The sequence below is a fragment of the Babylonia areolata genome, chromosome 18 (genome assembly GCF_041734735.1).
Source record: "Babylonia areolata isolate BAREFJ2019XMU chromosome 18, ASM4173473v1, whole genome shotgun sequence".
Lineage (NCBI taxonomy): Eukaryota > Metazoa > Mollusca > Gastropoda > Neogastropoda > Buccinidae > Babylonia > Babylonia areolata.
Window position 1 is genome coordinate 56,164,495 of NC_134893.1, and position 128,536 is coordinate 56,293,030.

Consider the following 128,536-nt stretch of genomic DNA (forward strand, 5'->3'; position numbering starts at 1 on the left):
GCACTTTAGGGCTTGAGTAAGTCTACTTACTGTAGACCTGAATATGGCTGGTTCTAACCTGCTATTATCCCCTTTTTCTTTTCCATTTTTTTTTTTTTTTCTTCACCGGAAGCATTATAATATAGAATACAAAATACATTTTAACGGGTTTTTTGGTATTTTTTTTAATTGTTTTTTTTTTTTTAGTGTGTGTCACAGGTGAGTCTTGAAGGCCTTGCCTCCCTTGTTTTCTGTTGTGTTTTAGTTGTTAGAGTTCACTCAGTCATTGTCTTTAAGTGAGTCATGGATCTGTCAAAGCTATGATTAGTTTTGAGTTGTATGCATACAACCTAATCCAATCAGGGTGATGGTGATGGAGACAGTGCAGTCAGCTGCAAAACACATCTTGGTGACTGCAAACAGATCTTTGAAAAGTCAAACATATTCTCATCAGCAAAATAACCTCATTTAAAAAGCTGGTATTAACCAGAAGTTTTGAACAAGGACGGCTGTTTATTTTATCATGAATGCATTCTTCTTACTTAAACCAGGTTCTCGTTTTATCTGGGTGTGTATTGGTGAATCTTCAGAATGGTTTGTGCTTCTTTTTATTTTCTCCTGTGAACAGTCATCCTGTAAAGGACTCAACAGGTTTCATGTCCTGGCTGTCACAGAAGAGAAAAATACCTGGATGATGTCATCCAGACATCTTCAGAACTGAGGAGCTGCCTCTCATGTTAGACACATCAGATACAGGTAGACAAACAGTAAGCATGGGCAGAGACATCATTTTTCTCATTTTCTTGCACTCTTTTGGTTGCCTCTGAATCTCTGATCAGCTTCAGATGAACAGGTTGTAAAGACCGACAGTTCAAGCATAGACTTAGATGAACTGATTGAACCCTTCCCTTTCTTTGTGTGAGTGTGTGTGTGTGTGTCTCAGATTCTCTCATGCCCATCTTGCACTCACACATACTAGCACAAATCTTCTCTCTAGTCGGCATCCTCTCCCAAACCAACTTCAAATATATACCCTCCCTCTCTGATATTCATCTGTCTGCCTCAAAAAGAGGGTTGCATGGTCAGAAAATACACCATTCCCACCTGTCCTAACTGTCTGGCAGCCCCATTCATCTCCTGATCCACAGTAGCCACTAGAAATGGAGAGGCAAGAGAGAAACAGGCAGTGCATTTGGTCAGTTTGTACAATTTATAGGTATCATATTCAACTGCTTCACTTGCCAGGGCAATAAGATCCAGTGGATGTCTCTTTAATTACCAATCATGATGTAGTTTACACAAAACTATTGGATGCTTATTTTTTATTGGGATTCTTTGCAGAGTGTTTGAAAACAGTTTCAGATAGGTGTCCTTGATTATAGATCAGTGGGAAGCATTTTCAGGTGTGTCTGTAAGAATCATTAGTCATCACATGATGCTTGTTTGATGTGCTGGTTTTCTTCTTTTTCTGTCTTGGATGATTTTTCATTAAAAGTACACAAAAAAGGAACATAAGGAGGACCACAGACAAAGTGTTGTGATCAATTTTTTTTTATATATAATGTTCTTTCATACCGGCCTTTCAGTAATGTTTATGGACAATATTAGTTTTCAATGTCTTTACCATTAGGTTTGATGTTTTCTTCTTGTGTGATTAGATGACAATGGAAGAAAGCCTGTGTAGAATAGCAGACCAGATCTATGTATGTTTGAGCACACATGCTGGTCTGCTTATGTACAGGCTGTTTCTCTGTGTATACCTGTGGACATACAGTTTCATTCTGCTTCTCTTGGGTGTTGTCAGTATAAGCCCTTACATATCTTTGAAAAACAGCTTGAGTAATAGGCAGGCCTGTAAATATTCTGTGTGTGTATGTGTGTGTGTGTTTGAAAGGAGAGGCAGTGAGAGGATACATTTTCATCAGTGTTGATAAATGTGTACATAAATTGCAAATTCTTGCTGCATGATACTTTCAGGCCTTCTTCTTCATTCGTAGGCTGCAACTCCCAAGTTCACTTGTATTTACACGAGTGGGCGTTTACATGTATGACCGTTTTTACCCTGTCATGTAGGCAGCCATATTCCATTTTCGTGGGTACTTTCAGGCCTAATTCCTGGATTGTCAGATTTAAAATGGGAAAGTGAAAAAACAGCAAATTTGATTTTTATAGGTGTTGCACATGTTTTTTTTAGGTTGAAAGTATCTTAAAAGTTAAACATCTTGCGGTGTTTTTTAGAAACAGCAAATTATAAAGATGCACATGTAATTCTAACTTTTTACACATGAAACGAAGAGGAGAAGACATGGTTGTATTTCTGTTCTTCATGTGTGTCAGTGAGTGACAATTAGCATCCAGCAAGATATCAAACTACATCAGTTTATTGATATAAGACACAAAACTACTCTCTTTTTTTTCTGAATGAGAAGTATAAAAAAAATATATATTTTATGATGTATAATATATGACATATACCATTCAGGCTTTATATACGGTGCCAGTTAGAGAAAAAAACATGTCAAAAAGAAAGATGGTTGTGTGGTTTTCTTCCTCAAAAGGAAATTGTTTGGGATCAGATTGCCAGTCTTTCAATGCAAGAAAGTAATAATAGTTTTTCTTTGAATTACCAGTCATTCTGTTCAGAAGAAAGCCATAGTTGAATGTGTGTTGGGAGCATATATTCAGATCAGTCAAGTCTAGTCAGTGGCTGGAACAGGTGCAGTTATTGATAAGTAAACAGTGTGTGTGTGTGTGTGTGTGTGTGTGTGTGTCCTGTTCTGCACTTGAAATATTTTATCTTCATATTTGACCAGCTTTAAAAAAAACAACACACACACATTTGGCTGCTTTCTTGGTTTATTTTTTATCTGTCAGTGAAAAACTAGAGTTGATAGTGCACATAGTTTGATCTTTTTAGCCTCTGCTACTATCTTATTACTTTTGTCTTCATTTCTTTCTGTGCCTTTTTTCAACTTCATAACCCTTTTATGATTCAATAAGGTTTTTTTTTATTGCACAATCAAGCAAGCAAAAGATGAGGTTCTGGAAAATCTTTGCCTGTTTTTTGGTTTTTTTGTTTGTTTGTTTGTTTTTTTTCACCCTTTTTTATAATGCTTTTTAGCCATTGTTTAATTCATGTTATGTTTTTGTTCATCTTCTTGCAATACAGATGAATTTGTCTATTGTGATCCATTGTTGTATGTTACTGTTCAGCGTGACATTGTGATGAATTGTTAATGTACAGTGGTTTTATTTTTTGTTGTTGTTTTTTTTATATATATAAAGATAATTGCTTTGGATTTGCCAAGTGGTGCAGTGTGTGATTGAGAAAAGGTAGAAGAGTTAACAGTTTGGTGCGAAATAAAATGTGCCTGCTGGTGATCTGGATGATAGTTTTGTCTTCTTTTTTTGTCTGTTTTTAGTTTAAGATAGACATAATCAAGACTAAAGGCATGTATGGGCTTTAGTATGTTTGGTTCTCTGTCTGTGTGTGTGTGTGTCTCTCTCTCTCGAACACATACTTGCACACATGTACTCTCTTGCACACACTCATACACATGTATTCACTCTCTCAACATACACACACACACATGCACACACACTCACTGGCATGCTCAGGCAGATACACACGTGTACTCAAACACACACACACACACAACCAGTAACGTTGACACTAGTCATTCAGTGATTTCTCTGGTATGGTGTATAGCATTAACAATCTTAGTTCAGAGACAAGCGTTAAAAGATCTTGAGCATGTAGAAGAATCCTGCAGTATGCAACCAGCAAGGTTCACCAAAAATACCCATGCATGTAGTGCAGGCACCTTTTCAGTCATAAACAATATCCCATCTGGCTGTAAAATTTTAAAAATTGTGCTTTTGTACAAATTATCCTCTTTATTGCTTCCCCACCCCACTCCCACCCTTTTTTCTCATTAAATTCTTACCAGCTCTTTTCAGCCTTCAGCTTCATTCACCTGTATAGTTAGATTCTTTTTTTAGACTGGGTCTGTGTTGTGCTTGCTTCACTACTAGTACTCGGATGATCAGGTATAGTGTGTCTGTATACAGTATGTTGGGCCCTGCATTATTAATGGGTGGTAATCTGCTACTGCTCTGCCTGGTGTGTGTGTTGGGGATTGGGGAAGAAAGGATTAGCAGCACAGGAGGAGCTCCATACTTCCCATTTTCAAAGTGTACCTCACCTCCAATGCTATTTGGCTTCATATTGTTTGTGTATTCCCCCTCTCTTTTTATAACCACACAGCTGTTGTCTCTGACTCTCTTATGAATGAAGCAAGTTAAAAGTGCTGCAAAGATGCGAGTCGTCTGAGAGCCCTTGTCTTTTTCCTTGAGGAACTGTTGTCATAAATTTGCAGTGGTGATGAGAAAGTGGTGATAATGTCACAAGGAGAGATATCACTAGGTTCTCTAAATCATTCTCACAAGATTACAAAACCAATTGATTGCTAAAATATCTGGTGGTTTTGATAAGGATATTTGTCAACATTCTGTAGTTTCATATGCATGAACCAGTACAATAAAGCAAATAAGATATGTAAAATAAAAAGATTTAACGGCTTAGCAATTTAAAAAAAAAAAAAAAAAGCTTGCATCAGTGTACTGGGGGAATTATTTGCCAGATTCGTGGTTAATCCCCTGGTATTAACATTGCTGAATGTGTTCAGTGTGTGCTGTCACAAAGGAATGAAAGTGGTGGGAGGGTAACCCCGGAGAGCATTATTTAACAGAGGTCTTTTGTTGACCAAGGTCTGTGTACTGATCCTGGGAACAATGCAGTGTATTTTTGGGTGACAGCGCCGTCAGCCTCGAACTGGGTTTGTTCAGCACCACAACTGGTTAGCTAGTGATAAGGATTTTGTGCCAACATTTTGAGAATACAACTGAGAATTGTCAGCTCTCTTACTCTCTTTTCCCATCTACTCACCACCCCCACACCTCTCTTGCACACACACACACCAAAGGAACTTTTTCAGAGATGGGCCAGGTGTGGGTATCAGAGACATGTGACATGTGGTTGATCAAACCTCACATATAAAATACACAGGTGATGAAAATATCACTGAGACTAGCTGCAAACATGTTTTCATGGGACTTTACCGTTGAGTACGCATGGGTCTGCATATGATGTAATTGATTTGGGTGCATGTTGTGAAAATTTTTCATTTCCTTTTTTTTTTTTCTGCACACGAACATATGTTTGTAGTGTCTCCCATCACCCACCCCGCCCCCCACACCCACCCCGTACACACCCAACCCCTCTTCTTATCTCAGCCCATATCTCCCGCCGTCTCTACCGTCAATGGCTTCTGTCCACTGAGCTGAAAGGAAGGTGTGGTAGTAACACAGACTAACAGGCTGCCGGCCGCGCCGCGCGGCGTCTCCCTTTCCTTCTATACAGTGACCACAATCAAATGTCGATTATTCCGAGTCAGTCACTGTTTGGGGAATATGCAGAAAAATGCATCATTTCAGTTTTTAAAAAATTAAGAACCTTTATTTTCCCAGTCTTGGCCAGACCACCCCGGCGAGCGAAGCGTTCCCCGGGGATAAACCCTGACCGGCACATGGCCCCAGCCCGTCATTTACTGCTACAGCAACTTGTCCAGTTGTTTGTATGTACATTTAAAACATGGTGATTTTCAGTCACAACGGCCAGTTCAATAACTGAGACTCGGAGAGAGAGGGAGAGGCACCCGCTAGATAACAAGTGCCTTCCCGCGCGGAAGGCCCTGAGTGGCCTACCGCCGCAAGATGGCGGCCACAGTGCTGGCGCACGGCCGGCCTCCCTTTTCCCCCTCCAAAATTTTGACCCCAATTCTTCAGTCTTTTGGCGGACAAAGAAAGATTAAATAGTGTGGGGCCCGGCCTGCGCGTCCGTCGATCTCGCGCCCGTAATGTCCTATTGACAACAACTGTATTCGCACAAGCGTCCGTCTGCACCAGCGTACGTAATAAAAAAAAGAAAAAAAAGTTATAAATAATTATGTCCGTGATATTGACCGGTCTCGTAGATGAGTTCGACTTTATTTGTTGTGACAACCCGCGGTCTTACGTGCTTCGCCTCGCCTGCTCTACCCCCGCCGAACAGGGTATTATAATTTGTGTTTATTTTTAGGAACTGACTTGCAGGGGCTCTGACAGGTGAAGGGGAAACAAAATTATTTAAAAACAGAAGTTACAGAAAGCGAAAGGCCAAGGTGGACGTGTGCACCAAAGGATGTCACTTTCTTCGACCCTCTCACTCAGGACATCAATGCATTGGAGAGAGTGCCGAGACGTGCAGCTCAGTCGTTTTATCAGTCGCTGGAAACTATCGGCCCGCGATCTCTCACTGACCCCTCAGTGGGAGTGTGAAAAATATACTACACATATTGCCCGGACTTTCTAACCCTCTCAGGGCTGTAGGCAACACTGAACTTCGGCTAATTTTTTCAGTCTTCATATGAAGCTGGTGCCGGACCGTCTCAGACATATACCTTGTAATAATTTCCTAAAACCGCAAAGACAAAGCAGACTCAGCGATAAGCTGACAAACCTTAGCAGTCACTCAACATCGTCGACTGATTCTTGTGGAATCAACAGCAGGTGCTTCTCCACTGATCTGAGCCCGCTGCAAGATAGAGCAGTTCAACTGACTTAATTCATTTTTCCAGCGCCGTGACAGCCCCGGCGGCATCGGAATGGAACTCAGTGACCAATTTCTTAGTTTCGTTACAGTCCAGGCAGGTTCCGCCACGAGCTTCAGAGCTCAAATTATGATTTCAAAGGAGCTGGCCCGGCACCCCGGCCTTTACAGTCGGGCCAGCTAACCCCATCCGGTCGCACCCCCCACCCACCCCACTGTGACCACCCCCGGGCCCCCGCCCCCCAGTCAAACTGGATTCTCCGACGTGTAATCATCATCATCATGACAAAGAAGATCAAAGCATCGTAGGTATACATAACCGCTTGTCCCGGCAAAAGTTAAGCTAATTAAGTTTGAATGTCAGTCACCCAAGTGGCTCAGTTCAACAAAAGGCGACGTTGACCATGCCGATGGTTAGAACAACAACAAAAAACAAATAAATAAAACCGTCAGAGCAGCATCGTAGCAGGGGGGCATGGGGGTGTGGGGGGTTGGGGGGGGGGGGGGATGGACTGATCGACTAAACACCAGCACTGACTTACAATTTGTTAAAAAAGTGTAAATCAAAAGAATGAATTTCTGACGACTCATCGAATCATGTCACCGAGATATATGAATAAAAATCACAATAAAGTTCTTCCTTGAGTATCTTCCTTCACACACACACACACACACACAGACACACACACACACTGCATGACTGGACACACGCGCGCGCGCGCACACACACACACACGTACACATGTAAGTGAAGCGAAGATTATATGAGGAAGAAAGCATTGTGTTTGTTATCATGATGATCAGTGATATTAGACACACACATTGTGTGTCAGTGTGTGTGTGTGTGTGTGTCACTGACCGCGGTGTGTGTGTGTGTCACTGTGTGTGTGTGCCAGTGTGTGTCACTGACGTGTGTATCAGTGTGTGTGTCCAGCCATGCAGTGTGTGTGTGTGTGTGTGTGTCAGCCGTGTGCAAGATGCGCGACTTGAGTCATGGGCAGCTGAACGGAGTGCCCAAATTAAGTTCAAAGCGACATTCAAGTTACTCAAACACGCAAAGGCCCTATATGCAATGTGTTTTACTTTAACTTCGCCCCTGTGATAAATTTAATAACAATTTTATTACCAGCAAACAAAATCAGTTTAATCATAAAACAAGCCCTTGGCGTCTGCCGGGGACCTCATCTGATTCAACCAACATTTTCATGCATAGATGAAATGATATTACCATTAGTAGATGCAACCCATTTTCGGTGGTTTTCGACTCCGTTTTGAGGGCTATTTTACTTGATGCGGATTCATTCGCTATCATAACTTGCCGCCGTGCCATCTTGCTCTTTTCGTTTTCAGCACTGCAAACCATGAAAATCCGGGTGAACAAACATTCATACGACTTGAGACAAGCTTCCGGTTCAGGTTCATGGTCATTTTGCGTGGTAATTTGCCGCGCCTTAGAAGGGTCGATAACACGCAACATATACTTTCTCATAATGTCTTCATATTCATTGCAAAACACACGAACATTTTCCGTCGTAAAACTAGGTCCCAGATTTTATTATGTCACCATAAAAGTTGTTTTTTTTCAAAGATATAGTAGACGCATAATATAGCCTAACCAAAATAGCAAACAATCAGGTTCTACGAAATCAAAGATTAATTTCCAATTTTTCTGTTTTTACACACAGATCGCCCCCACCATTACAGCGTTCATTTAACAACAACAGAAAAGGGAAATTTAAAACCAACAGGTAGCTACACACATGAGATAAATTATTGGACTTTGAAATGACTGTATCCTAATTTCTACTGTATCTGTGTTTGTGTATGATTTTCGATCATGTTCATAACTTGTTATGTACTATCCCCCCCCCCACCCCACCCCACCCCCAATATTCGATTGACCCAGGTACACTTGGTAATATTACTAATAAAGACATATTCTATTCTATTGTGTAATGCCATATGCGAGCTCGAAGGAGACCGAGTGGGGTGAAGGGAAGTAACCGTTATCAACGAAAAGAAGTCGAAAAGCGTGTTGACCCTCAGTTGACTTTTTTCAGATTCTGTTGAGGATTATATCTGAGTAAGATGATCATCTGTTATGGCATGGATATGTACTATGACCCCCAATTTGTGTTGTTATGGTTTCGTATATAATGGTATCAGTTATTTTCCGTTTATACATTTGATTGGGTTTGTATGAGTGATTTTTAACGACTGAAGCGACCGGTTTGTACACATTTCGAGGTTTTTGGCCTGGCAGAGCAACCCATGGTTGTTCTTTTAGGGCCTATTTTGCCATTGACTGCATATTATTCCTATCTTGAAAGCAACAGCAATCCTTCTTGAGCTATTATGTCATCCCTATTGTTTTTGGGCTGAAATAATTTAGTTGCATCGAAACTTCGAGAAGCATTAATTTATTATGTTTAACCTGTCCAGGGCCTCAGTGGCTTCCCATAACACATCTCAAGGGTCCTTGACCAAGTACTGTGTCAAAAGAGTCGTTTATTCATACGCGTATTTTTCCAGTCGTCAATCGAAAAGCGTCATTTGCGCGTTTCAAATGTTGTTGAGAAAATTATTCAAGTTATGAGACAGAAACCCATTTTGAATAAAACTACTGAATTTGTGACTAATATATTTGCATTTTAATGCTGGATAGTTGTTTTAAATCGATGTTTCATTGCCTTCTTTTTGTTACAGCGTAGGCAGCCACATTCTACAATGGCGTCAGCGTGCACGTTTTCCCGCCTGTGGGCCCGCGGAGCCTTCCCAGGCGCTAAGGGTTTCTATGGAACACAGTTTTCGTCAACATGCATGTTTTTCCGATTGTGCTCACAGAAGACTGGAAGACCCCGTGTTTATTTCGACATGACGGCTAGTGGTGAACAACTAGGAAGAATAGAGTTTGAGGTGCTTGCCAGTAGTAGAATAAAGACCGCTTACTTTGTATTTTCATTGCATAAACTTATTTGAAAGAATATAGAAAATCAACACTATTCAGGAAAAGCTTCCAAACTACGTAAGCAATGACAATTAAACTTTTAAAGGTTACCCCCTGCAGAGTATGAAGTAATAATTATCCCACCAACTATATCCATAGCACATCTTGTCATTTGGCAAAAGTCAAAGAATGAAAAAGTAAAGATCATGTTAGATTGTTACACAATGAGACAAAGCGGTTAGCTTTAAAAAAAAAGAAGTTATTTTCACACTAAATCGAGCCATTTTTTTTATAATCTTTATTTGTTTCATTGCTTCATTTTGAATTGACTGAAAAGGCCATGGGATGTAGTTAACTGATGACCAGTGGATTTTTTTTTTTTTTTTTTTTTTTTATAAATAATTTTATATATTTATGTAGATTTAACATCAAACTGTACAAAAGTTCTATATTGTTTTCTTTATGCTGTACTTTTCTTCTTCTTTTTTTCTTTTTTTTTTTAAATCTCTTTTCCAGTTTGGATTAAGAATGATATAAAATCTACCAGCAGCCTATGATAAAATTTGTTTAAAAAAAAAAAAAGAAGAAAAGAAACTAATGAGAGCTGAATATAATCAAAACTTTTAATTGATTCTGAAGGAGACATTTGGTCTCTGTTATATGATTTTTTGTTGTTGTTGTTGTTGTTTTTTTTGCTCTGACTCATGTTCAAGGAATGATGTAGTTTCGTTGTTATAATCAGTTCTGATTGTGTACTATTATGAGACAAGAGCCAGAGAGAATTGGGATGGAGGGGATGTGGACATTTTGCTTCTCTTGATACTCCAGCCAGGACACCTGATAGTGGAAATATTTTGGTCAAGGAAATATTAGTCTAATCATTCTGTTCACAAACATTCCAGTTTCGGATGTTTTAGTCTGCCTCTGTCTCTCTCATCTCTTGCTCTCTCTCACACACACACACAGACACACACAGACACAAACACACACACACACACACACACACACACACAAAATCCCATTCTCAATGTCCTTCTCCACCTCTCCTCCACCCTGCCCATCCTCCTTTCCCCATGTCTTTCCATCCTCTCTCTTTCACTCGTATGCATACATGTATGCACAAACACACATGCACACTTTCAAACATATCTGACATGGTCAAACTAGTATGAATCACAGTAAAATGCACACACATTTACATACAGACAGACAGACAGACAGACATGTACACACAAATAGATTGCTACAGGTTGAAATGTCTGACAGTGATGATCTTTCCTGGCTGTAATGTCTGGTGCCAGAATGTAAATGGATCTCTATGAGCTGAACAGCACTGTCAAAATGTCTTGGCTGGAATGCCTGAAGCTGGAATATCTGAGGCCAGAATGTCCATAATTCAGGTAGGGGAGAGAAGAGTTTTCTAAAAAGACTGAAGATTAGTTTATACATCACACTGATGTGTTTGTGTGTGCATGCAAGCATATTAATATGTTAGTATTTTAAAAGACACATTTTTTCATGTCTTCTCATTTTTCACATTGATGTGTAATAAATGTCAGCAAAGAGCAAAACAATACTAAAAACAAAACAAATTATCATAGGTTTGATAGGATGCTACAATGTATTAATTTATTTCCTTCATGTTGCTGTGCATTTTTATTTTACAGTATATGACACCAAACATGGAGTATAATACAAACTCCTCCTTTTTGTTTGAAATAACAGTGATATTTTGTGTTGTTTCAGTTATTTTCTGATGTTGTCCCTAAAACAGCAGGTAAGCATGACAAGATATTATTCATGTGCATATGTGTGTGTGTGTGTGTGTGTGTGTGTGTGTGTGTGTGTGTGTGTGTTTTGAAACTGTACCAAAACTATGTATTCAATTCTAGTATTATGTTGTGATAAAATATTAACACAATACAAATACAGTACAATCATGTTCACCAAAACTTTATGCACCCTCATGTGCACAGGGAGCATCAGCAGGAATACCAGACATAATTTGCCTGTGTCTCTCTTTGAGCCCTTATCTCTTTCTGTCTCAGAAACTTTACACATGCTTGAGCACACACACACACACACACACACACACACACACACACACACACACACACACACACAGTGTAAAGAAGGCATCACTCCTTAAGAAACAAACCAGGATATCTGTGATTTATATATATATATATATATATATATATTTAAAACATGCAAAATATTAAGAGAGTCTGCCCCTTGCAGCAACAGATAGTGAATCCCTTTGCTAAACATTTGAAAGGAGTAACTGATGTCATGATTGCTAATCCATCATGACTGCTAATCCAGAGTGTTGTGAGTTACCCACAATCAATGGGGAAGTGAACATGACATATCCAGAGTGTTTTTGCTTAATTTGTATGTGTGCAATATATATTTTAATCTTTCATCCTTGATGTGTATTTGCAGAGAATTTCCGTGCCCTGTGCACAGGTGAGAAAGGATTTGGGTTCAAGAATTCAGCCTTCCACCGTGTCATTCCCAATTTCATGTGCCAGGGAGGTGACTTTACTCGGGGTGATGGGACTGGAGGCAAGAGCATCTATGGCAACAAGTTTGAGGATGAGAACTTCAAATTAACACATAGCAAGCCTGGTAAGATGCTTGGAGTTTTCTGCAATATATACATATATATATATTTATATATTGCATGTTGTTGATTGTGGTTGTTTTGTTATTCCTGTTGCTCAGGGTTCCCACAGTTCCTTAAAATCTTGGTGAAAACCTGGGAAAGTGGAATAGCGGAGGCTTAAGAAAGCAGTGAAAAAACTGCACAGGCCAAAACTCTGTTGGAAAAGTCCTGTCAAAAGCTGTCGGCCGTAAATTTGCTTTCAGTCCAGGAAAATTCTAAACTATGTTCTCCAAATAGATCTATATGAGGAGAGAAACAGCATTGTAAAAAACGAAAATGCTAACACTTCTTGAACTGTCCAGAAAACGCGTCTGTAGATGACATCGCGCTGCTTGATTGGCATACCATATTCTGCCAGTATCAGAATTAGACATACTGATGTTAACGTTATTTACAATCCTTGAAATTTACAGACCTAGAAAGATCCTTCATTGTTTGTTGTCAAAAACCTGTGGAAACCCTGGCTGTTGTCTTTTATGTCAGTTTCCTAATGATTATATGGGAGATGGTGTAGCAGGCGCTGTGGTAATTTTTTTAAGTTGGACGATTGTTGTCCACACAGGTGAACTATGGAGTTTGTGCAAAAAAAGAAAACAAAACAAGAAATATGGAGTTTGTGTTTTGCTTGTGTGGTAAATCTGTGTTCTCCTGTGCATGCAATCAACTTTTTTGTTGAAATGTAGAACTTTTACAGTCCATTGATTTAGGCAACTCATATTGCAGTTTTGACTTAGCTCTGTAGGTTCTGGGAATAGGAGATTTAAATATCTACAAACTGTCACAATTACTGTAGTTGTCCTTTAATTTGAATCCATATGATGTCCGCTGTGTACTGAATATAATAAAAAATAAATAATTGTCATTAAAGATACAAAGCCACAGAACTGTCAGTTTTGTTTTTTGTGTGGAATGCTATTTATATATGTTTATATGTAAAAATATTTTAAAAGGCATGAAACGTACAAGTAAAATATTGAAAGAAAAAAGAATGGTGTTAATAGCTTTACAAAAAAAAAAAAAGAAAGAAAAAAAGTTAGATTGGATAAAAAAAAAAGAAAAAGAAAAAAAAGAATCACTTGTAGAAAAGGTAAAGATAAAATGTTTTTGATTACCTGCATTCCAGCTTTTACAGCAGGTTTAGTTTCAAGGAGGTGTCAAAGCATGCAGAGTGAACCATATGCACTACACCACATCTGCTGTTTAAAACAAAAAATGAAAACAAAACAAACGACAACAAAAAAGAGAAGAAAAAGAAGAAGCAAATGCCTGACCTTCACATGTATACCCAACGCACTGAACAGGCCTACAGCAGCAGAAAGCATGTTCCCCGTATACAACACTTCAAGCATAGTTGTTGTTTTTTCTAAAATATTTTCTGTGATATATCTGTTTTAGAATAAAGAAAAAAGAAAAACAAAAATATATTCTTAAATCAACAAATGATATTTTCATGATTCATCTATATTTTACACCTTTAGTTATGTTTAGAAATAGAAGTAAATCTACGTCATGAAAGAAAATATGAAACAAACCAGTGAAAAGCATTGAAACTAGATAAACACACTTTGTCCTTATCATGACTGATTTAACTAAGACATGCATCGGTTGCACACTCATGCATGCACACACACACACATACTCGCACACATAAGGGCATGCACACACATACAGTACACTAGGTGCTAGGTGTATTTCTTACTGAAAGATTGTTTGTAGGTATGGCTTTTACACTAATAATGCTCATGATAGAAGAGTTTCATATCTCCAGGAAAGAGAGTGAGAGTGTGTGCATGCATGCTTGTTCTTTGGTAAAACATCTTTGTACTTTGTACTCTGCTCCCATTTGCATGGAGTCATTCATACTGGCATGCCTTTATACACAGTGTACATTTTTTCCAGGTACGACATTTTTAATGTGCAGATTTTTTTTTCCCATGCACATCATTTGTGTGTGTGTAGGTTTTTTTTCATTGACATCGTTTTGTGTGGGTATTTTTTTTCCATGGACATCATTTTGTGTTTGTAGATTGATTCCATATACATCATTTTATATATGTACATTTTATACCATGTACACAATTTTGTGTATTGATTTTATGCCTTGTGCAACATTTTGTGTGTATACTTTATACCATGGAAATTATTTTGTGTGTGAAGGTTGTTTTTTTTACGATGCTCATTATTTTGTGTCGATGGATCTCTTTCAGGTCTTCTGTCCATGGCCAACGCAGGACCCAACACCAATGGTTCTCAGTTCTTTATCACAACAGTGGTGACCTCTTGGTAAGTGTGATCGAAATGAAAGAAAGTCATGTACATGATTTAGGGAAGTGAGGCCCAGTTACAGCACGAAATCAGCTCCACATTGTCAGCAGTTGCTTGATACTAGTTACCTGTGGGCACTCATATGATGGCTGTACTGCATATTGTCCCCATGACACTAGAACTAATAGGACTCACCAGTGGCTGTTGTTGCAATCCATGAATGCAGACGAAGTAGGTATTCATGTTTATCATTTCCAGTCAAGAGAAACAGTGAAGCAGGGAATTCAGAAATCTTGAATCTCATTCATGAGGCTGGTCACACACACACACACACACACACACACACACACACACACACACACACACACACACACACACACACACTCACACACACACACTCATATTGATATTTATTTATGAATTTTGTAGGCTTTCAAGGTCTGACCAACAGGTTGGATGTGTATGTAGGTCAGGCATCTGCTTCCTTTTTTTCTTTTTAAAATTCTTTTTTTTAAGCAGCTGTGGTTATGGGTCAGTCCAAAGCTCCTAGAAACTGAAAGTAAACACAGTTAAAATTTTGACCTAAAGTAATTGATAAGTTTTAATCATGACAGTGAACTTGTGCATGTTTGATGCGGTGGGTTAGAAATTGTTCATATTTTTTGCAGGTTAGACGGCCACCATGTTGTGTTCGGGGAAGTAGCCAGTGGGATGAAGGTGGTAAAGGAAATTGAGAAGCTGGGAAGTGAAAGCGGGCAAACCAAGAAAAAGATTGAAATTGCTGATTGTGGGGAACTGTAAAGTCTGGAGTGTTGAGGAGACAGTTATCAGTCTGGGAATGAATTGGGAGCTTACTTTTTTTAAGTTCTTAATTCTTGTGATGTTATAAGATATGTGTAATATGAATCAGTTAAACTCTACTGTCTGGTAATATTTCAAAAGATGTGTAATATGAATCAATCATTAGAAGAAACTGAACAGTTAAAAGTGTTGTTTTTTTTCTTAAAATGCTCAACATTCTTTAGGGTTGTTGGAATTTACAGTGTTCAAGATTTCATCTGGTTTTTCATTTTGACCATTGCAGTGAACATGCCAATAAGTTTGTAAATGAGAATAAATCTAATTCTCTCTTAGATAAAGCTATTTGGCTAAAAACAATTTGGGAGATATTTGGCTTTTGTCCATCATTATTTCAGGTGTTGCCATGTTATACTTTTTACTGTCTTCCTGTTGCAAATGCTTGAAATTATGCGTTGATATAAATGAATGGCACTGAATGGACAGAAAATGGATCTGTGACTGCAGTTTGTAAGAATTAAAGTGTACATGTAGACTAATTGTTTTAGTCTGGTTGTTTGTGTTGAATGCATATTGATGCTTTCTGCTGTTGTACTTTGCTTTGCGAATTGTTCTGCAAACTCTGTCTCACTTCAGTCTTCTGTTTTCCTATTAAGAGAATGATTAATCTATGCTGTGTGCTTTTCCTTTATGGTTGTCAATAGTACACATGCAACACACACACACACACACACACACACACACACACACGCATGTATACACACTACATATTCTTCATCATGGCAGAAACTGATCCAAGCATGTCTGATTTGGCTGGAAATCAGTCACCAAAGCCAGATATAATATGAAAGCGTTTTCATTTCATCGAAAGGTCACTACAGTCAGCTTCATTGTCATGGAAGGGATACAACCATCCCTGGAGAGTTGGGGCAGATGATGCAGCAGTGGAACACAGTGGAGTGCCGTGTAGAGAATGACTGATATCATCTGATACATTTTTATAGGCGTCGGAACAGCCAAAAGAAAAGAAAAAGGGGGAAAAAGGTCATTTCTGATACACATGGCACAGAAAAGAACTCTTTAACCAGGTGCCTGGCACTGTTTTCCAAAGGCTGCACAGCAAAGCACATAACAGACAGCATATTTCACTGCTCAGATTCATATAAGGTGTAATTATATGTGGCGCACTACATCACATGGTTCAAAATTTTAATTGAAGGCCATTCTAAATATATGCTCCAATTATTTATAAACCCAAATCTATGTATCATTTACTGTCAGATTATTCTTATTGCACTCTCATATACCAAGATCATTTCGAATCCTATTAGATTTAATGTAATCTTTGGTCAGCCAAAATGGTTCCACGTTCAGGATTTTCATCATTCTGTCTTTTTTATCGCACACAATGACACACTTTTTTAAACATTTTTATGTGATTGCTTGCCAGTACACTGAAAGCACACTGTTTCAGTGTTTGGATGAAAATAGAACAGGCACCTAAAGGACACATAACAACAATCACTTCATGCAACCGACATTGCTTGTCTCCTGACTGATTTGAAACCTGGGTTTGTCATGCGTAATAAATTTCAAATTAAATCTTTAATCATGTGGAATATTATATAGTGATAGAACTGACGCAATTGCTTCTTAAAATCTATATTATGGGCATTTGTCTTTGTTAAACAGATTTAACGCATCTCGCAATTTTCAGCTGTGAACCTGTCACTAGGTTTTAACAAGATTCCGTTTCAGGTAGAATAAGTTTACAAATTAACCCTTCACAATCAACATTGCATTTCATTTTATACTCATTAGAAAGGGTGTACTGAGCTCTTTCCTTTGCGACCAATCTATTGTAAATTGGTTTAAAGATTGCTTAGAAATGTATCATTGAACAATTTGTAACAAGCAGGTTTGGTTAATAATGATTCAGTTTGTGTCGTGTCAATGTAACCAGTTATGTGCTGTCATTCCAGCATGCATGATCAGCATAAATAGCGTGACAGTGTTGACACTTAGCTCTCCTACACACTATGTTCATCACACTCGGCCTGTCATCACAAAGTCCACTGCACTGTTTTCTTTTCTCCTTTTCTTAACTATTAAAGATATTAGAGAACCTTTTGTGACTGGCCTCGGTATGACCTGGCCTGCATGATGATCCCTTTTACGTCTTTTTATTCTTTTGATTCCTTTAACCCCTTTGAATCCTCTTAATCCTTTATCCAATGCATCACAACTTAAACCCTCACTCCTTACTACCCATTAATTACGTTTTGGTTGCTGGGAGCAGGATAAACTCCCTTACCTTATAACCTACCAAATCTCAGATTTAAACAGTTACCACTATATAAAAACTCTCAATTACTGAGATTTGTAAGTCAGATAACTAGGACATGTATATGAAAAATTATGCTTCGCTTCTACTTTATTGTTTCAGGCTTCATTAAGCACCGTATGCAGCTGACGTCTCCAGGTGACTTTAGTTTCTGTATTGTCGATTGATATTAAACTGTGTTGTGTTCCAAATGAGTATTCCATCACTTCAACAGATTTCTTTTTTCTTTGTGGGCCACGATTCCCACTGGCATTCACTCATATGTACACGAGTGGGCTTTTACCTGTATGACCGTTTTTACCCCCGCCATGTGGGCAGTCATACACGGAGGGGTTCAACAGATTTGATCTGAACTAAGTGTAGAGGGAAGGCAGACCAACTGATCGACACAATTCTATGATGTCTTATGGAATGGCATACACTATGAATGAGACTAGATGTGGATTTTTTTAAGATTCATTTTTGATAAAGAAGTATTTTCTACACAGTGCACATATTTCTGAATGCTAATTTTGTCCTTTCACTTCCCAAAAGATCATGATTTTTTTTCTGAAAATGTGTATGTCTTTAAAAAAAAAAAAAAAAAAAAATCTAATTACATTTTCTTTTTAGTTCTCAGCTAATTTTTTTTGCATGGAGTTGTATTTCTAGGCCTTGGTTACCTCCATATTATGGGATAGGCCTAGGTAGTGGGGCAACCTAGCTTTCACCCCCAACCCATGTAACTGGACGCGGGTGGTAGATAGGCACTCAACCTCAAGATACAGGAGTTAGCTGTGATACAGCTTACATGCCAAGCTTGCCTGGATGAAGAATCATCCCCTGGCCAACATGTGATGAATCAACCAGAATGGGATGGCTTAGGATGCAGTTATGTTCAATATAAGAAATTGATTTTTGTTGCTTATACATAATGCATGAGAATCACAATCATTCAATAATATATGTATAGGTATATCTATTATATATACAAATGACATAGAATGCTTAAATCCACTCCCAATGAACTGTGCACAGTACCACACATCAACCTCCCAAATGACACACATAACAGATAACATAAGGGTCCAGCAGACAGGTGCAGCGTGAGGCTCCAGGTCTCAAAGGACCCACAGCTACTGCATGTGGTCAATTGAATTTTCAAGGTGAGAGGAGGGAAGAAAACAAATCTCCAAGGCACAGGGAGAGAAGAGTCAGTAGTCCTACAGAATCCCGCTCTAAACAATATCCAATAATTTACAAGAAAACTATAACTTTAATTTATGAAAACATCAGCATTTGTTGTTTACAAGAAACCCATCCACAATAGGGTACTAGATCTTCCAGAGTAACCGGTAGTTGAGGAAGAAAGGGTGAGTGGTGATTTTGATCAGAAATAACTTGAATGTCAATGAAATGAAAGGGTCAAAGATTAGAGTAGATTATGTTGGGGTCATGAACTCCAGTGCAAGCAATTCATTAAGACTTTTCAGTTACTGCTGCTCATGATAACTAGACAGTAAAAATGCTGTCAGTTGATACAATCCAAGTCCCAGGCAGTTAATTCCTCACTGATGGAAACTTCAACAGCAAGTCCCAAAGTTTGGGATACAGTACCATGAGAGTATAAATTGACTGACAATTTCAGCAGATGTGGATCTGCCTGTAAGCTCTGACATTTCCTTGAAACTGAAAACTGACAATATTACTTGTGTAAGTGACTGAATATTGAGTGATCTATCAGGGATAGATAGCCAGCCAAACAGACATGCATGTGGAATATGGGATATTTTGTGAACACCCTAACTTCAGAAGAGGGAGATCCTGTGAAAACAATTTCTTGAGTGCATTGATGAATTGCTGGAAAACATGGAACAGGGGCTAAAGACAGATGTACTTGTCATGGACTTTTCGAAGGCCTTTGATAAGGTCAACCACAGTCTGCTCCTGCACAAACTCCACTATTACGGCATTTGTGGTGAAACCAAAAGATGGGTTGCAGGCTTCCTCAACAAAAGAAGACAGGCAGTAGTCATCAACGAGGTTAGCTCCAGCTTTATTGATGGCCTCTCAGGGGTACCACAGGGTTCAGTCCTTGGTCCATGACTGTTTTTGATATACATCAATGATCTGCCTGTGAAGCAACAAAAGCACACCTGTTTGCAGACAATATATGGCAGTGTACAAGGTAGTAGCAGTACTCCAAAACCATGTACAGCCACTTCAAGACCTCCACAGAATAGCTGAATGGGAGAAGAGCTGGGACATGGTGTTCCATCCTGCAAATACGCTACACCCCACCTATAACAAGAAGCAGGAAAACACAGGAGCAAGCATACAAAAAACTGCATGGCCACATACTGTAAACAGTGGACTCCATCAAATACCTTGGAGTAACAGTCAACGAAGACCTCAGCTGGAAGAAGCACATTGAGAACATCTGTTCCAAGGTGAATAAAACCTTAGGCTTCTTGAGGAGGTGTTGAAAAGTCAGCTCCCAGACCATCATGAAAATGGTATCAAAATCCTTTCTCTGTCCAGTACTTGACTTACAAATCCTTTTGTCTATCCAGTACTTGACTTTTTTTTTCCCATCCATACCAACAGCAGGATACTGACCGCCTGGAATCAGTCCAATGACATCCAGCTGAGCTTTTGAAGAATGGAGAATAATCAGTGATTGATTTGCTTACTGTCATCTGCATTTCGCCTGGGAAGAACCACCATAAAACAGATTTTCAACCTACGGATTCTATGTGAAAAAAAAATCTCTAACACCAGAGGAAACTTGAACGCGTTTCTCGACTTCAAAAAAGCATTTCACAGAGTCTGGCATGAGGCCCTTTGGGCCAAAATGAAAAGGTTCAATATATGCCAGAAGTTGATCAATATCATCAAACAGTCATATGCCAGGACATCCAGCGCCATACTAGTCCAGGGAACTACAGGGAAATGGTTTCACACTTTAGTCAGGGTCTGCCAGGAGTACTTACTCTGCCCCACCCTATTTAACATCTTTCTGGAGGAAATGGTGCGATGTAATGGAGCCCTTGAAGATCATACTTTGAGCATTGGATGATGGATCATTACTAACCTCAGGTTTGTGGATGACATTGACGGCTTGGCAAGATCTTGCTACCTTGGTTAAAAAAAGAAAAGAAAAAAAGAAGCTTGATGAGGCCTCAACAAAATATGGGATGGAGATAAGTGCTGAGAAAACCAAGCTGATGTCCAATAGCAACAACACCATCACAGCAGACATAAAGGTTAACAGACAGAAACTTAACTGAGGCTGTTCAGCATTTCAAATATCTGGGTGCCATAATCAGTGACTAGGTTTCCAAATTAAAGATTATTGCAAGAGCCGTGCTCAAACAACAGTGGCATTGGCCCATATATGGAAGGACAGCAGAATAACAATCAGTCACAAGGTCATGCGTGCTTTGGTAATTTCCATATTTTTGTTCACAGAACTGAAAAAAGAAAACCCAAGCTGTGGAAAAGAGATGCTGTTGAAAGATCTTGGGCATCTCGCATCTCGAACACATCACCAATGAGGAAGTTCGACAGACTATCACTCAACAAATAGGGTCACACGACGACTACTGACCATCGTGAAGAAACAGAAACTAATAGTCATCCTCCAAGGAGGGGGAGAGATCGAGATGGGGCAGACAAAAAACAACAAAAAACCAAAACAAAAAAACAAAAACAAACAACAACAACAAAACAACAACAACAAACAAACAAACAAAAACAACAACAAAAAAACAACAACAATAACAACAACAAAAAAACATGATCTGACAACATTTAAGAGTGGACAGGGCTGGCATTTGCTGAGACAATTATTTCCACATGATCGTCCTGAATGGCCGAGAATGCTTGTGCCAGTGCACAAGTCAACATCGCCGTGCCCCGACAGTTCCCCAGGATTTGTGCTCTTACCCTGCAGATCTCTCTTGCAGTGACAGAATAATCAACAAATGAGAGACCGAGAGATGTCCCCCTTGTCAGTAGACTCTACAATTACAGTTTTCGTTTTGGAAATTTTTGTCACTTGCATGAAGCCATAACTTTCGCGCGTTTTCTATTATTTGAACGACCACACCTCTTTTTTAACGCACTACTTTTTTTTACTTGCCTTGACCTTTGTTGGCATCACCTTGGCTTTATAAACCAAACCAGGAAAAGCCGACATTTTCAGGCAACCGGTCGACAGGAACAACGTGCGGAGTTTAGTTTCAGCACGATGGGGTTACCAAGAGTTTTTTTCGATATGACTATTGGCGGTACAGCCGCTGGAAGGATTGTTATGGAGGTAAGACTGATTCTTATTGTCACTTATTTTTGACAAAATGAGACTTGAATTCAGCAATACAGACTGGAGTGAACGAAATGACTTCAGTGTGGAACAGTGCAGGGAATTAATAAAGAAGATAAATATATACTATTATTAGTATGGAAAGCAACATTCCCAAAGTAAAATCAAAGAAAGATAAAAGACAAAAACCAATGTGGATGACATCCAAAACAATGACAGTTATTAAGACAAATATAATATATACGAAAGGTTTCTAGAAACAAAAAATGGAAGATTACCAAAAATACATAGCATCAAGAAATCTGTGTAATAGGAAAATCAGAAAGGATAAAAGAGAATTTGAGAAAATTTCCATAGAATGTAAGAAAAATCCGAAAGGTTTTTGGAACTATGTAAAGTCTAAGACCAAGTCTAAAGTTGGCATTAGTCCATTAAGTAGGCTACAGATGATGGAAATATGGCAGTCAGTGATAAAGATATGGCAGAAGTAAAAAAAGGCTAAAATATCTTCAGCTCCCTTCCCTTAAAGCAAGAAGGGTACGAGGGGACTTGATACAAGCATATAAAATATACAATAATGATGATACATTGACAAAGCATGTTTCTTTATTGATCCACAAACTATTTGTATTTGTATTTCTTTTTATCACAACAGATTTCTGTGTGAAATTCGGGCTGCTCTCCCCAAGGAGAGCGCATCGCTGTACTACAGTTCCTCCTTTTTTTTCCCCTGCGTGCAGTAACTGACATTGTCACCCGTTACAGTACTGACAAAATTCAGAAGTAACATTATAGTAGCAACATTAGAAAATATATTTTTAGTTACATAGTAACTAACAATTGGAATAGACTAACCCCAGAAATCAAACGTGCACCTAACATGAATGCCTATAAAAAGGTTATTGATAACCATGATATCATAAAGAAAACAATGTTTGACTTTGATGGTCAAAGGTGAGCCTGGGCTTGGGAGTACCTGACCAAAAAAATAACAACAAAAAACAAAACAAAAACTGACGGGGTGCATAAAGCCGCAAGGCAACGATGCTTGCATCACCCCTAATCTAAACCTGAAATCAGGCTGGGCGTAAAATCGTATTTGGGCATAAAATTGCCATTTCTTCTTGAGTTCTTAATTTGTAATATTCATTTTAACACAAAATTTGGCATTATATTTTCATCAGAGATAATGCGCATTTACCTGATTTTCAGCTTTTTTTCCTCCACTGCATATTCAGAGTTTTATTCACAAGTTTGGACACGGCAAGTAATGTACTACTACTGGTGATGGATAGTTGGACAAATATTTTGGATGAGGGGGGTTAAGTAAACGTTATCTACATGAATTTACAATGTGCTTTTGACAGTGTGCCCTATGGGAGATACTGAAAACGGTACTTGGGATCAAGGGAAAAGAACTACTCTGGATCCAGGATTTCCGTAGATATATAACAAAACGTTATTGATGGAGCTCAGTCGCAACAGGCCAAGGTGACCAGTGGAATCCCCCAGGGAAGCATTCTGGACCCATGTTATCTGTCCAGTATATCAAGGACCTGCCTGGTAATGTTCACAGCTTAGTATGTTTTTTTGCCGATGCCACAAAGGTCTTCACAAGGAGTGATGAAGGAGGAGCAACCGGTACCTTTCAAGAGGACCTTGATAGACTAGTAGAGAAATAGTGTACGGAATGATGACTCTGTAGGTTCCATCCATAGTCTACGGAATGATGACTCTGTAGGTTCCATCCATAGTCTACGGAATGATGACTGTAGGTTCCATCCTGAAAATTGCGAAGTCCTGAAACTAGACAGTAAGAAATCAGAGAGTACCATTTACATGACTGTGAAAAACAAAGATGAGCTTGGAGAGAACTGTACCACACCTTTGACAGATTGTGAGATTGAGAAGGATTTCGGGGAATATGTAGACTGCAAACTGAGTTTAAGAGATCCTGTAGAGAAGGTTACTACCAAGGTAAACTGAATAGCTGGAGTGATCCGAAGAACATTTGACCACCTCACAGAGGACCTCTTTGTATAAGTTTTCAAAACCTTAATAACTTACACCCATCCTAGAATACGGCCATTCAGTTTGGCAGCTGCATCTGAAAACATTGTGCTGTAAGGTGGAAGACATGCAGCAGTGAGCAGTGGAAGTCATTGCCTTCTTGAAGGACAAGCCATACTCAGACTAGAAATCCTGAAACTGCGCAGTCTTGAGCATGAACGGAAACATGGAGATCTGAGATGTGATGGACTTAAACAAGTTCATTCATGGTTTTTGCAAGACTCAGGGACCTCAGATTGCATGCTCTGATAGTAGGGAAGTCAGGGGGAATAGTCTTAAGCTTAAGCAAATGTCACTGTAGACAGAATGTAAGAAGCTCCTTTACAGAACGAGTTGTAAACTCGTGGAATAGTTTGCCAGACAGTCAAAATGGCACCAACCAATAGTTTCAACTTTTAAGAAAATATTAATAAACATTAAAGAGTGCAAGTGGTAACTCTGTCCATACAAAAGGTACACAAGAGTCAGTACTGCTTATGCTACCGATTCAGCCAGAACACAGGTTAATAAAAGGTATATTGGAACAAACCCAGATACTTGCTCAAAAAAGTAAGCTCCAGGCTTGTTCTTATACTGATCATTTGACATGTGCATACAGCAGCAATGACAGAAGAAATATGCAAATACAAACTGGCTTTTAATTCAAGACTGGCATAGCCTTTTAAATCTGAATATGCTAAACAGAAATGTATGGACAATACAGTTCTAACAAACGCATGGTTGCCTCCATGGTTATTTGATTTGACATGAAAGAATAAGGCTATGAGAGTAAATGAGTGACAACTTGCTCTTTAAGAAAACTGAAAAGACTCAGTGTAGTCTGGGCCACCTTACCCTCACTGTACAATCCAGTGTGCTACACATAGGTAGTCACGCCTGCCACCTGAAGTGATTATTTTTTACCAACAGACTGATGAACATGCCTACCCAGGCCTCAAGCATCTACAAAGTTCAAGTTGAAGTGTGGTGGGGCGGAATACAAGCTATGTGCTTTTAGACTCCGGAAGTTCTGGTTTGTTGTGTTAATAATATACAAGAATCGGTTTGCACTCTCTGACACCTGAAACTGAAATCATCAGTTTGTGGTTATAAAGCCATTGGATTGTAGTTTGTACACTAACTAAAGGATTTCTGTGATGACATGACATGTAAAGTTATGTGTACTACTATTGCTGTAGTACTATTATTGATAGTGAAGGGAAATTAGTTATTTTGTTTAAACACCAGTGTTCCCCAGGTGAGTGATAGGACCCACGCAGTTTATAAAATCAGTTCACATACTGCACAATGCTTTATGAATATTTGTGCTCATGATACAGCTAACACTAACACCAGTAACAGTAACACCTTAGACAAAAAACTGGTTTTCAAAACCAAGAAAGAAATCAGAAAATTTATGTAGGGGCGTGAAAAGGAAGAGGGACTGTAAGAAACTGAGGACATACATGTTTTCATTTTCAAAGAGAAGGAATCTATTTTCTTGAAAAGTACTTTTTTAGATTTTTTTTTATTGGCCATACCACATATTGAATGTGTATCACTTTTGTGTTTTGTACTTGTAGTGTGCTAGGCATGGCAGAGTGCTGTATGATCTGTTTGGACGATACTGAACATTGCTGCTGACAAGGAATTAATAGTCTGTATCAAGAAAGAAAACTGGAAATATATAATTATAAGGGCATCAAAAAGAAAAAGAAAAAAAAGAAAAGAATGCAACAGTGCAAGAAACTGAGGACATACATGTATATGAGTATATATATATCATTATATGTATAGATATGTACATTTTTGAGGGAGTTAATCTTGATTAGAATTGGTCATATGATATTGTTATATTGAATCTGTAATATTTGTGTTTTATTTCCAGCTGCGATCTGATGTGGTTCCTCAAACAGCAGGTTAGTCCAGAATGTTGGAGTTTTTTTTAGTTTACTTGTGCAATGTGAGTGCATAATGCTGTTTTGCCCCTTGTATTTGTGTGTATCTGTGATAAATTTATAGATTTATTTTCTTTGATTTTTTTTTTCTGTTGAGATGAAATGTGGGTACAATTTCAGTGTCAGTTTGTAGACTTGCTGACGTAAAGTATTTTCTGGATTTATTGCAGATTATGTGTGTTTAAATAATAAGGATAATTGAATATTTGGACACCCCGTCTCCGGAGAGCCCAGAGCGCTTACAAATACAATTACACATACATTCATTGATGCAGATACACTAAATAACATTCATTTGCCTATATGCACCACAAAATAAACAACACACACACACACACACACATACACATACCAGGCATTCATACTGATACAGCTCCATTCGGCTCTGCACACAAACAATCACAGACACACGGGGCAGAAAAACTAATAACTGTGAAAAAGGTGAGTTTTGAGAGATGATTTGAACAAGGACAAGGACTGAGTGAGTCAGAATAAGGGAGTTTGTTCCAGATGACGGGTCCAGTGTAAAAATTATGTATGGATCTTTAAAAAAAAAAAAAAAAAAAAATTTTTTAATTGATATGTTTTTTAAGGAACATTTTTTGTGTTGAACATTGTTTTTAGATGTTTAGTTTTCATTGCATGTGCTTATCACTGGAATTGGATGCTTTAAATTGTTTGCAGATGTAAGTCTCACTATGAAACGGCGTTGATAGCCAGTCCAGATATGTGGATGTCAGTACTGATAGATTGATCTATGATTGTTATCACAAAAATAATTTCCCCCTGTTGTGTTTAGTGGCCCCTAAACTGAAAAGTGTTGAAATTGAAGTAAAGGTTGAATGACAGTGACAATTTTCATTTCAGAAAACTTCAGAGCCCTATGCACTGGGGAGAAAGGCTTTGGCTACAGCGGTTCATCCTTCCATCGTGTCATCCCAGGCTTCATGTGTCAGGGGGGTGACTTTACAAACCACAATGGCACTGGTGGCAAGAGCATCTATGGTAACAAATTTGCAGATGAGAATTTCCAACTGAAACACACTGGACCAGGTAATTGGACTTGGGATGAGACAATGTTGTCAGTGGTTGGTTGGTTGGTCTTTTTAAAAAAAAAAAAAAAAAAAAATTCTTGGGATATTTATTATTTGATTCATTTGTGTGTCTCAAATCTGAAAGAAATTAATTGCTTGTGTAAGAAAAAGATGACTCAAAATAAATGGTGGCAAGGCTCATCTATGGTAACAAGTTTGCAGATGAGAATTTTCAACTGAAACACACTGGAGCAGGTAGTATTCTGGGCATGGAATGAGACATAATGTGGTCAGTAATTAATTGTTTGGTCTTCATTTAAAAAAAACAACAAAAAAAACAACAACTGTGAAGCATTCTCATGAGAAATAGGTTAGTTCAGCATGTTTACTTTGCCATCATGTCTTGCTGAGTCTCGCAGTGCAGTTTCATAGAAAAAGAATTATGGTTCTGATGCAGTAAGTTTGAATGATTTTGGTCTTACATGTAAGAAATGGATGATTTGATTTAGGTGGTGGCAGTGAATTTAAAAAAAACAACAAAAAAACCTGTGATACAGGGGCTGAAATATTACTTCTAGCAAACAGTATGACAATACTGCGAAACTAATATAAATATCTTGAACAGTTCCAAAGATACTCCATTTTAAAGATGCATCACTGCGTACGAGTTGATACATAATATATTTTTGATTTGGTGTCATATACTGTACCATGTCAAGCTGATGCAAACTAGGCCTATTGGTTTGCTCTGCTTGGCCAAATTTCGCGCGCCTAACATTGTCTTGCCCGATCCGCTTAATCAAACGCCTCTAAAAGCTACAAGCGCTGAATCATTCCTTTGGCCAAGGTTCTCAACACTATCTTGTCAGTTTTACACTCTGTCTTGTCTGATGCTTTTTTTTTGGCTATTAAGCTTGTTCATTTGGCCTTATTTTGTTGCTTGCAGCTTGATTTTATAGTATTCTTACCTTTTGTGTACTCGATTCGACTCTGCCCTCTCAAATCATACTTTTTCTCTACCTTTCAGTTGATTGTGTCTGTCCTGTCACTTTCGGGCCTCAGAACTTTCGCTAGGTGCTTAAGCACGGTTACCATGCCTCGTATGTCATCCCAAGACGGCAGAAACCATGTTTGGATTGAGACTTGGCAAGAGACTCCCAGGCCCGGAGCTCATGGTTTTTCCCAATCGGGACCGCAGCGATGCGTCTTTTGACGTGGATCGCAGAGGCGACACTCATCCCATTTAAAATGGAGGGGACTGGATGGGGAAGGGGTACAAGCATCGCCTCCTGAGGTGTCCCACTGTGAGGCAGAAATAAGGGGGAATGGCAAGTCCTCTCTTGGCGGTGGGGACTCGGAGCTAGGCATGAATTCGAAAGTGGAGGCAGTGCCCGGCCGTTACCCTGGTCCCAATGCTGAGACGGCCCTCGGGGGGGCTCCATTGCTGTTTCCCCTCCTCCCTCCACTGCCGAGCCCCCTCCCCCAGGTGGAAAAAGTTTTGATTCGGGGGGCGGGGGGGGCCCTCTACTTTGCCCATCCCGGGCCAAGCCACCCCAGTCTCCCCACAGGAGGGGATTCGGGGCATGTGGCAACCTGCTTTGCAGGTCTTCCCGCTATCTGGCTGGTCTCTCCTGCTGGGGGAGGTCCGCGCCTCAGGTGGTTCCGGGCAGTCAGCCCGCTGGTCTTCTGGCGGGACTGACAACCAAGTTGGACCTGACCTCCCTCTGACTTGGCCAGGATTTTTCCCTTCATGGAGGTCAGGGCATCGGTGACCCTTGGCGTGGAGTCACAGGATGGCTGGCGCCCACGGGTGGTTTTCCCCATTCTACCCGTACTGGGACCAACCCCTCGTCCTCTCAGCCCCGGATCCAACCCAGCACATCTCACAGGGTGACACACATGACCTCTCAACTAGTGGGATCGATTTCTTGTTGGTCAGGTTGAGCTACTCGGCCAGTACTGCCGCTCAATCCACAAATCAGGCCTCTGTCACCTTACAGGTGACCTCCATGGTCATAACGGCCTCAAGATCTGGCCTTCCACAGACATGGTTCCATCACACTCCGTTTCCTTCCAGAGTTTATGGCTAAGAACCAGGACCTCGAGGTCCCTTCCCCCACGCTGAGTGTCAGACCTTTGTCTGATATTCTTATCCAAGACAATGAGGATAGGCATCTCTACCCTGTTAGGTGCCTCAAATACTATTGGGATAGGTCTTGCCACAGGCGTTTCTCAGAGATGTCTTCTCACCTCCCTCAATGAGAATTACAAAAAAAGACATTGCTGCAGGCACCATTTCCTGCTGGGTTTCCCAAGTCATTCTTAGAGCCTACTTTCATGCTCACAGGGATGTCAGCTGTCTTAATCCCAGAGCACATGAAGTGCGGGCCATAGCTACTTCGGCTGCTTTCCAGCACTCGGTGCTACTTTGGCTGCTTTCCAGCACTCGGTGCTACTTTGGCTGCTTTCCAGCACTCGGTGCTACTTTGGCTGCTTTCCAGCACTCGGTGCCGCTGCAGCATGTCTTGGAGGCAGCCTTCCAGTTGTCTGAGAATCCCTTCATCAACTTAAATCTCAGGGATTTCTGTATGACCATGGCTGATGTTTCCAGCGGGATTTCCTTTGTCGCGGCTAACACTGCTGTCTCAGTAACAAGGGCTCCCCATGCGAACCAGTAGGCGCTGCCCTCCTCCATTTCCTTTAAATTCTGCATCTGTTTGACATGGTACAGTATATGACACCAAATGGAGGAGTTTGTATTATACTCCATGTTTGGTGATACATATGCTTACCATGTCAAACTCAAATTCCCACCCGTCCCTCCCTGCGTCTCTGCTGTGGTTCTCATGGGGCATTTTCTCGATGGCCACGGAATGATTCAGTGCTTGTAGCTTTTAGAGGCGTTTGATTGGCTAAGAGCGGACCAGACAAGATGGGGTGTCTTTTCACCGTTAGCCGTGTGAAATTTGGCCAAGCAGAGCAAACCGATAGGCCTGGTTTGCATCATTTTGATATGGTAAGTATATGTAGCACCAGACATGGAGTATAATACAAACTCCTCCTATTTCAGTCATTTACTGACTGTATTGTCCACATATTGATGCAGTTCTGTAACAGAAGTTTCAATGATTTTGGTCTTGATTTAGGTGGTGGCAGTGAATTTTTTTTTTTATCTCTGATACAGTGGCTGAAATGTTAATTTTATGAAACAACATGGCTGCAGGAAAAAAAAGGTCTTGAATGGTTCCAAAGATAGTCCATAGTGCATATGAGCTGATACTTAATCTTTTTTAACTTTCATTTGTTTACTGACTGTATTGTCCACATACTGTAATGAAAATGTGTTTACTTTCTTAAATGGTACTGATGGTGGCATACTGCCTAAGCAGCAACGAAATAGATAATAGACTTGTCAAATTACAGGGAAATCAAATTAATGTGCAAAAATCTGCACAGATTATCAACTTTAAAAGTGTACAACACTTATTAGAATGGGCTGTTACAGTTCTGTTTTCATAATAAAATCTGTTGTCGAATATATCACAGTAAATACACCGATTTTTTTTTTTTTCAGGCAGGATAGTTAACAATGTCTCAGTCTTTCCAAATTTTCAGTTTGACCAGGCAGAAAGGATAAAGATATAGCAGTGTCTCAATCTTTCCGACTCTCCAGTTTGACCAGGCAAAAAAAGAATTGATATTGGGGTAGCATACTTCAAAAGATGAATATCTCGGTAACTTTGATATGTAGCACAATAGGTTGTTTTTTTTGTTTGTTTGTTTTTTTAAGTGATATGTCAGCTTCAGAATTGAAACCAGTAATGAAACTTCAGTCAATAGTTGAAAGAAAAGGAATGAAACCCGATTTTCTCATAGGAGAAGGTGCTTGTCAAGAATGAGACTGTTTCAAAATCTTGTTTTTCAGAAAGACATAATAAAGACAGAACCACATAACTTCACCCGTAGTTCAGGCTGAGCAGCTTTCGCACAAGTACAGCAAATTTTTAAACAAATGCAGCTTGAAAGTATTGTACAGAGTGGGTTGGTTGGTGGCGTGTTCTACAAGTTCTTCCAGAAAATGAGGGTGCAAGTACTAAGTTACTGGCAAATATGACAGATTTTCAATCTGATATCTTTCAGTGCTCTGAACTTTTTTTTTCAATCCATTAACTCAAAGTCTTGCACTTTATAAAAGACACACACACACACACACACACACACACACACACACACACACACACACACAATTATGGAAATCTGTAAATCTGAGAGTCCCAGGAGTTAATCCTGAGATTACTTTTAATCTGTTGAGAAAATCAAGAGGTATATATTGTGATGCAGCTTGCGAAAACAAGGCTAGCTATTCTTAGCTATGCACAAAATATCAGGGTCAAAGTAATTAAAATCAATACTTTTACAAATTTCCCATCTTTGAAGTCCTATCTTTGCTGTCTGTATTTTTAGCATGGAACTGCCTAAAACTAGTATTTTTAATGTACTCAGGTGCATGACCGTCAAAACCATGTAAAAGAAGATACTGCACTCTTCTGCCAAATTTTGGCCTGTGAAGTTGCTGGACAACACACTGGTGTTCAGTGCTGGCACTTCAGTTGGCCCATTGAAAGTTCATGAACCCAGAAGTAGGGCATGGATATAAATGAACGTGGCTGATATACAGGCTGTGCTCAGCGGCACTCGCTGTACGCTTGTTCTGTGGTAAATCTGCTTTGTTTCTTTTGTGCATCATCTTCATGGATGGATTGGAAATAACAAGAAGTGGTTTTCTAAGAAGAACGCAAAATAAGGTTTCCATCGATTCTAAACAATATGTTTTGGTACATAGCAATTGTTGCGGCAACAGTTGAAACACAAATGAAGAAAGAGAAGAGAATGATAATCAGAAACATGATTGCAAAAATCGTTAAGTTTAAATCCCTCTTTAAGAAAACAGGCGCTTAACACAGTGAAATAGTAAAATTTAACAGAATTAGCATGCCTGCATGCAGATCAGCTTACCTTGAGTTGTGATATTTTTCTTGGCAGCACAAGTGTTTAAATGAACACACTGTAGCATGGTGAGTGCGAGCAGCAGGGGGATGGAGAGTGGGGTGAGTGTCTGTCGGTTTTTGGCACTGCCGTGTAGCGGTGATATAGTACACATTACACTGCTCACTGTCTCATCAGCTTTTAGTGGCATCCTTGCTCTGCTGATCTTTGTTCATAAAATGGTTTCGGCAAAGCACAAAATTGTCCGCTAAACATATGCACTGAAAGTGCAAAGTAAATAGTAAATTTTTGGTGTAAAATTCAGACTTTTAATGACTTTGAATAGGGAGCCACTTGTCAAAACACATATCCACCAGTACAATATCACTTCCGTGACAGAAAAAAAATCTGAACAAAACCTGCAGAAATAATAACAAATAAACAGATGAACAAACAAAACAATTAACACAAAACAAATCTCACTATAAGTTATAACCAATTCTTTTTATGTGAACTGAATAATCATGCAAACAAAAAAATTGAACAACACAACACTGGGCACACACACACGTTTGTGAACACGCACACACACTGTGTGAAGCACACACAAACATAAACACTTAAACACTCCCATGAATCAAGTCACACACTTGCGTGCACACACACACAGGCTCGCACGCACGCACAATGTTCAAGAGCACTGTTGTTTGCCTGCGGGTTTGCCAGAAAGCAACAGAACACCCTGCAATCGAGGGGACACAACGGTCAGCTGTTCCCGCATCAGAACATTGATCTGTTCCTCATCCTGAATGCTGCGCACACGTGTTTTTAGTTCATTGACAAACACGTGTGTCTCTTCTCCACCTTGCTCCCCAAGTAGACCCAGGCCACACCCCCATCTCTTCATGAAGTCAACACAGTGGCACTCTAACATGTGTTGTTCGGGAATAATGTTTGTGTTGGGGGAAACTCTGTTGAAAAAAACTGCATGCACTGTTCGATATATTGTTCTATACTGTCGGTGTCTTTCTGTGTGACTCGTCGCATTTGGGACACTTGTCTGTGAACAGCTGCAAAGCGTTCATTGAGCGTCTGAAATTTTGTTACAATGTCACCTGCATGCTGGTGGAGGATATGGTTATCTGTAGTCTGTAATGTTTTTTGTACAACACTCTGACAGATGTTTTGAGTGACTGAAGGCTGAGGTATTTATGACAGTGATTGTCCACAAATGATCTGCCATGGTATGCTTGCACAGTGATCTTGTTGTTCTTCAGCACTGTGTCCAGGTTTGAAGTCCAAAAAGAAAAGGCAGTTCTGTCTCCAGCTTTTTCTCTTCAATCCTGTCATACATATCATCAATCTGGTTTTCAGCTTAAGTTTTCTCTTCAGCCAATGACTGTTGCATGTGCCTGCTTTCTTTTTCGTAGAGGTGAGGAGGCCAAGAAAGATGGTTTTCATGGTTTGACCACTTTCTTCAGGATGAGAGGCTGATCTTTTGTGTTTCATATGACTGTAGTTTTGTCTTCTGATTGATTTTGATATTGTTTTTGTCAGTTTTGTGTGATATTCAGTTTCGTGTTTGGTGAGGGGAAAAGTGATGTTACGTATGGAACACACGCCTTGTTTTTGGATGAAAGGAGATGTTGTCATGTCTTTGAATGGCTTTGGGGTATGCTGTGTCGATACGGACGTGTGCGCTTTTCTGGAGTGTGCAATATCATCAGTGATGTTTGCATGTCACTCATGGATACAGACGTGTGCGCTTTTTCTGGAATGTGCAACATGATTTGTGATGTTTGCGTGTCACTCATACGTAGTACTTTTCTGGTGTAGATGTCACTGGTGGCAGGAACGATGTGTCTTTTATGCGTCACTGGCATTTTCTGTATTGTTAGTGACTGTTTCTGTCTGTTTTGGGCGGCCTCTCTCCTGTGTGACTGGTCTACCAGCTTTTGCTTGAGATGCAAAGTGTGAGCAGGTGCCACATTCGTTCAGAGGAACAGTGGGATCAAAAGGAGACCACAAGTCCGCTGCACAGTCACGGTCAGCTTTAGCATTTTGCAGGGTGGTAGTGCTTTCTGTTCTCTCATCATGTACCCTAGCATGGTACATGCTACACAAAGTTGTGGAATGTGTATCATTTCTGTCACGCATGATATCGATGCCGTGACATTCCTTAAGTTCTGATTGCACAGAATAACAATATCTCATGCATGCATCTGTTCGTTTTTTCGAATGCCCACAGTACACTACACAGACAGTGCAGTTTGTGTTTGTATACACTTTCTGTATGACTGTCTCCATATTATACCCTGATCCTCTATCTGATTAAGTCTTTATACTCAGCAAACTATGAAACACACACAAATGCATGCACGCGCGTGCACAAGCATGTATGTACGGCGAACACACATGCACAATGATGGGCACAAGAAACAAACAAGCAAGCAATTAAAAACACGCACAGACTCAGCACAACACTTGATTTTAGGCCTACAAAGAAAAATACATTGTCAAAAATCAAATAAGAAGACTCGCACAAAAAACAAGAGACAGAAAAAAATTGAAGATAGAAGAGAAAGAAAAACAATCCGCAAAAGTTAGTCACAGGTTTTGCAGTTCAGAGTCAAAAGCAGCCGACACTCACCCCTTCATTCCATGAGAAAGACAAAGTTTTTAAAGTAAAAAAATGATGTTGATAAAATAATGAAATTGTGTAAATCAAATCAAGCTGCACTCCAATAATACAAGCAGGAATAGAAATATTTTAACTTTCTGTAATCACTGCAGGAAATGTGTGGATGCTGTGAAAGCGTGGTAAAAGTGGGGCGGGGGCCGAGTGAAACAAAGAAGGCAGTGCCCAGGTTTGGCATGCGGGGCCAGAAATACTGCGGCGAATGTGCCAGCCAGTACTGTGTGCAGTGGGAATGTCTGGCATTCCAAAAAATTTGACCCCAGTTGCTAGACGCTGCTCGGCAACTAAAGAGCCAGATTTTGTGCTCAAATGAGCAGCCGTTAACAATATTTTGACCAGCCGTGTCTGCAAGTGACTTTGGAAAGTCTCACTGCCTATGAGTTGTAGAGTACTAACCATACAAGTCCAAGGGATGTAAACTATCTTCAAACATTCTAGAAGATGGGAAGAACAAAGTTGGTCGTGTCCTTCTGTCAGCAGTGAATTTTGCTGTTGAAAATTTGATGAGAGAGTTAGGTCCTGTAGGTGTACAACAGTACAATCAGACGCAAGTCTCGCGGGCAACAGGTTAATTCTGAATCTTCTTACACCACATACATGTTCAAGATTATTCTTGTTGTAAAGTTACAAGCAGGTAAATACGTTTTTTTCTTGAGCCAATTTCTCCATTTGTTCTTTTCAGGCTCACCAACTTTGAAAAAATATATTTAAAAAAAAAAAAAAAAAGGAAAAAAAAGGTAGATGAGTTCTGTACAACACTTGATTCAAAATGTGGCGAACTGTATGCTCAGAGAACCTGTTTAAAAAATCCACTCAAGGGTATACTTTCTTCACACTGAACACATGGTTCTGAATCTGACTTAAATACCCTCAAGAACGGAAAAGCTCTTTTGAAAAGGTTGGTCCGTATAATTATAGACTCTGTGATAAGAGACTTTGAGAAGAGAGTGACTTGCCAAGTACCTAATTTGATCACAGGTTTCTGACAGTTAATTGTAGTCAAGCCTGCAGTTGTCAAAATGCTGATCATGACAGAAGGCGATCGAATCCCTCCATGGCATATATTGATAAAATTATGAAAACAAGCGGCACGCACATGTGTGCACACACACAAATGCGTGCACACAAACAAAAGCTTTAGAAACATTTGACAATCAGTGCTTTTTTGTGTGCTGAAATGGCACAAGCCAATGATGCAGCAGTACACTGCATGACTGCAGATAGTTTAAGCTGTATAGAAACTATCGGGGATCTAGCTGGTGCATCAAAGGTTTAGCCTCATGTGCATACGATGATATATTTTGTTAAATTGTGCGTGTAGTCTTTCTAATTTGGACATCTATCGGCTTACATGTGTTTCTTTGTCGCCATTCTCTGTTTTCGCATGGCTGTAATTCTATATTTCACAACATCACTCCTCCAGCTTCCCACCCTTTATGCAAGTTCAGTGTGTGTTACTGTAACTTGGCTCTTCACTTTACACACACACACACGCACACACACAGTGAGTTGCATTAATAACACACACACACACACACACAGTGAGTTGCATTAATAACAATCTACACACTCTCTCCTATTGTAGATTCATGATTTATTTTGTACTGCTTCACATCTTTAAACAAAATGCTTGTGGTTTTATGAGTTAATCAGTGTGTATGCTCATATATCTATATGTATTTGTATGTTTGTATAAATAAAAAAAGCAGACAGACACACATTGATATATACATCCAAGTGAATTACCATGGCAATTGCACGTTCTAACAACTTTTTTTAAGATACAGTTTTCTATTTTTGATTACAGGAGAGCCTTCCAATATTATATATATATTCCGATATTAGACCCATATTTTCGATTCAGCTTCAGACTGTACCCTGCCATTTTGATACACTTTTAATACAATAAACACTCGTCTTTCAAAAGGTTTCCAGCTCAAGGAGGCTTAGTCTCCTGATCTCTGCCAGAGAAATTGCCTAATGCAGGTTTTGTAATGTGTTTCAGGAATTCTTTCCATGGCAAATGCTGGCCCAAACACCAATGGCTCCCAGTTCTTCTTGTGCACTGTGCCAACAGCCTGGTAGGTTTTTGTATGCTTCTGGTGAGCCTTCTTTGGCATGTGAATTTGTTAACAAAAAGGGGCCAAGAATCGGTCAAATTTGGGGAGGGGGGGTATGTATGTGTTGTCATGGATCTTTTTCATTTTGTTAGTTTTTTGGTTTTGTTTTTTGTGTTAAGTTCCCTATTAAGTGTTCTGAGGGGGGAAAGCACCTCCATAACAAATCATGGAATTGTGAACACTTTGAAAAATTCATTTCTCATTAACATTATTTCTGAGGAGTTATGTGTTTGTTATGGAATTTTCTTTTCTTTTATTATATTATTATTAAAAGCTGTTCTTTCGTTGTCTTTCATATACACTCATGCTGAAAAAAGAGAACATTTCTAAACAAATATGGAATTAAAGGGAAAAACTAAAGAAAAATTGTTTTTCAGTAACTCAGAAATAGTGGAAAAAGAATTACACATATATGTATGTTTACATATATATGGCATTTGTGCATGTTTTTATTACATACGTTGTTTGCAGATTTTACTGCCATGCTTTTAAATTTGTATGTATCACATGGACTTAATTTTTTAATTATAAGCTGTTTCTTTAGTTTGTCTTTTATGTACACTCATGCTTAAAAAAAAGAAAGAAAAAAGAACAGTTCTAAACAATAATGGAATTAAAGGGAAAAACTAAAGGAAAGTGATGTTTTTCATTAACATGACTCATAAATAGTGGGAAAAGAAAAAGAATTACAAATATACATTATATGTATGTTTTACATATATATGGCATTTGTGTGTGTTTTTGTTACATATGTTGTTTGCAAATTTACTGCCATGCTTTTAAATTTGCATGTATCACACGGACTTAACCACACTTTTATTGAGATAATAAATTATTTTTTATACTTATATACAAATATAGTCATTATGCATACCCATAGACTTATATACATACTGAAAGAAGCACTGGATACAACTTGAAATAGGAAACAATTCTTTATTCAGAATACAAAAGATTTTAAAAAATTAAGGGTAGCAGTACTAGGGGGTAAAAATGGGGAAGAAAAAGAAAATTGCACATTATGTACCATGACACACTACTGCAGACTCATCAGGGATCCAGTTCCTGTCCAATGCAAAATACTACTCCATCCAATTGGAAGAAATCATGAGTAGCTGCATTTTCTTGTTGCTTTTCATCATGTCTTTCAACAGGAACAAGAGAGTATCTTGAAATCGGTCTTAGGTGATCAGACTAAAATTAAGCCCAGATGCCCCTCTATCAATGGGCATGTGAGGCTGTCCTCCACTTTGACTCCCCCATTATTCCTACCCACCCAGTACCCTTGCTTTTTCCACTTCTGATTGATCCCCACCCCAACCAGGACTTCTCTCATTGATTTCTACTTCTTCATTTGTCCCTCCTTCAAATACAAGGTTGGTGATAACATTTCCTCCTCCTCCTTGGGTTTCATCTTTGGATAATAGTACTCACTTCTGCAGCCCATAAGCCTGCATGCCTGCATTTGCAGGGTCAGTGTCATGCAGGTGCAACATCCAAGCTGGCCCTACAAACACTGGTGTTTTGTTATAAGAATTTCTTGGGCCAAAGACTTGACAGGCCAGAGGGGGTTTATGGTTCCATGCGTGGCATGGAACAAGCTTCTCTCCATCAGTATTCAGTGGTGGTGGCAGGACCTGTGGGGATGGATTGCCTGCCCCTCTCAACATGGGTAGGGATGCCCACCCTCAAGGCTCTGCAGGGAGGAAGGTGGTGTGGGGAGTAGTGTGCAGCTCACAAAGCACATATGAACACATGGCCTCTATTTCACTACGAAGGATCACAACAGTGCCCTCCCATACTGGCATAACCATCATGGTTACTTTCTTTGGTTCAAGCGATTCAGCATGTGTATGAAGTAGTGATGTCAACTTCTGCCTGTGGGGGGAGTAAATCACAGCTGATCTCTGCCTTGCTCTTTGGTTTTTTGCATGTAGTGACCACCCTCTCAAAGGCCTTTCCAAACTGGACCAGAAGCAGCATTGCTTCACAATGTAGATAAGTCCTTGGGCTGCTCAGTTTCACGACATCTTGCTGTTTCTGTCTTGGGGCTTGCCCCACTACCCCCTCATGGACAGTGACCTCGTCCCAGGGTCAGGACACATTCTGGCCAAGGATTGGGAGCACAGCCACCCACCCAAGCTGGCTCCAACAGTTCCCAGGCAGATCCCGTACCCAAAACCACCATCTCACTAAGGGGACTTAACCCTTGTCTCAAGCTTGTACTTGCCCTTCCTCTGTGGAACTACCATTGTTAGACGAGGAAATTTCTGATGATGACCCCTTTCTCGCCATGGAAGCCCACACTTTGTCCTTCACAGACACCCTCTCCCTCCTCCTCCAAGGTCAGAGAACAACATGTGGGACCATTTTTTCTTTTGGCAGCTTAGAATCAACTTGACAGAAACCACCACCTGGCTTCCATAATGTTGGTTGAGTCTGCCCTTGAGTGGGCACAGGAGCTAGTCTCTCTTCAATGTCCCTCAGGGCTCCAACCCAGACTTCTTGGGATGCCTTGGGGGAAATAGGTTCCTTAGAGGAGGTTAACTCCTTTTCCTGAAGCAACCCAGGCCACTGGATCACTCCTCACTCCTAACTGTTCTTTCCAGCCTGCAGTTAAATTTAGAAGAGTAAACTTGAGTTTGGTAGAGTAACTCTGGTTCTGCAGATTTATTTGTAATTTTTGTGGCAGAGTAAATCATGTTAAGCTTTGCAGAGTAACTTGTTTAGGCAGAGTGACTTGCGCACGGCAGTGTATTGTTGTGTGTGACATGTTAATTTTGGCTGTATAACATTTGTTTTGGTTGCAATGTTTGGCAGATTGACTTGTGTTCATCTGTGTAGTAAAGAAACACGTCTTGCAATTTGGGAGAGGGGGTGGTCATTATGGTTCCCCATTCAGCCATTCCATATAAAGGAGTATTCATTCAGTTTTCTTATTTCACAAGTGTGTGTTGAGAGGTTTGCTTAGGGAGGCATGTTTAGAGGTTTGCTTAGGGAGCATGTTTATGCCAGTACATTTCTATAAACCATCTGCCATGCAGTTACTATAGATACATATATAGCCCACAGTTAGTGTACAGTTACCATACAGTCCACAGTTTGTGTGCAGTTACCACACAGTCTATATAGTTTCTGTGCAGTTACCACACAGTCTACAGTTTGTGTGCAGTTATACATTGTCCATAGTATATGTGCAGTTTCCACACAGTCCATATAACATTGTCAGTTTGCTTTTTGTTGTGTGCAGGTTGGATGGCAAGCATGTTGTGTTCGGCAGTGTGGTGGAAGGCATGGATGTGGTCAAGAATATTGAGGCAGTGGGATCCCAGAGTGGAAAAACATCGAAAAAAGTCATGATTGCAGACTGCGGACAGCTGTAGTAGCCGTCAGCGTATTTCTTTAAACCATGGACATTTTCCTCTTTATAAAGGAACATTTGAAATCATGAATGGAGAGCGCTTTCTTTTTGTTTTTTTTTTTTTGTTTTTGTTTTTTAATAATTGCTCAGACTGATCATAATTACAGAACAATTTGCATGAGGAATAGGCTTTGTATTCTTTTCTTTTTAAAATTTACCCTTTCACTTTGTGATATACCTCCAAAACCAGAGTATGGCTGCCTATATAGTGAGGTAAAAATGGTAATGCTTGTAAAAGAAAAGCCCACTCATATTTTTATATGAAAGTGGTAGTCGCAGCCCATGAACGAAGACAAGTTTCTGAAAACTTCATGCACAGACAAGAAGGAAACATGCCAGTGCAGTTCATTTTGCTGTTATTTTGTTGGCATATCTGTGACAAGGGTCGGTTTCTCAGTAGGGTGATATCCTTTTGGGTTTCATTCCTTTTTTATTTTATTTTATAGTTTATTTTATTTTATTTTGCTTTTGGTCTGTGGAAAGTAAACAATATTGGTGACTTCAAGGAAGTGTTGATTTTTTGTGAGAAATGGTGAACAATTACCCACACCCATTGTTATAGCCCAATGAATAACTATTGAAATTTGAGAATTTTAATACTACTTCCATAAAATTTTATGACAAGAAAAAAAAAGTACCCAGTGAAAAATATGTTCTTATACAAAGTAAATGTGCAGTTAGCATCCCAGTACATCATTGATTCCATGTAGAACGCAGACAACTGAAGACGCTGATCAGTTAGCATACAAAATGGCATGAATTGTTGGATTGATTTGATGCATTTTAGTTGAACATCTTCAGTCCACACATCACTCATTCAATCAAACCATGAGCCATCCAGTTACCAACAAGTTGTTCAAACAAAATACTAATTCAGCCATCTCTTCAACAATGGACTAAGAAATATTAGACTTTATTGCAAAGACATCCATTCATACCAGCTTAGATATGTATAGACATAAAATTTCACATTTCCTCTCAGACAGCCAAGTCGTGTGCATAATAAACGCGCAGGATATGGATATCTTAGCACATATTTATATATAAAAAATTCAAACACTTTCACACACTCGTACTAAATATAGTTGAAGGGCAACAACGCACAATACAGGACAGGAATACTCCAGTTCTCCTCCAAAGGTTTAGGTTCTACTCCAGTCATTTCAGGACTCCAGCTGCTCCTCAGCACCTTCAGTACAGCTTGGATGCCCTTCATGTTGGCGCCATCAGCAGTTGCTGCTGCTAGGTCTCAGTCCAGCGCTAACCCACAAGCTCTTAGCCAAAACAATAAGACTGTTACTAAGCTAACATATGTGTTTATACTGGTGTCTCCCTATTGTCTTGTCTAGTTGTCTGACAAAAACTGAAAAAGGAATCTTACTACCAAATTGGGAAACAATGTTATACTGATTTTTTTAAAGACCAAACAGCAAAATACCCATCAAATGCAGATGTGTTGATGATGGAGTCTCCCGTCGGACCAACGTATGAGTAGGCAGGCAGGCTTATCTCTAGGTGTGTGTCCTCATGGGAGAAGAGGCTGATTCTGGATGTGCAGTACTTCCCACAGGTGTTGCAAGGGAAAACGTCTCCAGAAGTTAGAGTCCTGCTTCCTTAGCTCACACTTCTCCTTAATGGCCAGCGTTCTCTTGTTTTCAAACGTCTTTATGCCACTAGAGCACAGCATCCTCCAGTGAGAGCGGTCAAGGGCATCAGTTTCCCAGGAAGCGATGTCTATGTCACAGGCTTTGAGATTTGTCTTCAAGGTGTCCTTGAAGCGCTTGCAGGGTCTTCCAAGTTCGCGGTGGCCTTCCTTCAGCTGGCAATACAATAGCATCTTCGGGATCCTGCTGTCTGTCATGCGGACAACATGTCCTGTCCAGCGTAGCTGGCACTGGATCAGCAGGCTTTCGATGCTGGGCAGGCCGCTCCTCTCTAGGACCTGGAGGTTGGAGATCCTGTCTTGCCACTTTATGCCGAGGATCTTTCATAGGCATTTCTGGTGAAACTGCTCAAGTTGTTGAATGTGACGGCATTGAGAACCTGTCCATAATGAACTGCATGTCCTCATGGGTGTGTGCAGCAAGCACGCAGTCATCAGTGAAGAAGAACCCTCTCAACAGTGCCTCAAACACCCTGGACCTGGCGTGGAGTAACTGCAAGTTGAAATGTTTGCCATCTGTGCGAAACTGAATGTAGATGCCCGGTCACAGTCTTGGAAGGCGTCAATCAGCATGGCAGAGAAGAGAATGGACAACAGTGTGGTTGCCAGGACGCATCTCTGCTTCACTCCATTTACCACAGGGAACGGATCCGACATGTCAGTATTTTCCTGTACTCTCGCCTGCATGCCATCATGGAATGATGCAATCAGCTGGATTAGGCTCTCATGGCAGCTGAACTTTAGGAGGAACTTCCACAGACCACGGCGGTTCACGGTGTTGAAGGCCTTAGGTCCACAAAGACCATGTGGAGCTCCTTGTTCTGCTCACGGCACTTCTCTTGCACCTGGCGTACGGCAAACACCATGTCGCATGTTCCCCTGCCTAAGCAGAACCCGCACTGTGCTTCAGGGATGACTGTGCTGGAGACATGGCCAACCAGTCTGTTCAGTATGATGTGGGCGAAGATCTTGCCAGCGATGCAGAGGAGAAATAGTTTGTTAATCTGATGGACTGCTGCTTCTGTAATCTCTCTGGAGGACTGGTCGCTGCAAAGGGCCTGTAAAATTGTTGGTCAAGGATTTTGGCTTTCTGCTGTGTGTGGGGAACAACTGCCCATTCTCAGATAACAGTATATTGCCAGGGTTGTGGAACTGGAGGCTCATTGGTCTTTGGTGCAGGTCCAAAGTTCTTTCACTGGGGGAACTCTGTCAGTTTTCTTCAGTGCACCAAGATGGTACCGTTATGCTCATTTCATTCTCTTGTGTTTCAGTGTGGCATTCTTCATTGCAGGTATTTTTCACTTAAGTGATTACTATGCGTAACTTGTGTGACCCAGGACAGGCAGAGGAGGGAAGGGTAAGATAAAGGGGTGGTGTATCACGACACACATGCCTTGCACAGTGCACACAACACGAAAGCTGTACGCTTACTTGCCGCAGGAGAGAGCAGCTCATAATGGCGCCCATGTTTCCGAGTGTTTAGCCTTGACCCTATGGTCCACTAATACATGTCTGTGCCCCTGCCACACTCGTGTCCACTGCCTGCAGGAGGCACCTGCCTATGGTATCCAGACTGCTTTTCTGCTGACACTGCCGCATTCACTCAACTCGAGCTCACACATCAGATTCGTACCAAATTTCTCCAGTTGGAGATAATAAAGTTATTCTTATCTTATCTTACAATGTTCGCATTCGGACTTAACTCTTGCCCAGGGATAAACATGACAACGTAAAGGCACTTTTCTTATTAATAAATCCAAGAAAAAAATAGATATGTCCACAATTTCCCTTCAGGGATAAATCACATGAAAAATTCAGTCTAGCGATTCACCACCAATAGTCTCCATTCTCCCTTACACCTCACCGCCAGTTTCCAAATCAAAACATCAACAATTTCCTTTGTCTCTTTTCACGACTTGGCGATTCCAAACAGCTTTTGGTGGGCAATACACCAAACACCCTCATCAAACAACAGGCGTTGAGGATCCTTAAACACTCCTCAGAACTTCAGTAACTTTAGTTGAATGGAACAATTAGTAAAAAAAAAAAAAAAAAAAAAAAAGTACTCCCGTGACTTGCATCGCCATTCTCGTTTTACTGAACCAGTGTTCAGAAACACAAATGGGAAAAAACCGAAATTTACAAAATTTAGTTCTCGTGCAGGTTGGAGCATCTGTGATGCCGACTTTCTAATTCACTGTACCTCGTGTTTTAAACTCACATGGAGTTCCTCCTGGGTGACCTGTTCTGTGTGAAGTTTAACGACCTATTGGCACCTACATCCTTGAGGTAAAAAATGCAAACCCATGTTTTTTTGGTTTTTTCATAATCACAGGCTTTTGGCCTACTGTATTTCGCCAGACTTTGTGGGTGACCAGTCACCCATGGTTTTTATTTTGGTGTTTACTATACCTCGTATGGCTTAGTGGTTGACCATTCACCCATGGTTTTATATGGTCACTTCGCTTCATACCTCTGACATGTCTTGCACTCCGCCCCACCCCCATGCCGCCCCCCCTCCCACACAACACTCGTGCAACACACAGCATTTGCTCTCGCACACCCGCACAACACATGCACACGTGCATATATATATATATATATGTGTGTGTGTGACAACTCGTGCGCACGAATATATATACACACACACCACATGCAGAGTACACACATAAACGCACTCGCATGAATAACGCACACACATGTTCGAACGAACACACACAAAACACGCACGCTCTCACACAAACAACTGACACACAAGCGCTTGCATTCACACAAAGGCATCCATGTAACTTTCATTTGGGTGCCATCTCACTGTGGAATTTTTGCAAATGAGAGGGCAGATCAGGCTGCCAGAAAATGAAGGCAGCGCGAAACAGCGAAGGCTCAATCCTCCTCAGGATCCCATTAGATCTACAAGATAAAGGTGCATTATAGAAAAAGTGTCAAGTGATCGACAGAAACACAGGCTAAAAGATTTTGACTGCCAGTATTACTGTCACTGTATGAAGACAGTTACAGCAAGCAACCCCAAGACTTTATATGATTTATCTGTCTCCCAGTCAAGACAAGTTCGAGTTTAATTCACCGATTCCGCTTGAATGCCCTTCGAACCGGCTAATTTAAAAAAACAACAACTGACAGTGTCTGTCCTTCGAACCGGCTAATTTATAAAAAAAACAACTGACAGTGTCTGTGCAGAAAAGAAGCCTATGTCTATCACATATTTGTCCAGTGTCCAAAAACAAGACAACTATTCTTTCAAAAACTACCCGACCAGATTCCACCAAGCACATATTTTTCGTTAGATGTTTTGAATAATCACCATCCCCCCCAAAAAAACTTCAAAAAACTGTAAATTCTGAATGTTTGATACAAAGTCCAGTTGGTATCTACATTTGAATGATCACGTTTTTGTTATCATAAACATGCTTTTTTTTCTTTTTTCTTTTTCTTTTTTCCTTTTTTTACTGTTATATGGATGTTTGACTCACTGTTATTATTCATGTTATTATTCTTTGTTAGTCAGTCCAGTCTTTCGTAGCTCTTCGCAATCCACTATACTCACTACAGTCACCCCACCACATCTTCTCATGTACCTCACGCCATATCTTCCTTGCGCACATACACTTTCTTTTTCGTCAAATATCACTGAACAGTGAAAAGACAAACTAAAGAAAGAAAAAGAAAGGAAGAAAACGCGCGCGCGCACACACACACTGACACACACGTACAATGATGCTCCTTGCTGTAACACACACACACACACACACACACACACAGAGAATGATGCTCCTTGCTGTAACAGACGGTGTCTGGGGTGTGAGAGAAAAACACTTATGCTTCTTTGAGAGTTATGGGTGAACTTGAATCTCAAACTTAATACTGATCTCGAATGGGAATCCGACCATCAAAATACGAGTCACAACACCTAATACCGCACCCTATCAACGTTTCTTTACATTTCCCTGATTTAAAAATGAAGAGAAGTCCGATTTCTCTTCTCGTCGAAGCCACAACACTTCGTAACCAAGTGTAAACGATAGAGGCCCAACCACGCTACAACATATCCCGAGTAATCGAATATTGAAACAATTATACACAAAAGGTGATCAACTAAAAACAATTTTTTGGCCTTCTTGCTCCATACGTGGGGCAAAACGCCCTCACGTGAGGGGCAAAGCGCCTTGTGTAGGCGTTTTGCCTTCACATTTCGGGCGTTTTGCCCCTCGATCTAATTACAAACTTAATACTCAAAAAGGTATATATCACGTTGCATTTAGATTGTAACTGGCATACTCTAGTAAATTGGCAATGCTTAATAGCTTTGTTCATTACTCTATCTCTCTCTCATCACTGACACACAGCCTTCAACATGATTCTTTCAGCTTATCACTCCACCTCCATGAGTAATCACATATGCATGCTCTTAGTCTAAACTGTTCTGTTGAAATAACGTCAAAAGCAAATTCTACAAAACTGATTGCAAACACCCCCCTTCCTCTTTCTGTGTGCAAGTTTGAGAATCCAGGTTTGCAAATCAATCAGTGTCACTAGAATCGCAGTTAGGGCATACAAACTGGACAAATCTAGGGGTGCGTTCTTCATGCGCCGATTGGAGGCACATAAGTTGCTGCAACCACACCTCACGAGGAATTGTGCAACTGTATGGCTGATCGAGGACAGTAAGCTGATGTCACAGACTGACATGAGTTTACAGCTGGACCAACAGCAAAGTGAGAGCTGTATTATCAATGGTTTCTCCAATGCAATGGGAAATCAGTTACAGCTTAGTCTTTTGTGAAGGACTGTGACTTTCAAATATGAGGCAAATTTGCACTGGCTCTTTGTGCTGCAGCCTTTGGAGCTAGTTGGCCTTTGGAAACCACCCCAACGCCGACTGTCCTAAAACCCTCTTGGCTGAGAGAGTGGGGATGTAACTTGGGCAAGACACTCTCCACTATGATAAAGTCCTAGCCCAGATAGTCGGGACAGCTGTTACCTCCTCAGCTGTTCTGATGGTCATCGTCGAAAACGACTAACTATCATACACGGCTAACGACATATTAAATCGGACCAGTCCTCTTCTTCCTCGTTCACCTCTTCCAGTTTTCTTTTGGTGGTTCTTCCTTGTCTCAACCATGCTGCTCTGCTGCTTATGTGACATTTTTTTCCCTGGAAGATCTTCTTTGCCAAATAAGTCGAGCGTCATCTACATTCATTCACCACACAGTTTCAGGTCAAGACCAGTGTCAGGCAAAACTGCCTATTTATGTTTTTATTCCTACTTGTCACTGATTGCATTCTGAAAACATTAACAGCAGAACAGAGAAGAAACAATGGACACTGTGGAACCAGATGGATGACCAGGACTTGGCGAATGATCTTTCCCTGCTGTCCCATAAGAGACAGGAGTAGCGGACACCGCATCACCTCAAGAAGGCCTCAACATCCACAGGGACAAGATAAAGATCACGAGAACAAATACAACCAGTGCTGAGCCAGTCACACTCGAAAGTAAGATACTGGATGAAGTGGAATCATTCATTTATCTTGGAAGCACCGTCGACAAACAGGACGGCGCAAATGCAGATGTCAAAGCAAGCATTGTCAAAGTCAGAGCAGCCTTAATACAGCTCATGAACATTTGGAGCTCCAGAGTGCTGTAAAAATAAACTAAAAATTCGATTTCTCAATTCCAACGTGAAGCATGTGCTGTTGTGTGGTACTGCGTGGGTGATGAAGGATGAAAAAGACTGTCTCAGTGAGAAGAATCCTTCAGATCCACTGGCAACATACTGAAGAACATTATTGTCAGCTGAAAGTAATCGGAAGAAGAAAGTGAGGATGGATCAGGCAAATGCTACGACTAAAATTATCGTAAAGCATCACTAGACAGGCCCTAAAATGAGACCACCAAAGGAAGAAAAAGATATGCTGACCAAGAAACACTTGACGAAGACACTTCCAGGCAGGCACCAAGAAGATGGGCCTTACCTCGAGCCAGACAGAGGCAAGGACACAGCTAGGATAGGGGATTGTGGAGGTCTGTTGTTGACGGCATACACTCCAGAAGAGATGAAAGGCCTCAGTAAGTCGTCTTTGACTGTTTCTCGAGAATGTTTGCATTGTACGGTGAAGATGTTATGATGGGCGCTGATTCTGCTTTTTTATATATCCACTGGCCTTTTGAATGTCAGTTTTCGGAGAGGAAGAATGGTCCTAATCTGCTGACTGGAACACAATGAAGACCCAGATGCTACATGTGGTTATGGGAATGGGCAGCCATTTGTTGATTGTTCTGAAGGCGGTGTATCTGCACGTAAACCTCCTCCCTCTTCTCTCTCTCTCTCTCACACACGCACGCATGCATGAATGCACTTGCCTTTTACAGTGCAAAAAGCTACCTTTGAACAGCATAGCTCGCGTTGAGAAACCAATGGTGAACCCATTGTTTGTCCAGTGTGACAGATGCGAAATGAAAGACGTATGCCTTTTTTGTCCGCCCAAGATACACACTCTTCAAGTTGAGGAGCGAAAATGTATGTTCCCTTCTATGATTACAAATTCCCTTCAAATTTCAAAATCCAGTCGTCCGTCGGCTCCGTCTGCCGCTCAAATTCCGGCATCGGATGGTAGGATGATTAAATTAGGAATTTATATAACGGAATGCTTAAAGATCGTAAATGCATATAACTGCATGGTTACCTCTTTGTAAAGACATCCATTCATACTCGTTTAGATATAGACAGAATTTCACATCTCCCTCCTCTCAGTCAGCCATGTTCACGTGCATAAAAGAAGAACCACGCAGGAGACGGATATCTTTGCAAATATCTATATAAACTAGACGGAATGGCTGGATGAGTGCCTGCTCAGGCTCTGCTGAAAAATGTACGGTTGACCGTACCTTCCTTCCTAACCTTCCACCCTTCTCCCCCGCCCCCACCCACGCACCCTATCTCACCTATGCGCCCATGCACACAGACCCTCAGTGTTTACATGTCGATGATGAACCGACCCGAAAATGTAATTGTTTGGAGTTTTACTGTGTCCCTCCACCCCCACCCCCTCCCCACCCCTGAGAAATGCTATTTGTCATTGTCGTCGGTAGGGAAGAATTGATGTGAGATGATTTATTGCTGCCTTTTTTTTCTTTTCTTTTTTTTCTTTTTTTTTCAGGTGATGGGTAGTTGCTATTCTATCGCCACATTGAAGTAATGTGGATTTGAAGGCGATTTCAGGTTTGCTGGCTGCTCTTTTTATAATTTTTTTTTTTACTTATTTTTTCATTATTATTAGACGTGATATTTTGCTTACATGTTACCAAGTTTGGTTATAAATGTGAGCGTCTGTATTTTCTAGGTATTCCGCCTGTCTAGCCTGTTATTGATCAGTTGTGCTTACAACAAATGTAGACTTTTTTTTTTTTTTTTTTTTAAATAAGTTTTTGTATTCCTCATACCTTTTGCTCTTTACATTGCACACACTCGCATTCACACACGCGTGCGCGCGTACACGCACGTACGCGTGCCAGTGCGCGCGGCGCGCACACACTGACACACACACACACACACATGACGCGCGGCGCGCGCACGCACTGCACGCACATGCGCCCGGGCCTACACACGCGCAAGCACGTACATTCACAAATGACCATGTGCACGCACACGCGAACACACACGCGCGCACACGGCACGTGCACACACACACACACACACACACACACTGGAAATTGCTTCGCATAGAGTCATTAGTGAATTTGCGGATATATTTGATACATTCTCACAGAACTGAAATGTACAAAATGGTGTTTGATACAGCCGGCGATAAGAACATTTTCTTGTCTAATGTCATAATGCGGCGCGAACTGCGCTAAAGCAGAAAACTTCTTTTATGTCCCGTATTTTCGTTTTTCATGTTTCGCCCAATTCTGGTTGTGTGTTACTGTTTTTATGTGTACTTCTGATTTTGTTTGTGTCCAGTCGAATACGTAGTGTACATCAGTGAAACTGTTTATTTCACGTGGTTCAGCACCACTGAGTAATCCAGAATAGATCATACCAGTTGTAGATCTAGCAACACGTACTAGACTATGACTTTGCTCATACACACACAGGTAATACATTATATTTTTTTTCATAAACCTTAAATAAAAAGACACAGAAAATTACAATTTGCACTGTTAATTGCCAAGGGCTTGGAAATGTAAAGAAAAGAAGGGATGTTTTTTATTTCTCAAGACAAAATCGATATAATATATATTTGCTTCAGGATACGTATTTAAAGCCTGATATGGATAAATATTACAGAGCTGAGTGGGGGTACCATTGCTACTTTGCCTCATATAATACACAGTCAAGAGGTGTTGTAGTCTTATTCAATAATAACTTTGAATTTAAGTTTAAATAGTATGTAAAAAGTGTGAGTTCTCGAAAGTGTGGTTCGTTCGATTTCAAGAAAGTGGGGAGCAGACGGGGGGGGGGATATAGGATCAACTAATGATGCACTCACTCACTCTCTCCTCACATCAATAGCAGGGCCACATGGAGTGGTTTTTATAGAGTATTTACTTTTACAATATACATGGGAAATCAGCACACACACACACACTAAGCAGTTCACCCTACTTAGCAAAAGCAACTTTGTTTGAGCAACACACACTACAGCAGCACACACTGCCTACTTTAAGTACTTCCTACAAGCAGCACACAGTAAAAAGTTCACCCTACACCTAAAGCAGCACCTACTAGCAGCATCTACAAGTAGCACCTACAAGCAGCATCTACAAGCAGCACACCTGGAACACAAAACACAAAACTAAAAACAAAGGTCAGAAACTCTCAAAATATCCTGACATCACTGACATGAAAGGCCTATACCCTCTCAGCACCTTTCATCACATGTCCACCAGTGTGCACTCCTCTCACACATAAATCTAGGTGAGGTAATACAAGCTTCATCAAGCTTACCTGCCACCAACAGTGACATACCATACTGTGCACCATACCTATGACCGACCATTACAACCCTGTGTTCAACACATGTTACCCATCATTCAATAAAACTGTTACCATTACCAAACAAATATCCTCTTTGTCTTCACAAAGTGTCCCGCTGACACAAGTACATGTGTGGAAATCATTACTTCCAACATATCTCTGGTAAACAGCAATGTGCTACAACATAGCACTGACCCTCAGTGCTCTCATTGTTAATCTACTCATTATCCACATTACACTGTGCTTTCCCACTTTGTCTGAACAAAGTAAACCACTGACACAAAGCACAACTCCTACACATGTTACCACAACTACCAAAAAATCAAACATGTGTTCCACAACACTTGCTGTTACCCCCATGTGCACACATACATGAAAAACCCTCAACACACACTGACAATGTGTTAGCCTATAGATCTGTTCAGTTCACACTGAACCAACACCACCTACCATATACAAAACAAAAGTAATACATCAAAAATACAGAACAAGATATCTGTAACAAAACAGAAGAGGGGGAAGAGGAGGGCAGGGAGGTGGGGGGGGTGGGGGTGGGGGTGGGGGCAGGGGGGGGGGGGTCAAAAGATATAGGCCAGTACTTCCCTCACTTAGTGGTTAGATTTCACACATTAACCCCTTTTCTTTCCACAAGCCACAAGATCAACTTAAACTGGCTGTTCACTGACACAAACATAGTTTCCCAACACAACAAAGTTATCAACATAACATAAAACCATTACAAGTCATGTACTCACAGCCCAACAGGGATTTCCTTGCTCCTCACATCACTGATCAGTCAGTCACCCTGTGTCAGTCAGTTTTTCTGGGAGACAGCTGAGAACTGGCTGTGCTGACTGGTTTTATCCCTTCCCACAACATACTGTGCATACTAATGCAAGCTATAACACTCACTCCCCCAACTAGTTGGACTGAAATAACCAATCTTTGCTTGTCCTGGTGACCTATGTGAATGACTGACAGATTCACTGCTTAATTTAAAACCCGGAGAGCGCGATGAGCCACGATTGTGGCCCATCGCACTTCACCGGGAAAGCCACGATCGTGGCTCATCGCGCTCTCCCGGTTTCCGGGTGAAGTGCGATGGGCCACAATCGTGGCTCTGTTTACATAAGGTCCAGCATCGTACGGCTATGCTCGGCAGCCTTCGTAAAACTGCCTCGTTTAGTTCTGGTGTTACTGCCTCCATGCTTGTGTTTGCACAAACTTTGACCCAGTTTACAAGTCCAGATCTTCGTCTTTTTTGTAAACAATGAGTGACACTGAAGTTGACAAAGCTCAGGAAATGAGTGACCTTGTCACCAGTGATGATTCGTTTGCTGACAGGGGTTCTGGTGAAAACGGCTTTGTTATTTTGACACTTGGGCATGCTGGCTTGCTTGTTGTTCATTCAGTTTTGTGTCTCCAGCTACAAAAACTGGGGGGTGGGTGATGGGGGTGGGGAGGGGTGGTAAAGTGGGTTAGGCATGGATCAATTGCGATTTCTTGACCAAATCATTATAGAAAACTGGAAATTATTTTGATTTAAAGCATTCTTGCTGCTTTTGAAAGCACCATGAGCTAAAAGAAAACATTTATTTCTGTTTTTGCCTGTGATTGCATAAAGTATTGTAGATGTGCGCGTGCGTGGCGTCAGTGGGTGTGTCAAACAAATAATACAATGCTTATAATTTCATTGTTTCAGTTATATTCATATCATGATTCTGCAGCCAGAACATTTTTTGTACAGTTTAATTCCAGTTTTGAGATTTTGACTCTGTAAAAGATGTGAAAATACCTATAAACATTGTGGTTGACGTTTTTGGAAAACAAGTGTGCAAAATTTGTTAATTATATCCTATGAAATATCTCCAACTACATACAAGGTACAGCCTTTTTCTTACTTTTATCTGATTCTTCATTCACTCTACTTTCCAAAAATGTATAGGTTTACCTATTTATTCTTACTGATAAGCATACAAATGCCCCAAATCAGAGCACAGGTAGCGGAGGCAAACTATTCCTTTGTTTTAAGCATGATTTCTGTATGTATGTTTTATTATATCCAGCACTTTGAGGGTTTCCCAATTCGTCCAGTTCAACAGATTGATCTGATTTGCTACAATTCAACCCACTTGGCTATACACATTCTATGACGACAAGTTCACCCGTTTACGTCACAAAGAGATTGGGGAGACAGGACAATATAACTCTCGGCATGTTAGCCGGCATGGTCAAAGTTCACATTAGCATAAATTCTTCCTAGGTCCTGCCATCTACTTCAGCCGTGTTTGTCAAAGGGGAGATGGGGAACGACTTGAAAGACAGGCCACCACACAGGATGTTCTGACATGCCAACACTCGTCTGTTTCGAACACGCCAACATCTAGTTCAGCACGGGGATTGCGGCAGACATCACATAACTGCACGTGTTTCAATGACTGGGCCGGGTGATGCGGACATGCTGGCCAAAGACAACCGACTAGGGAGTGGGGGTGCGACCTCAAAGACTGGACTTTGGATGGAGTGGGAAGGGAGATAAGAAGGGGGTGGGGAATGGGGGGGTGGGGTGAAGGGATGGGGAGGGAAGGGGGACAGAGTGTGGGTGGTGGGGGGGGGGGGGGGCAAGGGGGGGGTGACACTGCTGGCACACTATAACAAGTATATAAAGATTTAGATGGAAATGGTCTCTTTGAACTTTATGGATAAAGATTTTTTGATTATAAATGTTTATGGTCCCAACAGAGACAACACAGTTCTTTCAAGAAATTGAAGAACATATACAGGATCTAAGAACACGTACCCTGTCTGATATTAGCAGGAGACTGGAATTTAGTATTGAACCCAGACATCGATTATGACAATTACAAACACATCAATAACCCAAAAGCCTGTGATAAAGTAGAAGAAATGATGTTAAATCTAGATCTTGTAGATATATGGCGAGAACTCTATCCTCATAGCAAACGTTTTACTTGGAGAAAATCCCAACCCAGACAACAAAGTAGATTGGATTTGTTTTTATTTTTATTTTATTTATTTATTTTTTTTATAAGTGAACACATGGTATCAGACATTGCAGACTGTGAAATTATCCTTGGTTATGGAACAGATCATTCCATTGTTGTAGTTTAAGAACATAATTGAAAGTAACTTTTGGAAATTTAACACCTCATTACAAAAATATTCAAAGTATATTGCTGAAATCAAGAACGTTATTAAAGATACGATAAAAGAATATGCGATAATGTTTGATGAAAATAAGGAACTTGATCAAACATACATCAAACAGAGTTTATAATACCACTTGACTTTCTTCTAATGAAAATCCGATCAAAGACAATATCGTTTTCTACATCTAAACAGAAGCACGAAGAAGAAGAAGAAGAAGAAGAACAAGAACAAGAAGAAGAAGAAGAAGAAAACATCATGAAGGAAATACATGCATTGGAAAAACAACAACATAAGTCTATAGAAGATAGAAAAGAGAATAAAGAAAAGAAGGACAAATTACAATCCTTAAGAGAAAAGAAAATGGATGGGGTGCTGCTAAGATCAAGAGCTAGGTGGATCTCTCAGGGGGGGAAAGATAACTGATTATTTTTGTAGTCTAGAAAAGCGAAATTATGTAACTGAGTAAGCAAATGATTAAATTGCAAGATAAACATGGTAACACCCGAACAGATTGCAAGGACATTATACGTGAAGTAGAATTTTTTTAATTTATTTATTAGCAGTTATATGAAAAAGGAAATGTAGAAGATTGTAATATAAACGAAATAGTAGAAAATCTTCTTAAACTTACTGAGGAAGTTTCAGTTATCTTAGAAGGGAAAATAAGATTAAGAGAAGCAACCACTGTTCTTAGAAATATGAAAAATAACAAGAGCCCCGGAAGTGACGGTTTCACTTGTGAATTCTTCAAAAAATTTTGGAAGCAATTTGGGGTGTTTGTAGTAAGGTCACTCAACGAAGGATTAGAAAGAAAAGAACTCTCCATTACTCAAAAAGAGGGAATTATCATTTGTATTCCAAAGGGGGCTAAGCCAAAAGAATTTATTAATAACTGGAGGCCTATCACATTACTTAATGTTGTATACAAAACAGGGTCTGGGTGCATAGCAGCTAGAATCAAATCAGTATTGCCTTGTCTGATTAGTGAAGCAGGTTTTATACCTAGAAGATACATTGGAGACAACATATGGCTAATATACGATTAATATACCATTTGAATAAGACAAATGTGTCAGGGTTGTTATTATGTATTGACTTTGAAAAGGTTTTTGATACAATCGACTGGGGTTTTATGTTGAAAGTAATGAGAACTTTGGGATTGTATTTGTAACTGGATTGAAACATTTTATAAAAACATTAAGGCCACTGTAATAGTAAATGGACAGACATCTAATGGTTTAAAATTAGTAGAGGCTGCAGACAGGGTGATCCTATCTCACCTTACCTTTCATCTTGTGTGCTGAAATCTTGGCTAAATTGATAAGACAAAAAAGAAACATTAAGGGTATATCTGTAAACCAGATTGAATACAAAATAGCACAATTTGCCGATGATACACAGTGTTTACAAAATGGTGATAAACATTCCTTTGAAGAAACAATTAGATTGTTAAACAGTTTTGGTAAGATATCAGGGTTAAATATGAATTATGAGAAAACATCAGCTATCTGTTTAGGAAGAGAAAGAAAATCGACAAAAAAAGTATTTACCGCATCTTAAAATTGAATGGAACCCCCAGAAAATAAAAATATTAGGAGTATGGCTTAGTGTTGACCTTATTGACTGTGAAAATATAAATTACACTGACAAAATTACGGAAATTAAACAACTGTATAAAGTTTGGATTAAAAGAATTTTAATACTGCTAGGTAGAATAGCAGTTCTAAAATCTCTAATCCTTTCAAAAATCATATATCTATGGACAGTTTTACCTAACCCACCAGATGAATTTATGCAAGCATGAAATGGACTTAGCTTAAAATTTGTGTGGAATCAAAAACAAAACCGTTTTAGTAGAAAGGTAGCAAGAAAAAGAATAGGGGAGGAAGGAACAGGATTTCCAGATTTAACTTGCTTTATGCATGCTTTAAAATTAAGTTGGATAAGAAAACTAAAAACTACAAATCATAAGTGGAAATTGGTTCTGTTATCAATGCATCCAAATATAGAAAACTTAGACAAATTTGGACCAAACGGTTTGTTCAGTGCATATAACGATAACTTATTTTGCAAAGACACATTTCAAGCACATAAACATTTCTTTGATAAAATCAAACCCACAAATCAAGCTGAAACATTAGCAGAACCAATTTTGTTTGATGATAAAATGAATATAAACATTTCACTAAGGCAGAATGAATGGATTGATAAGAATGCTTGCTGCATAGCTGACCTGTGCATTGAAGATGGAAGTTTCATGTCATATACTGATTTCATCAATAAATACCATATTCGAACTTATTTTCCAAGCTATGCTGCAGTTATTAAAAGGATAAAAGCATTCGTTCGAACATTGGATATAAATTTAGAAAACAATTGCAAATCAAATTACTCCAGAGCATTACATCTGATATACTCAGTGAAGAGAGGAACAAGCTAGTATAATTCTGACTTTCTTGCAAAGGATGATGTTTCTAGAAACAAAAATTTTTATGAAATGGAATGACAAACTATGTACAGATGTTGACTGATGAAGACATTCGAAATGATTCAAAATATTCAGGAAATTAAGTTAAAATGGTGTCAGATACGACTAATACACAAAATACTTGCCACCAATATAGTTATGTCAAACATGGGAGCCAAAACTAACAGATGCTCTTTTTGCCATAATTAGAAAGACACAACTGAACATATATTTTGGAGATGTACACATGCAACTGTCTTCTGGAATCAGTTAGACCAAGTAATCAATAGTAAATGCGGAGACATTTCATCTTTCTCCTTAAATGAGACAATTGTAATTGTAGGAAATGATTCTCATTTTAAATCTGATAAAATAGCACACTTCATTTTACTTTTTGCAAAATTCTATATTTACACATGCAAAATGAAAGAAGAAATACCCAACTTCAATGCATTTAGTCAGCTGTTAAAAAATAGATACCAAACGGTACAATATATTGCTTTTGTTAACTTACATTCTGCTGAATTCCACACAGATTGGCACACAAAATTCCTGCTCTACAAATCACTGGTGGTCTCCATCCTCTTATATGGATGTGAGACATGGACACTGATGGCAGAAACAGAAAGAAGAATCCAAGCATTCGAAACCAAGTGCTTGAGGAGACTACTACACATCTCCTACAAGGAGCACACGACCAATGACTATGTGCGGAACCTGGTCAGCAACCTTGTTGGGCCCCAAGAACCACTGCTGGCGACTGTCAATGACTATGTGCGGAACCTGGTCAGCAACCTTGTTGGGCCCCAAGAACCACTGCTGGCGACTGTCAAACGACGGTAGATGGCATGGTTTGGTCACGTCATAGGCCTACGACATAACACCCTCTCCAAAACCATCCTGCAAGGGACTGTAGAGGGAGGGCGCAGACGGGGACGGCAGAGAAAGCTGGTCCGACAACGTCAAGGAATGGACCAAAATGACGATGGCAGATTTCCTCACGACAGCCCCCCCCCCCCCCCCGCCCCCCCCCCCCCTCTTTGCTCTGTCCAGTCTAAAGTCCAGCCTTTGGGGTGGCACGGACAATGTCTCAAACCCCTGCTCTCCTTCCCCCACCTGCCCCAGTCCACCTGTCTTGTAGGTCATTTAACTCAGTCACTGGCACTGAACCCAGTTGTGTTTGCTATAATGGCGTAACCACTTTGCCAGCCACGCAACTTTTGCTAATGCCGGAATGTTTCCCGTGCAGTGGTCTCTCTCTGAAGGCGCCCCACCTTCCCCTTTCCCCGTATTTCTCGTTCCTCGGGATTCACGGGTTTTTTTTTATTGTTTGATGTAGATGTCGGCATGTCGAGAACTGACTTATGCTGATGTGATCCGTCAGATCAAACTGGTTAACATGTCGAGAGTTGTATCGTCCCGTCTTCCTAATCTCTTTGTGACGTAAGTGGGTGAACTTGTCATAGAATGTGGGTTAACTTGGTTTAAACATTTTTTTTATATCAAGAAACAAGGTGGAACACAGCGTTCAATTAAGAAAACTTGAGCAACAACAAGCCTGAGCTTATATCATGCTCGTTCATATGTAACAAGCAATACACAAACGAAATGGCGAAAATACACATATTTGATAATGAAAGAAAGCCAGTCGAAGTGCAAGACAAAACTAAACAAGAAACACGCACACACACACACACACACACACACACACACACCAAAAACAAACAACAAACTACTATTATCGCAACTACCACTGACAACAACAACAATAATAATATTAATGATAATACTAATACTAACATAGAAACAATAATAATACACTGGAAAGTGAACATCACCTAAGGAGTAATGTAATGGGGGGAGAGAGAGAGAGAGAGAGAGAGAGAGATTGCAGAGTGAAACCAGGGCCATTCGTCAAATAAATGTTTAATATAACTGCAGAGAATATTTCATTGTGTATCTTTTAAGTCTTGAATCTTTTTGATTGTCCAATAAAGATTTGCACAGTCAAGAATATGTGTTCATTCTCAAGGGAACTAATAACTGGGTCACCTCGTGATAAAGTATTTACGTTTGTACTATTTACAGGGAGAGTAGCAATTGTGTTCTCTTATATTGGTGTAATTTTAGCAGTGTAAAAGAAAGTGTTCAACTCTGTGTCTCTGCAGGATGTCCACAAAAACAATTTGTATCCAGTCGAAGATGACGAACAAATCTTGGTTAAGATTACTCCTGCTGAAGTTGTTTGATGTATGCTGTTGTGATCTTAGATCAAGCCGGCTAACATGTCGAGAGTTGAATCGTCCTGTCTCCCCAATCTCTTTGTGACGTAACCGGGTGAACTCGTCATAGATTGTGTATAGACAAGTGGGTTGAATTGTAGCAAATCAGATCAAACTGTTGCATTGGACGAATCAGGATGGGTCAGTAAATCTGCCAGTCATCCACATAGCGTCACTAGGACAAGCCAAGATTGGTTACTTCAGTTTGAAAATTGAAAGGAAGCTGGGGGAGTGAGTGTTGTAGCATGCCTTAGTGTGCAAAGTATGTTGTGGGAGGGAATAAAACCAGTCTGCACATCTAGTTCTTAGCTGTCTCCCAGAAAAACTGAACACTGACACAGGCTGATTGACTGATCTGTGATGTGAGGTGCAAGGAAATCCTTGATGGGCTGTGTGCTGCTTGTAGGAAATACTTGAAGCAGGCAGTGTGTGCTGTTTTAGTATGTGTTGCTTATACTATGTGAGGTATGCTAAGTAGGGTGAGCTGCTTAGTGTGTGTGCTGATTTCCCTTGTATATTGTAAAAGTAAACGTTCTATAAAAACCACTCCATGTAGCCCTGCTATTAGTGTGAGGAGAGAGTGCAAGCGAGTGCAAAATCAATTGATTCAGTATCACCCGTCTGTTTCCCCTCTCTTGGAATCGAACCACCCTTTCAGTTTTTACACACACACACACACACATACACACACACACACAAGATGTAATGTATTCAAATTTTACAGAAGTTGTTCTATCAGCAGCTGATATGTCGATTCCAAAAGTAAAGGGTGTGAAGTCGGGTGACCGTACAGGCAATGTCTGGTGGAATGATGCATGTGAAAAGGCTGTTAACTACCAGAAAGAAACATTTAAGAACTACCTCGCGGACAGTGGGTCCAAAAAGCACAAAGAAATGAAGAAAGCAAACACTCAGAGTAATATGACAGTAGCCCAAGCTAAAAAAGACTATTGGTCATCGTTTTGTTCACAAATCAAATCAAATCAAATCAAAAACATTTTATTAATCCACATGGAAATTAAGTTGTGCAATCACAGGCTCGTTGTAAACACTGGCATAAAATAATCATGCGCAACATAAGAAGAGATTAAAACTAGTCAAATAAGAATTCCCAACAGCTGACGATATACTCAACCCCCCCCCCCACCCCCACCCCCCCCCAAACACACACACATACTCATGTTAAGACAATAGGGTATTGTACAACAATATTTACAAATAAAAACATCCAACAAAAAAAGGGTATAGATTACTAAAAATGACATGCGCGCACGCACGCACGCACACACACACACGCACACACACACACACACACACACACACACGTTAAGACCATAAGGTATTGTAAACAATACATTTATAAAAACATCAAGGGAATAAATCGTATATATAAGTAAAATGCACACACACACACACACACACACACACACTCATTCACACACACACTCACAAACACACATACAACGTATTCATGCACATAACATATGTCACGCCAATAAAATTAGTACATTAAGATACATGAAATCCAAGTAAAATAAGAAAATATTAAAAATCACTTCCGATCACGCACACACAGAAATGCTTGCCCGTGCTCACCTGACCCGCTCAGTCCCACATGCACGCAAAATGTCTGCTCCCATGCACTCGTCTGCTGGTGAAGTTCAGGTGTTGCTGTGGCGAGGGGGCTTGGGGGGTGGGAGGGTTCACTCTTGAGTTAGTGCATCAGTTGGATGTTTTGATTGTGTGCGCAAATGGCTGTAGGAATAAATGAATTAATGTATCGAGATGTTCTTGCGCGTGGAGCTCTAAACCTACCAGCTCCACGCGCAAGAACATCTCGATACATTAATTCAAGAAATTTCAGATAATAAAGACTTAAATAAAGTTTGGATAAAAGTGAAAGAAATGAAAAATGGAATCAAGTTACCAAGTTGCCCAATATCAAACGACTCACAAAACAAATTTCTATCATTTAAGGAAAAGGCAGAAATCTTTGTTGAAATGTTTGCGCAAAATAGTAAAAACGAAGGTTTATCACAGGAGTGTAAGACACACAGAGACACAGAAGAAAACAGTCCTTTATACAGTGATCCGACTCCGCAAAATGACTTGTGGTTTAACTCTCCTTTTACATATGAAGAGCTACAAACCGCAATAGCTTCCCTTAGCAATAAAAACAGTTCCGTTGGCATCGATGCAATATCAAATGAGATGATAAAAAACATTCCAGAAAAATGTATCATTTTCCTTCACAAAATATATCAGAAATGTTGGATATCTGGAAGTGTACCACAGATATGGAAAAGATCGATAGTAGTACCAGTTCTAAAAGCAGGAAAACCTAAACGTAATAAAAATAGCTACAGGCCTATTGCTTTGACCTCGCATGTCAGTAAACTAATGGAAAAAATAGTCCTGCTGAGAATAATAACTTACTGTGAAAAATACAATATCATTCCAGTGAATCAGGCAGGCTTTAGAAAAGGAAGATCAACAGTCGAACACCCAGTAAAAATTACAACTCAAATAAAACGTCAGTTTGCCCGCAGAAAAAGTGTCTGGGCAACGTTTTTTGATGTTAAAAAAGCCTACGATCAAGTTTGCCACAAACGTCTACTATACAATCTGAAATCAGAAGGAATATCTGGTAATCTCCGTGAGTATATAAAAAGCTTTTTTATCTAATAGAACTATCCAAGCGAGGGTGGGAACACATTATTCTTTACCACATAAACTTGACAGGGTTCAGTTATAGCCCCTATACTTTTTAATATTCTTATTCAGGATCTCCCAAAGGTATTGTCAAATCGTGTAGTTATAGTACAGTATGCTGATGACATTTGTATGTGGATGGGTGTCACTCTAAAAAAGTCAACCCCACAAACAGCACAGAATTACATACGGCGTTTGTATCAATCTGATCTTGACAACGTTGGTAACAGACAGAAAAAAACATGTATGTGTTGTTTAATTCAGGTGGTAACCCATCTAGCATGCCGATTTTTAAATTACTTGGTGACGTCATTGATTATAAACAGGTGGTGAAGTTTTTAGGTGTTTATCTTACTTCAAAACTGACATGGAACATTCACTTTGATCATATCTTAACAAAGGCAAGGAAAAGTATCAATCTAATGAAAATTCTAAGCTGCTTACCTTGGGGAGTGGATACAAAAACATTGATCCATTTTTCCATGGCTCTTGTAAGATCTAAGTTAACGTATGCACAAGAAATACTTTTCAGTGCACCTAAATATCTGTTACAAAAGATTCAAAGTGTAGACTGTAAGGCTATCAAAATTGCCCTCGGAGTGCCCTTTCATGCATCCAACCAGGAAACATACAAAATAGCCGGAATTCTTCCTTTAAATGAGCATCATGAGTTAGCAACAGCAAAATTCGCTGTAAGATACACTTCTATGACAGAAAATTTCATTGCTGATGAACTGACAGTAAGATCTGACATTGATTTTCTAATCAATAGCTAAAGCTATTTCATCACAAGAAACAGTTGCAACTTACGTTTCAAATCTGTTAAAAGAATCTGGTGTTAACATGAACGAGTTAGCTATAAAACCATCTTATACTCCTATTCCTTTTTGGGAAATGTTGAAAGCAGATTTTGATACCAACTATTCTGAAACTAAAAAAGGAAGAAAACATCAATATCACGAGTACTGCCAGGATACACATAGCAGAAAAATACCAGACTCATCTCCATATATTTACAGATGGATCCGTTCTTGACGACAAAAATGCTGGCGCAGCTTTTACTATTCCCGCTTTTAAAGTTGAAAAATCTTACTTTATTGGAAAGACTCTTTCCATTTTTACGGCTGAACTTGTTGCTATTATACAAGCATTGAGCTACTTTGTGAGCCATCAAACAGTTTTCTTGAAAATAGCATTCTTTGTTGATTCCAAATCAGTACTTTATGCTCTAGAATCATTTAGCCTTGAAACAAGACCTGACTTAGTTATTGAGGCAAATCATTTGGCACATTGTTTGAGGATTAAAGGTACTGATGTCAGTTTCTGTTGGGTGCCTTCTCATGTGAGCATTTATGGCAATGAAAGTGCTGATAAAGCAGCTAAAAGAGGAGCACAAGATTCAGAAAAATCGACAAAAATACTTGTCCGACTTTCCGTGAAAGAAGCATACACTATGTCAGAAAAAACAGCATGGGATCGATTTCATAAACGATGGAAGACAGAGTCTTCAAAACAGAAAGGGACATTATTCCCCGAACGTTTTATTAAAGAAAAAATACCGAATTCTTCAGCTTGCTATACAAGATTAATAACATCTACTTTCTTCCATATAAAACTTGACGCGCTGAAGACCAAATATAGTAAAAATGTTATATGCATTTGTGGGAAGCAATTCGGCTTGCATCATAGTTTGTTTCAATGTCAGCAGTTACGTATCTTCTTGCCCAAGTATTTCACAGAGAGTAATTATTCTGCAGATGATTTTGGGGAAGTTATTTCCAACGAGGTTCATTTAGTACAACTTTCAAAGGCATTAGTTCATAGCCCTATTTCTACATTCCTTTAATGTACTTCATAATCATGTCACTGGTTTTAGTTATTATCATCATTATTGAATGGTTACTGTTAAAGCTAATTTCATGTTAGTTATGCATTTCTTAGTAGTTTTCTACCTTTTCTGTTTTATTCTTACTTCTCTTTCCCCTCTCCCTACCCCTCCCACCCCCCCTTTTTTTTTATATATCGTCTAATATCACTAATAGTGAAAAGACGCTAAACTAAAGAACGAACACACAAAAGAGATTAATATGTTCGGTCCTCGGGATATACACTGAAATCAAAACCCGAATCATCACCCACACACACACACCCTCCCCCTCCCTGAACATCTGAACTTGTGGATGACTCATAACTCTCTCACTCAATTCACGCACAGACGTAATATACATATATCCATAATATAACAGGTGGTGTGTGTGTAGGGAGGGGGAGTGAGAGGGGCACCACCTGTACTATACTTGAAGTTATTCCACGTTGAAATCGTGCAAAGAAAAGGTCTATACACATACACATACAATGTTTAACAAATACGCAGTATAAATGTATGTATATACATAATTTTGTTATAATTATAGGACTGGCAGGCAATGTAAATCATTTGGAATTTTAGAGGATAGAAAATATTTTCTACATAAATGTATTGAGTATACTCATTTCAGATCACTTGTCTTTAAGACGGTTGATACACAGCTTAATTCCCAATTTTCAGATCATATCTCGGGTGGCATTGATAACAAAACACCTATTCAAACTCCAGTTTCTCAGCCTGTCTATCTATCTATCTATCTGTCTGTCTATATATCGTGCGTGTATTGTGCACAAAACAGTTGTCAACATAGTGGAATAATATATAGCTATCAATCAGTCTGTCTATCTATATTATCATGTTTGCAGCTAATAACTAATTTCTGCACAACCTGTGTACTATGTACTCACGTGTTTGCTTTAATTTGTTTCTCGTGTTTATTTTATTTGGCCATAATACCTTTGATGTGTTTCCGAGAGATAAAATGAGTCTGAGTCACCGCATAAACATGTTGGCTCGAGTTGTACAGATTGAGCCAGCCAGCTGGGGTCTCACTGTTCATTACCGAAGATAGATGCCAACAACAGCCAACGAAAGAGTAAAAAAAGAACACTCAGCAGCAGTATATGGCGTTGCGGTGTTGGTGTAGCGGGGATCCCTGTGTGTCGGTGGCTTCAGGGATGATTTTTGTTGTTGGTTTTCGTGTTCTTGTGATTGTCAGACAAGGAAAGAAACCAGTGCGGGTGAAATCTGTTAACGTATATTTTGGATAAATGTTGGCAGACTTATCTTCCTGGAATCTGCAAAAAACAACCTCCAAAAAACCCAAAACAAAACAAAACAAAAAAACAAACAAAAAAACTATTTGAAAATTCACTCATTCACTCACACACTCATACTAGATATGGTTGAAGGGCAACAACACACAAAACACCGTGCACGACACATAACGGGAATAGTCAGTCCTTCGAGAGTTCGTTTCATTCCAGTCCTCGGTCCAGGACACAGGCTGCTCCTCAGCGCCTTCTCCACAGCTTGGCTGCCCTCGACGGTGGCGCCATCAGCAGTTACTGCTGTTTCGGCTGCTAGGTCTCGGCCCAGCGCCAACCCACAAGCTCTTTAAACTGACCAAAATAAAAATAGTTGCAGTTCATCTTGGCTAATGTACGTGTTTAGGCATGTCTCCGTATTGTCTTGTCTTGTCCGTTCCCGTCAGTCACATGTGTGTGAGTGGGTGCGTGTGTGCCCTGTACAATTCCACTAACTTCCCTAGGTTCAGTCACACATCATCCTCACCATTAATTTACCAGTTATAAATTCATAATTCCTAACTGCCGTCTTCGTCTTCGTAATAGTAATATCTTTTAGCTTCTTTCTGTCTTTCGAATCCAATCATATGCTTTCCAAGCAAGCGCTTGTAATTGCATATTACAAATTTATATTACATTATTCCACCGTAACGAAGAATCAATTCAAATCAAATTATGGTGCTTAGAGCCTCGCCGACCACTAAGGCCATCTCAAGGCTATCGCCACGTTTAGCGTTAAGCGGAAGAAAGTCTCCGAGTGGAAATCATTCTAATAATGATACAAAGATTAGGTAAAATCAAGTGTAAGCAAAATATTCTTTTCTCCCTGTCACAGTAGCAATGACTATAAACACTTTTGACAAAAAGGAATCTTACTGCCAAGTTTAGAAACAATATGGTGATATAATAACAATGAGGTTTTTTTTAAAGACCAAAAAGGAAAATGACCATCAAATGCACATACAAATACACTTATCCAAATGACTCCATCGACGCTATAACAATGAATTAAAATAAACACCAGAAATATTCTAATTTGTTTTTTTCCACTCTCACCTGAGCACTATAGAGTCACAGAGCTAACGTTCTCTGCGACTGTAAGCCGAACGGCCGCACAGGTTCGTTGACAAAGAAGTCGTTGTGCCAGAGAGCACGCATCTACCTGAGCTCTCACCTGAACATCCGTATAAGAAAAATAAATGTTCATTCAAGCGCCCCATGCGCCTCGTGCAACAACACACACACATATATGTAAATTGCCTCTCTCATTAAAGTGTTATGCCACACTGACGAAAAAAACCGTCTACTGCGATGTGATGACTTTCATCACACTCTTGCAACCAAAAAGCACATGTGTATAGTGCGTTGCTGAATATAAAAACATCGAATACCCTGTTGTTGCTACCGTCTACCACTTTGATCAAATTGGTCTTATGGCCTGTAATAATTGAATTTCTTTTTATTATTATTATTATTATTTTGTATGCATGAATGCACAAGTACAGCAGCGCCGCTTTAAACTATCAGCCCCCCTCTCCCCCCCCAAACCCCCCCCCCCAAAAAACAAAAAAAAAACCACAACAAAACAACAACAACAAAAAACAAAAACAACCAAACAAACAAAACAACAACAACAACAACAACAAAAAACACACAACCCCCCCTCCCAACCCCCAAAACAACTTTTGGGGTGTAGAAGTTTAGATATAGGTAGTACCTTAAAGTCTGGTGTCTGGCATGCTGCTCCCTACCTGGTAGGTGGACGGGCACCACTGGTCCTTATCCATCCCTACATCTCCCACGTGCTGGCTCCAGGTGCCACATCCCGGTAAACCGCTTCAGCTGGTGGGTTAAACCACGTGAGAGGGTGATGGTCAGTTAAGACCTACGCGTGTCAAGGACACTGGTCTGAACTAGGTGTATGAACTTCCACAAAGAAATCACCAGCCAGGGCAGAAGGGCTCAGCCAGAGCTCAACGACCACGTGTTCGTGACCAAGGCGAGCCACCAAAAAGTAGGACCTCAGCTGTGGTCAGGTCTGGAGAAGACTGGGCTCCGCTAGGTGACAAGTGCCCAAGACATACCTCATGATGACGAGCACTACACCAACTCCATCACTGGATTGGTCGTCACCTGGAACAAGGATCGCACTATCCGTCCCCCACCAGAGCGGACGTAAAAACGTATATGACTGGTGGGAAAAAACCCAACCCAGAACATCCGTAGCAATAACAATATCACAATGGGCACATGGAATGTGAGAACACTCGGTCAAGTCTGGAAGCTTCAAGAACTCATACATGAAATGGATATATATAACTGGCACATTCTTGGGCTCTGTGAAACCAGATGGAAGAACTGTGGAAAAACTCATAAAGGTAATATTTTCTACTTCAGTGGTGAAGAAGACCGTCATGCAAATGTTGTAGGTTTTCTTGTAAACAAGACCAAAAGCGCTGTATTGGAGTGCCACCCTATTTCAAGCAGACTGCTTACCATTCACCTGCGTGCAAAGCCATATCACAATCGTCCAGGTCTACACTCCAACATCAGACTACGCTGATGAGCAAATCAAAGAATCTTACACCTCACTGCAATCCGTCATTGACAAAGTGGACAAGAAGGACACCATAATTGTCCAAGTCTACTGGAATGCGAAGGTGAGGAAGGATGCTTTGAAAAAATTGGAAAGAACTTGGCGGCCCTGCATGCAACAGTATTAGCAAAGGTTTATTTATTTTGGGGGTCAATTAACACGTCACTGCACAAACTCTATTGAAAACGAGCATCAACCAACATGTGGTGACTTTAACTGCGTAACTGATAAGATTTAGACATAATTAGCGGCAAGAGACATAACACGAGGGAAGCGATCGGCGTCACTGAGGAAATTTCGCGTGGGAGGTAGAAGGGTCGGCACCGGATGGTTAGGAACTCCACGTCAGGGAAGCAGGCACGCGATAGCACTTTGACATCGGAGCACCAGTGTGTGTTCACGAAGAAACACACACCGCCGCCCCTTTGCTTGTCAGCCTACATTCTCGTGTAAAATTTATCGAGGATGGTGAAAAAAAAAAAAAAAAAATCTTAAACATAGAGAAAGCACACTTTCACGCAAAGATAATGGATCAGTTATTACTGGAAGATGGTAGAATCACATCTAACCAACAAGAAATTTTGAAAGAGCAGGTTAACATTTTCAGAGAACAGTACAAAAAAATCACTTAATTTTCAGCCACAAATTGCTGAAGATTTTCTGGGTGATACTGTAATTCCACAATAAAATGATGAACAAAAAGAAAGTCTACAGCAAGATCTGACAGGGGAAGAAATTGCTATGTCTCTAAAATAAATGAAAAATGGTTCATCTCCTGGTTGTGGCAGAATAACAACTGGATTTTAAAAACTCTTTTGGTGGAAACTGAAACACATGCTAATGAAGTCATATGATGCTGCATTTATCACCGGCGAATTGTCCTCATTGCAAAAGCATGCGATAGTTACTCTGATCCATAAAGGGAGGCAACTTGGAAGAAATGATCTGCAGAACTGGCGACCAATTTCTCTGACTAATTCAGATGACAAAGTTCTAGCTAAATCTCTTGCATTCCGACTCTCCTCAGTTATACAAAATGTTATCAGTGAAGATCAAGTTGGTTTCCTCAAAGGCAGAAGCTCCAGTAAAATAACCAGATTGATAGATGATACCATTAAATACTCTTGATAAGATCAATAAACCAGAAATACTGATCACTCTTGACTACAAAGCCGCTTTTGACACCGGGCATCTCGAAAGACTTCATTATATGGTCTTTCAGACGAATTAACTTTGGAAGTATATTTATGAATTGGGTAAAAGTTTTATTCAATGAGTCTGAAAGCTACATAAATTACATGGGCAGTGGCTTTCGGAAAAATTCGAAGTTAACTCTGGTATTCGTCAAGGATGTCCATTCTTCCCCCTGGCTTTTATACTGACAGTAGAGTTATTTGCCATTAGCAGATAACTCTGTGAAAGGTATTCATCTGCCCACATTATTTGACAAGCAACAACAAGTCTTAAAATTACTCATGTATGCCGATCAGTGATATAAAATTATTTGTACAAGACAGACACGACTTAAAAAATGCCCTTACCCTTGTTTCATACTTCTCAGAATTCTCAGGTTTAGCCATGAACGAAAATAAAACTGAAGCAATGTGGCCTGGTTCAAGAAAACACAGTAACGAACAATATTTCAATATTACAGTAAATGGAAATCGCAAGTGAAAATCCTTGGCATTTATTTCTGTAACTTTACTCCAGCTTCTGAAATCGAAGAAAACTGGCTCCCAAATATAGAAAAGATGAAGCGGACAATAATTCCTGGTCCAAAGAATTTCAGCATCGCTGGAAAGATAGGTATTGTCAAATCCCTTTTATTTTTTTCGGTCAAATTAATTACACAATGCAAGAGGCACGTAGACATATTGACAAAATAAACACGATGTTATACCGATTTATCTGGAAAAAGAAATACTCTAATACTCGAGCATTTGAGAAAGTTAAATAACTGTTTTGTCTCAAAGTATTGACGAAGGTGGCCTAAGAATGATTAACATGAATGATCTACAAAAATCATTTTCATTGTCTTGGGCCATGAAACTCCAGAGCGAACAACTGCATAAATGGAAATGCATTCCAGTTAAACTCTTCTCTTCTCTCAGTAAAGATATGTGTTGTTTTTCATCTGACCAGTACTCAAAACACTTTAAGGGACTTGGCCCAATACAGAGCCCTTTTTGGAAAAAAATATATTGACGTGCTGGCTTGGCAATAAAAAAATATATTATGCACTGAAAGTAACGCAACATCTGATCTTAAAAATCAATTTCTCTGAAATAACTCCGCTGTTACACACAGAAAGCAAACTCTTTTCTTCAAGGAATGGATTAGTTCAGGGTTTAGCTTTCTTAAAGACATGCTTATCAGTGACGCTGTCATAGATTTTGAAGCGGTTTGTAACAAGACAAGACAGAGCTGAAAGCAGCTAGACTGTTTGAATACAATACTGTTCGAACGGCAATACAGAACAGTTTAACGAGAAGAAACTAAGGAGCCACTGCTGTTAAAAACAAAAACATCAACAATGCAATAACAAAACCCAGACACATCAGAGCTTTAATTATTAGTCTGCCTATAAGACTGAGCCGATTGCAGTCAGATTTTGGCAATATAAGTCTGATGTAACAATCAACAAAAATCACTGGGCATTAGCAAGTAAATGCACTTCAGGAACTAGATTACGAGTACTTCAGTTGAAGATATTGCATGATATCTATCCAACTAACATTCTTCTGAATAAAATAGGCTTATCAAGCAGCCCAAACTGTAAATACAGTAACTTGACTTGATGTCACTGATTATGTGGAACTTTTTTTTTTCTTTCTCTGCGATAAAATATCCACTATTTGGAGAAGTGTAGAAGATCAGATGTCCGACAAATTTGGAATTTCTGTAAACATTTCAGTAACAGAAGCTCTGTTTGGAATCGTGGATTCCAAACAACTACCACATGCTGTATCTAAGTATTAACTTGATCTTTCTGGCTAAACTATGTATAGGTATTTTCAAGTACGGAACACCGATTGATGTGAGGGCAATTAAAAAAAAAATTGTTTACAGAGAACTACGAACGAGAGGAATGATTTAACCTTTCCTTTATTCATTTTACTATGATTATACACAAATATGCCATACTAATTTGATCTCCACACACACGTACATTCACACACTCACGCACATCCACGATCACATGGGCACACGCACGTGCGCACACACTCGAGCACGCACTCACACAAACAGAGAGAGAAAGAGTGGCACACAAAACAATCTACGCTGGAGCAAGTACCCCATTCATTTGTGAGCACTGATTAACAACAAAAAAACAAAAACAAAACAAAACAACAAAAAACCAGCAATAACAACCGCAAAGCAATTGTCCATGATTAAGGTAACATTGAGACAGAGAATTGTACACGACAGAGAGAGGGAGAGAGAGAGAGAGAGAAAGAGAGAGAGAGAGTTGAAATTGTTTCTTTCTTTTTTGACCTATTAAATATATATGTGTTTTTCAACTTCAAAAAAGCGTTCGACGGAGTCTGGCATGAGGCACTTTGGGCCACAATGAGAAAGTTCAATATAGGCCAGAAGTTGATCAACGCCATTCAACAGCTATATGCCAGGGCAACCAGCGCTGTACTAGTCCAGGACACTACAGGGAAATGGTTTCACACTTCAGTCGGGGTCCCCCACCCTATTTAAATTATTCCTGGAGGAAATAATGAATGTATCAGTATCAGTATAAGTATCAGCAGCTCAAGGAGGCGTCACTGCGTTCGGACAAATCCATATATGCTACACCACATCTGCCAAGCAGATGCCTGACCAGCAGCGTAAACCAACGTGCTTAGTCAAGCCTTCAGAAAAAAAGAAGAAGAAAAGGACAATATTGATGATAAATAATCAAATAAATGTAAAACATGCACACACACACACACACACACACACACACACACACACACACACACACACACACACACACACACACACACACACACAACATGTGTACAACAAACATGCAGTTTCACAGATATGAAAGCAAAAACAAATAATGAATGAAGATCATACTGGCACTATGAGCATTGGAGGAAGGATCGTTACTAACTTCAGGTTTGCGGATGACAATGACGGCTTGGCAGGTGGAAAAGAAGAACTTGCCAAACCGGTAAAGAAAGCTTGATGAGGCCTCAGCAAAATATGGGATGGGGATAAGCGCTAAGTAATACCATGCTGATATCCAATAGCAACACCACCATCACAGCGGACATAAAGGTTCGAGACTGTCCAGCATTTCCAATATCTGGGTGCGATAACCAGTGACAAGGGCTCCAAACCAGAGATTCTTGCAAGAGCTGCTCAAACAGCTGTGGCACTGGCAAGACTGAAGCCCATGGAAAGACAGCAGAATCACCATCAGTCACAAGGTTAGACTCGTGCGTGCATTGGCAGTTTCCATATTTTTGTACGTTTGCGAGACATAGACTCTCACAGCAGAACTGCAAAATAAAATCCAAGCTGTGGAAATGAGATGTTATCCGCGAAAGATCTTGGGCATCTCGCATCTAGAACACATCACGGAAACTGTCTGAGCACTGCCTTTGGCATTCGATCTACTGCTTTAAAATGTTTTTCATCATATCTTTCAAACCGTCAGGTCTGCGTTAAAGTAAATCATACCACTTCTAAGGTTATCCCTCTTGTATTTGGTGTCCCTCAGAGATCGGTTCTGGGACCTATTTTATTTACTTTATATACTCAGCCTTTGTCTACATCATCAAAAGGCATTCGTTTGATTACCATAAGTATGCTGATGATCTGAGTTACAAAAAGCCGCTCCACCATCTGACTTCAAAACAGTCATTAATGAGACGGAAGCATGTGTAGCTGATGTAAAGATGTGGATGGACAGAAACAAGCTAAAACTTAACGAAGAGAAAACCGATCTTTTAGCTGTAGGAGACCGAGCTCTACTCAATGAAATAAAAAAGGGCCCAGTCACTCTCGGCACTTCTACAGTTACATTTCAAACATCAGCTAAATACCTAGGTGTACACGTTTATCATACCTTGACCATGGCTGACCACATTTCATCCCTGTGTCGCTCATGCAATTTTCATCTTCGCAGACTAGCCTCAGTCAGACCATACTTTACAGAGAAAAACATGGCTCAGTTGGTTTCCTCTTTTATCCTGTCCTGACTAGATTACTGCGATTCTACCTTAGCAGGTTTACCATCTTCCTCTCTTACAGAAAGCACAGAGCAATGCTGCACGACTTGTCCTAGCAAAAAAGAAATCTGATCATGCCACACCTGTTTTGCATCAGTTACACTGGCTTCCAATGGAGTCCCGCATTCACTCTAAACTCGCGACACTTGCCTTCCGACATTTTGATGAATCTCTTCCCCCGTATCTCTCCTCGGTGCTGGAAACGTACGAACCATGTAGAACGCAAAGATCCAGTTCTGAACTGTTACTTAAAATCCCAAGAACTAATTTAAAATGTGCAGGGAATAGGTCTTTTAGGGCTCAAGAACCCAAAATTTGGAATTCTTTGCCATTGTCCCTCAGAAATGCTCCTGATCTCCAGACCTTCAAGTCAGATCTGAAAACGCACCTTTTCGGCAAACATTTCCGTACTCAACACAAAGTCCAAAGTCTGTTTACCCCTTGAAGTTTTATGCTAGAGATATTTATACTCACGTCATCCTGTTTTCGTGCAGTTGATATATTTAATGTGTGCACGCGCGCGAGTGTGAGTGTGCGCGCGCATGTATGTATGTGTGTGTCAAAAATTGTGTGTTTTTAAGGAATGTATTTCTTTTTAATCTAAGCATTATTTACTTGATATTTTTATTGTTTGGTGGATCATGCTTTTTGTATTCATTCTGTAAACGCATTGGTTTGAGCTGTTGTAATATTTTATGTTATGTTTATATCTGGCTCGATGATGTAAGGCGCTTTGAGCAGCATCAGTACTGGATATCGCGCCCGGCATAGAAAAGTTATGAATTATTGGTATTATTATTAAACTGAAATGGTATGGTAATACCACAAGATCAAATGGCCTTGCCAAAGTCATCCTCCAAGGAACGGTAGAGGGGAAGAGAAGAAGAGGCAGACAAAAAGCAGCAACAACAAAAAACAACAAATAACACTGAACAAGTACAAAACAACAACAACAAACAAACAAACATGGTTTGACAACATTGAAGAGTGGACAGGGCTGACAATTGCTGAGACACAATCACTCACACATGATCGTTCAGAATGAAGAAGGCTAGTGCACGAATCAACATCTCGGTTCTCCACGGAGCTAAGCCGGGAACTAAGGCGAGGCAAGGCAAGGCAAGGCAAGGCAAAGAATTATAGTGGTTTTACCCTGCAGAACATTCCATCAGTGACAGAATAATCAACAAATGATGGTGGTCTCACTCCATGGAAGGAAGGAAGGTAGTGGAAGGACAGACGGACGATAGAAGACAGGCAGAAAGGCACACATAAAGAGGCATGGGATGAAAACATGCAGTGATGTCAGTTGCATCCGACCAAAAGCAGTCAGGTGCCGTACAGTGGTCACAGTACAGTGAAACTGATCAAGGAATTTTTTTTTTCTCAGTTCGTATTAACGAGACCTAGAAAATCAACGAGAGGTCAAGAGATTTCCCATTAAGGAAAATCTATTTACAGTAGACTACAGTGACAGTTTCCTTTTTGCAAATTTTGTCACTTGCATAAAGCCATAACTTTTGCACGCCTTCATTGTTTGAACGGTCACACCTCGTTTTGAACGCATGCGTACTTTTTTTTTACTTGCCTTGACCTTTGTTGGCATTACCGTCGCGTATATAAATAGCCGACGATTGGCTCCTCCAAACCAGAATTGGCAGCCATCTATGAGGAAGCTGGTCCGAGTCGACAGGAACATCGTGCGAAGTTTTGTTTCAGCACTATGGCGAAACCAAGAGTTTATTTCGATATAACAATCGGCGGTCAACCCACTGGAAGGATTGTTATGGAGGTGAGATTGATTCTTAATGTCAGTCTGTGGGGCGGAAAATCTCTCATAAGTTGATGCAATTTTCGTCATCATTAAGAAAGATTCCACAATCACTGGGGTTAAAGTAGAAGGGAAAAAAATCATGACATTTTCCTCTTTTCGTTGCACTTTCACACGTTTTCTTCCATGTCTGATCAGTCCCCTACTCTCGACACCAGAATTTTACGCCCAGACAAGCAGATTGAAGCAAATCCTGTTTGGGCATAAAATCGCGTCATACCCTCTCAGCGCGGCTGAGTGACAAGACGCGGGGGAGAGGTAGAGGCGACTGCGGCCAACATACCCTGTTTTGCTGTAGTCTGGGCAGCTGTTTGGGACCGGTTAAAGTTGCCAACGCTTCTCTCCTATGTTTTCAAACGCGGTCGCGTTGATGGTGGACACCATTGAGCTGAAAGGGAAGGCGTGGCAGCCGCGATAATATAAACAGGCCGCCAGGAGGCAGGTGGCGAACATTTCATTGCTGGACAGTAGTTGAGTACAGACATTTTCAGCGAAATGGTTCGTCATTGTTCGGCAATAAACTGCAAAAACAAGGACGGGAAAGAGGCCAGAAAAAAATGGACTGACATTCCACAAGTGAGTACTTATTGTTTAATTATAATTTAACTCTCTATCTCACTCTTTTTCTCTCTCTCTCTTAGTCTTGACCATGATAATAAAGATGATAGCGACTGGTGATATAAAAAGAAGAAGGAGAAAAAAGATTAAGAAGAAGAAGAAGAAGAAAGTAGTAATAGTAGTAGTACTAATGATGATAATAATAATGATAATAATAATTAAAGCAACAGATAGTTGTCTTTAAAAATGTTTATTTTCTTTGTGTGATGGACTTTGATACTGATCATGTAAGATACTGTCAGTTACCCTCTGATGGCGTTATATGATTCGCTTTTCTGCAACGACTGATTCATGAAACTGTGTTATATTTGCATATTGCCTTCCAGTCGGCCAGATATGCTTAGGAGATGGACTGCCAACATGAGACGAGAGGAGCCAAATGGGCGACCGCGGCATCCCACCAATGCCACTAGATTGTGTTCTGTTCACTTCACATCCGATAGTTTTGATCGCACTGGTCAAACAGTCAGGCTGAACTCGGAAGCTGTACCCACACATTTCCAGTTCCCAGAGCACTTGCCTCAGGTACTCTCTCTCTCTCTCTCTCTCTCTCTCAAGTACAATATACGGCTGTACACATTTCTACACATTACAAGTACAGTGTGTGTGTGTGTGTGTGTGTGTGTGTGTGTGTGTGTGTGTGTGTGATATCTATAGAAAGAAAACGATTCGTGAGGTTTTGGAAATTTAGTCTATATTATCTGAATAGCATTGTGTGTGTTTTGCGTGTGTGCAACATTCTTCCCCAAGGACTAGCAAAACAGCGAAGAGAGCTGCCCTGCCACACCAGACAAGTACACCTGATGTGCCCTCAACATCCTCTGCAGAGGTTGTGTCAGCTGAACACAGCTACTTCACTCAACATTCTCCGAAGAAATTGAAGAGAATGCTCAACGAGACCGCCGACCGGCTTGAAGAAACCCACAAGCAACTGAAACTGAAGAAAACCAAGAAACAACGGCTATAGAAGAAGGCCAATCACCTGTCAGCTGTAGCTGATTCCCTACAGCAGGAAGGCCTCATTTCTGATAAGTGTGCAGAAATCCTGGAGAAATCTTTCAGTGGGCTGTCCAGGGATGTAATGCAGTGTATCCTGCAAAAAAAGAGAACGCCAATGCTAAATGTAGTCCATATAGCGAAGAGCTGAAGGCTTTTGCCATGACGCTCCACTTCTACTCTGCAAAGGCATATGTTTATGTCCGGGAAACAATTGACCTTGCTCTTCCATCACCTCGGCATCTGAGGGCATGGTACGCAAAAGTAACAGCAATTTTCAAACAAAGCCTACAGCCGAGACTACGATTCAACCAACGATGAGAAAAAAGAAAATGTTATCTCACAATGCATAAAGGTAATCGTCAAGAAAACATCAGTGTACAGCCGAGAAAGATACCTGGCCCACTACAACACTGAACAACACCGACACCCATCGGGACAACGATTCCCTTTGACTACAGCTCCGATACCAAACGGACCACAGCATTGAACACCTGTCTACCACCAATTAATGACAACTGCGGACATCTGTCCAGAACAACTTGACCATAACGGCGTCACGCCGATAGGTCGTTAAACTCATCTCTAACGTAAAATCGCCATTTCTTCTTGAGCTCCTCATTTTTTTAATGTATATTTTTAACGCGAAAATTTGTCATTATATTATGATATGAATAATGCGCATTTACCTGGTTTTCAGCTTTTTTCTTTCACTGCATTTTCATAGTTTTATTCACAAATTTGTACACGGCAAGTCATGTACAACCCAACTACTGGACGTGATGGACCTATGGTTGGACACAGATTTTGGATGAGGAAGGCTCGGTAAATGTTGTCACATGGATTTTCAATAGACGTTCGACAATGTGCCCCATGGGAGATTCTGAAAACAGTAGTACATGGGAGAAGATGAACTTGAACTTGAAATTGAAAAAATCAGTGTTTAGGCTTTCTGGCCTTTACACGGTCCATAACTTTCTACTGTTACTGTGGCATGCGTGGGTAGCAGATTGCCAACATACCAGTAGAGACAAACTGGATAAAGGCAGTAAATCTAGTGGTGCAACACTTAGTGATATAAGATTAATTCCTCTTGCTGTGGAGAAGAAATTACAAGAGTTGAATAGTAATATTATAAGGCTCAAGGACCAGATAAGATTCCACCTGAAGTTGTGAAAGAGGTTAGCAGGGAGTTATCTAAACCACTGTGTCAGCTTTTTGATAAATCACTAGAAACTGGTATACTTCCAAAAAGATTGGAAAAGCGCTGAAGTAACAGCAATTTTCAAAAAGGCTAGAAAATCAGATGCAAGTAATTATAGACCAGTAAGCTTAGTCAACCTGTATTGTATGTAAGGTGCTGGAGTCTGTTATAAGACATGCCATAGTAGACCATTTTACTGATAATAATTTATATGCAGAATGTCAGCATGGCTTCAGAAAAAGACGTGTAACTCAGCTACTCAAAGTTATGGAAGACCTTACCAGTTTAATGGATGATAATCAACCAGTTGATATTGTTTATCTTGATTTCAAGAAGGCATTTGATTCTGTCCCGCATAAACGACCCTCCAATCATTTGATATCCAGGGTGGTGTATTTCAGTGGATACGCAGCTTTTTACAAGGCCGTTCACAAAGGGTATGTGTTGGTACATGTTTATCAAGTAAACTTGATGTTCTTAGTGGCATCCCACAAGGCAGTATTCTGGTCCCTATCCTATTTACAATACTTATTAATGATCTGCCAGATGAAATTAAAAGCTTATTATTTGTAAAGTATTTGCTGAGGACACTAAAATTTACAATAAAGTGGTTGATAATAATGTCATTCAAAAAGATCTAAAGATGTTGCAAGAATGGTCTGATACATTGAACCTAACATATCAGAATGTAAGGCCATGCACATTGGCGAACAACAACAACAACAAAAACAAACAACCAACAACAACAACAACAACAAAAACCACCAAAAACAACAACAACAAAACAAAACAAAAAAACCAAAAAACCAAAAAAACAACAAGAACAACAAGAACAACAAACAAAAAACAAAAAAAGAAAAAAAGCAAACAAAAAAAAAAAGTAAAAAAAAACCCCCAACAAACAAACAAACAAACAAACAAAAAAACCACACAAAAACACACACACACACACACACACACACCCACCCACCCCCCACCTGGTTATGACTATACTATAAATCTTGATAATCATGTTCAAACTATGGATGTGTGTAAAGAAGAAAAAGATCTAGGAGTGACGTTTGATGTCAAACTTTCCTTTGGGCTTCACATTCAGAGTAATAAATAAAGCTAACCAAATGATTGGAATCATTAAGAGAGTTTTCAGTTTAAAGATAATGTTACCCTTTTGAAATTATATAAGGCTTTTGTTTGGAATATGGTAATGTTGTGTGGTATCCTACATGGAAATATAAACCAATAGCTATTGAAAATGTTCAAAGGAGAGCTACTATTGTGTACTGAAATGTTGAAGGAATGTCAGAATATGTCATATTGTGAAGAAAGATTACAGTATTTAACTGGCACTCTCTGAAGGGACGTAGAATTTGGGGCGATTTCATACAGACTTACAAAATTATTAACAACACTGAGGACATTGATACTAACAACTTTTTTACTCTTCGCCAATCAAGCCTAACAAGAAATTCCAAAGGAAAAATATTTGTTCAACCATTTTGCACCAACAAAAGAAAATATAACTTTTTTGCTTCGTGTTAACATGAGGAACTTACTACCACCTTCAGTTACATTTGCAAAGGATACTAACAGCTTTAAGAACTTTCCCAGTTCCTGGACTGCGATCCAAAGTGTGGCAACATGTTTTATGAATAAATAATAAATTCTTTGATATTTCTAAATGAGACATGCAATGCAGACCAACAAAGATGATACAAAGAGGGGACGTTAATATGCTGCAAGGACTAAAGGTAAAAATGCCGGTCCCAGTTGCTACTACTACTACTACTAAGGGAAAAGTACTGCTCTGGATCCAGGATTTCCTTAGAGCTCAGTTGCAACAGGCCAAGGTGACCAGTGGAATCCCCCAGGGAAGTGCTCTTGGACCCATGTTATTTGTCTTGTTTTTCAACAACGTGCCTGATAATGTTCACAAAATAGTGATGAAGAAGGAGCAGCAGGTGCCTTTCAAGAGGACCTTGATAGACTAGAGAAATAGTCTACGGAATGACTCAGTATGTTCCATCCAGAAAAGTGCCACGTCTTGAAACTAGGCAATAAGAAATCAGAGACTCCCTATTACATGACTGAAAAATAAAGATGAAGAGAACTGTACCATACCTTTGACAGATAGTGAGATTGAGAAGGGTCTTGGGGTATATCACTATATGTGGACAGCAAACTAAGTTTAAGACCAAGAGATCATGTAGAAGAGGCTACTACCAAGGTAAACTGAACAGATGGAATGACTGGAAGAACAGTTGACCACATCGCAGAGGACTTCTTTATACAGCTTTTCAAAACCCTTGTAACTCAGACACTTTCTAGAATACGGCCATTCATTTTGGCAGCCCCATCTGATAACATACGCTGTTAGGTGGAAGATTTGCAGCATTATAATAATAATAATAATAATAATGGTACTTATATAGCGCTGAATCTTGTGCATAAACAAATCTAAGCGCTTTCGCACCAGTCATTCTCACGCACGCATAACTCTAAAACTGGAGAAATTAAAGACAAGGAAGAGGCAGGGAAGGGAGGCTATTTTGGGAAGAGGTGGGTTTTAAGGCCAGACTTGAAAGAGCTGAGTGTGGAGACTTGACGAAGCGAAAGAGGAAGTTCATTCCAATTGCAAGGTCCAGAGACAGAGAAAGAACGGCGGCCAACAGTCGACAGTTTGAATCTGGGTATGCGTAAGTGGAGTGGATCCGAAGCTGATCGTAGTGAGCGAGATGGAGTGTAGAGGTGAAGGCAGCCACAGAGATAGGAAGGGGCTGATTTGTGAATACATTTGTAGCATAGAGTGCTGATCTTGTACTTTATTCGGTGTGAGACAGGGAGCCAGTGGAGATGTTGCAAAAGAGGAGTGGTGTGCTCAGATCTTTTCTTTCTGAGGACGAGTCGGGCAGCAGAATTTTGTATGCGCTGAAGGGACTGAATGGAAGAAGCAGGCAAACCAGACAATAGAGAGTTGCAGTAGTCAAGGCGAGAGAGAATGAGAGAAACGACAAGTCTAGATGTTGCGTCAATGGACAGATATTTCCGGATGGAACTGATGCGCCGCAGTTGACAGTAGCAGGATTGACATGTCTGATTGATAAATTTTTGCATGGACAGTGTGTTGTCAAGGACAACGCCGAGGTTCCTGACTGAACTGGACAGAGGGATGGATGTACTGCCAAGTTTGATTGTATTAGTTGTAATGGAAGAAAGTTTTTGTTTAGTTCCTATGATCATTGCTTCAGTTTTGTCCACGTTCAATTGTAACTTATTTAGAGTCATCCAATTTTGAATATCCAGGAAGCAGTTAGATGTTTCTTGCAAGAGCGACAACAGTTTTTCAGGTGTATCACTCTTCTGGAGTTGAGTGTCATCAGCATAAGAATGATGACTGACATTATGACGGTTGATAATTTCAGCGAGAGGAGCAGTGTACAGTGTGAAGAGCACTGGGCCTCAAACAGATCCCTGTGGGACTCCATGTTCAATTTTAACGGGTTCAGACTGGAAATTATCAACAATGACAGACTGGAATCGATCAGTGAGATAAGATTTGAACCAGTTTAGAACAGTGCCGTTGATACCAAATGTAAAATGAAGACGGGATTGAATGGTCTATCGTGTCAAAGGCGGCTGACAAGTCGAGAAGAGTGAGAAGGGAGATCTGTCCAGGCATTGAGCAACGAAATTCATTGCCTCCTGGAAGGACAAGCCATACTCTGAGAGACTAGAAATCCTGTCACTGCTCAGCCATGAGCACTGACGGAAACATGGCGACATGATCGACTTATACAAGTTCATTCATGGTTTTTACAAGACTCGGGGACTTCAGATAGCACGCTCTGATAGTAGGGATGTCAGGGGGAATAGTCTTAAGCTGAGCAAATGTCACTGTAGACAGAATGTAAGAAGCTCCATAACAGAACGAGTTGTAAACCCATGGAATAGTTTGCCAGACAGTCATAACGGCACCAATAGTTTCAACCTTTCAGAAAATATTAATAAACAAAGACTGGTAACTCTCTCCATACAAAAGGTACACAACATGTGTTAATGCTACCGATTCAGCCAGAACACAGGTTAATAAAAAGTACATTGGAACAAACCTAGACACTTCCTCAAAAAAGGAAGCTCCAGGCTTGTCCTTATAACAATCATTTGACATGTGCATACAGCAGCAATGACAGAAGAAATGTGCAAATACAAATTGGTCTTTAATTCAAGACTGGCATAGCCTTTTAAAAATTAATCTGAATATGCTAAACAGAATGTACGAACAATACAGAACAAACACATGGTTGCCTCCATGGTTATTTGATTCCACATGACAGAATAACGAGGCAGTGTGAGTAAATGAGTGGTAACTCTCTCTTCAAGAAAACTGAAAAAACTCAACCGGGCCACCCAAACCTCACTGTACAATTCAGTGTGTTACACATAGGTAGTCCAAGCCTGCCACCAAAAGTGATTATTTTTTTTACCTACAGAATGACGAACAGGCCTACCCAGGCCTCAAGCATCTACATAGTTCAAGATGAAGTGTGGTGGGGCCAAATATAAGCTACATGCTTCCAGTTGCCGGAAGTTCTGGTTTGTTGTGTGTAGTTTATAAGAATCGGTTTGCACGCTCAGATGCCTCTTGAAACTGAAACCATCAAGTTGTGGTTAATACGGCCTCAGATTGTACAACCAAACAACAGAATTTTTCTAATGTTTTATTGTATGGTTGTCGTCTTGAAAAAAAGAAAGAAAAAAGAAAGCCCAGAACTGACATACCTGTTACCCTAATATTGGGGTCAGCCCGATACTCCCCCGTGTCGATACTCCCCCGCGTCAATACTCCCCCATGTCGATACTCCCTCTCACAAAGATACAAAAACAGTCAAATACAGATGTATGTATATATTTGTGACTGATAATGCTTTCTGTTTGATCAAAGATGTGTTGTGGAATGATGAATGTGTTCATCATGTTCTCTTCATTCGTCCGCCTTCAGAGTTGAGCAGCGACTTGTGTGTTGGGCCCGCTGTTGTGTGGACTCGCTGCCTTGTACACGGGCCGTGTTACACGGACTTAGACTTTTTCATCACGACTCAGTGTATCTGCGGGGAAACTCTCTCTCTCTCTCTCTCTCTCTCTCTCTCTCTCTCTCTCTCTCTCTCTTCGTCTCTCATTTTCTGTTTCTCTGTCTCTCCCCCTCTCTGTCTGTCTGTCTGTCTCTCTCTCTATCTGTCAGTTTCTCTCTCTCTCTCTCTCTCTCTCTCTCTCTCTCTCTCTCTCTCTCTCTCTCTCACACTCTCCGTCTCTCATTTTCTGTTTCTCTGTCTCTCCCCCTCTCTGCCACTCTCTGTGTCTCTGTCTCTGTCTGTCAGTTTCTCTCTCTCTCTCTGTGACTATCATTCTCTCTCTTTGTCAGTTTCTCTCTCTCTCTCTCTCTCTCTCTCTCTCTCTCTCTCTGTGTCTCTCTCTCTCACTCTCCGTCTCTCATTTTCTCTTTCCCTATCTCTCCCCCTCTCTGCCACTCTCTCTCTGTCTGTCTCTCTCTGTCAGTTTTTTTTCTTTCTCTGTCTCTCCCTGTCTGCCACACACACACACACTCTCTCTCTCTGTCTCCCCCTCTCTGCCACTCTCTCTTTCTCCCCCTTTGTCTGTCTCCCCATCTCTGCCACTCTGTCTCTCTCTGTCTCTTTCTCTGTCTCCCCCTCTCTGCCACTCTCTCTCTCTGTCTCCCCCTCTCTGCCACTCTCTCTCTCTCTCTGTCAGTTTCTCCCTCTATCTCTCTCACTCTCCGTCTCTCATTTTCTGTTTCTCTGTCTCTCCCCCTCTCTGTCACTCTCTCTCTCTGTCTCTCTCTGTGTTAGTTTCTTTCTCTCTCATTCTCTCTCTTCCCTCTGTCAGTTTCTCTTTCTCTCTCTCTCTCTCTCTCTCTCTCTCTCTCTCATTCTCTCTCTACCCCTGTCAGTCTCTCTCTCTCTCTCTCTCTCTCTCTCTCACTCTCCGTCTCTCATTTTCTGTTTCTCTGTCTCTCCCCCTCTCTACCACTCTCTCTTTCTCTCTGTCTCTCCCTGTCTGCCACACACACACACACACACACACACCTACTCTCTCTGTCTCCCCCTCTCTGCCACTCTCTCTCTGTGTCAGTCTCCCTATCTCTGCCACTCTCTCTGTCTCTCTGTCTCCCCATCTCTGCCACTCTCTCTGTCTCCCCATCTCTGCCACTCTCTCTCTCTCTTTCCGTCTGTCTCCCTCTCTCTGCCACTCTCTCTCTCTCTGCCCCCCCACCCCCTTTCTGCCATTCTCTCTCTCTATCTCTCATTCTTTCTCTCTCTCTGTCTCCCCCTCTCTGCCACTCTCTCTTTCCGTCTCTCATTTTCTGTTTATCTCTCCCCCAGCTCTGCCACTATCTCTCTCTCTCTCTTATTCTCGCTCTCTGTCAGTCTGTCTCTGCCCGCACACACACTTGATACACAAACATATACGTTGTGTGCATCCCGCTGACACACAGTAAATACATTATTCGGTGAACCCACACACACACACACACACACACACACACACACACACACACACACACACACACACACACACACACACACACATTCACACTGTTTCGCCGCGATATGAGATTCAGTATTGATGATGGCTTTAAAGTTAATCAGTGTAATTTGTCACAATTTACAAAGAAAACCAAGAAGGATGGAATAAGTTCTAACTGGAAAGAAAAATGCCACTGAAAAGAAATAGGTCAGTAACAGAATGCCTGTAACGCTATGGTACATTTTAGCTCTGGTCATTCTTGATAGTAAAAGACTGAGTGATATAATATGAAGCTCTACAAACCTAATCTTAGTCAAATAGGACACTTCTTTAATAACAACATACCATTTTTGTTGATCGCACACTTTCTCGACAATATGAAAACAGTGTCTTTTTTAATCATACTCTGGTATATTCATACCGTAAATCGTTTTTGGCAGACAAGTGTATTTGGATGGCAAATTTATAAAACTTTCGGGAAATCATTATGAACCCCCCTCCCGCCTGGGTAAGGGGTGTGTGTATGTGTGTGTGTGTGTGGGGGGGATGACCGGGGGGGTCGGGGTATGGTCACTTGAAGGTCTACCACCAATGACCGCTGACCACCAATGACCATTGCTGACCACTGACCGTTGCTGACCACCAGACCACCACTGGTCACTGACCAAGGCTGACCTGGGAGAACATAATGATGATGATGATGATGATGGAGTCTGCCGTCGGACCGACGGATGAGTAGGCAGGCAGGCTTATCTGTCGGTGTGTGTCCTCATATGGGAGAAGAGGCCGATTCTGGATGCGCAGCACTTCCCACAGGTGTTGCAAGGGAAAACGTCTCCAGAAGTTGAGCCCTGCTTCCTTCGCTCACGCTTCTCCTTAATGGCCAGCGTTCTCTTGTTTTCAAACGTCTTTATGACACAAGAGTACAGCATCCTCCAGCAAGAGCAGTCAAGGGTATCAGTTTCCCAGGAAGCGATGTCTATGTCACAGGCTTTGAGGTTTGTCTTCAAGGTGTCCTTGAAGCGCTTGCAGGGTCTTCCAAGTTCGCGGTGGCCTTCCTTCAGCTGGCCATACAAGAGCATCTTCGGGATCCTGCTGTCTGTCATGCGGACAACATAGCTGGCACTGGATCAGCAGGCTTTCGATGCTGGGCAGGCCGCTCCTCTCTAGGACCTGGAGGTTGGAGACCCTGTCTTGCCACTTTATGCCGAGGATCTTTCGTAGGCATCTCTAGTGAAACTGCTCAAGTTGTTGAATGTGACGGCGATACGTCGTCCATGTTTCACAACAGTACAACAAGGTGGTCAGCACAACAGTTCTGTAGGTTTTGATTTTGGTGCTGAGCCTGATGCCTTTGTTGTTCCACAGCCTGTTGTTGAGTCTGCCAAAGGCGGAGCTGGCCTTGGCGATGCGCAGCGTCACTTCTGCACCAAGGGCTCCATTGCTGCATAGGGTGCTGCCCAGGTAGCAAAACTTGTCGACTGACTTGATCTCTGTGTCATCGATCTTGATTGCAGGTGGGGGGAGGCACTGGTGTTCTGTGAGCTAGCTGGTTGATACATGGACTCGGTCTTGCTGAGGCTGATGGTGAGTCCAAAGCGCCTGCAGGCGGTTGAGAGCCTGTCCATAATGAACTGCATGTCCTCATGGGTGTGTGCAGCAAGTTATCAGCGAAGAGGAACTCTCTCAACATTGCCTCAAACACCCTAGACCTTGCGTGGAGTCGCCGCAAGTTGAAAGGTTTGCCATCTGTGCGAAACTGAATGTAGATGCCCCGGTCACAGTCTTGGAAGGTGTCAATCAGCATGGCAGAGAAGAGAATGGAGAACAGTGTGGGTGCCAGGACGCAGCCCTGCTTCACTCCATTTACCACAGGGAACGGATCTGACATGTCAGTATTTTCCTGTACTCTCGCCTGCATGCCATTGTGGAATGACGCAATCAGCTGGATTAGGCTCTCTGGGCAGCCGAACTTTAGGAGGATCTTCCACAGACCACGGTGGTTCACCGTGTCGAAGGCCTTAGTCAGGTCTACAAAGATCATGTCTTGGGGGTTTCTGCCTGGCTGGTTGGAGCTTGCGTGCAAGTCTGGTGTTACTGCGTACAAGGCGATGGTCTGACCAACAGACTGCTCTTCTTATGCAACGTGTACTGGAAACATCACCTCTGTCCCTCTGCCGGACAATCACACAGTCCAGCATGTGCCACTGCTTGGAGTGGGGGTGCATCCATGTGTTCTTGTACTTCTCCGCTTCTTGGAAGAGGGTGTTGGTGATGGTCAGTCCATGCTGCGCGCAGAGCGAGAGCAAAAGCAGTCCGTTGGTGTTGCACTTGCCAGTGCCGTGCTGTCCTAGGACTTTTGGCCACGAGGAGAAGTTCACGCCGACGCGGGCATTGAAATCCCCAAAGATGATTAGCCTGTCCTTTCTGTCTACTGCTGAAATGGTGTGGCTGAGCTCCTCGTAGAAGGCTTCTTTGATGTCATCAGGGTTGGTCATCGTAGGGGCATAGCAGCTGACGACTGTGGCGAAGCGATCCTCAGACAGCTTCAGACGCAGGGTCATCAGCCTGTCGTTTATCCCACGTGGAAGGCTGTCAAGCTGTCGTGCAAGTTTGGTTTGTATGGCAAAGCCCACGCCTGAGGTTCTTGGGGTGCCTTCTCGCTTCCCAATGCAGTAGAAGGTGTAGCCCCCTCCAACTTCCTCCAGCTGGGTTTCACCGGCAAACCTGGTTTCGCTCAGGGCTCCACCTGGTAGGAATCAAGCATTCTAGAATGAGCGCTGTGCGCCTTTCTGGTCTGTCGTCTTTGTCCCAAATGGTGCGAACATTCCAGGCACCCAGAGTCAGGGCATGACTCCTGGTTCTTTTCTTCTGTTGTTTTCAACTGCTAGTGTTGGATGTCCAAGTAGGTGCAGTTTCCTACTCGGCACTAGGTGAGGCAGGCTTTATTTGGGGATCCTTTTATTTCCCCTTCCCCGCGTGGGGAGAACAGTGCTGTCCCTAAAAGGGGCTGCTCTGACGCTGTGGGAGGATACGGGCGCCGTATTTGCCCCAGTCTACGGCGGACGACCATCACCCCACAGCCGCCTGCGTGCAAAGTCGTGACTAGGAACTGCCAGCAGCATCCTCTGCCTGTCCCCGTTACCACTTTTCCATCGCCGCAGGGCTTGGGAAAGCTGGGTGTTGAAGGGCTAGCTCGTCGTTCCGACATTAGCCTTGTTGCCTGATCAACACAGGTGAATTTTTTGTTAGTGAGGAGGTGTTGTGCAGTCCCTTCCCCACTCTCTCGCCTACCGACGCTCCGAGTCCCACAGGAACAGATACTGCCACGTGTAGAACGGCCTCGACAGGTGCAGGTTTTTTCTTCGGAGTTCCGTCTCCTAGGAGGACTTCCAGCCAAGGATAAGAGCTCCCCCTGCCCTTTGGTCATTCTCTTCCGCCTTCACAGCCGTTGGGAAAGGTTTCCTCCTCCGCCTGGTCTGTCGTTGGGAGACTTCACATGCGGCAGGTAGTACTGGGTTACACGGTACCAGTAGCAAGGGCTGTTCCCCTTACCTGACTAACGGGGGGAACATAGACATGCTTTCGAGCTTAGTTACTATTCAAATACATGGAATAGCTTCCCTACCCCACGCGCCCCGCAAAGCAAAACAAACGGTTGAAGTCATGAACTGTCAGTGAAAGAAATAAAGACGACAAATCAACGGTTACTAAATGAACGCTGAAATGTCGCCAAATCAAATGAAATGCCACCAATCCACTGATAAGTCGTCGACCGGCGACATTTTAACGGTTCTCTGACATGTTGAATAGGCGCCGATTACTGTTGTTTTATCGTCAGCGACACATCAGCGGTTAACTGAAAAGGTGACAATTCAGCACTTGACACCTTCCTTGCATATAATACTGTCGCGGGCGAAAATGTCATGTGCAGAAGTACGACAATATATGCAGTGGGGGTCTGCGAATATTGTCGCTGGCGACAATGACGTAATATCTCTCTTTGCCTGTGCCTCTGCATGTCTGATCTGTCTGTCTGTCTGCCTGTGTGTGTGTGTGTGTGTGTGTGTGTGTGTGTGTGTGTGTGTGTGTGTGGCTCTGTGTACCTGTTTTCTTGTTTAAAGCTAGCATATGTATCCTTCAGTACACCAGTGTATATATATATAAACTGGTTGTATCAAGTACCTTCGGTTTCGGCTTATGAATATCATAATTATGTTGTTGTTGTTTTTATTTACGCATGCAGGTGTGTGCGCGCGTGTGTGTATGTGTGTGTGTGGGTGGGTGGGTGTCTGTCCGATCTGTCTGTCTCTGTTTATCTCTGTGTGCGTGCGTGTGTGCGTGTGTGTGTGTGTAAGGGCGCGCTTGCGTGCCGCGCGCACGCGATCGCGCCCTATGTTATCTTATCTCTAACACTTTTATCTTTGCCGTCGTGTTTTCTCCGCCACTTGTCTGGGTCGTAAGACTTACAACTTTTGTGTCTGTTGTGCTCACTGTGTCGATGTGTGTGTGTGTGTGTGTGTGTGTGTGTGTGTGTGTGTGTGTGTGTGTGTGTGTGTCTGTGTGTCTCTCTGTGTGTGTAGTGTGTGTGTGTCTGTGTATGCTAGTGCGTGCATTTGAATTATGTATGTGAAAGTGTTATGGGTGTGCATGTGGGCAATGGGTATGCATGAGGGCGGGAGGGGGCGTCAGATGGTCCGTGTGTGTGTGTGTGTGTGTGTGTGTGTGATTGTGTGTGCGTTTGTGTGTGCGTGCGTGTGTGTGTGTGTGTGTGTGTGTGTGTGTGTGTGTGTGCGTGTGTGTGTATGAGTGTGTTCTCAAATGTAGGTCTTTGTCTTATGTGTGACGTCTCCTCGTCGGCCCCTTCACATCTGCATCTGGGATGGGGTGCTCCAAGATGTGGCCATAAAAGTGTCATAACAGTGGCTCATAAAAGTTTGGAAGTTTGTTTCAGGCTGCGGGGATCAAAGCATAGTGCGGCGGTTTGGCCGAAGGTGGTGAGGTGGGGGTGGGGGTGGGGGGTAAACTTTACGGGTTGGTGATAACATATCGAAGTCCAACAATGTATATATATATATGCGCGCGCGTGTGTGTTTGTGTGTGTGTGTGTGTGTGTGTGTGTGTGTGTGTGTGTGTGTGAAAATAATCAATAAAAATGAAACGAAAAAAAGGAAAGAAAAAAGAAAAGAAGAAAAAAAAAGAGGGACTGCAGGAAACTGAGGACATACATATATACTTTTTTAAGGGAGTGAATCTAGATTAGTATTGTCATATCACATAGTTATATTGAATGTGTAATATTTTTGTTTTATTTCCAGCTGCGATCTGATGTGGTTCCCAAAACAGCAGGTTAGTCAAGAATGTTGGATATTTTTGGTTTACTTGTACATGCGATGTGAGTCTATAATGCTGTTTTGCCTTTGGTATTTGTGTGTGTCTGTGATAAACTTATAGATTTATTTTCTTTGGAAGTTTTTTTCCTGCTGAGATGAAATATGGATACAGTTTCAATTTGTAGACTTTCTGACGTAAAGTATTTTCTGGATTCATTGCAGAGTGTGTGTTTGTACTGATGATAAATTATATATGGGTCTTTTGTTAAAAGATATATTTTTTAAGAAACATTTTTTGTGTGTTGTTTTTAGATGTTAAATTTTCATTGCACATCTGTACCGAGCACACCTCTGCGACCAGTCTTGAAACTTGGAGTGTTCACCGCGGCTGTCCACCATAAGGAGCAAAAACAAAAACTAGTAAAATGTTGCAAGTGTTTACAGGACATCTGGCAGCAAACTGTGAAGGAGAGGTGGTGTGCAGGGGATGTCTGCAACAGGGACACAAAATGTGTGACTGCCTATCTGTTGTACCCCCTGCTACAGAGGAGGAGGGAGCAGCAGCAGAGCAGTCTGAAGAAACCGAGCACAAGGAAGTGGGTGAGGAAATGTCCAGTGCTCAGAGCGGCACCACACCAACACACTGTGTGCAGCCGCCAGCGCGCGCCAGCGATGCGGCAAAGAAAATTAAGGAAACCAGCCACGCGAAGCCTGCTCACGCCACAGCGACCACCGCCGGAAAAAAAAGAGGGAAAGGAGCGAGTCTCCCCCTACCACAAGTCAAAGTCTTCCAGATAACAAAAGGCCCACTGTCCTGACGCAGCCAGAACACAATGGAGAGGCAGAAGCGGAAAGCATGTAGGAGGAGGGGGGTAACACTTGTTCTCTCCCAACCAGCCTGACCACTCCCTCGCGACCTTTGGCTTTGATTAACGGACTTTTGATTAACGATTGATGATTATAATTTCCGCATCAGAAAGTTGAAAAATTGATACCACCTTTTCAAATATGAATATTGATATATGCATTGGCACTCTAAATGTTCGAGGGCTTAGAAATAACCTAAAAAGGAAAGTAGTATTTGACTTCCTCAGAAAACAAAAGTTAGACATTACATGTTTGCAGGAAACATACGTGACAGATGATATATTGTCCCAAATTAATGCGCAGTGGTCTGGAAGTGTATTCTATAGTGTAGGTACTAATAGAAGCAATGGACTTGTAATTCTCATTTCAAGTCACAAACAGATTCATGCAGAACTCATCGAAGCAACAGAGAGAATATTGTTAATAAGAATTGTACACGACAATAAATCAACTATCATAGCTAATTGCTACGCACCCAATACGACCGTTGACAAAATATCATTCATTAACCAGCTCGGCAACTTGTTACATAAGCAAGACTACGACCACCTGTGGGTTCTGGGTGATTTTAACACAGCAATACATACTCTAGATAACATAGCCGTCAAGCCTCACTCACAACGAGAAAAAGAAGCCCTTCTAGAAATGTTATCCTCTTTTGACTTGGAAGATACATGGAGGTCTATCCATCCAGATGTCAAAGAATACACTTGGTCAAGATCTGTTCCTTTTACAGCTAGAAGAATTGATTATATTTTCATCGACACTACCTCCATTACACTTGTGAAGAAAGCAGACATTGAATTATTCCCTCACTCAGACCATAAACTTGTGAAAGCGATATTTAGTCCAAACAAGTTTCAAAGAGGTCCAGGATATTGGAAATTTAACAACTCACTCCTATCTCAGGAACGGTTTCTAGAAGAAACAAGTACATTTATAGATTCACATTTTTCACAATCTCAAGAAGGAAATCCACAAAAGACCTGGGAAATGTTTAAGGTTAGATACAAGTCATTTTGCATAAGCTATTAAAAAAACCGCCAAAAATCGATCTCCCAATAAACACACCAAAATCAAAATGCTAAACGAAATAAAACAAAAACTACATCATAACATTCGTGATAAAGATATGTTAATGAAAGCTGGGCAGCTAAGAAAAGAAACAGAACAAGAAGAATTAAACGAAGCAAGAGGTGCTCAGATCCGCTCAAGAGCCAAATGGATAGAAGATGGTGAAAACAAAACATTTTCTCCGCCTTGAAAAGATCAAAGGAGCTGCGAACATTATAACATCTCTACGCATAGACGAAAACATGACAGACAGTTCACAGACAATATTGAACCAGATCGAGAAATTTTACACAAACCTATACAAGAAGGACATATCCATAGGAAGAGGAAGACATATAAAAGACCATTTCCTGAAGATTATCCGGTACTTACAGAAGAAGAAAAAGATCAATGTGACAAAGAAATAACTTTGGGCGAGCTGACACTGTACTAGCCCGTACTAATTTAAACAAAGACTCTGCACCCGGTAGCGATGGCTTGACACCAGCATTCTACAAAACGTTCTGGGACAAATTAAAAATGCCATTCCATCGTTGTATTACAGATCCACTTAAGAAAGAACTACCTACTTCAATGAAAAAAGGAATCATAACTTTAATTTTACAAAGGCAATGACTTGGACAGAAATAACCTCGCAAATTATAGACCAATTACTCTTACAAACACAGACTACAAGATATTTACGAAAGTACTGGCCATGAGACTCCAAAATGTAATCAAATCAGTTGTAAATGAAGATCAAGTAGGTTTCATAAAAAGTAGAAACATCGCAGTCCATTTGAGATTTTTCGATGATCTCCCAAAATACCTGAACACAACCAATCAACCAGGGGCTCTTATCGCGCTTGATTTCTCCAAGGCTTTTGATACATTATCAAAAAAATGTATCATCGAAGCCTTAAACATTTTTAACTTTGGCCCAAGGTTCACAAATTGTGTTTTGACCATAATGAACAAGACACTAAGCTGTGTTCATAATGGTGGATGGTTATCTGATTGGTTTCTAACAGAAAGAGGGATCAGACAGGGATGCCCCCTCAGCCCTCTTCTTTTTGTACTTGCAGTAGAATTACTGGCGATTCGAATTAAAAGTAATAAAGATATTCAAGGGATTGACCTAACTCCGCTCGACGATGTGTGCAACCATAGCAACAACTCTAAAATAAAACAGTTTGCAGATGATACAATATCAACCCTTACAGGTGAACAAGATATTCAAATAGCTACAGATATTGTAACGCAGTTCGAGGAGTATTCAGGCCTGAAGTCAAATATAAATAAATCTGAGGGCATGTGGCTAGGGTCAAGAAAACATGAAACAGGTGAAATAAATGGCATTCCCGTGGGATCTGACAGACTGAAACTCCTGAGGATATATTTCTCATCAGAAATGGAAATTTCGGAAATCGAAGAAAACTAGAAATCCAGAGTTGAAAAAATAACTAAGGTGATAAAACAATGGGAACCCAGAAACCCGTCTTTATATGGTAAAGTTATTCTGGCAAAAACTTTTGTACTGTCACAATTCTTTCACGTCCTACAGGTAGCGTCTGTACCCGTTAAAGTTCTGAACACCATTAACACATTAATGTACAGATTTCTTTGGAAAAAAAGTTTAACAATAAAAAAGAATTTGAAAAAAAATAAAAAAGGCGTTCTCAACCTCGACAAAGAAGATGGTGGTTTAAACATGATCAACATCGAACACCAGCAGCAAATGTTCTTGGTGAAATGGGCAGCCAGACTCCTTAAAGAGACAAAATCTCGCTGGAGCATTCAGGCGAGATACAACATGTCCCCCTTTCAAGATAGTCATAGCAATTTCAAGTGTAACGTTCACCCGAAGAAATAAAAAAAAACTGGAAAAAGTGCAGTCAGTCTTTTGGAGAGATGTAATAAAAACAGTGGCCGTCTTTAACAAAGACAGACTGATAGAAAACATAAAAACAGAACCGTTGAGGAATAACAGAAATATAACATACAAAGGGAATGCGCTACACTTTCCCAAATGGAGTAAAGGCGGCATCTGTGTCGTGCAGGACCTTTGGCAGCCCGGAAATATAATGACGTATGAAGAAACAGTGCGTAAATTAGGCGCTGACCCTGGCCTTCTTTTTGAATACAATGCCATAATAAACTCAACCCCACAAACATGGAAACTCCATCTAGCTAATGATGTCCACAACAATGAAAATCCAAACGACATTGCAACAAAAGAGGGGAACCTCAATACCTTATCAAATAAACAAATCAGGAAAACATTCGCCCGAAAACAAAACCATGAAATATGTGCAGCTCAGTTTTGGAAATGTAAGCTAGACATCAATACAAGCGACTACTTCAAATTAGCATATGAATGTACGAAAGAATCACGACTGAGGTTACTTCACTTCAAATTCATACACAATATTTACCCAACGAATATTCTGCTTGCCAAAATGGGTGTAACGGACACAAATAGATGTAACTGGTGCCAAGAAACCGATTACAATGAACATGCCTTTTACTCCTGCCCCAAACTTTCCTCCTTTTGGAAACATACGAAACAACTCATTCTCACACGCTACGATACTCTGATTCCCATGGATGAAAAAGTAGCTCTGTTTGGTACAACAAAAATGGACATGCCAACTGATGAAAAACGAAAGGAAATCAATACGATATTGTTAATAGCAAAACTGTCCATCTCCAAATTTAAATACGGCAAGTGCAAAAATCTTGACGTTTTCTTTGAATCAGAGCTCAGCCTACGTAACATATGATCAGTATCCGTTAAGATACCAGAACACTGAGTCACTCCCACAAAAAATCCTGAGGGTAGTATTCAGTGTGCACATACATATTTTTGTACTTAGGTGCAGAGCTTGTGGAGAGGGAGGGGATTGAGTGAGTAAAGGACAGAGAGAGAGAGTGAGAGGGTATGTGTGTGTATGTATACCATGCTTCTCTTTCAGGCAATATGATTTTGTGTGAAACCATCATGTATGTGTAATATATGTTGCATGGTCTTGTAAGTGTTTGAACATGCCATTGGGAAGAAGACAGATTAAAAATATGAGAAAAAAATGAAAAAAAAGGAAAGAAAAGACGACAGAAAGGAGAAAAATGATGATGGAAGGAAAAAAAAAAAAAAAGACAAGAAGGAAAAAAATAATAGAAAGAACCTTCTAGGGATGCTGAAACTATCCTCCTCATTTGCAGAACTTTTAGGCATCCACTGATTTCTCCTATAAAAAAAAAAGAAGAAATAAAAAGAGTAAAGGTTGAATGACAGTGACAATTTTCATTTCAGAAAACTTCAGAGCCCTCTGCACTGGAGAGAAAGGCTTTGGCTACAAAGGTTCTTCCTTCCATCGTGTCATCCCAAAGTTTGTGTGTCAGGGAGGTGACTTTACTAAGCACAATGGCACTGGTAACAAGAGCATTTATGGCAACATGTTTGAAGATGAGAATTTTCATCTGAAACACACTGGAAAAGGTAATATTCTGAGCATGAAATGAGACATAATGTTGTCAGTGATTAGTTGTTGGGTCTTCGTTAAAAGAAAAAAAAAAGTTATGTGATTTGTGCATGTAAATAATGAAGCATTCTCACAAGAAATAAGCAGGTGAGTTCAGCATGTTTACTATACCATCATGTCTTGCGGAATCTCACTGTGCAGTTTCATAGAATAAGAATTTAGTTTCTGACGCAATACTGTAACATAATTTTAAATGATTTTGGTCTTGGGTATAAGAAATGGATGATTTGAATTAGGTGGTGGCAGTTAATTTTTTTTACCATTGATAACTGATATTAACAAATAATAAGGGGTGGTATCACACAAGATAAACATCTTCAAGTCAATGTTGCTAACGCTACTGATTTAGCTAGCACCCTGATATCTAAAAGGTACATTGGAGCAAAGCCAAACACTTCCTCAAGAAAGGAAGCTCCGGGCTTGAAATTTTGCCAGTCATTTGATGTGCACACAGCAGCAGTGACGAAGAAATGTGCAAACACAAATAAGGTTTTTTTTCAACACTGGCATAGCCTTTTAGTCCTCAATATGCTGCACAGAATATACAATTCTTATCCAAGTCAAAGAAAATCTCCAAGAAATCATGTGGTTGAAAATTCTCTGCATCGCAATTAATTCCAGGATTTCCAGATAAAACTTGCTTACAATGGCTGCCTGTGGCCCAGTATTTTGATGGGGGAAAAAAGGAGGAAAAAAGGGCCATTCAGCTGTATGTGTGCACCAAGCCTCTCCCTCCCCCCCTCTTTTGGTGGTGTGTCTAGCTACACATGTAAAGTGACAGTGCTTGTACTAGAAATTGTTTCATGTTCACTGTTACTTTACTCCTGGCTGCAGTTGACATGTTGCAGACACAGACTAACCAGTATTGGGCTCAGAACATTGATCATGTTACTTTCACACTTGTGTCATGAAGTCGGTTGTGACTGTTAACGTCACAGGCAGTATCTGGACCTGAATCATCACCCTCACCATTTTACAGGTTTTCTTCTCCACTGTCCATATCTTTTAGTATTTGCTGAGCCGCTTTAAAGGCTGTAAACCTTTTAAAAATGGGCAAGATTAATCTTTGCTAGATAACATCATTTTGACCAGCCGTGTCTGCGATTGACTTGGGAATGTCCCACCGCCTAGGACTCCTGGAGTACTGACCATATAAGTCCAAGGGATGTAAACAATCTTCAAACAATACAGAAGTCAGGAAGAAACCAAGTAGGTCGTTTCCCTTTAACTTCCTTCACCTTCACCTTCACCTCTCCCGTAGTCTGGGTTCAGACCGTTGGGGCACCGCTGCTGACCTGGCCACCACCCCTCTCCACTCTTCACGGTTTTCTGATTTCCTCAGGGCGTCACCGAGCGTCAAGCCTGTCCACCCCCGGATGTTGTCTTCCCATCTCTTCTTCTGCCGTCCTCTACTTCTGCCTCCTTGTACGGTGCCTTGCAGGAACGTTTTGGCAAGACCAGATGATCGGGAGATGTGTCCATACCACCTAACTTTGCGTTTTTTCACTATGGACAGAAGGTCTTCGTAGGGTCCAATACTTTGCTTGATTCTGTTCTTCACTTCCGTGTTAGTGATGTGGTCTCTGTAGGAGATGCCAAGTAGTCTACGAAAGCATCTCATCTCGACAGCTTGGATTCTTCTCTCGATGTCTGCAGTCAGGGTCCAAGTCTCACAGGCGTAGAGCAATATTGATATAACCAGGGAACGCATCAGTCTGATTTTTGAGCTGAGAGCGATGTTTTTGTTGTTCCAGATGGTGTTCAGCTTGTTGAGTGCCATTGTTGTTTGGGCAATTCTCGAGAGTACTTCTGGTTTAGATCCTTCATCTGACACGATTGCTCCCAGATATTTGAAGCTGTGGACTGTTTTAAGCTTTTCGTCGTTGACTTTGATGTCAATGCTGATGCCGTTGGTGTTGTTAGTCATCAGTTTGGTTTTCTCCGCACTGATTTGCATTCCATACGATGTGGAGGCTTTGTCTAGATGTTTGACCAGGCTTGCCAGTTCTTCTTCTTTTCCAGCCAGTCCATCAATGTCGTCGGCAGAACGTAGGTTTGTGATTGTTCTGCCGCCTATGCTGACTGTTCCTACATGCTCTTCCAGTGCGTCAGTCATTATTCTTTCTAAGAAGATGTTGAAGAGTGTTGGGGAGAGTAGACAGCCTTGTCTCACTCCGACTGTGGTTCTGAACCAGTCCCCGATGCTATTGTTGAGGTAGACGGCGCTGGTGGCTTTGTCATAGAGGTGCTGTATCAGTCTGATCAGGTTGGCGTTGATGTTGTACAGATTCATGGTAGCCCACAAAGCTGCATGCCAGACCCTGTCAAATGCCTTCTTAAAATCAATGAAGACGTGGTAGAGGTCTTGTTGGTGTTGATGGTACCTCTCACATAGCAACCTCAAGTTGAAGATTTGTTCAGTTGTGCTCCTTCCTGGTCTGAAACCTGCCTGTTCTTCAGCAATGATGTTTTCTGCTTGTGGTTTCAGTCTGTTAAGCAGGATCTTCAACATGACTTTGCTGGGATGACTAATCAGGCTGATGGTGCGGTAGTTTTGACACTGCTGGAGATTGCCCTTTTTGGGGAGGGTGATGATCAGTGATTGTGTCCACGGTGTGGGCCATTCCCCTGTTTGCCAGATCTTGTTGCAGATTTTCAGTAGCACATCTATCATAACTTCACCCCCTGCTTGGACCAGTTCTGATGGGATGTTGTCCACTCCTGCCGATTTCCCTTTTTTCAGCGATGCTATTGCTGCCTCTATTTCTTCACGGAGTATGGGGTGATTACTGTTATCAGTGGCTGGTGGAACATTCAGTATTGCTGGATCACCTGTGGTCTGTATGTTGTATAGCTCTGAGCAGTATTCTGTCCATCGCTTTAGGATGTCTTGTTCTTCTGTTAGACATTTTCCATCCTTGGTCTGGATGTTGGACATAGTTCTACCTTGCCTTGTGTTGGTAAGTTCTTTCACAACTTGGTAGGCTTTCTTGCTGTTGTTTCTTGTCAGGTTTTCCTCTATGTCCTGGCATTTTCCTTCAATCCAATTCTCCCTTGCCTTCTTCATGCTTCTCTTGATTTCGGTGTTAACTGCTTTGTACTGTTTTGCCCCTTCTTCTTCATTCTTTTTCTTTTTCAGGTCTCTACGTTTGTCACACAGCTGTAGGATGTCGTCCGTGACCCAGGGCTTCTTTTTGATGCGTTGTTTTCCAAGAGTTGTTTGGGCTGTTTCAGTTACAGCTGCGTTGAAGTCGCTTACGAGTGTATCCAGGTCGGCGTCATCTGCATCGAGAGTGATGAGTGGCGCGAATTTCCCACCAATCATGGCTTGGAATGCCTCTTGTACTTCAGGATCTTTCAATTTTTCCAGGTCGAACTTCAGTCTTGAGAAGCTTTGTTTCCTTGTTTTCTTCAGTTGGAGTTTGAAGGTCATCATTACCAAGTCGTGGTCACTTGCAATGTCAGCTCCTGGGAAACTTCTTGTCTTGGCAATGTTCACGCTAGATTGGAAACGCTTCTTTACCATGATGTAGTCTATTTGGTTGTGGTGATCTCCTCCAGGGCTGTGCCATGTCCATCTTCTGGATGCTTTGTGTGGTCCAAATGTGTTTGTTATCTTCAGGTTGTTGAAGCAGGCAAATTCCAGGAGTCTCAAACCTCTTTCATTTGTAGCGTTGTTACCATATCGTCACATGTGCCCTTCCAGGTGTTGTAGGAGTCTTCTCCGATCTTGGCGTTCCAGTCACCTTGTACTACTATGATGTCTTTCTTTGGTGTCTGATCAAGGGTTTCTTGTAGTTGTTCGTAGAACTCCTCAACTTCATCATCGCTGTGATCAGATGTTGGAGCATATGCTTGTATGATGGTGATGTTGAATGGGGATGCCCTCAGGCGGATGGTAGTGAGCCTGCTGGATATTGGTCGGCAGCCCATGACAGTGTTAACAATGTCTTTGTGGATCAGGAACCCTACTCCATGTTCGTGTTTGTCCTCTCTACCACTGTAAAATAGTCTGTGGCCTTCAAGTGTGGGTATTTCACCGATGTTTTTCCATCGTGTTTCACAGAGCCCTAGGATGTGCCAGCGATATTTGTTCATTGCATGTGTCAGTTCTTCCAATTTTCCTGGCGTCCTTAGTGTTCTGACATTCCACGTGCCAATAGAGATGTTGTTCCTGGCCCGGAGCTTGTTGTTGTGTGGTCCACCAGTAGCACATTTGTCACCTCCACCCTGGTTTGCAATGGAAGGCGCGGTCCTTGTTGACCCGGGTGACGTCCGAGCCGGTATGGGTTGAGTAGTGGTCGTCATTCATGCGGTGAGTCTTGGGCAGAAAAGCATGGCGGAGCCCATCCCTCTCCATGCTAGACTGGTCTAGCTGCGGCTTTCCTTGATTGGAGAGGCCGAGATCTAGTTTTGATATAGCGCCAGTTGCTCGCTCCCGTGCCGCGTCGGTTGAAACAACCTGCACTGTGTCCCCCTGAGGAAACACCCACATTAACGTGGCGAGAAGGTGCAACTACGGTATTCACCCTTTCTTAATAGAAGGAAGGGATCTTCGCAGGTTAACTATCAACCGTAAATTGCTGATGAAATTTGGATGTGAGAGTTACGTCCTGTAGGCGTACAACAGTTCAGTGAAAGAGACGCAAGTTTTGCATCCGAAGGCAGGCAATGGGTTAATTCTTAGTCTTTTAACACCACATAAAGGCCTGACTAAGCGCGTTGGGTTACGCTGCTGGTTAGGCATCTGCTTGGCAGATGTGGTGTAGCGTATATAGATTTGTCCGAACGCAGTGACGCCTCTTTGAGCTACTGATACTGATACTCAAGATAATTCCTGTTCTAATGTTACAAGCAGGTAAATACGTTTTTTTTCATGAGCCGATTTCTCCATTTGTTCTTTTTGGGCACACCAACTTTGAACAAAATTATAGGAAAAAAAAAGATTTATACGTTCTGGTTTTTGTATGTTAATCTGTGATTTTTTTAATTTCTGAAAGTATTAATGTGAAAATGATCAATTTTGTCTTTAGCCGGGTTTTCGTGTGCTGTGTCACACTAGATATGTGTGATAGGTTCGTTTTTCTGTTGATCAGATTTTCAGTTGCATGTTGATGCATATTCCCAAATGGTTTGAATTTTTACTTGATTCAAAATACGGTGAACTTTATGCTTGAGAGAACCTGTTTGAAAAAGCCACTCAGTGGTATACTTTCTTCACGTTGAGCACATGATTCTGATTCTGAATTAAAAAAACACTCAATAATGGAAAAGTTCTTTTGAAAGGGTCAGTCCGTATTCTCTATTTAAACTGGAACACTGCGGTAAAGAGGCTTTGAGAAGAGAGCGACTTGTTAAGTACCTAATTTGATCACAGGGTTCCTAGCTATTCATTGTAGTCAAGTCTGCAGTTGTGAAAATGCCAATCATGACAGAAGGCAATCCCTCCATGGCACATGTTGATACAATTATGAACAAGAGAGGCAAGGCCTTCAAGAACTCACTTGTGATACACTTTTTTTTAAAATCTAATCGTTAAAATGTGTTCTGTATTTGTTTATTATAAATCTTCGGGTTAAAAGAAAAAGAAAAAAAAAGTCCTAATGGCAGATTCGAATTCCGCGTGTTCGGGTGAAAAGAAACTGTCTTACACATTACACTATTGTGGCTCCTTAACTGACGTTCAAAAATATAATATTTAAACAAGCTTTTTTTTAAAGGGCGATAAATCGATTGCGGTCTTCGTAGTGAGAACGCTGTTTAAATCATATTATTCTGGTGTATCTTGGGCATTCAAAAATCTTTAAGGGCAATTGAAAATTCTTTTTAAGTCCGCGGTAAAGGAGACGTGGCTATCGCTGCAATCACACTGCAACATTTAGCCGTTTTCTCTGGATCTAGATAGATGTACAAGTTTCAGTTAGTTACACTTGGTTGACATGGTCGATTCAATTTCTCTTTTATGTTCATTCTAGTTGTATAGTTTTAAAGTTGGTATGAAATTTGAGTATTTTGTTAAACAAATAACACGTAGAGCCAAGTACAAGTACTTCTAAACGTGTTATGAAGTGAAAAGGACTTCATTTTGAGAAAAGTCATGACTGGAAATTTTTACGTTTCATCAATTCAAGGGTATTAACTCACATGGTTTATTATTTTTAACTGTGAATTCGGACTGATTCTGTGGATATTTTTATGGCAGTTTGGGGCATAATCCAGTAATCCAGTAAGTGATGAGGCGTTCACAAACCTTTCTCTGAATAAATATTTAACAGTCTTCTTCTCCAACTTTCCATCACATGTTATCGTGTATTGTCGATTGAATATAGGATTGAACGGGCAAGTCAACAACTTGAAACAAAATGGCGTCGTTCGCGTTCGCAAAGAATATGAGCACGCGCTTTGAATGTGTATAAATATGTGCACGCAGTTGATTTTTGCCCATGACCTTCAGAGCTCAGCCAATAAATCTATAAAGTCCACTCGTCGTATTGATTTTAGTATTTTCCGAAAAGGACCACTTGGGCGAATGAACATAGTGAAAGCCGTGCACACTGAGAGTAAAACACACAAGCTTTTTATGTATTGAGTATAATTTCAAAATATAATGTTTAAGATGAGAAAGATCAGTTTAAAGCAAATTAAGTCCCCTAGCATTAATTACAGATTAATTTCCCTTTTTTACTATCTGCACCAAAACGTTTGAAAATAAATATAACTTCCATGCTTAGCAAAAGAAGTTCCTGTTTGAACAAAAAATGATAAAAATGACTGCTCTTGTTGTTGTGTCAGAATATCAGATCAAAGTGCCAAGTTTAGAGAATAAAAAAATATAAATATAACAGTAAATGCAGTTTGCATATAATTTGGCTTCTTTTTATTATTTTTTTTGTGCCCATCCCAGATGTACAATATTGTTTTAAACAAGATGACTGGAAAGAACTGAATTTTTCCTATTTTTATGCCTAAATTGGTGTCAACTGACAAAGTATTTGCAGAGAAAATGGCAGTGTTAAATTTACCACGGACACACAGACACAAACACACACACACAGACAACCGAACACCAGGTTAAACATAGATTCACTTTGTTTACACAAGTGAGTCAAAAACAAACGGCACACTCACATGCGCATGCGCACACGAACAAAAATGCTGTAGAAGTATTTGACATCAGTGCTTTTTTGTGTGTGATGAAATTACGTCAGCTGATGACGCAGCAGTACACTTCATTACTGCAGATAGTATAAGTTGTATAGAAACATTGGTATTAGTTGTATGAAACTATTGGGGATCTTTAGCCAGTGCACCAATGGTTCAGCCTCATTGTATACATGCGGTATTATATTTTGCGTCTAAGACGTTCGTGCAGTCTTTCTAATTTGGACGTTTAGTAGGCTTACATGTGCTTTTCTATCGCTGTTCTCTGTTTTCGCATGGTTGTAAAAGTGTAATCCTGTATTTATAAAAATCACTCCTCCAGCTTTCCACCCTTCCTTTAACTGTGTGTGTAACTGTACTAGACTCAGCTCTTCACTTTTCACACACTCACGCAGGCACACACTCTAGAGTTGCACTCTCTCTCTTAGTTGAGGTAAGTTATTTTATACTGTTTCAGTTAATGTGTATCAGTATGCGCAGAGTCATATATATATATACATATATATATATATATATATATATATAGAGAGAGAGAGAGAGAGAGAGAGAGAGAGAAGCATACAGATACACATAAATATATATACAACCAAGTGAAATACCATGCGCCTTCTATACACTTTTTTTAAGATAAAATTTTCTATTTTTGACTATAACAGGAGAGCCATCCAAATGCTTTTTAAACCATATAATTATTTGATTCATCTCAAACTGTACCCAGCCATTTAGGTACACTTTTAATACAGTATACACTAATCTTTCAAAAGGTCTCCAGCATAAGGAGGCTTCGCCTCTTATCTCTGCCAGAGACATCGCCCTATGCAGCTTTGTGTTATGTGTTTCAGGGATTCTTTCCATGGTAAACGTTGGCCCAAACACCAATGGCTCCCAGTTCTTCCTGTGCACAGTGGAAACTCAATGGTAGGTTTTTGTCTGCTTCTGGTGAGCCGCCTTTGGTATGTGAATCTGTAAACAAAAGTGGGCTTAAAATAATTCAGTCACATTTTAGGGGGCTATATATGTGTCTTCATGGATCTTTTTCATATTGTTTGGTTGATTTTTTAAATATTTTATTTGAAGTCCCCTATTTACACGTTCTGAGGGAAAAAGCATCTACCCCAAAAATAATGGAATTATGAAAACTTAAATTTTTCAGTAACGTTACTCCTGAGGAGGTATGTGTTTGTTCATGAAATATTTGTTTTCATTTATTAATCATTGATTTTGAATTTTTGTACCATAAACTATTTCTTGTCTTTTATGCACACACACGCTAAAAAAAACCCATTTCTAAACAATTATGGAATTAAGGAGAAAAAATCAAGAAAAATTTATTACATTTTTCAATAACATTACGCACAAATAATGGAAAAAGAAATACATATATATTATATGTATATTTGCATATTTGTATGCATTGTATATATTTGTGTGCTTTTGTTATATATGTTGTTTGGAAATTTGCTATCAGGCGTTTAAATTTGTATGTATCACACAAACTTCACCACACTTAGACTGAGATAATGAAAATTTTCTGATACTTACATACAAATATACTGTCATAATACACAACCAAAGACATATACATAGCCAGTTTCAGTTTCAGTTTCAGTACCTCAAGGAGGCGTCACTGCGTTCGGATAAATCCATATACGCTACACCACATCTGCCAAGCAGATGCCTGACCAGCAGCGTAACCCAATGCGCTTAGTCAGGCCTTGAGAAAAAATAAATAAATAAAGGTGAATAAATAATAGATAAGCTTACATAAATAAATAAATAATTATTATAATATAAAAAAAGGTAGTAGTGATAATAATAATAATAAAGTAATAATAATAAATAAATAAATAAGACAACAATGATGATAAATAAACAAATAAATGTAAAACATGAAGACACACATTCACACATACACCCACACATGCTTTACAGATATGCACCAAGCATGCAGTTTCACAGATATGAAAGCACAGTCAAATACATATAAACGTACATCAGCTCCAACACACACACACACACACACACACACACACATTACCCTGCACCTCCACTACCCCCCTCCTCCACACACTCATTTCTAGTCTACGTATCGCAGCTTCCACGGCACCCACCCACCCACCCACCCACACACACAGATGAACACTTACTTGTACAGGCACACACACATGCGCCCATACCTCCCACCCCCAACGCAACACACATATATACATATACGTTCCAATATCCTGTTGCTCTCACAGTGTAGGCATGCATACACTCACATACCTCATCCTCTACCCCACCTCCCCCCCGCACCCCCACCTCTCCCTCATACACACACACACACACACACACACACACACACACACACACACACACACACTACTGACACTTGTGTACACTTACACTCTCGCGCATGCACAAACGCACTCAGAAATACAGACCCACACATGCACACCAACACACACATACACACCCGCACAGAGGCTGCCACTGATTGGCCGCAAGAGGGATGGAAAAAGATCTCTGATGCCAAGAACGTGGCGTCTAGTGTGTTGCTCAGTCTTTTGTATTTGGAAAAGCCCACAGAGACTCTGTTCCGTTTTGAAGAAATTTGCGCAATGTTGGTTTGGAAATGATGCCGATATTTGTTGGATTTGCAAAGCATCGTGCTCTACCTTTCATGTTAGACTTACGGCCGCTCCCTCTCTCTGCTTTTATTTCTTTGAGGCAGTCGATGGTGTGATGGCCTTGTACCTGTTCTTTTTGATATTCTTTGACTTTTCTGAGGATTTCCGATTTTCCTAGATGTAGGCCGCTCGTTGGTGTTGCGTTACCAGCAAGTCTGTCAGCTCGCTCATTTCCCTTAACACCTGCATGTCCTGGGCAGTATGACCATGTGAGTTTTTTAATCTGAAAGTTGCGCATTGCCTTATGCCACTCTGGGCTTCCCATTCCGTTTTCAATTTTCTGTATGAGGTTCATTGAGTCAGTTAGAATCATGGCATGTTGGTTTCCGGGCATATGGATGGACGATAGCCACTGGAGGGCATGTGTCACAGCTTCAACTTCCATCGTTAGGCTGGAGGTTGTGACTTTGTAGGCAACATTCTCTTCCCTAACTGTTTTTCCATTTTGTTTCACAGTGAATCCTCAACCGGATTGGTCTTTGGTGACTGAGCCATCTGTGTTTATGATGATGTCCTCTTCTTTACTGTTTTCTTCTATGAGTAGCTTCACTTCCGCATCAGTTTTGCCCTCTGGCCATTCCTGACAATGTCTTCCTAGAGTGGGTGAAATGGCTGTGTTGAATAGATGGTTGAGGTTTTCGGGGTTTTTATCCCATTCTTTTGTTCCTTTCAGGTCTTGTGGTCAGCATACTAGCTGGATTGTGTCTTCTGCTTGCCCCATCCATGATCTTCCTCATCCTAGACGGCTGCCTTTTGGTTCTTTGACTGCGTCATGCAGTGGGTTTTGAGGGTTTTCTAATGCTTTGAAGTGGGTCTTGACCTGTTCTGACTTGTTTCTGGCCTGCACTGAAGGAAGGTCAAGCAGGTATCGCATGGTTTCTGTGGGCGTGTCTTTTGTTGTTCCAAGGATCAGCCTCATAGCTTCATTTTGAACTCTTTCTAATTTTAGGAGGTTGCTTTGAGACAGTGTTGTTAGCCCAAGTCCGTAGTCGATCACACTGAGGACGAGTGATTGGTATAGCAGGAAGAAGTGGCGTTGTTCAATACCTTTGGTTGCCATTGTTTTTAAGACTGAAAGGCCCTTTTTGCATTTGAGGACAGTATTTTCCGTATGTTTTCTGAAGGTCAGCATCCTGTCGAAGTGTATTCCTAGGTAGCGTAGGCATTCAGTTTTCTCGATCTGAATCCCATCGAATGACAAAGAAGGTGGTGATTTGCTCGCGGTTCTGTTGTTGAGGGTGCACAGCAACATTTGGGCTTTCGCTGGATTGATGGAAGATCCTGTGTCTTTGCACCATTGAGCAATATTGTTTAGTTGTTTCTGGACGGCTTTAGTTCTTTCCTGAGCATCTTTCGAAGTTTTGGAGACCAGGCCATCATCCACAAGAGTAAGCACCCGAGCTATTCCATTGTTGTTTAAGTCTGCAAGGCCCTTCGTGTAGACATTGTAGAGGACAGGAGAGAGCGGAGACCCTTGTGGCAGTCCCATGGATAGTTTAGAAGGTGCAAACGTCCAATCTCCAAGGCGTAGGACGACGGTTCTTTCCTGAAGCGCTGCTGCTGTCCATCTTGTCAGTGTCAAACTTACTCCATACCTTAGTAGCAGCTCCATGAGGTGCACAAACTGGACTTTAATGTAGGCATCTTCAATGTCGATTGCTACTGCTAGTGTTTCTTCTTTTCTTTGAAATCCTTCATACACCTCATATATATACATAGCCAAAAAAGCACTGAATATAACCTTGTAACAAAAAAAACAACAACCCAATTCCTTATTTAGAATGCTAAAAAAAAACAACAAGAAAACCCCAAACAAACAAACTAACAGTGTCAAGATATCAGTACATGGGGATAAAATTAGGGAAGAAAAAAAATTGCACATTATGTACCATGACACACTACTGCAGACTCCATCAGGGATCCAGTTCCTGTCCAATGCAAAATACTATTCCATCCAGTTGGAAAAAATCAAACGTGGCTGTGTTTGCTTGTTGCTTTTCATTAAGTCTTTCAGCAGGAGCAAGAGAGTATCTTAATTTCTCTGTTGAGTGATCAGACTAAAATTAAGCCCAGATGCCCCTCCATCAATGGGCATGTGAGGCTGTCCTCCACTTTGACTTCCCCATTATTCCTACCCACCCAGTACCCTTGCTTTGTCCACTTCTGATTGATCCCCACCCCAACCAGGACTTCTCTCATTGATTTCTACTTCTTCACTTGTCCCTCCTTCAAATACAAGGTTGGTGATAACATTTCCTCTTCCTCCTTAGGTTTCATCTTTGGATAATAGTACTCACTTCTGCAGCCCATAAGCCTGCATGCCTACATTTGCAGGGTCAGTGTCATGCAGGTGCAACATCCAAGCTGGCCCTACAAACACTGGTGTTTTGTTATAAGAATTTCTTGGGCTGAAGACTTGACAGGCCAGAGGGGGTTTATGGTTCCCTGCGTGGCAGGGAACAAGCTTCTCTCCATCAGTATTCAGTGGTGGTGGCAGGACCGTGGGGATGGATTGCCTGCCCCTCTTAACATGGGTAGGGATGCCCACCCTCAAGGCTCTGCAGGGAGGAAGGAGATGCAGGCAAAAGTGTGCAGCTCACAAAGCACACACAAACACTTGCCCACTATTTCACTACCGAGGATCACAACTATGCTCTCCCATACTGGCATGATAACCATCATGCTAACCGCCCTTGGTTCAACCCTCATTCAGCGAGTGAATGAAGTGGTGATGTCAACTTCACACCCTGCCTGAGGGGGGGAGTAAATCCTAGCTGATCTCCGCCTTGCTCTTTTGGCAATGGCATACAGTGACTGCCCTCTCAAAGGCCTTTCCAAACTGGACCAGAAGCAGCATTGCTTCACAATGTAGATAAGTCCTTGGGCTGCTCAGTTTCACGACATCTTGCTGTTTCTGTCTTGGGGCTTGCCCCACTACCCCCTCATGGACAGTGACCTTGTCGCAGGGTCAGGACACATTCTGGCCAAGGATTGGGAGCATGGCCACCACCACCCCAGCCGGCTCTGACAATTCCCAGGCAGATCCCCTGTCTAAAACCACCACCTCACTAAGGGGACTTAACCCTTGTCTCGAGCTTGTACTTGCCCTTCCTCTGTGGAACTACCATTGTCGGACGAGGAAATTTCTGATGATGACCTCTTTCTCGCCAAGGAAACCCACAATTTGTCCTTCACAGACACCCTCTCATCCTCCACGGTCAGAGAAGCAACATGTGAGACTATATTGCCTTTGGGCAGCTGAGAATCAGCTTGGCAGCAACCACCGCCTGGCTTCCATAATGTTGGTTGGATCTGCCCTTGAGTGGGCAAATGAGCTAGGCTTTCTTCGATGTCCCTCAGGGCTTCAACTCTGACTTCTTAGGATGCCTTGGGGAAAGAGGTTCCTTAGAGATGAACTCCTTTTACTAAAGCAACCCAGGCTGCTGGATCACTCCTCACTCCCAGCTGTTCTTTCCAGCTTCAGTTAAGTTCAGCAGAATAATCTGAGTTTGGAAGAGTAACTCTGGTTCGGCAGAGATTTTTGTATTTGTTGTGACAGAGTAAATTGTGTTAAATTTAGCAGAGTAATTTTGTTTTGGCAAAGTGACTTATGTATGGCAGTGTAACTTGTTTGGTTTGGCAGAGTGACATGTTAATTTGTGCTGTATAACATTTGCCTTGGCCGTAATGTTAGTTTGGCAAATTGACTTGAGTTTAGCAAATTGATTTGTGCTCGGCTGAGAAAAGAAACACATGTTGCAATTGGAGTGGGGGAGGTGGGGAGTATTATTATGATTCCCCGCTTTGCCACTGCAAAAAGAGTATTCATTCAGTTTTCGTATTTCACAAATTTGTGTTGAGATAGTTGCTTAGGGAGGCATGTTTATGCCAGTACATTTCTAAAAACAGTCTGCCATGCGCTTACTATACTGTCCACAGTTAGTGTGCAGTTACCATGCAGTCCACAGTTTGTGTGCAGTTACCACACAGACCACGGATTGTGTGCAGTTACCACGCAGTCCATAGTTTGTGTGCACTTACCACACGGTCCACAGCGTGTACAGTTACCACACAGTCCACAGTTTGTGTGCAGTTACCACACGGTCCACAGTGTGTACAGTTACCACAGTCCACAGTTTGTGTGCAGTTACCACACAGTCCATAGTTTGTGTGCAGTTACCACACAGTCCATAGTTTGTGTGCAGTTACCACACAGTCCATAGTTTGTGTGCACTTACGCACAGTCCACAGTTTGTGTGCAGTTACCACACAGTCCATAGTTTGTGTGCAGTTACCACACAGTCCATAGTTTGTGTGCAGTTACCACACAGTCCATAGTTTGTGTGCACTTACGCACAGTCCACAGTTTGTGTGCAGTTACCACACAGTCTATAGTTTGTGTGCAGTTACCACACAATCTACAGTTTGTTTGCAGTTATACATAGTCCATAGTATGTGTGCAGTTACCACACAGTCCATAGTTTGTGTGCAGTTACACACAGTCCATGGTTTATTTGCAGTTTCCATACAGTCCATATAACATTGTCAATATGCTTTTTGTTGTGTGCAGGTTCGATGGCAAGCATGTTGTGTTTGGCAGTGTGGTGGAAGGCATGGAGGTGGTCGATAAAATCGAGGCAGTGGGATCCCGGAGTGGAAAACCATCACAACCAGTCAAAATTGCAGACTGCGGACAGCTGTAGTAGCCTTCAGCGTATTTCTTTGAACCATGGACATTTTCCTCTTTATAAAGGAACATTTGAAATCATGAATGGAGACGGAGGACTTTCTTTTGTTGTTTTTCTTTTGATAATTGCTCAGACTGATCATAATTGCAGAACAATTTGCATGAGGAATAGGTTTTGTATTCTTTTCTTCTTTTTAAAAGTTACCCTTTCACTTTGTGATATACCTCCAAAAACAGTGTATGGCTGCCTATATGGTTAGGTAAAAATGGTCATGCATGTAAAAGAAAAACCAACTCGTATATGTATACGAACGTGGTAGTCACAGCCCAAGATTGAAGACGACGACTTTGTGAAGTTGGAAGGAATTGTATTAGCGAACTAAATAATTCCACTACTTTGGATTTTATGAGCAGTAAATGGTATCAGCAGCTTATGATATCATACTGTCATTTTGTTGTTGGCATATCTGTAACAAGGGTCGCTGGTTTCTCACCTGGGTGACATATCTTTTGGGTTTCATTCCTTTTTATTTTTCTTATTTTATTTTATAATTTTTTTAATATATTTATTTTGCTTTTCTGTTGTTGGTCCATGGAAAGTAAACAATATTGGTGGCTTCAAGGAAGTGTGTTGATGTTTTGTGAGAAATGGTGAACAATCACCCACCCCCATTGTTATAGACCTTGTTCATTAGGAAAACGGAAGTCAGTGAAAAGTTCAGCCCCTTCACCCTGGAACGTCCGGATAAGGCAACATTGCTGAAACTGAAAGTGTGCTTGAATCCATGAAAGTTAAAGAACCGAAAGAATATTTAAAAAAAGAACGGACAACTGATAAGTGGCGCGAAAGTCAGTTGAACTTGTTCGTCATGCAAAGATTTTCAATTGTCACGGTACCAGAAACAAGAAGGCGAAGTCAAATCAGTTTCTGCTGTCACAGAGACATTTCTGCTGTCACAGCAACATCAACCTCCCACACATTTTTAACAACTGAACTGAGAAAAAATTATCGCTCCTGTGTGTGACCCATTCATTCAGAATCTATATACATTCTAGCATTTCATTTTAATTACACATACTTAACCGTGACCCACTAGTGCAGACTCCGGCAGGGGTCTGACATTCCTATCCTGTGCAAACTACTATCTGCCTATGTGGAGAAAACGAAAGTAGCTACCCCTTTGCCCCCCTGACTAGCGCCCTCTTTTTCTGGCAGCCATCTTGACTCCTGTTCCTGTGCTCTTCACACGGCTAAGTTTTTTTTCCGCATTTTCTGTCTGTCTGTCGATTCTCTGGCGTTCTTGTTTTTTTGTCAAATTATGTCTTCAACCAGGTCACATAATTCTATGGCTCGACTGGGCGGCGATTGGGCTAAAATTACGGCGCGATCGCAATCAATTCACAGACAGTCTGGGCCCTCTACTTCTGGCCCTCTCAACAATGCCAACCCGCTGCCTCCTCCACTTCCTCCGCTCCCTCCAGTCGACTCCAGACCTCCACCACCTCCTGCACCTTCTCCAGTGACTTCTAGGGGTTCTTTACCCTATACTCAGGTCAGTGGTGCCACTGACTTTGGATCCGCACGCTAGACCATGCCCTATGTGCGATGCGTCCGTGGCGGCGGCCGTGACATCGGATCATGCGCCCCCCACGCGGCATGCCTCTTCCGTCTCGGATCCTATGTCGACCGAGGCGCTTAGGGATGCCCTCCCCAGGGGTAGGGAGGAAGGTGGACCACTAGGGGACACGCTCGCCCATACGCATGCAACCTCCCCCTTGTCCCCGAGTGTCTGATCCAAGGGAGACAACTCCTGCTTCAGCACCCTTGCCGGTGATCGCCGCAGTTACTTTCCTTTTACCGGCACGGTCCCTTGCCTACAGTGTGGGTGCGTGGAAGCTATACGGTGATGACCCCATCTGCTACACCGCCGATTGCTGCTGTTTCCCATCCACTAATGGCGTCTCAGCAAGCTGCTCAACCAGACAACCAGCAACTCATTGTTAACTTGCTGCAGCAATTATGCACTGGTGCCACACCTTGCACCTGCACCACCCCTTGCCCACAGAGCAGGTGTGTGCACGGCCCACTGAACTTTGGCAGTGCTGGTTTCTTCTGCCTCACCGCCTAACTTCGCTGTTACCCAGACTAATATCGGCACTTCCACGTCGGAATTCCTCTTGATAACTTGATCCTGCCACTTGGCAGTGCTCGGGCCGATCTTGTCTATCCCTTTATCCGTCAACACACAACAGCTGAACGTCGGTCCTCTCGCAGGAACTATTCACGAGGTTGGACCGCCGTTCAGCTACAGGGGGATGCACATCCCACGGCAAGCTGACAGACTTGCCACCCCCTTGTCCACGACGCCCATAACACTGGCTTACGGCGCCGTCATGCCACATGTCCCAACCGTCTCACGTCCGATGGCGACCGATTCGGGTAGGGATGCCCACGGCACCAAGGGACATTATAATTATCCCCCTTGCGGCCGTATTCACATGTGTTGGTTACGGTGCTATCGAACTACAGACGCCCACACACAGCATGACACTCCTCCTTCTACAGCGAGGAAACATCACACCTGGGGAATATGTGCTCTAAAGACACCATCCTTTTAGCCAATTATCGGCGTCAAGGGAGGTAACTCCACATTAGTACCCAAGGTGGTTGACGCTGTAGTTACTTCCCTTCCGCCTACACAGCACGTCACTCCTGCCCCCAGAACTGTCCACCAACAATGTTTTTTCGGTTTCTCATTGGGTCCTGCTGCCCATTCATGGGCTTTACACAACTTTGCACAGCAACTTCACCTTTCTTGCTGTTTCTCAGGCTATTGGCCACTGAACTTTTGGGTTCTTCATTCCCCCACACTTGCACACAGTCCTCTGCAGGCAACCAGTCCTATTACCATTCTATTCTTGTTATACACAATAACAGGAAACAAATCACAATATTTCCTTCTCTGTTCTTTTTGATTTATTATCAAAATCAACAACAACAACAACCAATATATATATATATATATATATATATCTTGCTAAAGTTATACACATTTCTATTTACATTACATTTAGAGACACCAGGGACCTCAAGTCTCTTGTTGTCAAATGTCCGCTATTCTATGCATAGGCAACATGCCAGTGCTGTTTTTTGACAGCAACAAAAAAAGTGGCAGGGGGAGCGCCCATCGCCTGTCAGCTTGCATGGAGGAGCTCTACAGATCCGGCTGTCACGCCTAAGGCAAGCCCAACATGGTGGGCTACCCCTGTGTCGTGCCACAGTTTCCTTCAAACACATATATCACTTCCACTATCAGCCCACAACTGATGTGGAATCATCAGATCAACTTCAAGCCACATGTGCACCTCCTTGCATTGATGCTCAACTGCGCTCAAGTGAGACAACCCTGTAGGGTACACGTTTCCTTCCCTTCTTTTGATTCGAAGGGCTCTCAATAATGTGTGGATTCAACACACTGACCCGATTTTCTTTGCGCGCTACATTTATCAGCACAGCTGTGGTCCACAGACCTCTCCCACAATACAGCTGCGGACCTCAGTCTTCTTTGCCTGTGCCAGTATCCTTAGGTGACACAGTACACTCTACCTTCATCGAATTCTGCTTGAGGGACGTCAGTCGCTTTAGGGATGATGGCTCAAGAGGCGTTGCCTCTGCGATGGTCGCACAACAGGCCGTAGAACAGACGAGCCCTCCACCTTGTCGTGCCATTCTGCAGTAGTGGGTCACAGTTAAGTATGTGTAATTAAAAGGAAATTTTCTTCCTAAAATTACATTTAAGTAACATACTTATTGTGACCCTGCATGCTACACTGGTTGTGGCGAATTGCCGTAAAAAGAGGGCGCTAGTCAGGGGGTCAAAGGGGAGGTAAACTAATTCCAGGAGGTTATCGGCCGTAGCTACTTTTGTTTTCTCCGCATAGGCGGATAGTAGTTTGCACAGGACAGGAATGTCAGACCCCTGCCGGAGTCTGCACTAGTGGGTCACGGTAAGTATGTTAATTAAACATAATTTTAGGAAGAAAATTTCCTATTGTTTCAACAATTTCAGACTTGAGAAAATGGCCATTGGTGTTCCAATGAATTTGATCTTTTTCTGGCTTTTCTATCACATTACTTTTTCTTCTTTTTCTTTTTTTCTTTTTTTCATTGGAGTAGCTTTGATACATATTGTGGAGGTAAGAGTGTTACAGTTTAGCATGGAAATTGTGGGGAGAAGAGTGGTGGAGCTGTGCATGGAATTTGATTAAAGATAATAATCATCAAGACTGATTCATGTGTGTTTCATCACAGTTGCATCGATGATTAACTGCAAGTAAAGAATGATTTCATCTTATGGTGTAGCATGCATGCATGTGTGCATACAGTACTCACTTATACAGCATTACAAGTGACATGCACTGATAAGTCTTCTCAAGACTCCCAGACATTCAGACACACCAGTCTGGTACAATCAGCTGACCTGTTTACCCAAAATAGATATGTCTGTACTTTCACCAGGTTAAAATATGTATTTCTTTTATGGAAACCTGTAAGTTCATTGTATCTAACAACTGGCCAAAGGTTTAACGCATACATACCAGTGTTCTCTTTGATGCTATTTTTTAGAATCTGGTAGTGTAAATATTTGCATTTATTTACATTTGCATGCCCCACCTCCTATTTTTTATGTTAAAAGGGTGGTAGGGGTGTAGGGGTAGAAGGAGAAGAAGAAAGAAGGGGAAGGTAGACAGGCAGAGGATAGGTGCACAATACACTCTCTCCTCGTATCACAGCAGGGTCTTTCAGTAAGATGAATTGAGGTGTTTATTTCTCTAACTTAAACAGCACACCTGGAACACACACAATATCAAAACCCAGGTTAAATCAATACCAAAACATATGCTAGACATCACTGCATTGACATAACAGAAACATTATGATGTCTGGACAAGTAAACAATGCCACAGATAACCTTTCTCCATTCTGCCACTCAATGTCTAGCTGTACACTGTCTTATCAAAATCTATGTAAAGATGTAAAACAAGCTTCATTTAGCTTACCATCAACAATCAGTGCCACATAAGGTAATGTGCACCAAATATATGACTGACAAATACTAACTCCCAGTGTTTAACTCCTGTCAAACCACGATAGAATGATAGCTGTCGCACCAAGTATGTGGCAGACAGAATAATGGCTGTCGCACCAATATGTGGCAGACAGAATAATGGCTGTCGCACCAAATATGTGGCAGACAATTACAAACTCCCAATGTTTAACTCCTGTTAAAATCAACATACAATAATAGCTATTTCCATTAAGGCTTAACAAATCTGTACCTTGTCTCTGCAAAGTATCTCACTGGTAAAATTATTACATGGGAATCATATAGTTACCAAGTAATTTGGTAAATATATAGCAACCAACATAGGACTGCCTCTCAGTGGTCTCGATCAAATCTTATTGAACACGTACAGCTATGTGTTAACCCACTGGCATATAACATATGACTACAGCGCATGGTAATCACACAACTACCAACAAATCACACATGTTCGTCATGCTGCATTATCACCCATGTGCACACACATAGAAAAGCATGAACATATAGTTAACCTGTAGATTTGTTCACATTGAATATAACTTTCACCACCCAACATACAAAACAGATAGGTCAAACCTCTAAATAACTCCAAGAGTAACTAACCAAAACATTCTACACAGATGCTGCACACACATCATTTCTGTATGTCAAAAACTGACACACAACTGACATGTCACTGAACATTATCATTTATGTAAACCAAGATAAGCCAAGGGGGGTGGGGTTGGGGGTGGGGTACCCAAATACCCCAAACCAGTACTCCATTTAGTCAAGTATTGGCTACATTGTGTATTTTAACCACTTTTCCTTCAGTCACTAGCCTCAAATACAATTAAGCCACACACACGCTGGCTATGCTCCCTCACAAGTCATGGTGTCTGCATCAACACATTCCAGCTACATTAATTATGCAATACCACATCAGCCAAAAGTGTCTAAATGTTCTTGTGATAAAACATCATAATTCTACTAACTCCAAACTGTTAGTAAAAAACAAAAAAAACTTAAAACCAACAAAAAAACAGGAAAGTAAATTGCCAACAAAGCAAAATACAAGTACAAGCATTACTCACAGCCCCCAACGTTTCTGGGTTCACTTTATGTAGCCGTGTACCAAGCATAGCGCTTGGTCACATTTATATTCGTGTAGCAGAACACAATCCCACTGAGCCAGTGAGTTAGTCAAGAATCCAATACCAGGAATCAAGCATTCAACTAAGTCCGAAAAATAGATGCTAGTTTGACACTCACAGCCCCCATGGTACTGTCTTGCCCGTCCGGCTCTCCTGGCCTGCTCCAAGCAAGGAAAAAGGAAGAAACTCCACTTGCTTATCCATTTTATCCTCCTGACTAGTTGGCGCCATATGCAAACTATCTTCCGACAGAGAACCTTCCCAGTTGACTGAAGTTAACCACCGATCTGGGACCAACAGTGCTAGACTTGCACATCCAACACTTTTCTCACGGAATCCGGCACTGCCAAGGAGAAGGAGAGGGGGAGGGGGGAGGGGGTGGCTGATGAAAAGAGGAAGGGAAGGAGGAGGAAAGATCGCCCAGCCCTGATTCTTTTCTAAAAATCCCATGCTTCCACCACAGGCGCCTGACGCACCATAACATCCACCCCTTGCTTTTGAAAGCAATTTCCTCATTGATGCAGATCGCATATCAATCAATTACTTCATGCAAATGGTGACTTGTTCCCCATCCATGAGCATCAGCACAATTATGTCCGAATCTCGCAGGAAACCCTGTCATCGTGCATCCTAATCTCACAGGAAACCCTGTCATCATGCATCCTAATCTCACAGGAAACCCTGTCATCATGCATCCTAATCTCACAGGTAACCCTGTCATCATGCATCCTAATCTCACAGGAAACCCTGTCATCATGCATCCTAATCTCACAGGAAACCCTGTCATCATGCATCATAATCTCACAGGAACCCCTGTCATCAGACTTTGACGTATGTCACCCTTGGCATACAGCAACTAACCTGCTGGGAAAATCCGATGCTTCAAACCACAGGCACGTGACACACTATAACATTTATTTCCTGTATTTTTTAAATATTATAAATATATGTATATATATTTCATTTATTTATTACTTTTCAAATCTGTACAATCTGGACTTTACAAAATGCATTGTAAACAGGTCCTGTGAGCTCTCACCTATGGGTCCTAGAAGGTGCTAGCATGCGGCAGCGCCCAACCCCCAGGCAACGGCTTTGACAGGCTGGCTAAACTTGGTGAGGGTAGCCGATGGGTCTCAAACCCTCGGTGACTTAGGGCTAGTCTACCCAAGCATGTGAAGACTGGATCCGGCGGACTCTGCGGAAGAAACCTTCGTGGTTCAACGGAGAGGAAGGCGGTTGCAGCAGAGCACTGTGGAGTGCTGAAGGCTGCGTGAGGCACATAGGACATCCTGGTCATCCACTGCATCCGTTTCCATCTCCAGTTGTCTTGACCTCATCTTGCCACTGGATACAGATGGCCTTGGACAAGAGAGTGAGGTCGACAGTGCGTAACTCCTCCTCACTATAAACAAAGTCATTGCGCAAGTTATCAGTCATCCTTCATCCCATACCATCATTTTCCCCAAGCCCTGTGGCGACAGGCGAGCGACGAAGTGACAGGTGTGGGTACACTGGCAGTCGTAGCCGCGGACCTGCACACAGGCGGCTCAGGCCATAGGGTCGTTTTTCACCGACTGGAGCAGCAGTGGAGATCGGCAGCCCCCTGAGCGACTGAGCAGCCCTCTTCAAAACAGCATTGCTCACCTCCATGGCATGAGGAAGGAGCTAGAAAAGCTGCCCTAAACATTGCCTGCTCCACACCACTCTAGTGAGCATACCGCGGCTGACGGGGACCCTACTCAAGCGGTCGACACACAAAGGAAAGAAAGAAGAAAACAAGGAGCACCCCATTGACCATTGCCACATGGAACGTGCATATGTTTCTGGACAGAGGCGACTCAGACAGACCACAGAGATGCACAGCACTCATTGCGAGTGAACTAGCCAGGTACAACATCGACATCACTGCCTTAAGTGAGAGCAGACTGGCAGAAGACGGTGAACTCTGTGAGCGAGGCGCAGGCTACACCTTCTTTTGGAGTGGTCACGGACCTGAAGAGAGACTTGAGGCTGGACTTGGCTTTGCAGTGAAGACAACCCTCGTTGGCAAGCTGACTCCCTTTATGTCCAACCCGGATGAAATCAAGGACAAGTTCTACAAGGACCTGAATGCTGTCATCACCACTGTTCCCAACGCAGACAAGCTCATCATTCTTGGTGACTTTAATGCGAGAGTTGGCTGTGACAGCACCTCCTGGGAAGGCATGATTGGGAAGCATGGGTTTGGCAACTGTAACAGCAATGGTCAACTACTTCTCCAGACATGTGCCGAGCATGACCTTCTTATCACAAACACCGTCTTCTGCCTCCCTACCCGTAACAGGACTTCATGGATGCATCCTCAATCTGGGCACTGGCATCTCATCGACTTTGTCATCGTCAGGAAGAGGGACAGGCAGGACGTACGAGTCACGAGGGCCATGTGCAGCGCCGAGTGCTGGACAGACCACCGCCTTATCGTCTCCAAACTCAACCTCCGCATCCAGCCCAAGAGACAGCCTCAGGGCATGAAAGCACCCAAACGCCTGAATGTCAACAAGCTGGAGCTAGGCAACATCAAGCTGAGCTTTGCTGACACCCTGGAGGAATGCCTTGAGTCCACCATGCTGGACAACCAGAATGTGGAGGCAGCATGGGGCGCACTGCATGAAACAGTGTACAACACTGCCATGGAGTGCCTGGGGCCTTCTGCCAGGAAGCACAAATACTGGTTTGATGAGAACTGCACTGAGATCAAGCAGCTGCTAGAAGACAAACGCCAAGCCTACAGAGCCCACACTGAAGATCGCAAGTCACAGTCAAAGAAAAACATACTGAAGAGCGCATGCAGCACCATCCAGCTGAAGCTGCGGCAGATGCAGGATTCCTGGTTGAGCAACAAAGCTGATGAGATCCAGGGCTTTGTAGACAGGAACGACATGAAAGAAGTCTATGGTCCCACCCCCTCAGGATCTACTCCACTCCTCAGTGCTGATGGTTCTACCCTAATCACTGACAAGGACTGGATCCTTGAGAGATGGGCTGAACACTTTGACAGCGTACTGAACCGCCCTTCCACCATCAATGATGAAGCCATCGACCGACTCCCCCAGGTGCCAGTCAGTGAGTCATTGGATGCCATTCCAACTTTGGAGGAGACCCAGAAAGCTATCCGTCTGCTATCCAGTGGCGAAGCCCCTGGCTCAGACTCCATTCCAGCTGAGGTCTACAAAGAAGGTGGTATGGCGCTGACTGAGAAGCTTCATCAGCTGTTCCAGCTCATCTGGCAGCATGAGGCAGTTCCACAGGACTTAAAAGACGCTTCCATCATACACCTGTATAAGTGCAAAGGAAATCGTCAGGCCTGTGACAACCATCGTGGAACTATCCCTGCTGTCCGTCACAGGCAAGACTCTGGCCAGAGTGCTACTCACCAGTCTCATAGTGCACCTTGAGCAAGATCTCCTACCAGAGAGCCAGTGTGGCTTCCGGAAAGAACGCGGGACTATCGACATGGTGTTTGCTGCCAGGCAGCTCAGGAGAAGTGTCAGGAACAGAACGCCGACCTTTACTCCACCCTATGTCGATCTGACCAAGGCCTTCAATACTGTTAGCAGAGATGGCCTTTGGAGAATCATGGCGAAGTACGGATGTCCCAGAAAGTTCATCACCATCATACGGCAACTACACGATGGGATGCTGGCCCGAGTCCAAGACAGCGGATAGACTTCAGAACCATTCCCTGTCTCCAACGGAGTCAAGCAAGGGTGTGTTCTTGCCCCCACCCTGTTCAGTCTCATTTTTTCAGCCATGCTGAAAGATGCCTTCAGAGACGCTGACGTAGGCATTGGCATCAGGTACCACACAGATGACTCACTCTTCAACCTCAGGAGGCTTCAAGCAAAAACCAAGGTGAGGACAGACACCGTCAACGACTTTCTGTTTGCTGATGACTGCGCTCTCAACGCTGCCTCTGAAGCTGACATGCAACACAGCGTCGACAAGTTCTCTGCTGCCTGTGAAAACTTTGGCCTCACAATTAGCACAAAGAAGACTGAGGTGATGCCCCAGCCAGCTCCAGGAAAGCCTTACCTTGAACCAAACATCTTCATCAACGGGCAACGACTGAATGCGGTGGACAAGTTCACGTACCTGGGCAGTACACTCTCTCGCACAGTTGTCATCGACGACGAGGTGAATGCCAGACTCGCCAAAGCCAGCACTGCCTTCGGCAGACTCCATAAGAACGTTTGGAACAGGAGGGGCATCACCCTGGAGATGAAGCTCAAAGTATACAAGGCCATAGTTCTCACCACACTGCTCTATGGATGTGAATCATGGACGGTCTACAAACGCCACGCCAAAAGCTGAACCACTTCCACACCACCAGCCTCAGAAACCTTCTCGGCATAAAGTGGCAAGAGAAGATCCCTGATACAGAGGTGCTCACTCGTGCAAACTTGCCCAGCATCTACACCAACTTGATGCAGGCCCAGCTGCGTTGGGCAGGCTATGTAGTTTGCATGCCAGACCACCGGCTCCCCAAGAAACTGCTGTATGGCGAACTCCAACATGGCAAGTGCTCCCATGGAGGCCAAAAGAAGTGCTTCAAAGACACTCTGAAAGCTTCTCTGAAGGCCTTCAACATCAGCCATGACACATTGGAGCTGAATGCAATGGACAGACCAAAGTGGCATTCAGCTGCCCACAAATGTGCCAAATCCTGTGAGGCCAACAGAATCACTGCATGCAGCAGAGCAACGCAGACAGGCCCAGGAAAAGCAGTGCCAGCAAGTCCCCGACAGCTGCCACCTTCCCCTGTCCACACTGCGTCAGAACCTTCCGGGTGCGGACTGGCCTGACCAGTCATCTGCGCACCCACAGAGCCCAACCCACCCACCCCCAGGATGACTAGATGGTCCTCGTCGATCCCGATGGACTGAACCACCAAACAGGTCTAAGTCCAACACAAAGAGACTTGAAGAAAATCACTTTGATAAGATATTTTCTTTTATAGTTTTTGTATCATTAATTCATACCTAACTGCTAAACAATGAACAATTGTCTAAGCAATTTAAGTTATTTTTGATCTGAGCACCATTTAGTTTTGGATGTTGTGCATGTGTGTATGAGTGTGTGTGTGTGTGTGTGTGTGTGTGTGTGTGTGTGTGTGTGTGTGTGTGTGTGTGTGGGTGTGTGTGTGTGGGTGTGTGTGTGTGTGTGTGGGTGGGCAGGTGTGTGTGTGATATACATCTGTGCAATGTCTACATTCACAAAGTTTTGATTTTTTTTTTTTTCATGATCGGAAAGAAGAAAACAAAACTCTGCAGTGAATCTTAACTGGTTTGAACCACACTGCATCCCCCCACCCCCCCTCCCCTCCCCCTGCGCCCCCAACCCCCACCTTTCTCCCTCAAGAGAAGAAGAAGAAAAAAAGAAGAAAAATCACAGCTACAGTTTCTGAAGTCTTATTAAATGCACCATAATTATGATCAGTATCATTAGCAAGCAGTGGGTATAAGTTTTGGCTGCTGAAATCAAATTATGTCTTGTATACAAGTGATGTATATACTGCATATAAATCAACATTATATCAGATAAATATAAATGGTATATAAACAGTTGCAATATTTGTTCACATCAGTATGAAAGAAATATCAGGAGCATTCAAACTCCACATTCCGAAGAAGAAAACTTTAAAAAAAAAATCTTCATACACAGATGATAATCTGACCGTGTTACACAATTTGTCCATACCAATGATCCTCCTGAATCAATCCACTCACAACACACACACACACACACACACACACACACACACACACACACACACACACTGCAAATTGACACTCACTACTGTAACCCCCCTTCAGTAGTAATTTTGTGACAAAACAGTCTTCAAGGCCATAATAAGTCATCTTTCACTGTGTCATCAGTGTCAGATTGGTGTAAAGGGGGAAGCAAAGCTCTCATGTCATTACATACTTTCTCCTCCAACTTTGTTAAATTTTAAAAAAATTACTCAATTTACTGTCAGCAGCATTAGTTACCACTGCTGACACAGAAGTAGCAGTGATGTCTTCTTGGATTTGCACATCTGACAGCAGTGAAAAGAAGAAAGAAAGAAAGAGAGAGAGAGAGAGAGAGAGAGAGAGAGAGAGAGAGAGAGGAAAGAATATATAATTATATTATAGCTTGAATGTTATGACATTTGTTTTAGTTACACATTTTCAGTCAAACTCCATACAACCCCCCAAAATGTGTCAGATCTATTCACTGCATTGTGCATCTGCAGAATCTCAGCCAGTGAGTTGTTTAAATTTGAAAATAACTATCCCCTTCCCTTTATCTATTAAAAATTTTAAAAGTACTATTTCTAAAAATTTTTATTTAGTTATTATATTGGTGTGTGTGTGTGTGGTTGTGTAAAACTTTTCCTTGCCTGTGGAATAGCAAGGATCCTTGTCTCGCATCATGTTGCAGACTTTCTAAAAATTGCAAGATTTCAAAAGAAAGAGTTGCGATGACAAATTTTGTACAGGCAAATGCTTTGTGTGTTTGTTTAGGGTACACTAGTCAGTTTTGTACTATGTATAAAAAGTGCATATTTGTGTGAATAAATATCACGTAAGTATGCCCAAAAAAACGGCCCCCAAAAAAGAAACCCCAACAAAAAAAAAAACACCCCCAACCACACCAAAAAAACAAACCCAGTTAAATAAAACAAACTGGTGACGGAGTTGAAAAGCGGGCCAGGGGCTGTAATTATCGTTTTAAAAGGTAAATTGTGTTTTTGGTTAAAACATTGGGCGATAAGTGTGTGGGAAAAAGGGATGTCTCAGAAAAAAAAGCTGGCACCCCCCCCTCTTTTGAAATTCCATGGCCCCCGTCTCACACCGAAAAAAGTACAAGATCGAACTCTATGCTAAAATGTATTCAAAAATCACCCCCTTCCTATCTCTGGGGTCCCTTCCCCTCTAATCCATCTCGTAAATGATCAGTTCGGATCCACTCATTTAAACCATCCCCAGTTTAAAAACCTCTGATGTGGCCCCTTTTTTTTGTTCTGGCCTGAAATTTTGGTGAACTTTCTTTCGCTTCGTATTTCCCCACCTCAGTTTTAATTTGGGCCCTTTAAAAAAACCCCTCCCCCAAAAATCGTCCTTCCCCTGCCTTTCTTGTTTTTTGATTTTTTTTTTTTTTTTTTTTCTTTTTTTTTTTCAGTTTTAGGTTTCTTGCGTGGAATGACTGGTGCGAAAGCGCTTTGATTTGTTTTGGACAAGTTTAGGTATATAAATACCCTTTTTATTTTTATTATAATCACCCTCTTTTAGAAATCAGACCCAAAACATTCTAGCTTGGCTGTTGAATTGAAACAAATATATTTTGAAACATAAAAACATGAATATTCGATTCAAATGTGAGATACCCATTGCCTTGTTCTAAAAAGTGAAGGAATATCATCGCCACTGAGGGTGCGGTTCTTTTCAGTTCACGTAGTGATCTGAGCTCGCCACGCTCTTTGCGATCTGTTCGTGGCTGGTATTCGTTGCGATGTCACCTTTTCCATTTGAAGTTCTAACAGCACACACAGTACTTCTTTCCTCCCGTTTCCCCCAGGCCCTTTGTGAAGCATTTAACAAGTACAATCGACGAACTCTGCAACTTTCACTTTTAGAGACTTCCCACAAATTCTCTTTCAAGGGCAGTTACTCTACTTTTTTTTTTCCCTAACGAATAAGGTCTATTATCAATGCATGTCACTTGCAATGATGTATGAGTGAGTACTGTATGCACCATGCATGTGTGCTGCACCATAGATGAAATCATTCTTTTCTTACAGTTAATCATCAGTGCAACTCTGAAGAAACACACATGACTCAGTCTTGATGAATATCATCTTAATCAAATTTCATGCACAGCTCCACCCCTCTTTTCCCCACAGATTTCCATGCCCTCAACTCCAACACTCTCATCCCCACAATAATATATTATATCTACTTCAATAGAAAAATATTTTAAAAAGTGACAGAAAAGCCAGAAAAAGAGCAAATTCATTGGAACAGCACTGCCCATTTTCTCAAGTCTGAAATCTGTTTTTAGAAGGCCCCACACACACACACACACTTAATACTATGTAGCAACAATATGAAATGCTGGAATGTGTAGATTCTGAATGAATGGGGTCCTCAACAGGAGCGATACTTTTTTCTTCAGTTGTTAAAAATGTGCGTGAGGATGATGTGGCGCTGTGACAGCCGAAACCTGACTTGACTTCGCCTTCTTGTTTCTGGTTCCGCGACAATTTAACTTTTTTGCATGACGAACAAGTTCAACTTTCGTGCCACTTATCAGTTGTCCGTTCTTTTTGAATACTCTTTCGGTTATTAAATTTTCATGGAGTCAAGCGCACTTTCAGTTTCAGCGGACAGAGTCGCCATGTTGCCTTTATCCAGACGTCCCAAAGTGAAGGGGCTGAACGTTTCACCCTGACTTCCGGTTCCTAACGAACAAAGTCCAAAGTCCCATGAATACCTTTTGAATTAATAGTACTTCCACAAAATTTTATGATGGTAAAAAAGCGTTATAATTTTTTAACCATTGAAAATTGTGTTCTTATGCAAAGTAAATGAACAATAAACGCCCCCAGTACCTATCATTGATTCCATGAACAAAAATGAAAAAAAACCTAAAAAAAAAAGTTTCCACCATAAAAATTTGAGAAAAGGTGTAGCAAATCTGGAATAGGGGGGTGGTCTCGAAAAACCGGACGGGAAATTTACAAAAGCATCTGCCTCTGCCTTGTTCACCCCGGAAACCGCACAAAAAAGAGGGTTGGGCCCTTTTTTGAGGAATGGAAAAGAACTTGGAGATCAGTATTATCTGTGGGACCCCAAAGCAAAATCGAAGCTATGGGCGCGGAAACCAAACCCCCAAAGGGCCGCACTTGAAGGAATGATAGGGGGAATTTTTTCTTAGCCTTTAAAAACCACTCCCCAACTCGATTTGGGAAAAAGAAAGGGGACGTGACAGGTTATTGAAACGTCTAAAAATTCCAAAATTAGAGCGAAATGAATGCAGGACGCTTCCCACAAGCAGCGACCCCCCCCGGAGTGTTCAGTCTACAGAAAAATGTCAGATAAACCCTGTATGAAACCCCGTGATCCATTTCAGTTGAAAACAAAGAGACAACCCTCATCGAAATATTAAAAGCAGAAAACAAAGAACGGCACTGAAAAGGTGAAAAAATTCAGCCCCCCCGGGGAATACCGACACGGGGGAGCCTGGTAGAAAAACTGCGGGTGTCAAAAATTTGGGGAAAAAAAAAAACAAAAACCCCTCCCGGACAAAAATTTGAAAAAAAAAATGAAAAAAAAAACTAAAACAGTTTTTAAACATTGCTCAAAAGGCCAAAAATGACAAGTGGAAACAGTTTTGCGAGGCACTCAGTTTGCTAAAAAATTGAAGAGTTTGGCTTTTATCGCCGCATGGAAGGGAAAACGTGCAACAACAAAAACCCCGACTGGTAAAATGACGGAAAGTTTAAGACAACGAGAAAAGGATCCCCCCTGCTAAAACGTTTTTCCAAAAAGAGCGATCAAAGAAAACTTTGGAGAAAAAGAAAAATTTGGGAGTTAACCAAACCTTATGAGATGGACCTGATGAGTTGACAATAGGATCTCGAAGCAAAAGCAAATGCAAGAAAAAAATCAGCCTGGCCCCCGCAAAAATTTGCTAGGCCCAAAGGACTAGGAAAAAAGGAAGAAGCAAAAACCCTTTTAACTATAAAAAAAAGTTTCCACAAAGGACTGTGGGAGGGGGGCACACGAAAAAAACCCTACCCCAAAGGAAAAGGGCCCCAAAACGGAACGGCACCATCCTCCAGAAAATTGGAAAGGTCATAAAACCCTGATGCAAAAATTCAAGGGATCTTAAAAAAGGCAATCTCCCTTTTTAAATCAGGGGGTTACAGAAAAGGGGAAGTCCCCATGGGGAAAACGCGCTGCTTTTTCATATGAGGTGATGAAAGGGTTTCAAAAAAGAAAAACCTAGAGTAGCAAACGATTTGAAGATGCCCACTAAGGGGGCCAGTTTGGCACCCGTGGGCTGTTACTAAAAATTTTTTTGGGGTAAGTTTGACTGAAAAGTTTTTTAGCAGCAGGCTTCAGGAAGAAAGTGTCCCACGGTCGGAGATTGGGTGTTGCACCCTTTTTAAAATTCATGGGCTGCACAGGGTCTCCGCTTTCCCTGTCCTTAAATGTTACACGAAGGGTTTGGACTTAAACAACAATGGAAAAGTCGGGTGCTTACTCTTTCGGTGATGGCTGGCTTCAAAAAAATTTGAAAATGCGGGAAAGAATAAAGCGTCCGAACAACTAAACAAAATTGCCAAAAGGTGCAAGACCGGTTTCCATCAAACGCGAAAGCCCAAAAAAGTTGCTGTGACCCTCAACAAAAGAAACCCCGGGGCAAATACCCCTTCTGGTAAAACGTGGGATTTAGATCGGAAAAAGAATGCCCACGCTACCTAGGAATACATTCGACAGGTGCTGCCCTTTAGAAAACATCGGAAAATACTGTTTCCAAAAGGGAAAAAAGGGGCCTTTCAGTCTTAAAAGAAAAGGCAACCAAAAGGGATTGAACAACGCACCCCTTCCTGCTTCCAAAACCCCCGTCCCCGTGTGACGCTACGGACTTGGGCTGCAAACCCCCCTTCAAAGCAACTCCCAAAAATTTGAAAGAGTCAAAATAAAGCTATGAGGTGATCCCTTGGGAAAAACAAAGACATGCCACAGAAACCATGCGATACCTGCTTGACCTTCCTCAGGCGGCCGAAAAAAAGTTAGAACAGGTCAAGACTATTAAAGATTTGAAAAAACCCCAAAAACCCCCTGCATGACGCAGTCAAAGAACCCAAAAAAAACGCCCCTAGGACGGGGTCAGGGTGGGGCAAACAGAAAAACAACCGCTAGTATGCCCACTACAAAACCTGAAAAAAACAAAAAAAATGGGGAGAAAACCCCCAAAACCCCAAACCCTCTATTTAACCAGCCATTACCCCCTCAGGAAAACATTGCGGGGAAAGGCCGAGGGCAAAAAGTGCGGAAATGAAATACTATAAAGAAAAACAGTAAGAAGGGATATCTCATTACCCGTGGTCAGTACAAAAACCAAACCGGTTGGGGATTCACTGCGAAACAAAATGGAAAAAAATTAGGGAAAAGATGCTGCCACAAATACAACCTCCCGCCCAACGTGGAGTTTAAGCTGTGAACCCTGCCCCGTGGCTATGTCCCTCCATACGCCGGAAACCCAACATGCCCTGTTTACCGATCAATGAACCTCATACGAAAAATTGAAAAAGGAATGGGAAGCCCCGAGTGGCAAAAGGGAATGCGCAACTTTAGATTAAAAAACTCACTTTGGGCATTGCGGGACTGCAGTTTTAAAGGGGAAAAGAGCGAGCTGGACAGACTTGTGGGAAAAGCAAACCAACGGCGGCCTAATCTAGGAAAATGGAATCCCCAGAAAGTCAAAAAATATCAAAAAGAACAGGGCAAGGCCTCACACCCCTCGACGCCCCAAAGAAATAAAAGAGAGGGGAGGGGTGGCGTAAGTTAACATGAAGGTGGCACGATGCTTTGCTAATAAACAAAATTGGATTTTCCAAAAAAACATTGCGCAAAATTTTTTCAAACGGAACGGTCTCTGTGGGTTTTTAAAAACAATAGATGAGCAAACCTAGACGCCATTTTTTGGCATGAGATCTTTTCCCATCCTCTTGCGGATCAGCCTTGTGCGTGTGTGTTGGTGGTTTGTGTGCGTGTGGGTCTGTATTTTTGAGTGCGTTTGGCATGCGCGGAAATAGTGTACACAAGTGTCGTAGAGTTCGTGCACGTGCGTGGGTGTGGTGTGTGTGTGGTGGTGTGTGTGGTGTGTGTGTGGGGTGGGGGGGAGGTGGGGGTGGGGGGGGAGGTGGGGGTTGGGTGGGTTGTGAGTGTATGCATGCTACACTGTGGGGCAACGGAATTGGAAAAGTATATTTTTATATTATTTCTTTTTACATTGATCGCTTTCCCCGCGCTGTTTTGCACCACTCAGATCCCTGGGTGATACATCACAAAGTGAGGTTGGAGAGGCAAAGACTATCAGATAGGCGTGTGCTAAGCCCGTCTTGGGGGGAGTGCAGGTGGAGGGCCCCGCCCGCCCAGATGCCTTATGGGGGAAAATGTCATGGCCACCTGGGGAGCACCCCGAAGAGAACAAAGACCCTTGAAGAAAGCTCTCGGGGCCGTCCATTTACCTCGCCGTGGTCCCCAGTAGCGCTGATCGGGACTGGGACCCCCATCACCAAAAATGTTCCTCCTTCGAAAAAAAACGCGGGCCCGCCCTTTAGGGCAAAGCAAAGGGGAGAAAAAGACCTGCAGCGCGAACCCCGACCCGCTTTTTGCAACCCGCGGCCGACTCTGCTTTTCCCCCATTGGCTTTTCGCCCTGGGTGCTGCCTCGACGTGGACAAGCCTTCTGATTTTCAGCGAAGCCGGCCCGATAGTGTGTGGAGATATGGGGTTTGTGTGCGTTGTACAAGAAGTGTTCTCTTGTGTGTGTGGTGTGTGTTTATGTATGTGTGTGTGTGTGTGCGTGGAAATGTGATCTGACAGAAATGAGTGTGTGGAGGAGGGGGGGAGAGGAGGGAGGGGAAAAAGTGTGGGGGTGTGGTGTGTGTGGAGCTCATGCGTTTTATGTTTTTACTGTGCTTTCTATCTGTGAAACTGAAGTTCGGGGGATTCTGTTTGCAGTTTGGGGGGTTTTTTGGAAGTGTGTCTTTGTTTTCCCCTTTTTTTTTTTCTTTTTTTTTTTTTTAAATTTTAGTTTTATTTTTTATTTATTTATTTGTTAAGTTTTTCATTTATCACCTTTTTGGGACCCGCGGTCGGCATTTGCTTGGCAGTGTGGGGGCGTATTGGATTTTCCAACGCAGTGACGCTCCCTTGAGCTACTGAAATGAAAAAATGTTTCCCTGCACAAGGGAGGCAAATGAGACCTGGGCAACTAACATACAAAAAAGGCTGAAAAGTTGGGTTGATTATGCAACGTTTTAAAGAAATTTAGCATTCACCCACCATATATTCAAACAAACTTAGCCTCAGATGCCCCAAATTTTTAAAAAAAAATAAATTTGTTTCTTTTCATCAAACATTAGACTAAAAAATTTTAGAGACCTTATTTTGATTGACCCGGAATGATTTTGACTTCTTGTCCAAGGCCAGGACAATGCGCAGACAATACATTTTTTAG

At 41.5% G+C, this 128,536-nt stretch overlaps 3 protein-coding genes across 3 annotated transcripts; all 3 read left to right on the plus strand.

Moving 5' to 3' along the window:
- Nucleotides 1-8,592: 8,592 nt before the first annotated feature.
- On the plus strand, nucleotides 8,593-15,845 carry LOC143292935 (uncharacterized). Its single transcript, XM_076603638.1, has 6 exons — nucleotides 8,593-8,711; nucleotides 9,335-9,544; nucleotides 11,322-11,352; nucleotides 12,021-12,206; nucleotides 14,451-14,526; nucleotides 15,177-15,845. Exons 2-6 carry the CDS (start codon nucleotides 9,356-9,358, stop codon nucleotides 15,307-15,309), a joined length of 615 nt encoding a protein of 204 aa, XP_076459753.1. The 5' UTR covers nucleotides 8,593-8,711; nucleotides 9,335-9,355; the 3' UTR covers nucleotides 15,310-15,845.
- A 5,947-nt stretch (nucleotides 15,846-21,792) lies between these two features.
- LOC143292936 (peptidyl-prolyl cis-trans isomerase-like) lies at nucleotides 21,793-40,724 on the plus strand. Its single transcript, XM_076603640.1, has 5 exons — nucleotides 21,793-21,950; nucleotides 25,891-25,921; nucleotides 26,828-27,013; nucleotides 36,684-36,759; nucleotides 40,049-40,724. The coding sequence occupies exons 1-5, from the start codon at nucleotides 21,882-21,884 to the stop codon at nucleotides 40,179-40,181; spliced, it is 495 nt and encodes a 164-aa protein (XP_076459755.1). The 5' UTR covers nucleotides 21,793-21,881; the 3' UTR covers nucleotides 40,182-40,724.
- A 33,453-nt stretch (nucleotides 40,725-74,177) lies between these two features.
- LOC143292937 (peptidyl-prolyl cis-trans isomerase-like) lies at nucleotides 74,178-113,305 on the plus strand. The gene is made up of 5 exons (XM_076603641.1): nucleotides 74,178-74,309; nucleotides 89,025-89,055; nucleotides 94,273-94,458; nucleotides 102,505-102,580; nucleotides 108,902-113,305. Exons 1-5 carry the CDS (start codon nucleotides 74,241-74,243, stop codon nucleotides 109,032-109,034), a joined length of 495 nt encoding a protein of 164 aa, XP_076459756.1. The 5' UTR covers nucleotides 74,178-74,240; the 3' UTR covers nucleotides 109,035-113,305.
- The last annotated feature ends 15,231 nt before the right edge of the window (nucleotides 113,306-128,536 follow it).

Bases quoted from the DNA above. Each gene is read 5' to 3' on its own strand.
- LOC143292936 (XM_076603640.1), top strand. From the start codon at position 21,882: ATGGGGTTACCAAGAGTTTTTTTCGATATGACTATTGGCGGTACAGCC. The intron at 21,951-25,890 runs GTAAGACTGATT...TTTTATTTCCAG, and splicing joins CTGGAAGGATTGTTATGGAG to CTGCGATCTGATGTGGTTCC. The intron at 25,922-26,827 runs GTTAGTCCAGAA...TTTTCATTTCAG, and splicing joins TGTGGTTCCTCAAACAGCAG to AAAACTTCAGAGCCCTATGC.
- LOC143292935 (XM_076603638.1), top strand. From the start codon at position 9,356: ATGGCGTCAGCGTGCACGTTTTCCCGCCTGTGGGCCCGCGGAGCCTTC. The intron at 12,207-14,450 runs GTAAGATGCTTG...GATCTCTTTCAG, and splicing joins ATTAACACATAGCAAGCCTG to GTCTTCTGTCCATGGCCAAC. The intron at 14,527-15,176 runs GTAAGTGTGATC...TATTTTTTGCAG, and splicing joins ACAACAGTGGTGACCTCTTG to GTTAGACGGCCACCATGTTG.
- LOC143292937 (XM_076603641.1), top strand. From the start codon at position 74,241: ATGGCGAAACCAAGAGTTTATTTCGATATAACAATCGGCGGTCAACCC. The intron at 89,056-94,272 runs GTTAGTCAAGAA...TTTTCATTTCAG, and splicing joins TGTGGTTCCCAAAACAGCAG to AAAACTTCAGAGCCCTCTGC. The intron at 94,459-102,504 runs GTAATATTCTGA...TATGTGTTTCAG, and splicing joins TCTGAAACACACTGGAAAAG to GGATTCTTTCCATGGTAAAC.